Consider the following 144179-nt stretch of genomic DNA (forward strand, 5'->3'; position numbering starts at 1 on the left):
TGGCATAAGCATCTGCCCGGCAAGCGTGAGGTCGTGAGTTTGATCCCTGGTGCTGCAAAACAAAACAAAACAAAACAAAAAAAATGCTGAGTACATCTAAAGAAGACATAGATTTTTAAAAGGATCTTTGCAAAATGATGGAAACCTTGAATGAACAATAAAGAACTACAATGCATAAAAAAAACTGAAGGACTTAGTGGGATTCAAAATGTACAATAGATACTGTAAAGGTGAAAAGAGAAGTGTCTAAAAACGGAAGCTAGTAGCAATTGTTTATTTCCTATTATTACCCTGCCTTGAAGTCCTGTATTGTTTTCATTGGTTTGGTTTTATTCTATTTTGTTTTGTTTGATTCTATTATGTCTTACGGTATGGGCAGCTACTTTGAAGATAAGATATATTACGGTAGCCATTTTTTGATTTTTTATTATCTTGTTTTAAAGTCCTGTATCAGTTTCATTGTTTTGTTTTGATTGATTTTATTCTGTTCTGTTTTGTTTGATTTCATTCTGTCTTATGGTATGGGCAGCTATTTTGCAGATAACATAAGACATTATGGTAGCCATTGTTGATTTCCTATTATCTTGTTTTGAAGTCCTGTAATGATCTCATTGTTTTGTTTTGATTGTCTTTTTGCTGTTTGGGTTTTCAGTTTTATTCTCAATAAAATAAAATAAAATAAAATAAAATAAAATAAAATAAAATAAAATAAAAATGTGCCTGGATACAGGGTGACAAGGGTGTCAGTTGTAATGCTGAAAATAACAGCACCTGACTTCCTTTTTTCCCTGCCAGCCACATGGTTTCGACAGCAGCTGTTGCACCCTCCGCCCTCCCTTCTGTTTGCTCTCCTTAGCCACTCCAATGGCCTGGCACAACTTGCTCTGGTGCCCTTCCTGGTTATCTAGCAGCCATTCTCCTCCAGTCTACTTCAGCACGAATGCAGTTCAACTGTCAGCACAGTGCCCCTCCCCAGCTCCTACCACTTTAGATGCTGCTGCTGCGTCTTTTAAGAAGAGAGACGGAACACCCTACTGTGGCTAGGGTTAGAGGGTGAGGGATGTGGGCCCACTGTGAACATCCCCAGTGCCCCACAGCTAGGCTTCCAGAAGGTTCCGTTTCCAGCCCCACTCTCTCACTGAATTCCTGCTATTCTTGAGTCATGCGGCCCGTGGGATTGTGCTTACACCAATCACAGGCTTGCAGCTGCTATCTAAGCAGCCCTCCTCACCCACTTCTCCAATTAGTGTAAGTGGGCTCCCTCCAGTGTACTGACCCCTACCCACACCCCCACCCCCAGGGCTGCTGCGCACGCTCTGTTGAAATAAAAAACTCCCTTTGGTGATCCTGTAAACCTGCTCATGATTTATTTTCTGTTTTGTGTGTGCTCTGAAAGCTCTGTAAATCTACTCATGATTCCTGTCCTGAGGACTGTGTCTTTAAAAAAAGAGTGATAAACATTAGGGGCTCCAGAGACCAGCAGCCAATAAAGATCAGCAGCAGAGACCAGTGCCTGGCAGAATTGACCTGCAGTGCTTGGCAGTAACCAGCAGCTGCTAACTCTCAGCATCTGGCATTATGTAGTGTCATCTGGTGACATCAGAAAAGCCAGCAGAGCTGCACTTTGCCAGTTCATGATTTTCATCTGATTCAAGCAAAGAACTATTTATTGATTGGCAACAATATATTGATTTGTTTAGAACAAAATCCTTACCCAATATTCTCTTTCTGAGCTGTATTGGGTGTGCCACAGTTATTTGAAGGTTGTAGATGGTGATTGAAGGGAAGCAGCAGTAATTGATAACCCATATACAGTTACTGATCTGCTGATTTATCTTACTGGCATAAGCAGCAGCTGGCTGATCAATTTTCTTACCTTCTCCTGAGACTCCCATCAGCTTTCCATCTTTCAGGCCAGATGGGCATTTAACCACATGACAAAGGGCCCTCCTGACTTCTTCAGTATTTCCTTGTCACCAAAATCAGAGGAAACAAGAAAAAGCAGGTCTTCAATATGCGCTTACAGTGATCCAGATTATTCCGCCTACTTACTACCTGTCCTCCCCATCTTTAGTCAAGGTAACAGAAAGCAAATAGATACCACTTAACCCATCTCCCACAACTGTATAAAGCTAATTCTCTTTTTTAAGAGGTAGTTTGTTTGTTTGTTTGTTTGTTTATTCAAGACAGAATCTTACTGTGTTGTTGAGCCGAGCATTGAACTTACTAGATAGGGGGTGGTTGACCTTGAAGTGGTGGCAACTCTCCTGTCTCAGTTTCCCAAGTGCTGGGATTACAGGTCTTTGCCACTATATTTGGCTATAATAATTCTATTTAAAAGTTGCTGCTTAAAGCAATTTGTGGCATATTTAGAACACTAAATATGACTATATTTGAAAGTAAAATTATCAGATAATATGATTACACAAAGACTTGATGTGCTTTTAAAGGTGAAGTCTAAGGACTAATTCATTTTATCAAATCAATCAGCAAGTCTACGTTGCCCCTTGGATTAAGCTATGTGGCTTTCCTCTGTGCTGATAGCTTGTACACACAATCTTGAAATGCATCTTTTAACATTTCCTTGCTGTTAAAGTCAGTATTTCTGAACCATACATGAACAAATGCATAGTGGTTGATTTCAAAATCTAAATCTTTATGTTCTCATCTTAAAATTTTAAAAGAAAATGGTATCACTTATTTTTCTGTAAAGAAATACCATCATGAGAAATGCAATTAGAATTTTCCCCAGAACTAATGAACTTGTGAAAATCAATAAAATGGTTTATTTTATGTGAGCAAAGTCTTTGTCTATACAAAATACTTGCAAATTAAGAAAACAATACTGTTGAATAAAAACCTTTGTATAATCACCAAAGGAAAACTACACAGTGTTTTGTTTTTCTTTTAGTGTTTTTAAAGCATAGATTTAAAAAAGTTATACCTGGAGACAACAACCTTAAGGGAGTACTTCATAAGTTCCAAATAATTGTATCAGATCAGTTTTATATAATAACCACCTTTATTTTGTGAGTTCATGTACACACACACAAGTATACTTATGCACATTAAAATCCCCTATTAGCTCCACTTTTCTCTTTGAAGGCTGACTGCTACAGATTTTAGTATTGAGAGTAGTTCCAGAGAAACAGAATCTCATGATACCTTCCTTAAATTTATTCTGGGTTTTCTGGAATAGGTCTTTAATCTGACTAGGTTAATAGTCTTAATGACTTTGTTTCTAGTGTTAAACCATACACTACCAGTAGTCCAAAGCAGGAGTGGCAAAAAAGTGACTCAAATTTCTGCCTTTAGATAACAGTAATCTAGTTCCTATAAAAGTATCCAAGTATCCAAGTCTCAACCTTAGAGTAGTTTAGTTAAAATAAGGAGTATTATGAAATTGACTTAATCTTTTGAAATATTCTGGGGAATCTGAGGGAGGAAAACGATGGCCTCAGGACATTAAAGCCCTTTAAAAAAGGACCTGAAAATGTCTGTGATTGGCCTTGTAGAAACCTTTGGGAAAACAGTATGCACAATCTGACCCTGTGCGTGGCTGAATTATTACACGAGTGGAATTCACAATCTTACAGCATCTTGTCTGTAATGTGAGTACACTCATTTTGAAAAATAGAATACTAAAAGATGGAATGTTGCATGTCAGTGAATCTGGGCATATTGCACCCTGTTTTCATATCGGTTTTGGTAATACAATGTCATAGACTGGGTAGCTTAAAATAAAACAAATTTTATTTCTTACAGTGCTGGAGTTGGAAGCCTGAAATCTGGGTGCCAGCACAACTGAAATTTGGTGAGGCCTTTCCTCCAGAACGCAGACTGATGACTTCTCCTAGTTGCTCTCACAATGGTGCAAAGTGGGGTAGAGAACTAGCTGGAGTTCTTTCTAAAAGGGCTCTAGCATCATTCATGAGGTTCCACCCTCACGGTCTAATCACCTCCCAAGGGCTCCACTTCCTGATATCAATCATCACACTACAGGTTAGAATTTCATCACCAAATTGATTGGGGGAAGGCACACATTCAGTCCATTCTATATTCTTGAATTCAGTGAGATGTCTTTGTTAGTAAACATAGTCTTCTGTTTCTGCCTGAGGAGGTTATCCTTTTACCTAAAGAACGGGTAAGGGTCTCACCATAGATAGGAGTCTTTCCAGGCGCTGCTGACTCTGTGCTGGAGCTACAGCCACGATGTCTCATTGCTTGTTAATTTGTACCTAACTCAAGTTCCCACAGGCCGAAAAGATGAGTTACAAAATGAGACCCAGGAGGAGTTTACAGACACACACACACACACACACACACACACACACACACACACCCCACACCACACACAGTAAGAAAGTGACACAGTAGCCTGGGGTAAATGTTTGAAAACAGTTCTTAAAGCTAGGGTACAAAAGTGGAAACAGTAACATTTTGGATCTGGCTGCAAATGTTTGTGTGCAAATCATTGTGTGGACATATGCTGCTCTTTCTCCGTGGTATGTAACTAGAAGTGAAATTGCTGGGACATTTGGTTACTTTATGTTTAATGTTTTGGTGAAATGCCAGGCTATTTTCTAAAGATGCTTTCAGCAGTGTTTGAGGATTCCAATTTCTTCACGGCCTCCTAAACTCTTGTTAAACCTTTGTTACTCCCAGTGATATGAAGTGCGATCTCATTGTTTTGATTTCTGTTTCTATTTCCCAGTGGCTGGCGTTAAGGATCTATTCTATTGCTTAAACTATAGAAATGAAGTCACCACTGCCATGCTGGGTGTCAGCTAGGGGCTGCTCTCAATACCTAAAGTTTCTCACATTCTTTTTCCAAGTTAGAACTTCATATGCCCAGATTCTTCATTGCAGTAAATCTGAGCTAAATCCTTTGTGTCTTTTGACTATCTCTGACTTCCTCTTCCACTGTTGGGTACAGAAAACTGATTCTAAAAGACTCCCTTGAGTGTGCAGGGACATCTCAGGGATAACTAAAATACGGATTCTGTGCCATCTGCAAAAGCCCATCTCAGGTTGGAGCTGCTTGACTGTCACTGGGTCCAGGCTGTCATGGGCTGTGGGAGGGGGAAGAGACAGAAGACGTAAGGCCACCAAAGCACAAGTAACAAAGCCAAGAGGACTTTGGAAAGACTTCTTCTGAAGTCCTGTTTATGAATGGAGGGACAGAGGCTCATAGCCCAGGCTGCTGCCAGAGCCTCAGCAATCAGGCCAGGATGTGCTCCCAGAGCTGGTAATCTTTGGGCAAGCACCTGGCATGAGTTATCAAGAGCAGCCTGCAGGGCCAGCTCTCAGTCATTCAGATCTAGGTGACAGCTGTGTGGTTTTCTTCCCTTTCAGAATTCTGTTGTACCAGCAAGGAGTTCTGGGCATAGGAATTGTCCCCAGAGATCCACAGGAGAACACAGATTTGCTCATAGGCATCTCATTATATACTGAAAACCCATGTTCTTTTGGTCAATTGGGAGGCCAGTTGTCCCAGTCAAACAACATTAGTGTCATATCCTCTATTGGAAAGGGTTAAAACACTTTGGGAGTAAGCTGGACTCTAGGACCCATCGGACCTTGTTGCACTATCGAGGAGTTTATAATTATATCCCAGGAAAAAGTTATTGAAATTCTCGCAAGCAAATTCCAATCTACTACTTCCAGTGCAACCCCTGGCAAGAATAAAAAGATAATGACATATCTGCAGTTGTAGTTAAGGAGGTGCTAAGTCCAGTCAGAACAAAGGCTAGCTGAAACAAAGGCCACGATCCTGGGTGTTATGGATTAAGAACTGCTGGTCAACTTAACGCCAGCTAGATTACATCAGCATGGCATTGAGGCAAGATGCTCCACCTGAGGAAAATTGCCAGCATAAATAGGTGGAGAAGAAGGGAGGTGTGGAGGGTTGAGGCGTTAAGGAGGCATTGTGGGTTCTCCTATGAGTTGCTGTCTGAGCTTTTGGTTCTCCTGGAGAAGCTTGGGTCCTCACATCGAACATTGCTTCCTGGCTTCGGAGGGGAAGACATGTGCTGCTTGGTCTCCAGAATGAACTTGTCACGCTGCTTCCTGGCACATACCCGACTGTGCTTGTCGTTGGAGGAACTCGGGGCCTCTGTGTCGCTGAGGATGGCTGTGGTGCCTTTCAGGATAGCTCTGGTCTTTTGCTATAGCAAAAGATCGCTCTACAGCACTTTTGAGAAAAATCAGTATATGGAAAGTTGAAAAATCTTCAATCACCATCGTGGCATTCTGAACAGCATCACTTCTAAACAAGAAATTCATTTAATAGAAAATGAATGTGGAAACGGTACAACATTCATGGCATTCACTGGTCTTCTTATATTTATCTTCACCTTGAATTGAAATGATCTTTGGGAGACTCAGTCATATTTTTGGTTAGGTAGCAATGACTTGAAGGTCTGGGGTAATAGCCTCTAGGTGATGGCAATGCCCTAAGTATTTATTTACATAGAGTGCTGATTCTTCTTTAGTCTGGGTTCACCATGATTGTGATCAAGGTGTAGAAGTGGAAGCGCCTTCCTTCACTATTATCTCTAGTGACACAAGAGACAAAAATTACTCTGTTCCCACAATTTTACACATTTCTGGTTTAGATTGTATTTCCAGAGAGGGAGGGCGGGGGGGGGGGAGAGAGAGAGAGAGAGAGAGATGCTTCCACCAGGAAAAACAATAATGACCTTCTTGAATGGAAAATTGTGACTTCAGCTGACCACTTTGAACCCTCCATTCTTCTCAACCAACGGGCAAAGAAGGGCTTTGGTGTATTAGATGCAGTAACTGAACATGATTCTCAAACACTAATTGAGCTCCTATTACAAAACTATGGAGGACCATATCCAATATGCCCAGAGACATTGTCTCCTCATTGGCCATCGAACCCAGAACCTTTACACTGAGCTACATTCCTGCTCTTTTTTAAGAGGAGGAAAATTTATTGGAGAAAAGGAATGGGGAATAGGAATGGGGAGTAGAATAGCTCCTGAGAGACAGCAGGGGTCTTGAAAAGGTCGCCCTACATCCCTTTCTAATTTTTTTTTTAAATTTTGATACTGGGTCTCACTAAGTCACTAATTTGTGCAGGCTTATCTTGAACTTGCTCCTACCTCAGCTTCCCAGGATGCTGGGATCACAAGTATGTACTACCATTCCGACTAGAGTATTTCTTAGTATTTCCATATTTTGTGATTCAAGGCAATGGGTAATTATAATAACCCAGGTGAAACAAGTTGTCTGTTGGACAGATAATTCAACAAAAAGTTCTTTGAGTCACACTCTCAAAGAATTGAGGACAGCTGAGGTGCTGGCTGAGGACATGCAGAGTGAAAGAAACCAGTGGTAAAATATCAGCTATGACATTGTGACCTGCTGCAGAAATAAGGGATGGTAACAGTATTTAGCTTGAAGAGTTCATGACATACTCTTCCTCAAGAGGGAATACAAACAAGGAAAGAAAGCATACTTTTAAAGACAATTCTTAAAAAATGTTCAGCTTTTACTGACAGAATATTGTAACATTAAAAAGTTCTGCTTCGTCTTAGTCTCTAGAAGATAATTCCCTTAACTGCCACTTTCTAGGAAACCACCAACATTCAACTCCATTCTATAGAAAACCTGTTCTTTTTTCTCAAGGATAGTTGCGGTAACACAATTGAGTAGCTTTGCTGTAATTAACTTTGTTGTGAAGATTATGACAACTTTTTGTAATATTGTACCTTATCGAGATCTTAAATGAAGACTGTTGTTTTTAATTCCAAAGGAGAAATTTCATTAACCAAAAGACACCTAAAACACCTATATTATGTAAGTCGGGGTAAGGGATACAAAAGAAGGTTAGAATGTTTATGGGATTATAAAATGAATTCTCATAGAAAGTTGTGGTATATAAAATCGAGACACAAAAATCAGTTGACTTTCTACACACTAACAATGAGCAATCTGAAGAAAATAAATAAAACAATTGTATATAATAGTGTCAAAAAATAAATGTAACATAGGATGTGGTGGTGCGTGCTTGTAATCCCAACACTCAGGAGACTGAGGCAGGAGAATCACCATGAGCTCAAGCCCAGCCTGAACTATAGTGAGTTCAAGACAAGCCTACGCTATCAAGTGAGACCCTGTCTCAGAAAACAAACAAAAACCAAAACAGAACAAAAAACAATAAAACTAGCCAAGGAGGTAAAGACTTATGTCCCAAAAGCTACAAACTATTGTTGAAAAAATTTTAAAAAACACAAATAAGTAAAAAGACATCCAATGTTCATTCACTGGAAGATTTATTATTGTTACTATATCATACTCCACCCACAAACTCTATAGATTTATTGCAATTCCTGTCAAAATCTCAATGGATTTCTTTTGAAAAAATAAAAAATATCCTAAAATTCATAAAAAATCTCAATGCTCCAGTCTAAAGAACCAAGTTAGGGAATTCCAATTTCCTGATTTCAAAATATAGCACAAAGCAACAGTCATTAAAGCAGTGTCATGCTAGTGTAAAGACAGAAAAATGTCCCAAAGAGACAGAATAAAGATCCCAGAAATAATAAACCTCAGCATATGTGTTCATATTGTCTTTGACAAGAATGCTAGAATCTGTCAACAAAAGGACAATGACTTTAACTCATTAGGTTGGGAAAGCTGGATATCCACACACAAAAGAACGAAGTTGAACTCTTACATTACGTCATGTCCAAAAATTACCTCAAAATGAGCTAAAGACTTCAATGCAAGAAGTAAAATTATAGAACCTCTAAAGGAAAACTTCAAACATTGTAACTGGAAGTTGCTTCTTGGGTATAACACCACCAAAAGGACTGGCAACAAAGTAAATATATACAAACAAATCTACATCTGTCATAGTCAGGATTTATGAGGGAAATATTTAATATAAGACACATAATTTATAGGATTATTTTATTTTATTTTTTTAACTTGAGGTTTTTAATACTCATAAGGAATCCTTAAGATTTTCAGACTCAAAGTGATTCAAAACTTGATTAAAAATAACTAACAACTAAAAAAAACCAACAACTTTAATTATATAAGCTATTGTTATCATTTATGTCCAGACTTGCCCTAAAATCTTCTGTGCTAGCGCATAGGCAGGACTTTTGGGAGGTGTCCCACTGACTTGCTCTCAGGAAGTGAAGCCTGGTAGGAAAAGGTGGGTACTTGAGAGCAAGACTCAATAAAGTTTATCTCACTTCCTGTTCCTTCTTTGTCTCTTCGTTTCCTGGCTGTCACGAAGTGAACAGCTACTCCTCTGACAAGCCCTCTGCCATTCTGTTTCTTTGTTAGTCAGTTGATGATGGACTGACATATGAACTAAAATAAATACCCCCTTTAAGTTTTGGGTGTTATGCATTTTGAAAAAAATGACTAAAACAACTATATAGTTTAATACTGTGTCCCTTTTCAGTGTTTTACAGGAATTAGAAAACCAATCAAGTTTTATGTAGTAATTCAAGACATGCAATTGCAAACAAGTGAAATTTTCAATTTTATCCCATTTCTCATTTACAGTCTCAGATGTTTAAAGTCTCATAATCTTACCGATTATGTACAAACACAGGAATAAGTTATATGGCAGAGATGTGTTCAAAGTCTGCAGGATAAGAGTTACAAAGAAAATATTAGAAATTTAATCTTCTTTGTATTTAAGAATGAACCCTCAGTCAACTTTGTCATTTACATTTTCTTGAAAATATTAATTCTTAAAAAGACATACTGGTTTTATTCACTGTTTTTCTCAGGTAGGACATGTGTAATCCAGTAGTTAAAGAAGGCCGAGATTACTCTGGCGTAGTTGAGAGGCATTGTGCAGTGCTCCGGGATCAGCTCCAGGGCCCGGTGCATCTTGTCGTGTCACGCAGATGTAGCAGTGTTTTCATACGGTCCACAATGAGCACATCCGAGGGAGGCATGAATGGGACTCAGGACAGTGGAGCAGCTCTTCAGCAGTTTCCACTTGGACAGCTGAATCCGTGTCTTTGGAGACACCATCATAGAAATACATTTCTTGGTTTGACTTCAGAAAGTTCAGGATGCTATCAACTTCCTGTCAGTGATCTCCATGTCTTCCTGGGTGGGGGCTGTGTCATCCTTTGAGCTGGCATCCCCTGTGGCCTCCTCCATGGTCTTGGGGACTGTTTCTAGCAGCCCTGGGCATAGCTTCCTGGTCACTGCCACTCTCCTTAGGCTGGTATGTAAAGCTGGCACTGGAGGCCTTGGTCCCTAAGCCAGCGGCTCTTTTCTTTCTAATTTGCTGTTTCTTTTTCAGCTTCCTTTTCTTGTTTTTGCTTATTGTGAGGCCATCTGTATGCTGCGACTGTAATTTTGCTTCTAAAAGGCTCTGCTGTTGCTCTAATTCTGCTTGTTTTACATGAACATTATTGAAATTTTTAATTTTTTTTTTCAGTTTATGCTTTCTAATTTTTTTCTTTCGTTGATCATGAGGATCTTGATCTTCTGCATCATTGGTACAACAGGCCTTCTCAAAATCAGCACAGCTGTTAGGCTCTGGTAAACAGGGTACGTAGCCCTCAGGAGGCAAACTCACAGTATAGAGGTGGCGCTGTGGCTGCATCTTAATGTCACTGCCATCTGTCAAACAATGAAAATGCTTAGACTTCACTCTCTCCGAGGTTACTTTCTTGAGTGGTGTTTCTGAGGTCAGAATCCCAGGTGCCCCCTTTTCTTGGCCACTTGAAACATTAGGAAAAAGTTTCTTCAGCACTTTTTAACAAACACTTGTCTCCGGTGCTCAGACATGCCCTCGGCTCCTCCCGGACCTGCGCCACCGTTTCCAGATTCCGCGCTCTAGGATTATTTTAGAATGTCCACCCAAAGAATCAAATGCAAAAGAGTGTAGGAAATCTGTCCATGCACTAGAGTACCAAAGAATCTATTTATCTAAGGGTGTGGATCCCACAACAATGTCCTCCATGAATCCAGCTGAAGACCTAGAGCTCATGGCAATATCCTCCATGAGTCCAAATGGAGGCCTAGAGCCCACTACAATGTCTCATCCAAGTCTGTATCAAGGATCAGCACTGGGAAGGCCCAAAGCTCTGTGGTGGAAGCTAGAAAGTCTGCGCCAGTGGAATGAAGAATCTGCGTCAGTAGGCTGAGGGATCTGCACTGGAGCCAGGAAGCCACGTTCAAAGTAAGGACGAGAGCTCCCGGATAAGAACTGCAGCCATCCTCAGCAACAGCGAGAACCCAAGCTCCTCCAGGGATGCGAATAACTGAGTTCATTTCAGGAAGTCCAGCGCAATAAGCTGCTCCAGGAGCATCAGCAGCACTAGCATCTTCCTCTCCTGTTCCTTTATGTTACTGGCAACAATCCTGAGATGGACCTACCACCCCAGAATTACGCCGATTCAGTTCAGTTGAGTGTTTCGAGTTGATCGTTAGCTATCCCCCACAACATCAAACTAAAAACTTTTGTGCACCAAATGCAACCTATGTACGGGGAGAAGATACTTTCAAGTTGGAAATCAGATACGGGTTAACATCCAGAATATTTATAAAGAACCTACAATTCAACAACAAGAAAATTTAAATCCACAATTTAAAATGGGAAAATTACTTGAGAAAAAGTCTCTCCAAAGATGTTATATAAATCACCAATAAGCATATGAATAAATGTTCAATAGCACCAAAAATCAAGCAAATGTAAATCAAAGCAAATGTAAGCCAAAATGATATGTAACCTCACACTCTTTAGGATGGCTGCTATAAAACAAAGCAACAAACAACAAAGAAAATAAGGATGTGAAAAAATTGGAACTCTTGTGCACTGTGGGTAGAATTAAAAATGATGCAGCTACTGTAAACATTATGGAGTCTCCTTTTAAAATTAAATGAACTACCATACAGTCCAACAATTCACTTTTGGGATCTATCCAAAAGAGTTGAAATTGAATCTCAAAATGATATTTCCACATTCATTTCCTAGTAGTATTATTCACATATCCAGAAGCAGCAGATCTTAGACGTCCATCAACAGGTAAATGGGGCATGGGCCGCTGCCCGCTTGGGGAGAGCCAGACCCCAAGCCTCAATCGGTGAGTCAGCGCCATTGGCTGCCAACACCGACTGCAGAGGGAGAGAACCAGGCCCTACAGGGAGGAGAGCCCCGCCGAGAAGCATATGATTTTCATTGTTTTGTTGGGCTAGGTTTTTATTTTCTTCTGTTTTGTTTATGTTAACTCTGATGGCATGAGCAGCTATTTAAAATGTAGCAAGAAATGTTATGGAAGCCATTCTGTATTTACTACTGGCTTGTTTTGAGGTCCTTTATTGCATTCATAGTTTTCTTTTTATTGTTTCTATTCTATTGTGTTCTGTTGATTTTCAATGTATCTGAAGGCAGTATCTGCAGTTATTTTGTAAACAATAAAGGCATTGTGGTAACTGTTGTTGAGTTCATAAGATTTGGATGTCCTGTATCACTTATTCTGGTTTATTTTGATTGATTTTATTCTGATTTATTTTCCTTGGTTTTATCCTCTTTAAAATAAAAAAGGTAAATGGATAAACTAAATGTGGGGTATATGCCTGCATATATAGTACAGTATCATTCTGCCTCAAAAAGGAAAGAAATTACTATGACATGAGTGAACTTGAGGACATTATGCTAAATGAAATAAGTCAGTCACAGAAAGGGCAAACATATGATTCCATTTATATGAGAAATTAAAAGTAGCCAAATTCATAGAAAGAGAAAGTACCCTGGTAGTTGCCAAGGGCTGGGAGAGGGGGAGATGGGAGTTGTTTAATGAGTATAGAATTTGAAAATTGCAAGACGAAAACGTTCACAACACTGGGAATATACTTAACCCTACTAAACTACTGTACACTTAAAATGGTTAAGATGATAAATTTTATATTATGGTTTACCAAAAGACGGTATATATGGTATACTATAACAAAAATTTAAAAATTCATCCTTGAATAATTAATCCTCATGAAAATATATCCTAGAGCAAATACTAGCAGAGACTATTAGGTGTGCAAGCTCACATAAGATAATAATGAGCTTAAAATTTCCATGGCCTGGAGAGCTTGGGATTTAGCTCAGTGGCAGAATTGCCTACCTGGCAAGCACAAGGTTGTGAGTTCGATCCCTGGTACCAAACAAAAATTTCCATGTCCTTGAAAGAATGATTTAGACTCAGATGATAGCAGTCAGAATATCTGTGGAAATTGCTTTGAATATGAACAAGAGCCAGAGTTTGAGAAGCATCAGGCTGCCTGTAACCACTGACCTTCATCATGTAAGATGCAGCAATGCTTTAAAAAGTAGCTTGTTTTTACACCTATCCTACTGCTGATTTGATTGTGAATTCAACACATTATTTTAAACTTCTATGGGTCCTTGCACTTTTTCTAGAAAAATCAAGATTCTTTCATATTCTGAAGTGTTTACATTTCTTTTCTCATGTTGTTGAGACAAAATACCCAATACTCAAAGCTAAGGGAGAAAAGGTTTAGTTCACAGTTGGTTGAGGTTTTCAGTCCATAACTGGCTCCAAGGAAGGGTGGCACGGCAGAGGGGAACAGTTTGTGGCTGGCAGAAGGTAGCTAAGCAGTAAGGGAAGGGAAAAGACAAACCTCTTTCTGTTCTGTTCCTTATATCGTATCCAGGCTACCAGGATTAGGGTGGTGCCAAAGCAATCAGTGGGCTGATTCTGTAGTCACCCACCCTTAATCCTAGAATTGCATCATGAATCAATCACACACTTTAGATTCACCCACCTCTGAAAAAGTCCTACTTTTGAAGGGACAACTAGACACAATCTATGACATGAGGGTATTTCAGTGTTTCTAAAATATGAAGAGACCAAATTCAGTAAGTGCATCACTAACTCTGTAACCCCGTATTTATGGGCTAACATGTTAAGTGCAGTTTATATTTAAATGCTTAAATCAAGACATTTGCATAGAAGGAAACTATTGTGAAAAACCAATCAAGTAAGAAAAGGAAAAAGGTACATTGTGACATTTTACATTATTGAAAAAACGTTTTGTTTCTAAAGATGCACATCACAGATGCTTTAGACATATACACATTCAGGATAAATATATAATATGGATATGCTAATTTGCTTCGCTTTAGAAACTATTTTACTATTTGTTTCTCATAATATTGTGTTCTACATGTTAAAAATATACAAAATTCATTTTTAAAAAGATGCACTTTAAGAAGTAGCTCTTATATATTTTAAAACATAGAGATTCTTGCTACCTGTATTAATGGAAGCACTTTCAGTACTTCCCCCAAACTTTTTTTTTGGACAGAGTCTTAAGTAGTTCAAGCTGATGTTGAACTCACGGAGACCCTCCTGCTTCAGCCTTCTAGGTGCTGGGATTACAGGCGTGCACCACCACCTGTGACCCAAACTTTTGAATTTCCTTCTTTAATTTGTCTTTCATAGCCAAACTGATTTCCACTGGACTTGTTAGAATTTATTTGGCACAGTTCTCAAAGTAGACATCTCTGACTTTCGGGTCATCTGTACAGAGATCTTATAACAGATATACCTGAAAGTGCATTACTACCTGATTTCTGGTTAGTCTAACTTTGCAGGCACTAGCTATCTCATCAGAGAATCCAATAGGTCATTGCAGATATAATCAGTTAAAATGAGGTCATGGTGGAGTTGGGTGAGTCCCTAAACCAATGTGTTTGGTGTCCTTATAAAAAGAGAAAGCCAAGCGTGCTGGCACATACTTGTAATCCCAGCACTCAGGAAGCTAAAACAGGAGGAGATCTGTGAGTTTGAGGCCAGCCTAAGCTACATAGTGAGTTCAAGGCCAGCATGAACTACACAGTGAAACCCTGTGTCAAAAAATCTAAACAAGAAGAGGAAATAGATAGATCAGAGAGAGAGAGAGAGAGAGAGAGAGAGAGAGAGAGAGAAATTATCTGTGAAGATAAAGACAGAGACTGAGGTGACACATGTTCAAACAAGCCAGGGTCTGGCAATGATTTCTAGCAACCTCCAGAAGCCAGTAGAGCCTTGGGATAGGTTTTGCCCCCATAGTCTCAAATGGAACTAACCCCACCAGTAATTTGTCAGGCTTTTTGCCTCCAGAACGGCAAAACCATAAATTTCTGTCATCCTTCGCTATGGTAGCCCTAATGAATTAAGCCAAGTGTGTAGAATTTAAAACACCTTGATTTCACTCCAGACATAAAGGAAGGAATTTAGACTATCAAAATCAATGATCCATACATTTCTTTAACAATTGAGACTGTTCCTTCAACCACCCATTTATTAGCTTCAGTGAGTTAAGGTGCACAACCTTTGTTTGCTCCAGGACTCTGCAGCCCTGGAGCACCATATAACTTTCCAAAACCTCTAACACTGGGAAATATTTCCACACGGAAAGGGCTCCACAGCACTCACCTGCACAGCCCGTGATGACACTGACTCAGTATCTGTCTAAACATTTTGGCCCTGCTGTGCAAAACATCATCCATCTTCATGCAGGTGGGGTCCCAGTTATGTAGGAATCGAATGACCACAATTCGGTCTTCCTCCTGCCCACCCTCCCCGCCACAGAAGTGCCTCCCTTGGTATTATCTTAACTTCTGTTCTGGATTTTGACAGTGGGGTTTGATCACTACCCTTCAGCTCTTCAAGGATATCACAAATGACAGCATCATCTCGAAACTCGGTTAAATGGCTGACATACAAGACAGGTGGGTTTCATCACTTTCCCAGGGAGATCACTGTTTAGGAAAATGTTATGTTAAAAGCAAAAGAGATGAAGTGGACAGAAGGCTCAGACTTGAAAAAGGGAGCTCAGGAAAAGCAGCACAACAAAAATTCCTCTTTACTTTTTGGATTATCAACATTACAGAAAGAAGGTAAGATTGTACAAGAAATGAACATTCATAGAATCCCTGGGACTCTTTATTTGAATTTTTTCTCCTTTTGAAGTTAATGAGCTGAGGGCAGTGCAGGCCATCCCACTGAGGAGGGAGAGCTGGTGGCCCTGGCAGGAACAGGTGGCCCCTCTCCACTGACTGGTGGCCTGGGAGGCCTGGGTGGGTCGGGCTGCACTGTGGGGCAGGCAGCCTGGGGGAGGGGCTGGAAGTGCAGATACCTGTAAAGACTTTTTGTCAGTTCAGCGTGGAAACAATTGATCATCTTACTCTCATTTCTTCCTAATCTGTGTTGTCAAAGGAGACTGACCAAATGAGCAAGATAGCAGCACAGCAAAGCAGTACTCCAGGAGTGAAGGGCGTGTTCCTCAGCTGGTGTCTGCTGGTTCTAGGGGGAAGAAGAGGCAAAGCTCTGCCTCCAAGCAAAGTTTAAAAAGTGCACCCATGGATCTAAATATTGATGAGACCTGGGCACAGTGGCACAGGACTGTAATCCCAGCACCCCGGGACACGGAGGCAGGAGGATCGCTGTGAACTCCAGGCCAGCTTGGGCAACAAAGTTAGTTCAAATCCAGCATAAACTGTTTAGTAAAACTCTATCTCAAAACAGAAAAAAAGAAGCTGGGCGTGGTGGCTCACGCCTGTAATCCCAGCACTCGGGAGGCTGAGGCAGGCAGATCTTTACGAGTTTGTTTGAGACCAGCCCGGGCTACAAAGTGAGCTTAAGGCCTGACTGAACTGCATAGTGAGACCCTGTCTCAAAAAAAAAAAAAAATAGTGACGAGTATCATTGACACAGAGAAAAACAGAATAACTGAAAAAAAGCCAACTGAACAGCAAGCAGAAATCACAAGATAGCTGCGAAGAGTGAACTGGCTCAGAGAAGAACATGAATGGTTGAAAACAAAAATTAAACTACTGACAAACGAATTCAGTGTACTGAAAGATTTGTTTCTGGAGCACACACACAACCTTGCAGACAACACACCGCCCATTAACACTAAAAAATACAACAAATTTTGATACTTCAGGATAGGAGACCTCACCCTTTCTAGATTACACAACTGAGGCTTGAACATTAAAGGTGTGACCACCTACACCACTCAGATGTTTGTGCCTGAATGTCGTCTTTTTCCATTATTCAAAGATCCATTGAAGGTTATTTTCTAGGATCAACACTGAAGGGTCGATAAGCTCTGTAATTTAAATATCTGTTTTTGTGTGAAGTGGATTTTTGTGGGAATGGTAAAACAAAAATGTTTGAAATGTATGGTAAAATACAAAATATATCTTGGACCTTAATATTCTTAATAAATCCTGATTTCCCCAGAATATTTCTTTTTTTAGGTTGACAAAATAAATGGGAAATTGGCAGGTCATGTAAAAGGTTCTCATTTTTAATAGATATAATTAATTGGATTAGAAAAATTTGAATTTCATATATGTTGATCTCATTTGCAATTTTATTCTAAATTACTCTAGGGCTGTGGAAACTAATCGTTTTGTGATTTGGAGCAATTTTTGACATCAGATTAAGTCAAGAAATTCCATCACATTTCTAAGGCAATATGCAGTTAAGCGGCTTAAAAATAGAAATAGCAAAAAGTAAAAATTACGATTAAGCTTTAGGGATAACATTGGATTATTGGATTGGTAGTATTTTATGTCCTTAAAAAAGTTACTTTTGAAAAAAAGAAAGTTACTTTTGTACCAGAATTTTAGTTTCCACAGATTCTAGTAAACTAAGTTTTTTGGGAGGTGGGGGAGACGAAACAATTTTGACAGTCAAGTTAGTAACTAAAACGTCTTAGCAGTTTGATGACACATTTGCTGGTCAGAATGCAGAGCAACAGGAACTCTCATTCAATTGTGGATGGGAATGCAGAGCAGCACTACCACTTTGGAAGACAGTTCTGCAATTTCTTCTTTTTATTTTTTTTTATTTTCTAGAAAAAAGGTAAAACAAAATTTCATAACAAAATGATAGGACAATAGCAATAGTTAATACATTGCATACCATTAACTTTAAAGTAGTTAATCAGAGTATAAGACATGGGCATAATAAATGTTCCAATCAATAGTAGCACAAACCTTCTTTTTCTATAAACTAAGAGACCCTAATAATATAACTGACTCACATTTTTCCCATTTCTCTTCCTTCCTTTTCCCTTTCCCCATCCTAGTTTCCTCTTCTTTTTCAACAATTTCTTCCTATTTCACAATGTCTATTGTGTATTTTGGGCTTTATTTATTCTTTAAGTTTCTCACACAGGGAAACAAAACAGTGTGTACACATGTGAATCTGATTTATTTCACAAATGAGTATGGTCTCGAGTTGCATCTAGCTACATATAAAATTCTCAAGTTTATCCTTCTTTATGGCTGAGTAGTACTCCATCATATAAAAAGACCACCTCTATTTTATTCATTCTTCGGTTGATGGGCATTTGGGTTGTGGATTTAACAATTACACATTCTGCTGCTAGAAACATAGATGCACATCTATCACTGCGGTATGATGTTTTTAATTCTTCTGGGAAGATACCCAGAAGAGGAATAGCTATGTTGAATAGGACTACTACTCCTAGTTTTTTGAGGAATCTTCATACTGATTTCCACAGTGCTTGTAGCAGTCTGCACTTCTACTGATAGTGGACAAGAGTTCCTTTTTCCCCACATCCCCTCCAGCATCTGTTTTTGCTTGATTTCTTGATAGCCATTCTTTCTGAAGTGAGATGGAATTTCAGTATTGTTTTAACTTGCCTTTCTTGAATGACTAATGAAGTTGAACATTTTTTCATATATTTAATTTGCCATTTGTATTTTTTCATCTGCGAAGTGTATATTCATCTCAGATGCTCATTTTTGGATTGGGTCTTTCAATTTTGGGGGGGTCTACTTTTTAAAAAATTCTTTATATGTTCTAGATAGTTCTCAGTCTTAGTGAAAATTGACTACATTTTCTTCCAAGTCTGTGGGTTGTTCTTTACTCTGTGGGTGATTTCCTTTCATATACAAATGTTTTTTAATGAGATAAGGTCCCAGTTCTTGATTCTTTGAAGTGTTTCCTGTGCAGTGTGGGTTTTGCTCATGAACTCTTTGCCTACACCAATGTGTTCAAGATTTCTACCTACTTTCTCTTCCAGTAGATTGTTTCTGTTTTAATATTCAGATCTTTGATTAGTTTTGACTTTAGTTTAGTACATGGTGATAGATATGGGTCTATTTTTTTCTTTGGCATGCACACAGCCAGTTTTTGCAGCACCATTTTTAAAAGAGGCTATATTTCTTCCAGTGAACATGTTTGGTTGCTTTGTCAAAAATAAGATGGTTGAGTGTGTTTGGAGTTGTGTCTGCATCTTTTAATCTGTTCCACTGATCCTCGGATCTTGTATTTTTTTTTTAGCAATTTCTTATAAAGTTGAATATAATTTTACTTTATTATGCTCTCTTATGCTTTGTGTCTAGGTAGCCCCCCAACCTTCATGTAGTCGTGGAGGCAGCTGATTCTAGTGTTTGTGACTGGTTTGTTGTCTAGCGCTGGGATTGGTGGTGTGAGTGCTGCACCTGCCCAGGGGTGGAGCCAACATACCCCTGGGAAAAGGAGGGAAGAAGGGGTGTTTTTTTCCTATCATTTGCCGTTTTTGTTCTTGCTGTTTACGGTTGCCGTGAACGATTACCCTTCAGCCATGCCACCTTGTCTTGGAGTCAGCTGAATATGGACTAAAACTTACAAAAGATCCTGTAAGATAAATAGACCTTTCCTTCCCTAATTTGGGTGTCAGTTATTTTGTCTCAGCAATGAGAGAAACATAACCAAGACATGCTCCTTGGTATTTACCAATTAATTTGAAAAAGTATGTCCACACAGAAATCTACATGTGAATTTTTACAGCAAATTTATAATAACCAGAAAACACTGGAAGCAGCTAAAATGTATTTCAGTAGTTGAATGGAAAAACTGTGGAAACATGTAAACAATGGCCTATTACTCAGAAGTAAAAATTCATGAGCTATCGAGACACAGAGAGACATTGAGGAAATCTGAATACATATTTCTAAGTAAAAAAAGCAAATATGGGCCACAGAGTGTATGATTCCAACTCTGTAACATTCTGCAAAAGGCAACATTATAGAGACAGCAAAACTGTTACTGGTTAACAGTGGCTCCAGGAAAGAGAGGGAGGGGAAAATAAGTGAAACACAAGGCATTTTTAGGATTGTGCATATACTTTTATGATAATGTAATTGTGGGTGCATAACATCACATATTTGATAAAACCCACTGAACTTTAGAAGACAAAAAGTGAACTGTAACAGAAAACTTTTAATAAATCACTCACAAGATCAGGGGAATTTCAGAATTGAATACAGAATAGGACCACAGGCTAGGACAGGAGGATTGCAGTGACTTCAAAGCCAGCATGAAATGAAACAGTCTCTCAAAAAACTGAAAAAAAAAAAAAAGGATGCACAATGTGACCATATAGTCTATTACAAATTTAGGAAACAAACATACTGAAGAGGGAGGAAAAGAAACCTAAGTAACTTTGGAAAGGTATCAAGTCTAGAAAAGTAAGGACAAATAACCAACCTGTATCATCACTGTGTTCTGCTTGATAGCAATGATTCCCTTAAGTGTGTGGAGTTAACCAATCCTGAAACCACTTTACACACCTGTGGGAATCAAGACAATTTAAGTAAGTGAATAGCAGAATGTGGAAGTTGAAGTAGGAGTTTACAAAGCAAAAGAGGTTACAAAAATCTATGGGGTATTGGATTGAACATCAGTATGAAACCTTGTTTCACTAAGTAGATGTTATAGTTTATATCTGGTGTGCCCCGAAAACTGCATGCCATCATAGCCATGTGGGGCTTTTGGGAGGTGGCTCATAGGAGTGGATATTTAGCATTGGATTAGCCCACTGATGAGTTTATAGCTAAATGTGGCTTGGAAGGTGAAGCTTGGTTAGAGGAAATGGGTTACTGTGAATGTGGTCTGGAAGGGTCTGTCTCCTTCCCTCCACTCTCCTCCCCCTCATTTCCTGACTGTCAGGCCATGACAAAGCTTCTTTTGTCATGCCCCTCAGTCATGCCTGCCTTGGAATCAACAGACTTTGAACTAAAACCACTACAAAATGTGAGACATAATAGGCCTTTCCTCTTTAGAGTTTTGGTTGTCAGATGGTGTGTCATAGCAATGATTGTAATTTAGATAGTAATTTAGATAGTAGAAACAAAGACTACATATAGAAATATCTACATTTATGTGTAAATGTATACACACATGTGCATTAGTATGTATGCATGTTTTGTCACCTCATTTGTTGATAGGACCAAGAAGCAATGAAATGGCCATAGCAATGACTAAATTCAGTGGCCAGGGCTTGGTTTATAATACTATTCTTAGAGAAAAGGAACCAGGCTTCCTGGAGTAATGGTTGATTCTAGGACTGGAGAAGAAAATACATATAAGCCTGGAACTTCTTTCAGTGCTAGAAAGTAAGGAAGTGCTAAAATAAATCCACCACAGTAAGAGTATGTCAGGAGTCCACTGAAATAATTTCCAGTGTTTCAAACTGAACAATGTCAACAGCAGAATAAAGTAGTATTATACGATAACTCAAAGTATAAATATACATGAACCCAAATTCATATACATAAATGACTGAATTAATTAATAAGCAGGGGAAGAAAAACATATCTCAGAGGTGGAGTATAATTCCTTGCACCCTGTGACAATAAATGTATGGTGGCTTCCTTCCAAAAATTATAGTATGGGGGAAAATGTATTTTTATAGTGGAGAACCATAACAAACACTACCTCAGTCAGGTGATTATGGTTAATATCAGCAGTGCTATAAACACAGGATATGCTAGAAAAATATGGTGAATGTTTAAGTTTTAAAATTTTACAGTAAGACATTACCATTAATCCCCCTCAAAAAACTCCCTCTTATTTTGAACACACTTATCCCATCATTCTTGCCACTTTATGAAACAGTTCTGAAGTTCTCTGTCATAAATGTCTTTAGTTGTGCTGTCTTGACTGCCTTGATATCCTGAATCAATTCAAAATGTTTCGGTTTGGTGCTTATTTTGTGGAACAGCCAAAAGTCACGTGGTGCCAGACCTGGTAAATGAGAACATGCCCTAGCATTTTTAGGAGACTACTTTTCTTTTGGATGAGATCCAGTAGCAGCAATCACTACTTTTATTACACCTTGTTAAGACACACAAGAGGACTTCCAGAACTGTTTCAGAAAGGGCCAGGATGCGAGAAATGTGTTTGAAGTGATGGAGAGTATTTCAAGGGAGATGGGTGGCAATGTGTCTTTCACTAAAATAATTTATTTTTTTATTTAGATATACATTATATATTTCCACCTTATCTCGTATGTGCCCTTGATAGGTAATGAGAATGACAGTTTACCTTAGCATTTTCTCCCCAAAACACACAATTCTAGTTCAATAATGGGGAAAATATTAGAAAAATCCCAGGAGAAGTGCATTCAAAATACTTAAACAGTACTCCTTAATTCTGTTGAGATCAAGAACAAGAAAAATTAGCCAGAGCCAAACATGGTGGCACACGTCTGTAATCCCAGCACTCGGGAGGCTGAGGAAGGAAGTTGCAAGCTCAAGACCAGCCTGAGCTACAAAGTGAGCTCAAGACCAGCCTGAACTGTATAGCTAGACCGTATCTCAAATAAAAGAAGAAAAGAAAAGAAAAAAATCAGCCAGGTATCATGCTGCATGCCCGTAGTCCCCAGAAGCCTGATAGACTGAGACAGGAGGATCATGTATTCAAGCCTAGCTCAGAGAATTTAGGGAAACCCTGTCTCAAAATTAAAAAGAAAAACCTTTTAAGGGTTGGGAATGTAGCTCAATGTGAAGGCCGTGGGTTCACCCTCCAAAGCAAAAGTAAAATAAAATAATTTAAAATAAAAAGCAATCTAAGAAAATGTCACAGCCAAGAGAAGCCAAGACATGTGATCATGTGGCACTGCCCACGAGACCCTGGACTATGAACTTGACATTAGGTATAATCCAAGGAAATCCAAATAAAGTATGAATTTTAATTATTAATAAAGTATTAACACAGCTCATTGATTATATCAAATGTCTTATGCTAAGAAGCTAACAATATAGGAAACAGCCTGGGTCCTTGGGAATGCTCTGTATTGTCTTCCTAAGTCTACTGGTAAGTCTAAACAGTTCTAACAAAAACATTTATTTAGAAAAATGGCACTTAAAACAGAAGAGAGGGACTTTTCAATAGAGACACATTGATCAATGTGATTTATGAACCATAGGTAGGCAATTATAAAAGGTATCCTGGGGACACATGGAGAACTCTGAATACGAAGTAATATGCAATGGTGCATCGATTTTAATTGGAGAATACTGTATGGCCAAATGGGAGACTGTCTCCTTCACTCTTACAGAAGAGGCATGCTGACATGTCTAAGGATGCCATGAAGCATTTCGATACATTCTGTAATTTATCTCAAAGTCTAAAGAGAGGAAAAAGCATATTTGGAGAAAGAAAAGGCAACTAGAAAAATGTAAAGAATGGTGACTCTGAAAGATGAATCTAAATGAAACATTTATCCATACTATTCTTTTTTTTTTTTCTTTTTGGTACCAGGGATTGAACTCACAACCTCACGTTTGCCAGGCAGGGCTTACACCACTGAGCTAAAGCCCCAACATATCATGCTATTTGCTCACATTTCTGTAGGTTTGAAGATTTTCAAAATAAAATTTCAGGAAAAATATCAATCTGATTTTAGAGTCGAACAAAATGATCATGCAAACTGATCTGGAAATAATGGAGTAGCAATACCAAATAAGGAAGTATGTAACATCTAAAAATAATTCATAGCCAGGGGTTTATATCAGCGACACAAGCACCTGCCTGGCAAGTGTGAGGTCATGAGGTGGATTCCTGGTACCAAAAAAATTAAACATAATTAAGAGTAACATATTTGGCATCCGACTGCAAAGTCTGAAAACAGATATAAATATGTCTGGAAATTCAATATAGAAGTGGAAATGGCTTTTTCAATCAATGTGGAAAATCAACAAATGGGATTGCAATAACCAGAGACTTCCTTAGGGGAAAAAAACCACTGAATCCCATCCTTAATTCCCACCATATATATTTCAAATAAAGATTTAAAGGTTAAAAAATAACCGTGGAAATATTGGGAAAATATGCTTAATTTATTCTGAAATGTAATGGCCTATTCTCAGCAAGGTAAAAATCTTAGAAGCCCTCAAGACTAATAAATTTAACTACATAAATATAGGAAACTGAGGAAAATATTATAAAATGACAGTAGACTGATTTTCTTAGCTTTCAAAAAGGTCACATTAAAAATCATTTACTATAAAACAGAACATGATCATACAGTTCACAGAAAATATCAGTAAACAATTAACATAAAAAGTTCCATTTCCATTAAAAAGCATTAGACTTTCATTAAAATGAAAGAAACCATTTATTCATTTTCAAGTGATCAAACTTAAAAATTTAGCAACCAGCATTGGCAAGAGTCTGGTAAATAATCACATTAGATGTGGGAGTACACAGGGCAAAATTTTCTGGGGGGCAAATTCTGTGGCAGCTACACAACTGAAGGTGAAAAATAACTTTTGATCCAGCAATTCACTGTAGGAAATAATATTATAGAAATAATCTCATTAAATATACAAGTATGTTCATTGCAATATGACTTATAAGAATAAAATATTGGGAACAACCAAAAAAACTCATCAATATTTAAACATTTATAACAAACTGGAATACCATAGTCATTAAAAAGAATATTTCTTAGGAAGAAAATGGTCAGATGGGGAGGGGAACAAGGCAGAGGGGAGGGAGAAAGGAGTGAAGGGAATAGTAAAAACAATGAAAAAAGAAGGAAAACACAGGGAAACAAAGCTTTTTTGTAAGTGGGGAGGAGTTGGAGGGAGGGTAGGGGAATGGGGAAAAACAAGTTATGTACAGGTACAAATTCTCTCTGATGAATGTGATCATGTATATCTAAAATGTACCAATAAAATCTGATTTAAAAAATTTCTGAATATAATGATACAGAATGATCATATAAAACACAAGTAGCAAAAAAAAAGAGCAAGGTACACAAGAGTATATATGGTCTGTTTCCACTATTGTAAGAAATTTTTAAAGTGCATTATTTGCTGCCAGATTTAGTGGCACATGCCTGTACTACCAGCAATCTGGGAGGCTGAGACAGGAGAACACAAGTTTGAGTCTAGCCTAGACAACTTAGAGACCCTGTCTCAAAATTTTAAAATAAAGGGGGATGTAGCTCAGTGCCAAGGCCCTTGGTTCAATCCCTAGTAACAAAAAATGCATACATTATTTTCCGACAAACAAAAATACAAAACACTTGTAGGTGGTTACCTTTGGAAGTTAAGACTTTGGGTAGGAGGCATGGGGGCAAAAGTTTTAATTTTACATTTTTCTGTACAATATGATCCTTTTGTCACATGCATATATCTACTTTCCCCTTGTTTTTATAGAACACTTGATTAGGTTATTTTGAGATATTAGGTAAATTTGAATACTGACAGTGTTGTCAAAATACTGTAGGTAAGTGCCTAAGTGCCCGGCTTTACAAGCTAGAATTTCGCTTTGAATTTTCATTAAGCTTTAGATATGTCCTCAATGCCTTAACAGGCATTTTATTAACAGGCGCTTTGAGTCTAATAGGCGCTGCTGCTCCAGGACCCACACTTGGCTGGGTGTGATGGTACACTCCTAAAAATCCCAGCACTCTGGGTGGCCAAGGCAAGAAGGCTGAAAGTTCAAGATCTGTCCTCAAACTTTAAAAAAAAATTTAAAAGTGCTGGGGATGTAGCTCATTGCAAGAGACAAACACCAGGCATGCTGGCACACACACCTATAATCTCAACACTCGGGAAGCTGAGGCAGGAGGATTTTGGTGAGTTTGAGGCCATCCTGTGCTACACTGTGAGAGTCTGTCTCCAAAAAATCAAAAAGACCTAGGTTCAATTTCCAGTCCAGAAAAATAAAGACCAACTCTCATGCCTCGAAGGGCATTTGATGATTTATAAACATAAATATGAAATTAATATTCTATTTGGGCCACAAAAACATAAAATTACAACAAGACTTTACATGTACAGTTAAAGTATCCATTGAATTTAGGAAAACACCAACACACTGGAAAAAATACAGTCATAAAATTAGCTCTTTCATTTTTCTGGGGACAGAGATGCAGAAGAAATGAGATAAAAAGAAAAAAGAAACAAAGAAAACACTACCAAAAACAGGGTGAGACAATCATTTATTTATTAGACAGGGCAAGATCACTTAAAGAGAGGAAACATATCCAAAGAAATGCGTGTAGCTTGGTGTTACAGGCATCGATGTTCACAACAAACAACACTACTCAATACATCATGGAAACAGGCCACATACAACCAAGAAGATGCTGTCATGCCACTCAAAAATAAGTCGCAACGCTTAGGAAACAATTAACTAGTAGGGAGTTACAGAGCGTGTCTCCAATTCACTGGTCTGCATTTTCTGCTGCTGGGCCACTGGCCCATAGTATTTGGCTGGTTCCCTGATTTTTAAGGAGTCTTTCTACACTCTGGAGAATTTTTATTGGTGCACACTTTTCATACTTCTGAATTGTTACTGAAATCAGACTCAATGAGTTCATTATCCCTATATTTTTTAAATTACCCCAGACAGTAATGGACTGTTTCATAGTACTGTAAGTAAAACTTCATACTTAACACATTTAGCACTTCTATGACCCAGTCAAATCACCTTCAGTTATATGGTACATACTTAAAACACACAACGGTCACTGGTGTAAATTTAAGAAATCTGGGGCGTGCACCTGGCCTGAGGTATATAAGCTCCTAGCAAAGTTACACAAACCTGACAACTGCGTCAATGTTTTGCCAAATTATTTGGCATCATTGTTAGCAGTATTTTCCTGACTGGGCAGAAACAGAGAGATTTCAACACCTGTTCTAGAAATTATCCAAAATATTCTAAGCAGTAGTCTATCATGAGTGCTTGGCTATGAGGAAAAACTACTCAGCATAAGATTAACTGAGAAATCTATTAGGTATCTGGCCTTCCCCCCTTAAATCTGCTGATTTACCAACCACTTCCTTTCACTGTAATAAGTTCTCAAGATGAGAGCTTTTCACAGCACACAGAAAACTGTACTCGGGTAGTCAGTCACAAAAGACTAGATATGAATTCACTTACATTAAATGATCAGAATAGGCATAGCTACAGAGAGAGAAGTGCTCAGCCAGGGCTGGGGTGGGTAGTGGAAGAAAAGAAGCGGCGACTGCTACAGGATTCAGAGATCCTTTTGGGGTAATATAATACCCTAAATCTGACTGCAGTCATGGTTGCACAACTTTGTGGATATATTAAAAAATCACTTAACTGTACTCATTAAATAGGTGTATTATAAGCCATGTGAATTATATCTCAGTAACAGTGCTACAAAAACACATTAGGAAAGGAAGACAGCCCCAAAAGAGAAGAAAACAAGAGGCTCTTCCAAAGTCAAGTCGTACCTGAGGAAACAATAGATGAGCCTGATATGAGGCTGGTTTTCACACAGCATTTTGACTTCATTATTACCACTCTAATCCCTGATTTCACATTTTTAACAACTTTCTAAATTATTTTCAGTTACCAACAGCATCTAACTTTGTTCTCATTAGAGAGCAGAGTCAGTGTTCCACAGACTGGGCTGGTAAACGAAAACAATAAAAATCCATACAAAATAATCTTGTCTGTTGGGGCTGTGCATTATCAGGCAGGACAGAAGAGCTGAGACTCATTCCCAATGAAAACAATCCATCAAGTATAAGGGCAGCGTATGGCTCTTGCCCAAAGCATATTTCCTTTCAAATCTGCATACAGTTATTCCCTTTACACCTATACAGTTCAATAAAGGTCATGTTTTTATACCTGCACAATTCAACAAGAGCAATGTTTTCTTTTCTTTTTTTCTGATACCAGGAATTGAACTCAGGACCTTGTACTTGCCAGGCAGATGTGGTGCTACTGAGCTATATCCCTGGATCAACAGCAATGGTTTCTAAAAAAAAAAATAATGTTGCGCTCCCTGCAGGGTATTTTTTTCCTCAAAGAGTTAGCCAAACTTCTCTAAGAGTAAAATTACTGTTTCTGAATAAGTTCAACTTTGAATCTTCATCTTCACTTTCAGCACCGTACTGGGAAGATGGAAAATGGTGAGGCTGTTCAGTCAGGAGCTACACAAAAATTCTTTAAATGACCTTAATTCTCTAAACAAATTGAATATATTAGTTCCAAATATTTAGAACATATTTGGCCCCATTCTTTTACATCTGCCTTTACATTAATGAGAAGTTTCTTTTATTTTTCACTAAGTTACTAGCTTAGTATTTAAATAGACTAACATAGACTTTGAATAAGTTAAAACTGGCTTAATCGCTTTTTCTCACTGACTACTATTCTTCTAGATAGGCAGAATAATAAAATTGTAAATGACTTTTTAGTCATTTTCCAATATTCTTAACATTATGTAATCAGGGAAATTCTTTATCACTAACTGAAGAGAACACAAGGAGCTTTACAGCAAGCTAAGCTTGTTAAATATACTTGCTATGACAGAATTTCTGACACAAAAACTGCTCACTGCACATGACCTCAAAGAAGTGCTCAAACAAGACAGCTGATGTTAGAAAGTTGGGAGTGGGGGTGAGAAGTCATGGATAAATTAAAAACTGGCAAATACCTGTGAAAGCAGAACCACTTGTCAGGGAACAGAAGAAAAAGTGAGAAGTCACCATTTCAGAATTTGATAAGAACTGAAGACCACTTTACTGTCATCCAGGCTGCCAATGCAAGTCACATGGTATCTTCAAAAAAGAGTCCTAAAACCTGTAGTGCAAAAGAAATCTAAGAAAATAAATATTCGCAAAAACCATCACTTTTCATGTGTTCAAAACAGTGACTCTTATAAAAGACACAAATTTGTTTCGAATGAAAAAACTTTCCTTTATGAAAGATCAAAGACGTTTCACAGATAATGTATGCTCCATTAACAATTCTATTAACAGTATACAAACAGAGGCATAGATTTTTTAAATTAAGTTTGAAAGGTCAATATAAATACTGACTGGGGGGACTATTTAACACCCCAAACTCCAACATTCAGCTCTGTGTCCTGTCCTGCCCTGATACTACAATTTGTAAAAATCTTAACGGCGCAGTGAATCGAGCTTTCGTAACTTCAGTGATGTGTTAGAAGACAATGCATCTTGGTTTGAAGAATTTGTTGTATCTGAAGGCCGGAACAGTACACGACCACGATGATTAAATACATAAAAGGACGGATGATTCCTTAAGGTGTCAAATGTCCTTAAAAGGAAAAAAAAAGCATTGATTTTAGATAAATCTTAACAGAGCCTATGTGGAAATATGCAGGCTTCTAATGAATTATGAATTTGCTATATTATATTTTTAAATGAGTCGAAAGTTCATAAAATGAGACTATAAATGAGAATCATATTGTATCTCTTTTTTTACTATACAAGAAAAATTCTGAACCTGGAAAGCGAGTCTAAACTTCTCAAATGTTTGTTATGCAGCACAATGCTAACAAACAGTAAGCTAATGCCACAGTCTTTTAAAACCAGTACACAGACTGTACTTTGATGATTCCCATTAGAATCTCACTATTCAAGTCACATAACTACTTCACAGATCTGTTTTCTAAAAATCTTTCAAGTACAATAAAAAATTCCTTTTGGCTCTCTGTACATCCTGTTGGTCCAAATGTCACATTTTGCTACAGCCTACCTAATGCTGCTCTATTTTACTCCTTTCCTTCCTGGCACCTTGCCTGTGATTCCTGGTGGACTATTTGTAAGAACAATAGTGATAGCAGGCTAGCCTTTCTTCTTTCCCAGTGAGAGTGATACATTCTGAAATAAGTTAACAAATACTTGGTAGATGGCTTTAGTGTTCCACTTTTATATATTACTTTCCCAGATAGAATGGGAGAACTCCTTTTATAAAATTTCAAACCCCAAAATCAGCTCCCCTAAACATGCAAGCACACTGTCATACAAAGCAAAAGGTGCAATGGGTGATTAAAGTAAGTGAAGGTCGGGATGAGCTTTCTCTATCACACAAATGTTTACTGGTTCTGACCACGCCTAAGAAAATACACAGGACTTGACAAAATTTATACCAAAAATCAGTTTCACGTAAGAGAGAAAACAGAAACTGCCTTATTCTTCCATAGACGAAGTTGGTATGAAAGGATGAAAGAGAAAGGGAAGAAAAAGAGGGAGGATGGAGGGAAAGTGGAAGGAGGGAGCGAGCTTGGTCACAATTTCGGAGGAATTAGCCTCATCTATTTTCATCTATCCAACCAAACAATTATTTTAAGCAACTAGTAAATACCACAAACTACTACCTTATTCTATTATCAATAATCAGACATTCAATTTGTATTTTTCCTATCATATCAAACACTGCCTCAATATTTTACCTCATTACTCATATAAACTGAATGATCAAAATGTAAAAACAAACCAAATTTATGTACCAGAATATATATACTGTAGATTACAGAAATAAAACAAATCCCTATGAAATTAAATGCCTCTGAAAAAGGAAAGACTTACTTATTCTTCAGTTCTGAAGTGGCATCCATGTCTTTAAACTCCCCTGCAATATGGACTATACCATAACAGGTAACTGCAAAGGCCAGAAGTGTCTGAAGAACTATCTGTGAGGGTACACACTGAGATTACTAAATAGCACACAGATATCATATAAGACATTCACAATCGCACCCCTTCGATGTGGCTTCTAAGGGGCAGTCCGCTCAGTGCTGCTCTTCAATGGGTCAATTCTCACTTGAAATGATTTGTACTCAGACACAGTAATATCTTCTGTAAATTCTGTGACTTGGCTACAAAAATACTTCCACTGCTTCAAAAAATGAATATAACAACATATTCAAATAAATAGAATCACTGAATGGTACTGAACCACTTAATTATCAAATATTACTTGCTTCCAACAGCAACTAAGAAATTTTAAATTATTGTTCAATATCATGGAATACAAGATGCACAAAGGTATTATATAAAGAGAAGTAACAAAAAGATACCACCTATTTAGGAAATAGACTGTTCTCAGTACTTTTCAAGTCCCAATATGTCTCTCTCTGATTATTTGCTTTACTTTCCCTCTCAAAGTTAACTAATTTTCTTGATGGGCATGGTAACGCACACCTGTAATCTCAGCACTCTGGGAAGCTAAGGCAGGAACATTGCACATTTGAGCCCAATCTGGGCAACTTAGCAAGATCCTATCTCCAAATACAAACTGGGGAAGTAGTTCAGTGTGGGGTCCTGGGTTCAATCCCCAGTATTGGAAAAAAACATCAATTCTGATTGATATTAATCAGTTCCTTTCTTTCCTGATAATTTTTACAAGAAAGAATGTATCTCTGAAACAAACTTTATTTTTGCTTATTTTGAACTTCATCTAAATGGACTCGAGTATACTTTTAGTGTCTAGCTGTTCTCCTTCCACATTATATTTTTTTAAGATTAATGCCTGCGGTAGTATGCAGTTGGAGTCCATTCATTTTTGTAGCATTTCATACAGTTTATCAATTCCAGTGTTGTGACAGGCACTCAGATTATTTTCTATTATTTTTACAATGGCTACATGAACATTCTTGCAAGTCTCTTGATGCCCAGGCACAGAAACACAGGATTCAGTATGCATGTTCACTGGTTAATACTCAACTACTTTTCAAAGAGGTTGTACAAACAATGTCAAATGTTTGTAATTAACCAACAGAGAATTATAAACATATTTCCTTGATTGTGATTTTCTGAATTTTTAAAGTTTTCCAGTTTTAATCAGAAGAAAAGTATTTCACATAAACATAAACAAGGGTGTGTACCCACAATAAGGCAAAGGTGACAGACTGAGATTATATCTCATATCCTCAATGGTATAAAACTAAAGTAAAAATTAGCCACAAGCTATTATTCTAAATTAAAACCTAATATTAATGTTAAAACCTAATATTATAGTATCGGTTTGCACTCCAACCTTCTGTGTACCAAGGAGACTTTTTTCCACGTAAAGTAACGTTAACAAGAATGTGGTAAATCTATGAGTTGTTCAAGATAAATTATGTAATAAAAAACTATCTGTAGAACTATACATATATTCACATGCATATAACTTTTTAAAGAAAAATTAAATGTTTTGATTAGGTAAAGCTACATATACATAAAGGATAATGTTTATGAATTAGGGATATACTTTAAACTATTAGGATCAGAAATGAAATTACCAAGGAATGGGATCAGTTTTTTGTTGCTTTAATTTTGTGTGGTAAGTTTTAATTTTTACATTTATCGTTTGAATCTATTACAAAGAATTTTGTAGTCGGGTGTGGTGACACAAATCTATAATCCTAGTACCTGGGAGGCTGAGGCAGGATCATGGCAATTTTGAGACCAGCCTAGGCTACAAAGTGAGCTCAAGGCCAGCCTGAACTGCATAAGCAAGACTCTGTCTCAACAACAAAAAAACCAAACAAACAAAAAACCCCAAAGCTTCCTACTTTTGTAAATACCAATCCAATAAAGATAAAAATTGTAAGTGAAGTTGGAATATAATTTTACTTTAATAAAAATTTGTTTCTCTTTAGTTTTCTCACCTCTGTGTGTCCAAATTAATATATTAGCTTAGCTTCTTTTTAAATTTTAGGAACTCTTCTAAAAAAATAAAGCCAAATAATCAACTTTTTTTTTTAGCTCAGTGGTACAATGCCTGCTTGGCAAGTGCAAGGTTGTGAGTTCGATCCCTGGTACCAAAAAAAAGGGCCATTTCATATTGTGGACCAAGCAATTTCTAAAAAGACTATTTTAATTACCGTTCTAGAAACCAAACAGAGAAATCTTTTAAGGTTTCCAAATCTTTGGATTTTACAGAATGATGAAAAGTAGGGACAGGTATTATTCTATGTTTGCAAAATGTTAAGAGAATAAAAACCAATAAAAACTCATCAGAAGCAAAGTGGCTAATTTTAAAAATACATTTTAATGGAATATAAAAGATCAACTTACATCTATTGGCAGCGATTCATCTTCTTTTTCTGTTAATCGCATATAAGAACGATCTATAAACCAGAAGCATACCATTAAGGAAACTGCAGCCTATTTTTCTTTCTTAAAATGCAAGCAAATCAATATAGCAAAGTGGCTGAGTTAGATGCTACCCAAAGTACTGCTAATCCCAGATTCCTCAAAACCTCTATCTTCCACAGTGCTAGTCTTAACAAACTACAAGTATTTTATTCTCATCATGACCTGCTTTGCCACCTTATAAAGTGAGGGAAGAGTGATAAACTGGTAGTTACAAGGCAGCAATAACTAAGCAGTTTTTCTCTCATTACCTCAATAAAACTAGAAACTAAAACTTTTCCCAAGTGGTCAAAGAAATCAAAATTATTTAAAAATAAGTCCACAGTAACCCCTAATTCTGAACAGTGCAGCCGCCACAAAGTGAAATGAAGGCAGTACCACACAGAAATGCTTCTCTTGAAAACATACTGTGGTAAGAATAAGAATTCCAAGACATCAATTTCTTCTCTACTATTACTTAATTATAATTCTGTTGCAGCCTTACCCTGAGAAGGCATGAAGGGATAAAGGAAAAGATCAGGATTTAAAAGCTGGTAAAACCTGGACCATAGGATCAGCTCTTCAACTTATTGCAATTCATTATAACACACTCAAGATATCATCAGTAATTGTAATATATACTTCAATTTTGGTATTAAAATGCAGGAGATAGGAATGTGCCCTAGCACCCAACAAATGCAGTATTTGGGGTGGTGGCAATGGAAATCGAACTCAGGACCTTGTGTTTGCCAGGCAGGCACTGTGCCACTAAGCTATATCCCTGGTCTCAAATGCAGTACTTTTTCATTGCCTGAATTTTCCTAGCAGCAAAATGGAGATAATGTGAGGACTAAATGAGGTTCAGAGTTGGAGATGTATTTGCTTGGCATACACAAGGCCCTGGGGGTTTGATCCTCAGTGCAGAAAACCAACAAACTCACATGGTTCAGTGCAGGATTAGTGTACTGTCAAAAGAAAGGTCTTTATGGCAAAGATGATGCCAAAATGCCACAGTGAATCTGCTACCACAGTGGCATGACACAAGTCTCCAAGATAAGTGTTACTCCGTTGCCAATATGAGAATTACAAAGAGTCCTTGTAGTGAAAAATTCACAAGGCATGCTCATCACTTGGAACATAAAATTCTAAAATCTTAAGTATAGATAAACCTAGGAAATCATTTATATAATGTACTTTAGATGTAAAATAATAAATTCCTCTGAGTGCATGTATATTGACTCATAAGAGACTGCATTTAGAGACATATTCTTAAATTTTAATTTACAGAGATTATAAGGAAAGGTAGAAAATAAAAATCAAGCCAATACCAAAAATAAGATGTGGACTAACCTCCTACTGTCCATTCCATCTCCAGCCACCTTTCTTGTTTTCATGAAGCCTAACCTGACTAATGCTACCTTTAGGCAGGCATCTCTTCATCTGTAACATGAAGCGGTTGGAGTTTGGTGATCTCTAAGGGCCTGCTAGCTCTATAGTCATGTAATTTTATTACTGAAGCTTATTGCAGAAAATAACACAGTTCTCCAGTGTATCTTGTCTCTTCCAGGACGGGGTATCTCAAATTAATGTGTGTAAAATCACCTGGGGATCTTTTGAATCGCAAATACTGATTCAGTAGGTCAGAGGTGGGGCCTGAGTACCTACCTAACAAGCTCCCAAATTACATCCATGATGCTGAGCTGTGGACACACATTGAGCAGCAAGGCTCTAGGGTACTTTCCTAAACACTAACTTCCTTCCCCAAAAAATTACTACACATTTATATACCGAGTTTGTTTTTTTTTTTTTTTTTTTTTTTTTTTGCTCAGGCTGACCTTGGACTTGCAGAGATCCTCCAGCCTCAGCCTCCCAGGGCTCAGATGACAGGCGTGCACCACCACACCAGGCACTTACATACCTTTAATACGTGGCTATCACTTTACTGTGATTATTTCTAATCCATTTGTTTTCTTACTGGCCTATGAACTCCCTTAGTGAATCACTGTACTCGTAGCACCTACCCACAGTGCAACTTCAGTCAATTACAGGAGACTGGACTTTTATAATACAGTGTAGTACATATCTTTTGCCCAAGGTCACATGGATTCTACGCTTAAGTAAGTTCTTAAAAAGCACGCATTCAGATTCGCTGTCTAGTGCTCTTTTCTCATACACCATCACTGTGCCTCCTTGAGGCAATGGGTCCCTTGACACCTCAGTCACTGCCTGGATAGCCCAGGAGTACCCAAAATACTGTCCACCTAGTTGTCATGAGGCCGTGAGCGAAGTCCTCGATTTCACGCTTTGCCTGACCTGCTCTATGCTGGATTTAATATCCCTTATCCTGGATTCCTGGACAGACTGCGCTTTGAACACTTTCCCAGACACCCCTTCCTACCTTCTAGCAATCTCAAGTCCTCCACACCCCTCAAACTGCAAACCCTGAACCGCTATTCGGAGCCACTCGAAGCTGCGAGGTCTCAAGCGACCATTCCTCTAGACCCTCAGTCCGACAGTGCCTAGCGCTGTGCCCACACACAGCCCCAGGTCCCACAGAGAGGTCCCCGTCCCTCGGGCACTTACGCTGCGCAGCGGAAAAGGCGGCGTGTGCTAGGGCGAAGAGGCCGATGCCTACTAGCCCCTTCCATAGCGATGGCGCCATGATTCGGAAGGAGTAAAAGGCCAACAAAAGAGGCGAACAGTGGCGGAATCGTTCCTTCTTCCAACGGTTGGTGTCCGCGCGGCGCACAATGATGACGTCACTCGACCCCGGCGCAAAGCACCTTAGCGTTGCAAAACCCAGAGAGCACAGAGAAAGCGGAAACAGGAATGCCGGGAAGAAGGGGAAAGCTATACCGAGAAAGGTCCGCGAAGGCCTCTGAGGCTGCTCTGCACAACCTCTCTGTGAAAGGCGGAACTGTGCCTAGTGACTAAAAGGGAGCGGAAGCAGGACCAATGAGGAAATGAAGAAGGAGGGTGTCAGCCAATGAGCACAGGCCTCGGTGAAGGGGTGGAGCTTCGGAGTGGCCGGCCGAGTCTGGGTTGGGGGATAGCAGGAGGTGGTGGTAAAATGCGCTGGTTACTCGCTTTCCACCTCTGACGGTCTTTTTTTATTGGTTACTTGGTTGTGTTTCGTTTTCCTTCGTGTTCTGCCAGTTGTTTTCTTTAGGTCTTTCCTGTGCTTCTGCTCTCTGCGTTTCGGCACTGCGAAAGGAAGGCAAGGGTGTCAACCAGTAGAGGCTGGTGGAGTCTCTAGGACGACAGCCCGGGCTTTGACATTCTTTGGGCACATGGGGGCCAATCAGTAAATGTCAGTTCCTTTCCCCTTACCGTCGAAAAGCCTCGGAGCAAGATGGGCGCGAAAACGAAGTATACGCGGCAGGATAGTTTAATTTTGAAGATTATTCGGGGCAGTTTAATCTTGAAGAGAAGCAGTGAACATTAAGAGAAAAAAAAGAAACAAAACAAAACAAATGCTGACATCGTTGTCCCAGCGCGCTCCCTCCAGGATAGAAATGTACTTCTTGATCTTTATCGCCAAAAATGTAGACATTCAATAGTGGGATACTCCATTTGACCTCTTTCACTCTGCTCTCAAAGTCGGCGAGTTCACCTATTAACTTACGGATATTACATGATTCCAGATCCACACCTCATCTGTATCTGCATTATCTCTGCTCAGCTCCTGATCTGTATTTCTGATCAGTCCTCAGATGTATTCCCGTGTGTGTGTGTGTGTGTGTGTGTGTGTGTGTGTGTATGCGCGCGCGTGCGCGCGTGTATGTGGTCCTGTGGCACATATTTTCTTTTAAAGGGCAGAATATATTTATTGGGGAAAGAAAGCTTCTGTCTGAGAGAGAGACAGAAGGGCCTCCGAGCGCGTTGCCTAAGACCCTTGCTTTTTAAAGGGGTTTTTATAGAGCAAAACAAGGAGGAGAGGTGAGTCCAAGGTAGGGAAAAATGGGAAATCACAAAGTGGACATGAAGTGGGATAGCACAGAAATTTATATTTTTTTTTTTTTAAATTCTGGCAACAACTTTTCCAGTACACCCCTGGTTCAGTGGCTCAGCGCTGTAAACTGCACATCAAAAGGTAACTGTTGGGGCTGGGGATTTAGCTCAGCAGCATAAGCGCCTGTCTTGCAAGCAGGAAGTTTAGAGTTCCGATCCCTGGTACCGATTAAAAAAAAAAAAGTAACTGTAAAGTGTGATTACCATTCACCCTATGGGAATTATACGTTTTTAGTTGCATTAGTTTGCTCACCTTTTCTTGCACAAAAATGCCTATCTTTACTACTCCTTTGAAATTTGTAACATTTATGATCCCCTTAACTTGCTCTATTTTTGTATCACCTTCTAAATTGCTATATAATTTATTATGTTTATTGTGTTATTTTTTACTGTTTATCTTCTCCTGCTGAAATGTAAGTTTCAAGAGGACCAATTTCTCTGTCCCTAGAATGTTATCACTTTGCAGGCATTCAAAATGTTTGCTGAATGAAGAATGAACAAACTATGGAAAAGAAGTGGGAGGGATGTATCTGTGAGAGGATCTCTCCAGGGACTTCCTCTATTATTTTGAGTTGAGTTAAAAAAAAAAAGTCCCAGTAGACTTCTGATGTATTGTTCCCGAGTGTCTTTAGACTTGAAAAAAAATACTAGAAAAAAGGAAGACATCCAAGATTCAGCATACTGTATCCACTTTACCTAAATAATTTTTGCCCTGGATTCCAAACTTAAGATATGATCATTATTTTTTCTCTGATCCCTTTCCAATTTCTTCAGTCATAAACCAAATTTTTACATAATACTTAATTGATGCCATGTGCTATAATGTATTCCTTAGAAATGTGGTCTTATTTAAAAGCCTCATAATCAGGAATAACCAACATGTAGTCATTGTGTAGTTCACAGGAATGCTTCCTTCTGTACCCTTGTGTATGAATAGAAAATATATTTTTAACTACTTTGGATTGGATAATGTTCAATTGAAAGTAGACTTTCAGGTGCTCTGTTAAATTACCTGTTCTAATATCAATTGAGCTGAAGCAGAAAATGATTTAAGAGTTTTCTTAATGGATTGTGATCCAGTTCCTTTCTTTTAAAAATATGGAGTTACAGAAAAGTAGGCCAGTAAAGAATCTGGCATTTATTTGTATAAACCACCAATGCATTATCCTAGTCTTCAAGTAACTTATGTCTGGGCCTTGAGTTTTTTTTTTCTCTGTTGCCCTCTAAAAATGAATTCCCACTTTCATTTACCTCTTACTCAGTTATGTTTATGGAGCAGGATTTTAATTGTCTGATCTTTAGATTCTAACTTAAAGAGGAGCCAAGGATTTTATAATGAGAGTTATGAAAGACTGAATCACTCAGTTAAGTACCTTGAGTCCAGTCATGCATGGTTCTGAAATTTGGAATTAATCCCTGAGGTATAATGTACAGTTCATGGCAGCATTCTTTTTCATGATCTCTCAGCACAAAAGTGAAACCTTGTGAGAAAAAGTATTTAAGTGAGGCCACTCATGTTGGTGCATATCTGTAATCCTAGCATTCCAGAGACTGAGGCAGGAAGATTGAAGTGAGTTTGGGGCCAGCCTGGGCTATATAGTGAGTTCAAAGCCTATCTGAACAACATTGGGAGACTGTCCCACCTCCCAAATATATAAAGATATATATTCCTAAGTGATCCCAAAAATCCTTTAGTTTTCCAAAGAAGCTTCCATTCTTTATATTATTTGAGGGTAAAAAATATGGATATTATTGAGGGTGGGGATCATGATTTCTAAAGCATTTCCTACAGAGAGGTTATTTGTGAAGACATAATGGTTTTCCAGAAGAGCTGTTGAATAGAAAGCACAGCTGACCCAAAACTACTTTTGAGTTCATTTACTTTGTTCTATGCCACCCAATTAGATGAATATCTTCATGTACTACTCATTCATGTCTCTGTTTCTCTTGCAGTTTCTACATCTGCCACACTCTGTCATTTACTACCTAGTTCAGAAATTCACTTTCCCTAGGGATATGATCCTATTATAGGTGTTTATAGGAGGTATAAATTATTGTAGGTATTAAAAATTTCTTCAAGCTATTTATATTTAGTCCATCCTTTCTGGGTTACAAATTCTGGAAGTCAACCACGTCCTGGGAAAACTAGTATTTTCAATGTTGAAATCTCATCCTCTTTATTTATTTTTTCTTTGTGAAAGTGATATTGTGCACATAAAAAATTCAGTCATAAAAAATGTATTCCTCTTAAACTTTTAAAGTGATGTCATGAGTTTTGAATCTTAGTAAGTCTATGGTTACATGATTCATATTGTTTAAATTTTGTTTGTTTGCTGGATGGTTTATGTCACAGTGGTTAAAATCATTTGCTCTGGAGTCAAATAGGGTTTGAAGGTTGGTATTTCTTTTTCTACCTCTGAGGATCTAGAGAAGTTATTTAACTTCACAGTGCCTCAGTTTCCCCATCTGTAAATTGAGGATATTAATACCACTTGTTTCAGAAGGTTGTTGTAAGAATTGAGAGAGACAAATATAAAATGTTTAGAATAGTGTGATACATAGTTAGTACTCAGTGAAGACTCAATAAATGGTTGTTATTGAATTTTTTTCTTTTTGCAAACTGAAGAGATTCCTTATACCTTTACTCTTTCCTAAAACATCAGTTGCTTGTTACTTTGATTCATTTCTCTTCTCTGGACTGGTTCAGATCTAATATCTCTTAGGTTGCATTATCACATCTACATAAAATATCCTATTGCTTGAAGTTATCATGATCATTCATTTTAAAGAGCATTTCTAATGACACTGAATATTTTATCTGCTTTTTTAGCCTATTGGATCAGTCTATTGAGGAAATAAACTCTTGAAAATTTCAACATTCTTACTGGCTTCTAACTTGTACCTGTGACCTAATCTTGGTCCTCTTTGAATATAGACATTCCCTTTACTCTTACCTGAATACTGATTCTCTTTCAGTTTATACTTGAATTGAATGTATGTACTCCAGGGGAATTTAATACCATCTGCAAACATGATATGTTCCTTGGCGCACTGTGAAAATTATTAAGGCTAAGATATGTTTCATTGGCCAATCATTTCTGCTCAAATGTGCCAGTAAAGAACTAAATGATAAGTATTGTGCCCTCAAAGTCCTTGTGAGATGTTTGGAATAACAACCTCCTGAGTCCAACACAATAATATATCAGAAGGTCTAGAAGAGAGACATTTACAGAGGACTCTAGAAGCCCTTAGGAAGAGGAGTCCCTAATTCAGCTTGAGGGCATTCTTGAAAGTCTGTTCACCTTTGATCTGAGTTTTGTCAGACAAATAGAAGTTAGTATGGCAAGAAAGGAGCTGAAGGCCTATTCAAACAGAAGGAACATGTGGGAATCCATATGGGTGGTCTAAAACCATGTGAAGCATTCAGGGAGCTACAATGAATTTAGAATGGCTGAAGTAAAATATGTTGGGGATAGAAAGAGATCAAGAGGCAGTCTGGAGCCAGGGATGGGGAACATTTGTGCCCCGCTAAGGCGGTAACACTGAAGGTAGTCAGAGCTCCCCCAGGATGTGGAGCAGTGATGTGACAGATTTGTGTTGCAGAAAGCACGTCCTCGTCAAAGGGCAGAGGAATGGCTGACATAAAGTAATGCAGAGGTCTGCACACTTTTCCAGAAAGGTCATATAGTAAATATTTCAGGCTTTGCCAGAAACCACTCCATTCTACTCTTATAGGAGAAAAACAGCCCAAATTAATAAATAAACAAATGAACAAGACTGTGTCCAATAAACCATTGCTGATGGACACTGAAATTTCAGTTTCACATGATTTTTTTTGTGCCACAAAATATTTTTTGTCAGCCCTCAATGGTGTAAAAACTGTTCCTCGCTTTAGACCATACAAAAGCAGGTGGCGGGCTGCACTTGCTTCTTGGGCTGTGATCTGATCTTTGAGTGCAGAGAAGGTAGACAACTTTTTAAAGAAGCTTACTTCTCAAGGAGAGGGTAAATAATTGCAGTAATAACAGGGAAGGGCTGTTAACAGCACTATTCTGACACTAGGGAGAGCAGAAACAGGGGAAGAAGCTGGTAGAGGGATGATAGTTGAAGTAAATCCTGGCAGAGGGAGAAAAGAAGTGATTGGATGCAGAGCACAAGGTGAAGAACATGCTTTTGAATGGAGGAGAAATACATCTTCCACTGAAGCTGGTGGTAAGTTGGGACAGATGGGCACTGATGGGATATTTAAGTAGATGGAAGAGTATGATTTTCCCAGAATGCTTTACGATTTCCACTGAAAAAGAAGCAAAGCTAGAATTCCAGGTAAATTTTCTGTCAGAGCTCGGAAGTCACTCAAGATGATGACATAGCTGTGAGGGGGCCAGAGAGAAGGAGGAAGACTGAACCAGATGTCCAACTATTTCGTGAATGTGTGGGAGTGACCAGGAAGTCATGAGAAGTTGAAAAACAAGAAGATGACAGCGTTTCCACAAAGATGGAGGGGTAATGAGTTCGGGAAAACCATGGGGAGGAAGCAAAGTGTCAGGTCCTCCTTCAGACCACACAATACAAGGGGTGTTTTGAGCCTGTATGCTGGAGGGTGGGTTTGTGACAAAATGAATGAACTGCTTTCGCTTGAAACAGCCTCAGAGCATGTGATGTCCTGGCAGAAGTGTGGGTATTTTAAAGGGAGGGTTTGGGGGGACCACTGAGGCAGCAGCTGAGAAGCAGTTTGTTCACAAGAGGATATTCCAGAGAGTTCAGTGACCAGACTGGCCATGGGGCAGGCAGTGAGAGAAGAAAATGGGGGTGAGAGCAAGACTTATCTCAAGAAGTGTTGGGCTGAGAAAGAAGATATAAAAGAGGAGGAGTCTAAGATTGGAAGACATTGCTAACTGTAGTCAGAGAAGTGAATCTCTGAGTTTGTTTCCTCCAAGTTCCAAACACTTAAAGAAAGTAGCTTTGGGTTGAGTTCTTAGACCTGAGAAGCATGTTAGGCTCTTTCACTATATCTTCCAAGGCACCAAAATATGTCTGTGGAGAGGGTAATGAGAAGCCTAGGAAGGCATCTCACCTGAGTTTCTTTTCTTTTCTAAGCCCATCCCTATGTGAACAGGACAGCGTGGTTAAACTGGAATCAGGATACAAGGACAGGCAGCTGTGAGGTTTCCTAGGAGGACACACAGTCTCAAGTACTAACAGGGGAGAATGGGCACACAGTCTCTGTCTCTGGTCTGGAACAGTTCCTGACCTGACAGGGACAGAATTTGCAACAGGACACTATTCAGAGTCTTTTTCTGTTTTGTCTTGTTTTAAAAAACATCTTTGGCTTAAAGAGCTGATTAGCAGGAGTCAGCTCACCACACTACCTGAGTGTTGTTTTGACAAGGAAGGTTATATGGTCCCCTTTGAGAACCATGAGTTCTAGACAGAATGATAGGAATTTGATTAGTAATGTCCGTGGATGGGGTCTGAGGAGGTCCTCCTAAAGAGGAAATACAGAACTCAGCTCAGCCTGCCAAGTAGCTTCTTGACTCTTTTCACAGAAAAAGAACTTCAGGACATGTCAGTGAGAGGCTTAGAAAGGTTTTATTAGGCAGAATTAAAGAAGTACACACTCAGAAGAGTGTGGGCCCTTCAAAGAAAGCTGTACTGTAGTCTAGGATTGGGAATCTCTGTGTGTGTATGTGTGCTCCTCAAGGTATCCTTAAAAAAGGGTGACTAAGATGTTTTGTCTAAAAAACACTCTTTGAATCAGTTTCATCTTAAGGTCAGATTCTTACCTTTTACCTTATCAACTAAGCTTATACTATCTTTCAGGAATTTGGGTGTGATGGCCCTAGAAAAAAAAGCAAGCTTGTGGAATACAGATATGAATAACCTTGGATAATTTTGCAGACAGAAGTTGCAGTTTTCTTAGATGTACAATTTTAAAATTATGATTTTTGTCTCCTTTCCTCATTAGTAGTAACAAAGGTGCTATGAAGAATTTGAGAAAGGATGCCATACACATTGTTAGAAAGAAAAGAATGCGCTTATTTCCATGAATTTGTAGTTGCTCAATCCCCAACAGATTGAGGCTTGAAGGGAGGATGGCAAGCCCGGGCTTGAGATTTGTAGTTCATTCATTTTGAAATGAAAGTTTAGAGAAAACAAAAAGGCCACACAAATGAAGGCGTGATCTGAGAAGTATGGGGAAAAATAGGAATTTATTGTTCTCTAACACAAAGTTCAAGTATGGAGGGTAGAGTTATGAAAATTTTGATGTATAAATTGACTGAGAGGCCGAGAACAGAGAAAATATTCTTGGAAAAAGAAAGATGAGAGATAGGGGTCAAAAGTCACTCCAGAGTTGGGGACATTTGCTTTAACATAGCAGTAAAAAGTAAGGACGAGAGAGAAAGTCTTCGCATCGCATCGTCAAAGATTTCTTCTTTGGGAAAGAGGAGGACTGAACTTTCTTTGAGAGATTAATGAGTTTCTCTGCACAGGGTCCTGATGTGACAGATGACACATGTCGAGTGTGCACATGAAAAGAAAACCGAATATACAGACACATGCACGATCCGGGACTTTTGAGTCGTTTCTTTTATGAACCACTAAAGTGTGTGTGTGTGTGTGTGTGTGTGTGTGTGTGTGTGTGTCTGTGTTTTCCAATGAGGATAGAACAAGGGGAATCCGGTTTAAATTAGAGATGGAAATTGAGGCCACTCCCAAGGGGACAACTTCTTAGCCTGTTAGGAGACACTGGGGGACGATATTGAGAAGGGGTTATGAAAGAATCCATTCCACCTGAGAGCTCTAAAAATAGGATCAAGTAGACAGTGTAACATGCCTCTGCTTCGTTACACCGAACCAATGTTTCCTTCGCAGGGGGCAGTGGGCTGGATTCGAAGGCTTTTTCCTCACTGGCCGCGCCCCAGGGTGCCTGTGCGCTGACAGAAGAGCACAGTCCCCGCCAGCAAGCCGAGGAGGCTACGGCCCCTTTAAGAGGGGTGGCGGCGGCGGCGGGGCGCGCTCCGACGGCTCCCCTGTAGCCCCGCCTCTTCCCGTGAGCCCTCGGGGAGTGGTCCGACCGCGGGCGGCTGCCGGTGAGCTGAGGGGCAGGGGGCGGGGGAAGCCATGCCTCGGCGCTGCTCGCGACAGGAGCCCTTTCGACGCGGTGTCGGCGTCGGCCTCGGCGTCGGGCCCCGAGCCCGGCCGCTCATGCGGCCCCTCTGGTTGCTTCTCGCAGTGGGCGTCTTTGGCTGGGCCGGGGCTTTGGACGGCGCTGAGGGAGAGACGAGAGCCATGGACGAGGAGATCGTGTCTGAGAAGCAAGCGGAGGCGAGCCACCGGCAGGACAGCGCCAATCTGCTCATCTTCATCCTGCTGCTCACCCTCACCATCCTCACAATCTGGCTCTTCAAGCACCGGCGGGCCCGCTTCCTGCACGAAACCGGCCTGGCTATGATTTATGGCAAGTGCCTCACCCCCTGGCCGCCCCTTGGCGCTGTCCCTTTCTCTGCCCGCCGGCTACCTCGCCTCCTCTCCCAGCTGTTTGGCCCACATTCAGCTGTCCTAATTTGCCTCGCCTTACCACCTTCACCCCCGCGCAGTCTCTGCCTCATCTCCCCTTTATTTCTGCTACGCCCCCTTTTCTTTACCTCATCTCCTTTAGTCCTCGTCGCCCCCTCTCCCCCCGTTTTCTCGGCCTCTCCACACACCTTTTTTTTGGACTCCGACCCCACCCCCTTTCTCTCTCCACCCGGCTCCCCCTCCTCTGCCTATGTAGTCGGAGACCTGGACCCGGTAGAAGATGGGAAGGGAGTGGGTGCGGTGTCTCGAACTACGCTGGGGGAGGGGACGACACCATTGCCAGCTATTTCTCTGGGGTGTCAGTTTGTTTGAGGTTCACTGAAGCTGCAGTAGCAGCTCTGCTGCCCAGCTTTTGGCATTCTTTAGGAACCAAAGTTGACCTTTACTCATTACCCAGCTCTTACTATGCCCGGTCCTGTGGAGGTTGAAAATGAAAACCTTACCCCCGTGGATTCCAAGCAGAATCAAAACCTGAACGTGACATAGGTTTGGAGCATTTTCAATGACGCCCTGATTTTCTGTACTGTGCTTGGAATGTCCGATGTGGATACTTACGGGTGACCCTTGCCCATTCAGGATTAAAGAAGTGAGGAAGTTATGATTCTTTATCGATGTGTTGTACTATATCTACGATGATCAGGACAGGTTAACCCAGCAGTAATTATCAAGCATCATGCATATGCAGTATGGGTGTATTGCTGTTGGCATGAGGTTATTGACCAATTGAGTAAGTAGTTTCAGTTCTTGAGTCTCAGTAGGCTTTTTTGAAGTTATTTATTTGAATTTTTGGTGAAGAGGCACAAGAGGTAGATCATACCACAGGCTCAGAAGCATTTTAAGCCACGATTGTTTGGGCCTGGGGGGGATACATATACGTATTACTGACTATCTTAAACTATGAGTGTGCCTGAAGAGATGAGGGCAGGGCGGAAAAAACAATCCTGTCGGTGCAGTACATGTGTGAAGATAATCTTCATTTACAACAGTCTTAAACAGTAGAGCTTGTTGAGGTTTGATTCTGAGACTTGCAGATAGGTAGATGAATCTTTGGCAGGTAAAGACTTTTCTTCACGCAACTCCCCATCCCACCCCCTTTCCAGTAAATCCAGACTTCTAGAATATGCATGAATCTCAAGGGTACTGAGGAAAGGTACAGCGGTCATGTGCCTCAGGGAAAGGGTGCGCACAGGCTGATTTCTCATTTTTAAGGTAATAAAATTCTAAGCTCGTCTGTAAAATCTCCCTGCTCACTAGGATTCCTAGTTTTTACACATACTTGTGGTTCTTTTATGGCATAATTTTTGTATTTCGTTTGGAGGCCTTTTAGGGTAGATTGGCCAATTAATCAAACAGTTTTGTATCTTTTCTCTGTGTGACAGAGTGATTCATTCACTTCCTCGACAAACATTTACTGATCAGTGTAGTAAGCATTAATATAAGACCTTTTCCTGCAAGGAACTTATATAGGGAAGTAGTAAAGGGGAAAATGACATTTTAGCTTTGGTTAAATGCTGAAATAAGGAAGGGATCACAGATATTAGTGCTACAGAGAGAGACAGAGACAGAGAAGAGAGAGTATGCTGTGATACTTAAAGGTGCAAGGCTTTGACTAGAGGTCAGAAAATTTTTCAAGAAAGGGCCTGTAGTAAAGATTATTGACTTTACAGGTCACATAGTTCTCCATATTTGCACTGTATTTTATTCTTTGTTGTTATTTTCTTTCAACAAACCTTTACATCAAAGTCATTACTCTAGAGTCGTACAAAAACAGAGGACTACAGTTGCAAACTCCTGCCTTTGGAGTTGGACCGTGTCCCACTGTGCTGGTATCAATCTATGATTTTAGGCAAGATCCTCCCCTCCTCATCTTACCTTCATCTATATATTTGGGGTAATGGTGGAAGGATCACTGTGTGGAAGAAATGTTTTAGCTTGGCACTTGCCCCTGAAATAAATGCTCAATAAATGGTAACTATGTTATTATTATTATTATTATTATTATTATTATTATTTCAGCTAAAACTGCATTTTCTCAGGTTGGTCTAAGTTTTTTTAATAATATTATAAATAAATTGAGAGACTAAGGTAATATTTCTTTTATTTTTTTTATGTTTTTTCTTTTTTGAGATGGGATCTCGCTATGAGTTCAGGCTGGCCTTGAGCGCACTTTGTAGCCCAGGCTGGTCTTGAACTTGCAAAGATCCTCCCACCTCAGCCTCCTGAGTGCTGGGATTACAGGCATGAGCCACCACGCCCGGCTAAGGTAGTATTTTTAAAAAATCAAATAGGGACTTTGAGTTAGCCTGAAATTATTTGCTGTTCAGTGGCCAATATCATTAACTTTATCTAACTGGAGATCTAAAGTAGAAAAATAAGATTTCTTATTTTTTTTCCTTGAGACAGTCTTGCTTTGCAGGTCAGGATAGCCTTGAACTCACTGTGTAACTCAGTCTAGCCCAGAATGCTCAGTGATCCTCCCTCCTCAGCTACCCCAGTTCTGGGATTACAGGTGTGTGCCACCACACCCGACAAAAATAGAATTTCTAATTGCATTTCCTTAAGTGGTGGAAGATCTTAGTGTTAGCGTTCTGTAAAGGAAAAGCAAGAGTGCCTTGAGTAGAAAAAATAAGAGCTATGCTGGCAGTCAATCCAATATTGAGCTGGCATTGCCTTATCGGTGCATATTCTCAGCATGCACAGTGGGGACTGTGGACTGAACAGTCTCTCAGTTAACTCCCAAGCCCAGTTTGCAACTATGAAGGCCAAAGTATTTTCAGTACCACGGACATTGAAGTTTTCTCCTCCTAGTTGCTGTCTTTTACCTTTCCTTAATGAATCTTCTACTGTCATAGGTAATATGCTACTATATTAAGACCTTTGTTTTTCATTGTGACTTCTCAGTGAAAAGAGAATGCCTACACCTCGATGATTCAGCCTACTGGTGATCTGATTCCTGTGGTGTTGGGTTAGCTACTTAACTCTTAGAAAAATGGTATTGAAAATAAATGTCTCTTTATCTTTTTGGGAAGCCAGGGTAAACTTTTTAAATCACTAATGTGGTCAGTTTCTAGATTGTAATATAGACTAATTGTTCCAATTACTAAACATAATCTCAAACCACCCACATGGTTCATTCAGTGGGCTAGCTTTCTTAAGAAGCTTAAAAATGAGTCACTGTTAGTAAAAATTGTTGAGTTAGTTAAGTAAATCTGAAAAGTGATCACTCACTTACTTGTGGTGTTTACAGATAGTATAAAAAGCAATCGGTAGAAAAATATTTGCTTTGCCTTAAGCTTAGGGAATCCAGGGCCCCTAGGCTTAACCAATGTGATTCAGCAATAAGCATTTCTTAAAGGTCTATGATGTTTGGGACATGAAGGGAAATACAGGTATGAGCTGTAGTCCCTGCCCCACAGAGCGCTTGCAGTCCTGTGACTTAATAGATAGCTTAGTGAGCTTTATGATGTGTTAGACATTGTGCTAGGTACTTTATAAGTATTTTATTTAAAGTTCAGAATAACTGTGAAATGCACACTATTTCCTTTCACATTTTTTGGATGAGGAAATTGGAGCTCACAGGAGTTAAATGACCTGGCTAAACTCACATAACTTGTGCATAGCCAAGTAAGTATGGTTCAGAAGCTCCATTCTCTAAGCCCCTAACCCACATTGCTTCTCGTTGACAAGATAAAACTTAACTGTAAAGACTATGTGGAGTAGCATACTACGTACTAGGAGACTGAGGTTCCATTAGGGGGTTATCTAGACTAGAACTTGATGGAGCCAGGATTTATTTATCTATCTGACTTTTTGTTTGTCTTTTTCATTTTTATTGGTACCAGGGATCGAACTCACGACTGCCTGCTTGCAAGGCAGGCACTTATGCCGCTGAGCTAAATCTCCAGCCCCTATCTATCTGACTTTTAAACCTATGCTTTTTTTCTGCATTATACTATACTCTATTTTATGATATCAAATATAGAAGATAATACTTAAAGCTGTGAGGCTTTTGAAGGGTGATTGTAAAGGAAGGCTGTGAGGAAATGGAGATCGCCACCATTCTGGTTTTCCTGGGAATCACCAGAGTGATAGTTCCTATTGATCTGAGGGTGAGGAGATGATTAGCATTAGGAAATCTAGATTTCAGTTGTGGCTTTGTCACTTGATGACAAATAATTTTGGGTAAGTCATTTATCCCCATTCTAAAGAAGGGGAAACAATGCTGGAGGAATTTATATATCTTTGGAGATTACAGCCAAGTAAGTGTGTTTCTTTTTTCTTTTCAGAAACAGAATGAGAAATGGTTTGAAATCCTAGGTATGAAGGGTCCAATTGGAAATTAGGTTTATCTTTTCTGAGGGAGTTAAAGAGAAATGAAATTTTATAGTGAGACAGGAAGCCTTGGAAGAGAGGCAGCCTGTGTGGGATGGCCCTCAGCTTAGAAAAGTAGGCAGTGGGGCTGAAGACTTGACAAGGAGGTTAAAGTTTGGAGGAGTCGCTGTTGGCAGTGTGCTCAGAGACAGTGAAATAAATAAATGTATCAAACTAACAGGGATCTTCGAAAGCCTTGGGTTTCTTGGCTATCTTGAAATTGAATTAGTTGGGCTGGGGATTTAGCTCAGCGGCATAAGCACCTGCCTTGCAAGCGCATGGTCATGAGTTCAATCCCCAGTACCGATTAAAAAAAAAGAAATTGAATTAGTTTTTAGTGGAGAATCTTAACAGTTCAAGCAAGTAATGACTGTTTTATTTATACACATGCACCAAAGCTTCTTAACCTCTGGATGTTTTCTTGGTGATGTTCCTTCCACATTTTTGGGTGTCAGAGGCTTCAGGTGTGATAGGAAAGAAGAATGGGATGAAATTCATGGGGGAAACCAGTTTCTGCTAACTGGGAGAACTGTACAAAGGTGGGGCTTTGGGTAATACTGTGTTCCTTATCACTCACTGGGAGAATTTTCAGCACAAGTGGGTCATGAGTGTGTAGGCAAGGTAGACTTCTCTGTTTTGTGAAATATACCTCTTTGTGGTTGTCTTCTTTGTTGTCTGGTAGTGGTAATTTTAAAATTCATAGTGTCAGTATTTTCTGTGTCTGTGTATGTAGGCGGCTAGAAGTTTCTGCTTTCTTCTTTTTTTTTTTTTTTTTTTGAGACAGGGTCTCCCTATGCAGTTCAGGCTGGCCTTGAGCTCACTTTGTAGCCCAGGCTGGTCTTGAACTTGCAAAGATCCTCCCACCTCAGCCTCCTGAATGCTGGCATTACAGGCATGAGCCACCACGCCTGGCAGCTTTATTTTTCTAACAAAGCACTCTCTTTGTGTCCTTTTTCTTTACTGAAAATTGCTTTATCTTCATGGTTGGGATTTGACCTTTTAAAGAATCCATAGTAACTTGATCTGGTAACTTTTTTTCATAGAAATTCTGATTTTTCAGATGCTGATACCATAATAAAAGGATCTTGATTTTTTCACCCTAAGTAATTGTTCTCCATACTATTGCTTTATCTGCCAAAATGTGTGCTTGCAATCTGCTGAGCCCTTCTGGGGCTTCCAGTGAGGTTTCAGCATAGGTTTCTGCATAACCCATGCAGAAGCCTAGTGGATGCTGTTCCTTGTATAGTTGGATTTCAGGCTGTGGGAAGAATTCATGATGCTGTTATTAGTATTTGGAGCAGCTAATCTGTGAGTTTTACATTTGAATATAAGGGAATAACTTCTACTGAGTCTTTTAATTAGGAATATTTGTGGGGTGATAGAGAAAAGAACTGTTTCTATGTCATGTCTGTAGAATGACTACATGGATCCTTAGCCTTTTTTTCCTCCTAAGTTTATGTCTGTCAAGCACAGTTGATACCCAGCAATAACATTTTAAATTTTGAGGGTGAAGCTATAGTGTTTTGAAAAATGACTCCTGTATTTTATATGTGAACTTTGACTAAACTGTTTTTAAAATTGACATCATTGTACTGTTCAGCAATTCATGGCTGCTACTTACTTTGAAAAATGTGTGGGTCTTATGTGGACCAGAAGGATCCTTCATCCCCACTACCCTCTTTCCTAGCCAGCTATTGCTTTTTTTGTCCACTTGTTTCTGCTTCATTTCTTTCCACTCTGGTCTGGCTTCTAACCTGCCCCCACTCCACTGAAGCTGCCTTTAAGTAAGGTCACTCTTGCCCTCCTTGTTCCTAGATCCGATGCATACATCTCATGCCTGCCTTACTTAGGCTTTGTTGCAACATTCTTCTAGTTTATATCACTTTCTCAACAGTGAATTTTCCTTTCTTCCTGAATTCGTAGCCACCCCCTATTGCTCGCTCTTGTTCTTGTGGCTTCTCCTTAGATTCATTCATCAGTTCCTCTACCAGCTCCTCAGTGTTGACTATTAATGGCTGAAACCCAGTGCCTATCTGTAGTCTTCTTCCTGTTTGATTCGCTCCCAGTGATCTCATCTACACTTGAATACCATTAATTTACGATTGGCAAGTGTATATCTGCATCTGAGACACTCCCACCTCTAGATTCCACATACTCAAGTGTGCATTTGTCACAGACACGTCAAACTCAGTCCATCCAAGACTGAACTTAGCCTTTCTCCCTGTAATTCTCTTCCGCCTGCTCCTCCTCCGTTGAATGGCTCTTCTCTCCCACCTACCTGCTTAGGCCAACTTATCTACCTGGTTACCAGGCCGTAAAGGCTACTCTTAGCTTTAGTGTTTTATCTTCCTTTCCCTCAGTCTGTCCTCAGTCACCAGGCTTTCTAAAGTGTAGTACCTTCTAAAACTCCTCTCTTCCAATTAGTACTCTTGTAGATTAGGACTGAAGCACTTATTGCCTGAGTGACTGCAGTGACCATCTAGTTGGCCTTTTGGACCTGTGTTTCTAAAATAGACATCTGATGTCGAGCCTCTTCTTAGAACCCTATATGACTTTGTTTTGCTTTGAGAATGAACTGCAAAGTCCCATTCCCAACATTCACAATAGTCTTATTTTACATTTAGCTCCTACAGATCTTTCAAGCCTTCCCTCTTGTTACCTCATAAATCAGCCCTAATGAAGTATCTCTGATTCCCTAAATGGGCAGTGTTTGTTCCTTCTTTCTTAACTGCGTGTATACTACCATTTACCTATTTGGAGTATACTTTTTCTTCTATTTTGTTACCTATTCAGATGCTACCTCTGAAAAGACTTCCCAAATGCCCCCCTCCCTCAACCTGTTTAGGTGTCTCCTGGTTTTTATAACACCTTGTATTACTTTTATTAAGAATGTTCAGTTGGCTTTTGCTAACTGGACTGACCTCAAAGGGGAGGGTCTTTGTTTTCATCTCTAAACCCAGTGCTCCTGCGTAGCACATTCACATCTTTTTTTTTTTTTTTTTTTCATTAATACTAGGGATTGAACCCAGGGCCTTTATAGTGAACTGCATTCCTCACCTTCTTAAAAACAGGGTCTTACTAAGTTGCCTAGTCTGTACTTAAGATTGCAATCCTCCTGCCTTAGCCTCCCAGTGTGTTGGGATTATAGGAATGTGCTATCATTGCCTGGCTTCCATTCACATTTTATGAGGAATGGCTGATGAGTCAGATTGAGAAATCACGTGAAGTTAAAAATGTAGCCAGTAGTGAGTGCATCGTGTTAATAAACTTCTGGAGAGTTGGGTTCATTTTGCAGTTCAGTTTGCATCCATACAAAGGTATATTATTTGGTCATAAAAATGAATGAAGTTCAGATGAATAGCACAACATAGATAGATTTTAAAAACATTGCATTAAGTGAAAGAAGCCAGACACAAAAGACCATTTACATGCAATATCCAGAATAGGCAAAGCCATAAGAAAGAAAGTAGGTTAACTTTTGCCAGGAGCTGGGAACTTGGGAATGAGGAAGTGTTCTAATTCATTTTTGGAGTCATAGAAGTGTTCTAGAAGTCATGATGATTGATACACAACTTGGTGAGTATATTAAAGACCACTGAATTGTATAACATAATAGGATAAACTTTTATACAGTGATAACTTAGTTCACAAGCTTAATTTGTTCTACAATTTTGGAAAAGATGGCCACGTTTGTGTTTCTGTAGGAAAGATGGCCATGTCATGTTTGTCATCCTATGCCGAGTTTGCAAACGAAGACAAACTTTTGCCAGCCTCTCCTGTTTGCAAAACAAATTGTTTGCAGACAAAAGCGTTCATGAGCCAACGAACTACTGTAGTATGTGAGTTATATTTTAATAAAGCTGTTATTAAACAGCTGATCAATATAGTTTTATAGAAGCTAGAAATAAGTTGATTTCATACCATCATATTCAGGACTTCTATTCCATGCTTTAATTTTGAAGTAGATATTTTAAAATTTAAATCTGACCTTTTAGAGGTAGAAAAATTCAGTCAATCTACAAATAATATATCAACTTTCCAATTTGTTAAATGTATATTCTTTGGTCAGACATGTGCTTTGGGAATAAACCTGGAACGAATATGCACTTAAGTCTCATACATTGATGGCTAGTACTTTTTAAAATGGTAACTGTATTTGGTCTAAAAATTTATTTTGAACCTATTCATTTGAGTACCACTGGAGCATTTCTGATGACATTCCAGAGGTATTTGTGGAGTATAAATATGGGATCTCTGTCTGTCAGAAATGCTTACATTGTTGTTTTATTTCCAGGTCTTTTGGTGGGCCTTGTGCTTCGGTATGGCATTCATGTTCCAAGTGATGTAAATAATGTGACCCTGAGCTGCGAAGTGCAGTCAAGTCCAACTACTCTGTTGGTAAACGTTAGTGGAAAATTTTATGAGTATACGCTGAAAGGAGAGATTAGCTCACATGAACTCAATAATGTCCAAGATAATGAAATGCTTAGAAAGGTAAGTTTTTAGTTAAAGGAGATCTTTGTTTTCTTAACTGTGTAACTGGCAGCAAAGTGATTTTGAAGAAAAATAGTGAGTTTTTAATATTTAAAATGGTTTATATTTTATGGAAAAAATAAAATAATATTTTATAACAAAATAATAGAATAATAATAGTTAATACATTACATGCTGTCATTTTCAAAGTAGTTGCTCAGGGTACAAGATATGGACATAAAAATTTGTCCAATTGATATTAGCACAAACCCTCCTTTTTAATAAACTAATAGACACTAATAGTATGACTGACTTGCATTTTTTTCCTTTTGCCTTACTGTCCTTTCCCCTTTGGCCTATCTTAGTTCCTTTTTCCTTTTGAACAATTTCTTTCCATTTCACAAGGTTTGTCTTTTAAAATGGAGTTAAACCTCACTTAATAACTGTGATAATGTAAGGAAATAGGTATTTCTAGGAATTGTATTTTCCAGTTGAGGCAGTGTTATAACCCTTTTTTGTTTCTATTTTGTTGTCTGTAATTATAATAATGACCAAGATTGAGTAAAACAGAAATTATAAGCATTTTTTTTCAATACTCATAGTCCTTACAGTTTTAGAACTTTTCAATCCATTGGGTTTATTTGACATTATCTAAAATAAAATAGTCCATTAATATTTCTTTGAGTACTTTCTTGCCTTGATTGTGTTTTATGCAGAGCACAATTTAACTTTTCTTTGATTCATAATCTAGCACAGCTTCAGGGGTCTTTGTCTGAACCTCAGTTGTTGTACCATGCTGTACGCAAGGCTTTATGTAGGAGGGTGGCTTGCAGACATGCTGGCTCCCAGACATTCCTGTCTTGCTCAGTGTTTCTCTCATGAAGCTTCTGAGTGCCACTGTGCATGTCACTTAGTATTTACCCACCCTTGGCCTTTGCATCTGCAGTACTTCTCCTGTTTTCTACATTGGGAAGACTCGACTTTATAGCTATTTGATTATATTCCTGATCACCTTTTATGTTTTCAAAATTTCCTATGAACTTAATTTACTTTTTAGTGAGTTCTCATCACCCATGGAAAATTCCAGTTACTTAAAAGTTGTAGCCAAACCAAGTTTCAGCCTGTGTGCATCTCACTGGCTGCTTTGGGTGCATATCAAATTCTACTGTAGCCTTGTGAACAGAAGGGGGCGTCTGTGTAGTTAAAGCCAATAGGTTTTAAAGTGAGGGAGCTGCAGAAGTCAGAGTTGTACTGATTGTTTTTATGTAATAGGATAGCTTTAGAGATTTCATCTGTGTAACAGGTCATCCATGATTGTTGCCAAATTTCCTCTTGGCAACAATCGTAGCACACCCCTAAGGTCCGTGCTACCAGTTTTGGATCTCTTCCCTTTTGTCTTTCCTGTCTGGTCCTGTCCTGACCAGCCTGTCCTTTTCCCCTCCTCTCCCTCCCCCGCCCCCGTCTGGTGATTGAACTCAAGGTCTTTGTGCTGTGCTACTTACCCAGCCCTTTTTTAAAATTTATTTTTTATTTTGAGTTAGGATCTTGCTGAGTCACTAGCTGGGCTTGCACTTGGAATCTTCCTGCCTCGGCCTGCAGGAGTGCTGGGATGACAGGTGGGGATTACCCTGCCCAGCTTGGGTCTCTTTTGCTTAAATCCAAAACATGTTCATATTTTCTCCTGTTTTAAAGATTTTTAATGTAATTTTTATTTTAATACACATTTCACGGAAATGAATCTAATTAACCAATTAACCAACTCTTTGGCACATGATTGAGCAGAGCAAAATCTATCCTTTAGGAAATCTTTTCCAGGAAGAAACACAAAATTTATTATATGCCTAAGGTGGAGAAGTATTAGATCCCTTTATATGAAAGATTTTTTAAGTTGCCATAGTAAAGTTCTTGCTATCAGCTACCTCAACATATAATCTTTTTTTGTTTTTGTTAATTTGATAATGTAGCATAAGTTCTTCTAAGGGAATTAATCTAAAGAACTCTTTATTTTAACAGGTTACTTTTGATCCAGAAGTATTTTTCAACATACTACTTCCTCCTATCATATTTTATGCAGGGTATAGTCTGAAAAGGGTAAGGTTTTTTTTGCATTTTACATATTTTAAATAGCCTTAAATTTCACATGGATTTTTATATATTTAATACTAAAAAGAAAATCATTTCTTTCCAGTGTCTCATTTCTTCTCTCCTAATTTTTTTGGATGCTGAAATTTTGATGTGTATAAGAATACTTTCTCTTACGGATTTCTTTTAGTAGTAAATAATATGTTAAGTACATTGGCATAGTACACTAGAATAGAAAGCTTTTTCTTGGTCAAATATTTGGTAAGTATTCTGTAACAGTGTAACTTTTCTTTTGTCTTGTCAGAGACATTTCTTCCGGAACCTTGGGTCTATCCTAGCATATGCTTTTCTTGGAACAGCAATTTCTTGTTTTGTTATTGGGTAAGCATTTGAAGTAGCCTTCAAATTATAATTCTAAGGTGATAGATTTTTACTTTCATAAAATATTATTATATTCCTGAATGTGTCTATAGACTTTTGCAGTATAAATGCATTTACATAGGTAATATGTTGTTTGAATTGTCCTTAAGGCTAAGATACTAACCGTATTTAAATGCTATGAGTTAAATTTGGAATTAACCACAGAGTACGATAGTAGATCCATCTTTTGGAGGGTATGGGGAAGTGCTGAGGATGGAACCCAGGCCTAGTTATATGCTGACCTACACCCACAACCCTAGATCCATCTTCTTATTCTTACCTTATTTTAACTCCTTTACCAGTTGATATTTTTCTAAAGTAATAATATGTCTATTGAACAGGTCAATCATGTATGGCTGTGTAACGCTGATGAAAGTAACTGGGCAGCTCGCAGGAGATTTTTACTTTACAGATTGCCTGCTATTTGGTGCCATTGTATCAGCGACGGACCCAGGTATGTTTTACAAAAGTGGAGCTGGAATACTTTTCCAGTAAAAGCATATGTACATGTTTCTCTGAGGTATAGAATTCATAAATAGGTATTTTCTTAGCACTATACTTTCTAATTATGGAGGAAAAACTGTTCATTATTCCTTTTGGCTTAAAATGTTCCTGTTGGCTTGAATTACTCTTGGTACAGGTGGTACAGTCATGCATGTACGGCTGGTGGTTTAAGCCTCCTGGCAGTGAGACATATGAATTACAGCCCTATTGTGAAGGTGTTAAGCATACATTTATGTTTTTCTTTTACTTTTTATTACAGTTGGCTCTTACTGGTCCATAAATTCATGCTGTCTGTATGAGATCTACAAAACATTTTATTCAGAAATTTAGACATAGGAGAAGATAAGGCAGGTTGCAGATTTGTTTAAAAAGGTCTTAATTATACACTTTTAAACTTGTAGAAAACCAGTTCTCTAAAAATCTTTTGTTTATATTCAGCTATTTGCATTTAACAGTACAAAAAAAGCTTTTAAATGACTTAAAGGCAACTATATCAAGACAGGCATGATTTTGGGTCATAAATAGTCTTTAGTACACATTGAGTAATTATTTTTGATAAATTGGCCTTGTGATAATGAAATTGGTTTGATATTAGCACAGTTTGCTTCCCTGAAATTTTAGTGTCATGTCTCCATAAGTTGTGTTACAGAATAAATTTAGTTGTACTGAGTAAGTTTTTAGTTTTTCTAATATAATATTGGTAAACTTAATAGCTACATTTAAATTAGGCATTTGGGTAAAATGTAGGATGAAGAGTTCAGGGTAGGGACAGAGATTGAAGGGCATTTTTTGTTTGTTTGTTTCTTTGTTTTATATTCACTTGTTTGTTGCCTAGGGTCAGATCCAGGGCCTTGCTTATTCTAGGCAAGCTCGCACCCACTGATCTACACCCCCAAAACCCCAGATCTAAGTTTGAACTAAAGATACAAGTTTTTTTTTTTTTTTTTTTTTTTTTACTGTGAATTAGGACTTTGGTGGAAGTTTGTACTGTTTTACCTTTTGACCTTGTAAGTTAATCATCTTCTTTAATTGTCATCCAGCAGAGTTAAAGATAGGATCTTAAGATTATCTCTGAATTCTGCAGTGTTAACTCTGATAACATGTGGTATTATGGGAAGGGGAGAATAAATTCTGGACTGTATCAGAGATGATTTGCAAAGATTACTTAGCCATTTGTATAGTTTAACATTTTTAGAACTCAAAAGCAAATTGCTTTCTTAAAGACCATAAAAGCTTTCCCCTTAGTGCTGCTCCTATTATCAGTATAAAGGTAGGAGAGTGGTTTGTGTAAACAGCCAGTGATCTCTGGTTTTTGCGTCCTCTCACAAGAAACTAGCTCAATTTCTCAGTGTGAGTAATCTGGTTTTGTCTTAGGAGTATTATCTGAACAGCTCAAGCAAAAATCTTTTGCTTCTATCAACTTGAACAATACAGTTTTTCTAAATTACGTAGGTACTTGCTCTAATTCCGTTATTTTGGAGTTAACTTTCTAGGAGTGTGAGCTATAGGTTTTCTTTTCAGAATTCTGCAGCATTGCTTCACTGTTCACTTTTTCTAGGTAAGCTTTGATATCAGTGTATTCCAGCTGCAATGTTTTGCAGCAGAAATTATATCTTAAAATTCAAGTTTCCTGTTTTCATGGTTGGCATTTGAAAGGCTCTCCCATCTCTGCTTATATTAGTCTTTTATGTTTGCTTGATTTTATTTAATGGATGAGCTGTATGTGACCTAGCAATTAAAGTTATAATGTAGTTTCTCAATTTTATCTGATTTTTTAAGAATTCCAATATAACTGCTTCTTTAGAAGAAGCATTTATTTTTTTCCTTCTCAAGCTATAATATCCTAGTAGTTAGATTTTTCAGTTAAATATGGCAGCTGTAATTCTGGTCATAATTTTGAATCTAACTCCAAAACAAAACCTGTATTTTGATTTTCCTACTGTGTTTGCTAAACTGGTGTGTTTGCAAGTCAAATATAAATGAATTGTAAGGCTCTAAGGAGGAAGTTTGAAGTAGAAGATGCTTTTATTTTGAGACAGGGTCTTTTTTAATAGTCCAGACTGGCCTTGAACTCACTATGTAGCCCAGCCTGGTCTTGAATTCCAGGTGGTCCTCTTACCTCAACCTCTTGAGTGCTGGGATTACAGGTGTGAGCCACCACAACTGGCTGAAGTAGAGGATGCTTTTCATATTATTCTTCATTAATGACTAAGGATTAGCTGATCTGTAAGAATTCTGAATGTATTCTTTGTGGAACAGAAATGCAGAAAATGAGGTTATTTTCAACTGTTTTTAAGAGAGAGAAAGGATATATTGTATTATATAATTAGGGGAAAATATTGACATAAAATCACTGAACCTTTAATATGGTGAAAGAATATTAAAGCTGTAGGAATAAATTTCTAAGTAAGAATCAATTTTTGAAGGAAATACGTTATATTTGTAATGTCTAATCATTCTCTGACTCTTTGTACTTGCTAGTGACTGTTCTTGCCATATTCCATGAGCTTCAAGTCGATGTTGAACTCTACGCACTTCTTTTTGGTGAAAGTGTCCTCAATGATGCTGTTGCCATAGTGCTGTCCTCGTAAGTGGTTTTTTTTAAAAAAAATATTATGAATGGTACAAGCAAGGGTACTAGGAACTGAAAGTTACTGGTTGAATAAAATGCATTATGCAGAGAAACATTTTGGAAGACTTAAACATTTTTTTGCAGAAATATGTATTTTATGAATAACTTGGAAAATTCAGAGGAGGGGAAAATAATCTGAATCTAATCACCCAAAAATAACTACTGTAAAACATTCTAGAGCATTTCCTTTTACTCTTTTTTTGTGTGATGTCTTTACATAATGGTGATTGTACTGATTATACAATTGCATAATCTCTTAACATAACATGACCACTTTAATAGATTAATTTTTGAGCAGGTAATATTTTCACATGGTTCCAAAATTAAAACTATATAAAAACATTTATGCATAAAAATTACTTTTTTACCAGGTGTGGTGGTACATGTCTATAATCTTAACACTTAAGAGACTGAGGCAGGAGGATCACTATAAATGAAAGGCCAACCTGAATTACATAGTGGGAGGCTGTCTCAAAAACCTAAAATATTAAAAAATTAAAATTCTTTCTTAATCTCATCCTCATCTATATCTCCAGCTCAGTAGAACAAACCATTTTATTAGTTTCTTATGTATCTTAGTGTTTATTAAGCTGAAAGTACAAATATGAATAAATACTCTTAATTGCCTCTTTTTTTATTTTGTTTTGTGGTGCTGAGGATTAAACTCAGAGCGTTACACACATGCTAGGCAAGTGTTGTACCACTAAGCTACATCTGTAGCCCTTCATTTCTTATTTTGAAAATAACTTAAAATATATATGTATGACAGTATAAATATATTCTGGTAATATTTCACATCAAAAGTGTATAGTATTCTGTACTACCTAATATGTAATATTCTATGTATAAACTGTTCTAGAGATTTGCTTTGTCTCTTATACTAGACTCTTAAAGGAGTTTCAATCCTTTGTTATCTCAAATGAAGCTATGCTGATTAACCTTAAACTTTCTTAATTTTGTAATGCATAGGTATATGGTAGACTAAATTCTCAGATGTTCTGGGTGGTTTAATGTAAACACATTTGTAATTGTGTCAAATGCTGCTAAATTGCCCGGGATTGTACCACTTTACACTTTAACCACTGAATTATGGGAAGATCTATTTCTTCATAGCTTCACCAACAGAATATTTATTAAATTTTTATATTTTTGCCACTTTGATAATTGAGAAGTATCTCACTATAGTTTTCATTTGTGTTTTTCCTTTTTAACGTAATCATTTCAGAAATTTTGTTTAGCAGTGTCTTTATTGAAGACAGTTACTGAGTAAGTAATCTTTTATCTAAATACAGAAATTATATATTTCTACAAGATGTTTACAGGTAGAAGAATGGATTTGAACTACTGAGGATCTCGATTTTACCTACTTACTCTTACTAAGCAAATATCTAGCCCTACTGACAGTTGACTTTTACTTCACACCAGAACTTTCTGTGAAAGAGAAGTGCTCTTTCCATTTTCTCTTTATTTTATTGTTTATTACATTTTGTTACCTAAAAAACAATAGTAAAGCACTGACTGGTTTACATAGCCTGATTGTCCTTGTGGCCTTATTGCAAAGTGGTAAGTTATCCTTTCTGAGCTATAATATAAATCCCTTAGATGTTATGTATCATATTATAAAAAGGTCAAATTCATTTTTGTGAATGCAATTTACATTAATATTACTCTTTTTCTCTATTTATCACTAGAACTTTTTTGCAGCTATCTATAAACTAAATTTAAGAAATGAAATGCAATAAACATTGTGTATCAAAGAAGAAATAAAGAAATGAATATTGTAGTTTTAATTTATGTGTGAGAAAAAAATGAAGTTACAACGATTATTGAAGTTTACAATCCATAGGTACATGTGAGATCATCAGCACTACTAAGTAAAACAAAAGAGTATGATACAAGCAATTAATTTTAGAATCATTTCTCTGTGGTAGGCAGTTTACGATTTAATCATCTTACAATGAAGTGATTTTTATCATTGACTTACTAGATTAAGAATTAATCAGAAAAATCTTTTTCTTTTGGTCCTGTTGTAAACTGGTATACAACTATGCCTTAGTTAGCTTTTCCATGGATAAAAGTAATCTACAGTGGACCCTGAAGGATAACTAGCTTCACAGACAAACAACTTGGCTTATGACCAGAATTTTAGGTTTAACTTACAGACAAAGTTTTGAGCTACTGTCTGAATACCAGCCACATGTTTGGTTTTAAACAAAACTCACAATGCCAGAAAAGCATATATAACCATACATAAGTGTCAGGCTGAGCTCAGATGTGCATATTTGTGGATGTAATTTTGGTCAGTGCTTTATATAATTGCCATGGTTACTGCAATCAAAATGATCCCCCAAAAAGCTAGAAAAGAAGCTAAAGAAGGAAAGAAAGGTAAAGAAAACAATCACAATTGAAAAGGAGAAGCAATTGTGGAGAAATATGAGAGTGGCATTCATGTGACTGATCTTGCTAATATGTACACCATGTCAAAATCTACCATCCTAACAGTCTTACAGAGAAAAGATTTGTACTATAAGGCAGCTAGTGTTGAGAAGCTAGAGTTGCTAAACGTGTTACTCAGATTAGTAAGTCACCATCAAAAGTGTTTCACTAGGTAGAAAGGCTATTATTACTGTAGATAAATGAAATGCAGATGGCAGATTATTGCCTGAGTCTGTAATTTATGAAAAAACTAGTACTATAAACTCAGATCTTGAGAAGGATACCCCATCAACGAGTGATAACGGTGAAACATTTTGTACCAGTAAGGGGTGGTTTCACAATTTTAAAGCAAGAACTGGGGTTTGTAGTATAATAGGCATGAGGAAGCCACCAATGCTGATAAAAAGGACTGCTGAAAATTACATATACAACGCTGAAACAGTAACACAGAAATGACTTTTGACTTCATCAAGTTTCCAACTGTGATGCAACTGATCTTTTAGGGGAAAAATGCCCAGGAGAATATAGATTACCCAGGAAGAGAAGAAAATGCCAGGCCACAAGCCTATGAATGACAGGCTAACTTTATTGCTATGTGCCAATGTGAGTGGTGACCTCAAGATAAAGCCTCTCTTGGTTTATCACTCCAAGACCCCTAGACTGTTCAGAAAACATAAATTATGGAGAAGAGACTAGGGGTCATGTGGAGATCTAACATAAAAGACTAGGTAAGAAGAGTAGTTTTTCTTGAGTGTATCAGGGAGGCTTTCTGTCTATAAAGAACTATCTAAAGCACAAAGTTTAGCATTCAAGGCTTTCCTCATCATGGAAAATGCTCCTATTCACCAACCAGATCTGGAAGAATAACTGGCTGAAGAATTCCCATGGCTCTTACTCAAGTTCCTCCCACCTAATGCAACTCTTCTATTGCAGCCTGTCGCCCAACAGGTTATAGCTAACTTTAAGAAGCTATACACCAAAGAACTGTTCCTGAAGTGCTTCCATATTGTCTCAGATACAAATTTAATCTTTAAAGAGTTTTGGAAAGCACATTACAACATCCTTTCCTGTGTGGGGTTAATCCTGGGCCATTGTCTGTCTAAGGACACCAAGATCTGCCTAGAAGAAAGTATGACCTAAAATTATGCAGGAGAGAGATTTTGAAGGTTGTATAGAGGAGCCTGAACCTTCAGTTGTCTCTGTGGTTGATGACACTATCACTATAGCAGACAGTGGTGAGGAACTGGTTCAGGAACTGTTGGAGGAACACTCAGAGGAATTGTCTACAGAGGAACTTTAGCAACTCCTGACTGATCCAGGTACATATCAATATTGAAGAATAAATGTGTTGAGAGAAAGTCTTTCTTATATTACTTCTCTCAAAGGGCCAGCTTCATCATATTACTGTAGCCTTTATGAAACAGGGTTCTGTGAGAGAATGAAGGCTTACAGAAAACAACTTGAGTAATTTCTTCCTTAATTTTCCTAGGGATGGTATATAGCTAGTACCATTTTGGCTTGATAGGAGATAAATTAACTTGTTGCATCCTATAGTGGAACTCTTGTGGAGGACCATATCTAAAGAGTATCGTTAATAGGGCAATTATTAGATATGTAAGTGTCTTAGTGGAGTTGACCAAATGAGTTCCTGTCCACAAGAAGAAAGGAACCCAGTTGTGTTGTTGGCTGTGGGAGGTTACTAACAGTAGTGCTGAGAGGTGTGTAGATCATCATTTTTCGTTTGCTTTTGATGTATTTTCAAGTATGTTAGATATAAACTGCCTTGTGTTGCATTCTCTTAGTTTGAAGATTTCTACTGTTATGTGTTGTATTTAGATGTTCCACCAAAGCCTCATGAAGTCCTTAGGTAGGGCTTTTTCAGAGGTGACTGAATCTAGAGTGTGTGGCTGGTTCATGGTACAGTGCTAGAATTAAGAGTGCTAGGATTAAGGGTGGGTGATTACTAAATCAGCCCACTGACTGGCTTGGAACCACCTAATTGGTTTGGTAGTCTGAATAAGATACAAGGGTTAGAAAGAGCTGTGTTCATCTCTTGTTGTTTTGGTACCTTCTGCCCACCATGAACAGTTTCTCCTGTATGATGTCATCTGCCATGCCTATCTGCCATGCCTGCCTTTGAGCCAATTATGGACTGAAACCTCAAAATTGTGAGCTAAATAAACCTTTCTTCCTATAACTTTGGGTATTGGGGCATTTTGTCTCAATGAGACAAAGATAGCTAAGACATAATCTGGTACCAGACAAGTGAGGGCATTGCTGTGACTGTGCCTAACTATGTGGTTTAGGAGCCTTTGGAACTGACTTGTAAGAGGCGGAAGAATTAGGGAAGATTTTTTAAATGCTAGTTGAAAAAGTAAAGGTGGAATTCTTGAGGCTGTATTTGACGGGAGATTCTGGTTAGAGCTCAGACAACCCAGATGCTGATACAAATTCTACTGATGAAGACTAGGCTCAGAAGATTTCTGCTGGATAGGACTGCATTGGTTGGTAGAGTTGAGACAGTGTGCATTGTGCCTTGGTAGAAAGTTTGTCTGCATTTTTCTTATGCCCAGAGATTTTGTATGAGACTAAGATTAAGGCCAGTGGAATAATTAATCTTGCAGAAGAAATTTGAAGACAGTCTAATGTTGAGGTGGTGGCATGGCAACTGTTGGCGACTTTTAGTTAGATTTATGTTTAGAGTCAAGAGCAAAGGAGAATGATTTAAAATGTTGTGAGTTTGGCAAGAAAGGAAGTTTCCTGTAAAGTTGTGAACTACAGAGATAGAGCAGAGGAGATCTTGATTGTTGCGAAGGAATAGAAAAGATGGCCTGAGGACATCACATGAAACAGCAGGATTCCAGCTTTTACAGCCTCAAAGTTGCAAAAATGAAAGACAATTCTGAGCAGGGTGCTCCTGAACACCATGTTTCAGAATGGTGGTGGCCTAGGAAAGTTGTTCCTTAAGACTGGGTTCATAAGCACTCATCCTCTACAGCTAAGAGTGAAGGAACTCTGGGTACTGCTCCAGCTGGCAGCAGACTTTGACATTATCTATGTGGCACTGTTTTTAGGTGCATGCATAATCCAAGAGTTGTGGAGTCAAGAAGGTTTCCACCCAGTTTTCAGAAGAAGGCCTTGGAGGCCAGGCAGTGTGCCCCTGAGAGCATGTTGTGTGAGGCTGTGAGTGCAAAGTCAAAAGTGCAGTGAAGACCCCAAAGATTTAGAGAAGCTAGGAATATGGCACATCTGGGGAAAACTGCAAGGAGAGAGCAGAGTAGGCCCAAGAGAGAAGCCATGGGACTTATGACTATCAACAGTGGTGTAGTGGTAGAGTCACCTAAGCCCATTAGAGTTCACAACTTGCCACAGATTGCTTTGGATACTAGACATGGAAATACAGCACTTAATGTTTGTCCTGCTGGATTTTGATCTTTGTGCCCATTCCTTTGTATTTCCCCACTTTGTACCTTTTGGAATGGTAATGTTTATCTTGCCTCGTTGCATGTTGGAAGTGTGTGTGTGTGTGTATGTGTGTGTGTGTGTGTGTGTGTGTACGCACGTGTTTTCATTTGTATAGGGTCTCAAAGCTAAGAGTTTGCCTTAAATCTCAGAGGAAACCTTGGACTTGGACTTTTAAGCAATGATAGAACTATTAGGACTTTGGCAACTCTTGGGCTAAATACTTTTTGCGTAAAGGGATATGCATGAGCCTTGAGGGGATGGGGTGGAATGTCATGACTTGTGTCTAGATGTTCCCCCGAAGCCTCATGCAGTCATTAGGTGGGATTTTTTCAGAGGCTGCTGGACCTACAGTGTGTGATTGATTCATGGTGCAGTGCTAAAATTGAGAGTTCTAGGATTAAGGGTGTAGGATTACCAGATCAATCACTGATTGTTTTGGCACCACTTTAATTCTGGTAGCCTGAATAAGATACAAGGGATAGAAAGAGCTGTGTTCATTCCTTGTTGCTTTGCTACCTTCTGCCTTACTACAAACCGTTTTCCTGTGTGATGCCTATGTGTCATGCCACCCTGCCTTGGAGCCAGCCAATTATGGATTGAAACCTCTACAAACTGTTTTCCTCTTTTAACTTTGGGTGTCCGGTATTTTGTCTCAGCAACAAGAAAGGTAACTAACACACCAACTTTGTATACTATGCATAAGCAGTCCTGAATCAAAGATGAGGTCACCCCTTTCTAAGGAATTCTGTTTTGCAATCAACAGGTTAAAGAAGCTCATGTTATAATTTATGCTGAACATAAGTTTTGGTATTTTGTTCTTTTTTTAAAATTAAAGTTATTTGTGATACATAATAAATACATTTATTGTGGAGAATATATGTATATCATATTTATCCTCTGTTTCACTTAACATTATGGTCTCATGGTACATTCATTTTCCCTCAAATGACTCAAATTTATCCTTGATGGCTAATTAGTACTTCATTGTGTATATGTGCCACATTTTCTTTATCCATTCATCTGTTTATGGCCATATAGGCAGCTTCCAAGATTTAGCTGTTATGAATTGTTCTCTATAAACATGCAGATGGTTTTTGTTTCTCTGTTTCTGTTGTTTGAATGTATTAGATGAGCAGCCATTTAAAAAATGTTACTGCTTTGAATCTGATCACTTCATATATTGTGTGAGGTAAATTTTTATATATTGATGCAGTATGATACATCTCACTAGTTAAAGATCCATAATATTCCCCTGAATGATACACCTTAATTAGCCTAGAAATTAAATTCATACTATTTTAAAATATGTTTTGGGTAGTCAATAACATTTTATAAAAGCAGAAGTAAGTAAACAAGGATGAATATTAGTTATCAGAAGTATATACTTAAAAATAAATGTGTTCACTTAATAAAACAAAATTGTTAATGATAATAGTTACTACTGGTAGTGGCATAGTTCAGTCATTCTTAATGGGGACAGTTTCACCATTCTTACCCTTTCCTTTGGGGATATTTGACATTTCTACTGATATTTTGGTTGTTATGAGTGAGAGTGGTTTGCTAGTGACATCTAGCATGTAAAGCTTTTAATGCATAGGACAACACCCTCTGTACCCTATTATTAATGCCTCTACTGTCCTGCTGTATGAATGTACTACAAATTTACCTCACCAGTCTCCTGTGACTAACATTTTGTGTTCTTCCCTTTTGTGTGTATTATGGTGCTTGTGATGGAACCCAAGACCTCACACATGTTAGAGAATACAATATATAGTTTAGAGAAAAAAATCACCCTATTATTCTACCACTCTGTCTCATTTTCTTTCCATATTGCTTTCTCCATTTTTTGTTACAGGAATATATATTTCATATGTAGTTATAATCATAGTGAATGCACAGTTATGACTTCTGCTTCTTCAATCAACCATAACCAAAGTTTTGAGGATTTCAAAAGGGTCCAAATAGTTACAGCGTGATTTATTTGACTCTACCCATTGTTAGCCATTTAAATTGCTAAAAATATTTAAGAATGAATTTTTGGTTTTTATATATTTTTAACTATTTCCTTTGCACTACAGTCCTAGACATATGGAGTACTATATAATAACTACAGCTCTTTTTATATGTTACTAAACTACTTCCAAAAAGTCTTTTTTACATTTTTGGAGGAAAATACAATAGTTCTCAATTTTTAAAATGTTTCAGGCAAATGCTAACTCCTAGACTGAAATCTGAGCTCATCTTTTCCACATCATAAAAATGATTTCTCAAGATCAGAACAAAACAAACTTCTTATCAGTTTTCAACTCATAATGTTTTCCATCTACCCTTAAACATTTTATTGAATAAAGAGTAAAATAATGATTATTGTGAATCTAGAATTTGCTTAAACTAATCCAGGGAAAGCAACCTTGAGAAGAATAGCATAGATATTTTATTCCAGCCAGCATTTTGGAAAATGCTGCCAGGGAGAAAAGAAGATTGTTGTGATAGTATCCTTTCTTTTTCTCTAGGCAACTGGTGTATTTAAATGTTATAAAATGTTCAAATCTCTTTTATAATGAGTTGGCCTTTTATGTGGGTAAGGCAATATGTTATTAAAGGCCATTTCATATTTATCAAAATAACATCAAATCTGTGGCCAAAATAATTTGGTTACTTTAAACATTTAAAGATAAATGTTTAATGTTTAAAAGTTTCATTTCAGATTGATTTTTTTTTAATCAGTACCAGGAATCAAACTCATGACCACGTGCTTGCAAGGCAGGCGCTTATGCTGCTGAGCTAAATCCCCAGCCCCTCATTTCAGATTGATTTTTAGAAATTTCAAATATGGCATTGCCTGAAATTAATGTTAGTGTTGCACTATACTTGAATAAAATAGGCACAAATTAAGAAATTTTAGTTTGATCTTAGCTTTTTAAAAAAATTGCCTGGGAAGTTTTAAAAAGCACTTACATATGATATGACAAGCATATTTAAAGCCTTGAACCAGGAAGACATAACAAAATAAAACTATTTCTTAGGAATGTGTTTTTCCTTCTCTTCTTTGACATGACTTGTTTGATATTTTTGAGACTGGGATTTTTATAATACTGGTACCTCAGTTAACTGAGATGAGAATTACTTAGTAACAGTAAGCACTGTTGACAGAGACTGTGTCAAGAGCAATTTTTGCAGCCATTTCTGTTTCCTGGGCTGGTGATTGTAAAAGAAGCTTTTCCAGACCAGGTTTAGCCTGGGGGAGTTCCAAGATAGAGCATGTCCCCTGTAATTGGCCTGGTACAGAGTGACTGACTTTTTTTTTTTTTTGTCTTTTGACTTTCTTTGAGAAATTTGGGGTGATTTTGTTTTCAGAAATATGTAGCATCCAGCCTACATATGCTCAGAATACTGTTGAATGGATTAAAATCCCTCAAAGGGCCTTTCTAACACTTTTCCCCCCTAAAGTTCACTTTAGTGAGTGAATAGATAGATATTAGGCATTTGGCCCATTCTAGTATTCTAAAAGTTGGGAAGGTCCTTCAGTCAGCTTTTTTTCCCCCATACTAAATCCAAAATGTGACCCGGCAAAGTACTGAGCAGTGTTCTTATGCTTTTTCTGGAATTTGCATTACTTGCTTTCTATTAGTATGTTTGAGCTTTTGGACGCTCAGTACCTCTTCAGCAGTCACAATAGAGTAATGCTGCACAGTATTGAGAATGTCTCAGTACAATTTTTATAAAGAGGCCTTTCCATGTTTTCCCTCCCAAAATTATCAAGGAAAGACTGAGTCTTCTTGCTAGCTAGATAACACTGCATGATTTTTTTTATAACTTTTTGTTTTTATTTTGGAAAGTTCAAATCATGAGGTTCAGGTTTTGTTTTTCTCCCTCTGATTTCATCTATCAAATTCTGTGCTAAGTAATGTTTTTAAAGTAAAAGCACTTCTAGAAATAAGAACATCTCTCTCTCTTTTGTAGCTCAATAGTCGCGTATCAGCCTGCTGGAGACAACAGTCACACCTTTGATGTCACAGCCATGTTCAAGTCTATTGGGATCTTCCTTGGGATCTTCAGTGGATCTTTTGCAATGGGTGCTGCTACTGGAGTGGTGACAGCTTTGATATCCTTTTTGTAAATTTAACCAAATGAAGTGGTTAAGTGTTGTAATTTGTGGTCTCTCATATTGGTCTGATAAATGACTAACTTTATAACCAAGTACTTGGTCTGAAAACATGAAACAATACATTTTGTCCTAAAACTTTCACTTGTAAGAATCTAATTAGACACAGGCACCCCTTGAGTATGAATTGTAGGGTTGTAGATTAAGTTGATGTGAATTGAGATGTATTCCGAAGAGCCTCTTGAATGTTCTGTGTTGCTGGTCAGCCTGGTAGTCTTCCTCTCAAACAAACAGGAAATTTATGACCATGATGCCACATGGACTGAATATAATTCTCAGAGAATATATACGAATTCATCCTAGCTCTCCTAAGTTTAGCTTTTGTGCTATAGAACCGTGGGCTGGGAGCCCAGAGCACCTGGTTTGTAATCCTGATACTGCCACCAGTTAGCTGTGAGAAATACTGGGCAAACCATTTTTATACTCCATTCAAAAGACATTTCCTAATTGTCTGTATGTACCAGATGCTATGCTCTTGGGTCCTTGCCTCTCCACAGTTTGCCGTGTTGTGGTAGGGCTCAAACAAGGTAAACACTTGGGAGTCTTCTTTGCATCTCGGTGTAGGAGAGTGGGGCAGGGAGTAGTAGGAAAGTTGAGTGGAATACCACGAGATGATGGGTAAAGCATCTCTAGCTATAAATCTTCTAAACAAATGCATGATTCGATTTTACTTTGTGCTGGAAAAGACTTCTGTTATGGCTTTTTGAGGCAAACCAAGACACACATATGTGCAGTAAAATTCTAAAGAAGGAACCATGCAAATTTCCCTTTTTCACTACAGGTTCCTTTTTCACTATAGGCTCCTTTAAGTCTTGAATGTCATTTTATTGTAGTAGGTAGTTACTGGAGTGGCTCTAGATTCTAGCCTGAGATTTGTCACAGCTTACCTTGTGCCCTTTTGTTGCCAATGAGCAAATACTTTTTGTACTAAAATAAGTGAGTGAAGTGCATCTGTTTTTTCATCGTGGAATGAATGCTCTACATCACAGAGGTGTTGGCAGAATTAAATAAATGTTTAGGTGTTTTTATAAGTACGAATTGCTATAATTATGGAACATGTCTTGCTTTGGGCTACAAAGTTAGAGTGGCATGTTGTGTATCTAGTCGGTTGATCTTGTCTTTACCTGCTCTTTTTGTGGGGAGCAGCATTAAAGATTGAACCCAGGGCCTTTGCACTGAGCTGCATCTCTAACCTTTTTACTTTCTAGTTTGAGAGAGTTCAGCTAAGTTGCCCAGGCTGGACTTGAACTTGTGGGTATTTATTTGTATATTTTTTGGTTTGGGTTTTCTGAGACAGGGTCTCACTATACATTCTAGGTTGATTTTAAATTCACTGTATAGCCCAGGCTGGCTTCAGACTTATGGCAATCTTCCTGCTTCAGCTTCCCGAGTGCTGGGCTTACTGACGTGTGCTACCATGCATGGGTTTGAACTTGTGATCCTCCTGCCTCAGTGTCCTGTAGTTCTGGGAGTACAGGGTTATATGGCAGTGCCTGGCTGTGTCCTGTGTGGTTTCTGGCAAGGTATGTGATACCCATATAGTAGGAGGAACAGCTAAACTGCGAGGCTTCCTTATTGACAGGAAGACAGCTTACTGCTCAGTAAGATGCTTACTCTGAGGGTTTCTTGACATTGGTGTTTCCTTATTTTGTAGCTTTGGTGCTAGGAGAGGCTTGAGAGCCCTTCTCTTGCTTTCTTTGTTGCCTTGCTTTAATTATTATTTTTCTAGTTATACTTCAGGATCCCAAGATCTTGTTACCAAGCTTAACAGTCTCACGTGACAAAGTTCACCAAATTGCGGGAGTTCCAGTTGCTGGAGACCGGCTTGTTTTTCCTGATGTCCTGGAGCACCTTCCTTTTGGCTGAAGCATGGGGCTTCACAGGTAGGTTCCTTTCTCCTTTGGATTATAAACCCTCACAGGAGATCAGTAGTGAGTCACTTCTTCTACAAGTGGATTAGCTGCTTTAGTATTTGAACGAACATGTTATTCATATTGGGATTCAGGCTGTCATTTTAGAATATAAGAAAAGAGATTTTCAGTGGAAAATCCAACAAAGTAAAAGTAAATGAAAATGTCAATACTGTGCATGTAATCTACTTCTGTAAAATAAGAATCAGTATGAAAGGTGGGAACCACTCTGACATGAGTTTGGAATTCATTGTCTTTGTAGGTGTGGTTGCAGTATTGTTTTGCGGCATCACACAAGCACATTATACATACAATAATTTATCCACAGAGTCTCAGCATAGAACCAAACAGGTAAGACAAACTGTATAGTTTGTAAATAAAGTTTTCCTTCTCAGTAAAACAGAAGCTTTACTTAAAAAGAATTAAAGAATAATCTTTGGTCTGGTCCAGGTTCAGTCTAGTCTTCCTTCAGCTGTAGAAATGGGTAAGACTGGCAAGGTAGTGGGTGATGGCTTGTGGACAGAGATGGTTTAGCAGCACAGCTAGGGATTATTTCTCTTGTGCTTCCATTAATCACTTAGCTTCTTCATCTCTTGTTTACTAATCTAGTGATGTTTTTTGTCCTTCTGAAACAGGGTCTCGCTATGCAGTACAAGCTAGCTTTTAGCTCATTCTGTAACCCAGGATGGTCTAGAATTTGCAGCGATCCTCTGCCTTGGCCTCCTGAGTGCTGGGATTACAGTTGTGTGCCACCACACCTGGCTAATCTCGTGATTTTTAAGAGGAGTGTTAGGCAGCTCACTTTAGTTTAATCAGAGCTGCTGTGGTGTGAAGCAGGGAAGATTACCTCCTAAATGGGCTAGATTTGCTAGGCTAGCCAGGGAACACTGACTTTCTTCAGTCTTCACTCAGGCCCTGCAAAGTTGCTCTTTCCAGGAGACTGCTAGTGATCGGGCACTGAGTGATGCTTGTGTAGGGTACTTGAAAAGAACTATGAGGAAAATAGGCATCGACTTTTCCATTCTTAAGAATTACATAGGATGGGGGCTGGGGTTTTAGCTCAGCAGCGTAAGCGCCTGCCTGGCAAGTGTGAGGTCATGAGTTCCATCCCCAGTACCAAAAACAAAAAAGAAAGAAAGAAAAAAGAATTACATAGGACATATACACAAACAAATGTACTATCTGGGATAGAAATAAGTGCATGCTTAATGATGATTATGGTGAGAACTAGGGATGTTCAGTTTTGCCAGATGGTCTGAAATGGTGAAATGAGTGTGGAAAGACCAAATTGTAAAGCAGGCTCAGTGGTTCCTTTTCTCTTTGTCCTGGAGCTGCAGATTTAGTTTATAATCTGTGCTTTCCTCAGCCCATCAGAAGGAAATTAGACTCCCCTTCTAAACATATATATCAGGGTTGCAAACCCTTTTTACAAATTAATTCAGTGCGCTAAGTATAAAGAGGAAAACCAGAGGGGTTCAGCTTTTTCTAGGTAGCAAAGTGGGACATACACACCACGGGGTAAGAGCTTCCATTCCTGGCACTGATACAAAGCTTGTGTACATAAAACAAATACTGTGACTAGTAGGAATCCTAGCTTGTGTGCTTTGGATTCCATATCATATAAGACATCAGGCATCGTGCTGTGGAATGGCTTAAGTCTCAAGAACCCAGACTGCTGTTATAGAGGAAGTATTGTGAATAGAGATGGGAAGGATTTGGAAAGGCCTAGGGGAAACAGGATAAAGGCAGGAATAAAAAGACAGTAAAGTATATATCAGAGGTTAACAAACTATCACTCTTAGGCCATGTCTGGCCCCTTGTTGGCTTGTGAGCTCAGAGTGGTTCTTTACATTTTCAAATTATTGGGAAAAATTAGAAGTATATTTTGGTGACCTATCAAAGTTAAATGGAACTGAGACTTCAGTGTCCATTAATAAGGTTTGGCACATAGCCACACTCATTTTTAGATATATGACCCATAGCTCCTTTTATACTACACTGGCAGAGTTGAGCAGTGTGTCAGAGACCCTACAACCTGTAAGGCCTCAAATATTTGTTCTATGGCCCTTTATGGGAAAAATTTGCCAATCCCTGTGTTCCAGATTAAAACCACTGGGAAGTCACGGTGTTGTCTCAAATCCTGGTTCCACTACTTGCCAGATGGGTGACCATCAGTTTTGCTATCTGAAAATAGAGATAAGGCTAGGCACAGTGGCACACACCTATAGTCCCATCTGCTGTGATGCTGAGGTGGGAGGATTGCTTGAGCCCAGGATTTCAGCACAGCCTGGGAAACAGTAAGATTCTGTCTCAAGATGGGTAGGGGAAGAACTAGGAGTGTAGCTCAGCAGCAACTCTTGCCTAAAGTGTGAGGCCTTAAATTCAATCTCAAGCACCTTAAACAAACAAAAATAAATACGATAGAGATGATAATAGTACCTAACTCATGGTGATGTCATAAGATTAAAATAAGAGAATACACGTAAATCCTTAGTATAGTATTAGGCACATAGTACAAACTAGACATACTGTAGTTATTATTAAGTAGGAGCAATAGTATATTAAGTCAATTAAAATCAAATATACTTATTTTAATGTTTATTCTTTTTAATAATAACTCTGCTCTGCTTTAAGAAGATTAATGTGCCCAAAGCCACACAGCTAACAAGTAGAAAAGGCAGGGTTCAAGTCTAGGCATTTTGACTCTGGAGCCTATGTAATCAACCCCCTTCTGGGGAGCTGTGATGGCCAGAGGGTTACCAGCTGACAGAGGGCCTTCCCTACGTTAATTCACCAAGTCTTATGCACCTGCTGTTGGTGACACTTGGGGAGGTAATGATGTGAACAGGGTGGGGCCGGATAGGCAGCAGTGGGGAGGGCACTGGGTGCATGTGCCCTGTTTTTAGGAGGTTTAGTCACTAATTAAGGGCTAAGACTCATGGCAAAAGTGAAGTCTGTGGCAAGCCAGTGACATGTGAGTAGTCATGAAACACTCTGCCAGGCGGAAGAAGTTGAGCTGGATCTTAGAGCTCGTAGACAGTGATGTATCTCAGAACTGCCACTTTTAGAGTGACTCATCAGGTGGGGAGTGGGAGATGAGGTGTCTCCTAGATGCCAGTGAGGGTCATCTTGTAGTATTCTGAGTGAAAAGTGATGAAAGCTAGACCTGGGCAGTGACAGGGCCACAAAAAGGTTCCAAAAAAAAATTGACAGGGTTTGGAAGAGGAGGAAGAGGAGAGAAATGACTGAAAGTGGGGATTTGGAGAAAGGAGGCTGATTGGCGGAAGTGAGGGGGCACTGTTTTTGGCTCTTTCTGTGGGACTGGAAATGTCATCTCTCTGCATTTGCTTCCTGTGAGTCACGTATTTTGGGGTGTATTCATGAACTTTACGAATTTGAAGTGTCTGTTTTATTATCTTAGTAATACATTTTCAAATTGTGTAACAATTTATTTACTGGACTAACCTTTTAAAATTTTGTTTCAGTTGTTTGAGCTTCTCAATTTCTTGGCAGAGAATTTCATCTTCTCCTACATGGGGCTCACACTCTTCACCTTCCAGAACCATGTCTTTAACCCAACGTTTGTATTAGGAGCATTTGTATCCTTTACTGTACGGTCTGTAAAAGCTGATTCAACTGAGATTTTCACATGGTTTTGAGGATGGGATAATAAAAATACATTTAAATATGTTCAAGGCTGGGGATTTAGCTCAGTGGCATAAGTGCCTGCTTGGCAAGTGTGACGTTGTTAGTTCAATCCCTGGTACCCCCCCCAAAAAAAAAACACAATTATTTAAAAATGTTCAGTTTGCCTCAGAGTAAAACAAATAGAGTTCTCAAATCTTTTCGTATTCTGTTCAGTTGATTTTATTCTACCCTATTTTTATTTGTTTATTGCACAAATAGGTTGACAGATTGAAATGACAGAAAAGTCTCCTATCATTCTGTTCACTCCCAAAGATAAAACTGTTTGTCCTCTGTTACTAAAGAGAGGAAGAACATAAATACGTGAGAACAGTTAACAGTCTATGCCATAGGGCAGGAGGTAAAAGGTGAGGAAGGGTTGCATAAGGCCACTTTCACTTTTCCCTGTTTCATGTGAGCAAATTAAGTCTTTACAGAGTTCAAAAGAAACTGAATATATAAGAGTAGTCCATAGTGTATGACTCATGAGAAGACCAGGAGAGACAGAATCTAAAGCATGTGGAGAGCCACTGACCTTCATTGTTACAAAGGAGGGCGAGATGTATGGAGAGGAAGGGACCCATCCAGTAGAGCTCTTAGCTGATCTCTTCTGTTTTTAATCTATAAAGTAGAAGGTGGAATCAGCTGCCAGACTGAAGTAGGTCTAGAAGTTGTCTATTCTGTTACAAATTGCTCTAAACCTGAGCAATTTAACACAGCAAGTATACTTTTCCTCATGTGGATTCTGAGGATCAGGAATCCTAGAAAGCCTACCTTGGTGGTTCTGGCTGCAGAACCTTTCAGGAGGTGGCTGGGAGAATGCATAAGAATTGACTAGTGCTAGAGGGTCCACTTCAAGCTCACTCACCTGGCTGTTGGCAGGAGGCTCCTGACTTTCACAGGGTCCCTTACATAGGCAGCCCACTACATGGCTGCCACCAGAGTGAGGTAACTTGAGAGAGTACCAGGGTAGAAGCCAAAGTGACTTTCATAATCTAACCTTCCAAGTGGCAGACTTTTGTTGGTCACACAGACCAACCCAAGTTGATGTGAGTGGGCCTACAAGGATATGAGTACTTGATGTCTTACTTATTTTTCTTATTGCTGAGACAAAATACCTGACACCCAGAGTTAAAGGAGGAGAGGTTTATTTAGCTCATAGTTGTAGAGATTTCAGTCCATAATTGGCTAGCTCCAAGGCAGGGTAGCTTGGCAGAGGGATTTCCCAGAGGTGAAACAGTTCATGACAGCAGAAGACAACAAAATCAGGGAAGGGAAGGAAGGACCAAGCCTCTTTGTGTCCCTTATGTTGCATGCAGGCTACCTGCCCTAAGACAGGCATCACATTTACGCCTGTAATCCCATCATTGGACCATGAATCAATCTCAAACTAGATTCAGCCACCTCTGAAAAGCCTTCTATGACTACATGAGGCTTTGAGGGAATATGTAGCACAAATTGTAACATTAGGAGTCCAGGATCATGAGGAACCATCTTACAGGCTAGCTTCCATGGGTTTTGAGGAAGGTGGAGAAGTTTATGAAATAGTTGCAGAGGGTAGGAAAGTGTGAGTTGACCAAGTGGGCCATTTAAATTTGAGAACTAGATATTAATGGTAGAACTGTCTGCCCTATTGTGTAACTTTTTCAAGGTGAAGGTAGCTGTGAGTATGCGGAAATGGGCTAGTTGGGTCCATTCAGTTTTGGGGTTTTGTCAAATGGATGCAATAAAGACTGGGGGCAAAGCAAATGTAGGGTACTGGAAAGGGTATTACAAACATGCAGATTAGCAGGCAAATGAAGAAAGGAGAGGACTCCCTAGCAGAGGAACATGCAGAACCATCTTTGGAGTGAAAGTCCTGGTGAGGGAGAAGGATGGCTGCAGTGGGGTTGTTGAGTGTGAAATATGGAAGGCACGATGGAAGATGAATGTTTGAATAAGTAAATTTCAAAAGACGTATTTGTCTTAAAAACAAAGAAATAAGCAAAAAACTCTCAGGAGATTCTGCCCATGAAGTCAGTAGAAATTTTTAAAATTAAAACTAAAACTATAGTTTCTTTGAGAGAAACGTAAGATCTGTGTCTTTGGGAAGAGCATAAAATCTCTATTAGTAAGAGATGTTACAGAAATACTATTCTGCAGTCTTCAGGCAAAAAAGAGAAGAAAGTCCACCTGTGAGATCAGTAACTTCATATTCTATAAATATTCGAGAAATTTTTGGGGCAGAGTGTATTTAATCTGAGAACAAAGTTAAATGTTTTTCAATAGGTTTCCAAATTTGTCTGGGATTGAAATTCCTCATTTAAAAATAATCTCTGAAAATTACCTCTTAACAGGAGAGAGTTCTTCTCTCTGGATTCATTAGGGTTTCCTATGACTCAAATTAACGCAGGTTTACACAAGACAGAAATTTGGCGTGTAAGAGCCCAAGTTGGTGTGGCAGCTGTGTTCCACAGTCTCAGGGACCCAGGTGACCCTAGTGCTGCTCTAGTTAAGAAGTTGCCCTTTTTGTTGTGTCGTAGGCAGGTAGGTCAGCCCTGTAGCTGTGATTCACCTTTAAAGGCACCACGTAGAATATATGCACCTTACTTTCATGTAAAGTCACAGCTTATACTTACCTGCAAGAGAGGCTGGGAAACATACACTTCATCTTGGCAAACTGAGGTCCAGAGGGAGGAGCACCTACTACTAGAGAAGAAAGGAAGAATAGATACTGGGGCCAACCAAAAGTTGTTGCCACCCTGACCCATAAGCTTTTTTTTTTTATTGTTGTTTGCTTTTGTTTCTTTAGGGAATCATTATTTGAAATAAAATTTTAAAGACTGGAATGCATTTTGATTTACAAAACCTCATGCCCAGTTTGCCCTATGACTAGTATCACAGATCTGCATGGTACATCTGTCAAGGCAAATGAGTCGATACTATTATATTATTATTTATTAAAGTTTGTGTTTTCTTTAGGTACCCATGGTTTTTCCCTACTACCCCTTTTCTCTTCCAGAGTCTCATCTAGGATACTATATACATTCGGTTGTCATGTAGCTTTAGGTGCTATTTGACTGTGTCAGTTTCTCCTCCATTCCTTATTTTTGATGACCCTTGAGAGTTTTGAGAGATACTGATGAGGTGTATTATATAATGCTTTCAGGTTGGAATTTGTCCAATATTTTTCTCATGACTAGACTGGTGTTATGTATTCTTTGGGAGAAATACTACACAAGTTAAAGTGCCATTCCTAGCACATCATAGCCAGGGTATACGTTTGTTTTTTTGTTTTGTTTTGTTTTTTTAAATTTTATTTAAGGAGAAAAAAAAGCAGAGAAAGGGTACAAGTTATACAGATTTACAGAAAAAAATAAACAGTAGGAAATCACTAGTTAATGGATTACATACTGTCATCTTAGAAATAATTGTTCAAGTCACAAAATTAAAGCTTGTAAAGTGGACATTCCAACAGTGAGACTGCAAACAGTTCTGTTCAATGATCACACAAAACTCAGTGATATCATTATCTATCTTATACTTAAATATACATGCAGTTATATAGTTTAGAGCACTTTCTTTTCCTCTCTTTTGTGCAATGACAATTACACATTTTGGGTTTTGTTGCTCCAACAGTTCTTATTACTTTTTTGGAAGGGAGTAGAACCAAATGTGACATAACAGAACAGAGTCAATCAAATCAAAAGGGTGGACATAATAGATAATGTAAAAGCATAATACAAGGTGATCAACAATGGTTACCATAATGCCTCCCGCTATCTCTAACAGGATTGCCTATATCATCAGTTATAATAAAATTGAACAAAACAGTAAAGAACAAAACCGACAAAACCAAAACATTGAAGACATTATAGGTCTTCAAAAGTAGATAATAGTCAACGAGAATGGGCGTCATAATGAATCTCACTATCTTCACAGCTGTTGCTTAAACTTTTGAACCTGGTACTATTCAGAAAAACAGAATAGGGGGACATCAGTCAAAAACAAGATGGTGAGAGTAATACAGGGCTTTAAATCAAGATAATGGAAAGTCAAAGTGGGTTACTATAATATATCCTGCTATTTTTTATTTATTTTTCCCTTAATTAAAAGAATATAAATAAAAAAGTAAATAATGAAGTGGAGATTGAGATAAAAGAGGGCATAACAGCAAAACAGCGCAGATCAAAACATAACCATTGAAGCAGAATAGTACACATTTGTTAATACATTAATGTTGGTGGGAGTCTTACTCAGTTGGCTGAGTTAGTGTTTGTCAGGTTCTTCATTGTAAAATTACTCTTTTATACTTTCTGTAGTGTGCCAGTTGGAAAGAAATCACCTCATGCAGCCCACTTTTAGGGAGTGGTAAGTTAGGCTTCACCTCTTCCAGAACAGAGTATCTATACAATTACTCTAAATCCTTTACACAGGAGATTTATCTAGTTTCTTCATTTATTGTTTTGCTCATTTATTTATTTTTATCAATGTGGATTCATTGATACTAATTTATTCTATACTTTACATTATAATGAATACAACTTTTTAACATTTGTTGCTCAGACTATTCCAACTTTGGCCACTGGGAGATCTTTCAGTGGATGTCTGTGTCCTCTTGACATATCCATATCCTATCATTGTGGGTTTTGCTTTGGGTTTCATTTATTTATAATTTTTTTGGAGTACCTCTCACTTTATTGAACTACAAGATGTTTCAGGCTCATTTTGAATGTTTTCTACCTCAATTTGAGACTTGGTCATTTCTTAAGGAGCCCTAGTTCCTTTTATTGGAGAGTGTTAGAAACCAAAATCTGGCTTTAGGTGTGCTCAAAGCTATCAAGTGTCCTTCTAGGCCCTCTCAGCTGACAGCAAGGAAATACGCATGTGTACACCAGATCACATATATATATACATCCTTATAAATACTTGTATGTGTAACCATCCATGTCACCATCAGGCTAAACATAGACTCATACTGATGTCTCTGACTGTTATCCATTACCACACAGATCATTCTGACCTCCTGCCCTTGTTGATCTGTTAACACGCACCTCAGTGGTGAGAAACCTGGCTCCTGCCACGTGACATCCATTTATTTAATTATTCAGTCTAGTGTACACATACAGTCATGCACTACCTAAGGGTGGGATATGTTATGAGAAATGCATCATGAGGAAATTTTATCATTGTTGGAACATCATAGATTTTGTTTAAACAAACCTATATGGTAAAAGTCAGTTGCTTGATGTGGCCTTTTGATATAGTTAAAAGAGGGGAAACGTGACATGTATAAGACACAGCACACTGTTTTATGGTAAAACTTTTGTTTATAAGTAGAAGTACATTCTAATGTTTAAAAAGTATAGTATATACATAAACCCATAATGTTATCATTTATTGTCATTATCGAGTATTATATATATAATTATATGGGTCATACTAAGCAACACAGGGTTTTTTTTGGATACCGGTACTACCACAAACACATGAGTATGCAGTGTGCTTTGCCATTATGACTAGAGTTTCACTAGACAGTAGGAGTTTTCCAGTGCCATTAAAGTCTTTTGGGACCACTGTGATATATGCTGTCTGTCACTGATCAAAATCTTACATGGCACATGAATGTTATGACAATATCAGCTGTTAACTGGTAGTCCCGTGGGCAACAACTTTATCAACAAGCATCTAATCCTTAGAGGCTGTTCCTTCTGGCTTTAGATTTATGAACTGGTAGACTGTGCTCTCTCCCAAGGTCACTTAGGTTAGCACTTTTTCTACCACATTGTCTTGTTTGTAATATTAGATTTCCCTTTGTATTCCTTTCAGGAAATGGGGTGGGTCTGTGTTATGACTCCTGAAATTTAAAAAAAAAATGATTATAAATCAGGAGTTTCTACAGATAACAAGTGAAGAAAAAGATACTAAGATTGCTTTCCAGTTAAATCCATCTGAATTCCCCTTAAGCCTGCCCTGTATAGCAGGCCCAAGGCATAGACTCTAGGGGTTCATCTGGGCTTGCAAGGATTTCTGTGGCGTGAGGTGCTGAGCTGCCCTCTTTGCTCTGAGGATGGAAGGGGAAGTTTAGCCAGCGTTACTGTCTTCTTATCCACATAGACAAGTAAAATCAGTCAGACCTCAGTCCTCATTGCCTCAGAACTCATCAGATCCAGGCCTAGCCTTGATGCATATTGCGCTTAGCACTTGCCTCAGCCTCATGCTAGCGCGAACATTGCGGAAACTCCACCTATTCTTCCTTAATGTCTTGTACTTTTGTGCATTTAAGTCACACAATGGTTAAGAGTGATACCACTAAGCTCAAAGGGCTTAAATTAGTCCAATAAAAGGTTAATATTAGCCCAGTAAAATGTAAAAGTTCTGGGGAACATTCATCACAGATTATTTCTAATTACATTACTTCTTATGGGGAGAATTTTGTGTTGTATTCATCGGTTTCAGCACACGTTAGAACCAGTTATTGACGTGTATTGAGGTATAACTGTAATCTTAAAAATATGGTAAAGAAATTCTGCTTTTAAACCTCTTTCTTGATCTAATGAATTTCCTATATGTTAGACCTTCACCATCTAATTGGGTGGCAACCTGCCACGTGTGATTATTTAAATTAAGCTAAAATGATACAAAATGAAAATTTTAATTCCTCAGTCACACTAGCCACATTTCAGGTGCCCACTATACAGTATTGGATAATGCAGATATAGAAAACTTCCATCATTGCAGAAGTTTTATTAGATAGTACTGTTAGACATTGGAGTCAGGAGACTGTTAAAAAACAGCTCCCTGAAATAGTCTTGTTTCTTTTTTGGATGTCTAATAGTGCAAAACAGAACAAAACAAAACAAAAATACAGTTCCTTAACCTATTAATAATTTTAGATTGCTATTTTCTTGGGAAGAGCTGCCAATATTTACCCCTTGTCTCTCTTGCTTAATTTGGGTAGAAGGAGTAAGATTGGATCAAATTTTCAACATATGATGATGTTTGCTGGTAAGTTATAACTTCCAAGAAATCACTCACAACACATATGCTGTTTATAGGATTTGAAACCAAAATGTTGTGCTGCTAATATAGGAGTCCTTGAAACACTGACATTGCATCCTCAAGTAGAAAATTCCTCTTAAAGTGTCTCATTCCCAGCTGGGTATAGTGGCTCTTGCCTGAAATTCTAGCACTAGATGGCTGATGCAGAAGGAGTACAAGTTTGAGCCCAACCTGAGAAATTCAGTGTGAGAACTTTTCTCAAAATATAGAAAGGGCTGGGGCCAGAGGCCCTGAGTTCAATCACCAGTGCTGCCAAAATAAAAAGTCACATTCACTTTTTGGGAATTTTTCATGTTCTGGTTCCAAATCCTTGGCTCAGAAATATATCACATGTAATCCCAGCCCCCAGTAGACTGAAGCAGAAAGATTGCCATGAGTTTGAGGCCAGTCTGGGCTACGTAGTGAGTTCAAGACCAACCTGAACTGTATGGTGAGACCCTCTCTGAAAAAGAAAAAAATATGTTATATAAAGGAAGATAAAAATGCGTGTAATTTTATACAAATGTCTGTTAAGTGAATATCTTCCACTTATCATGTCGTAAAACAGAAACAACCCACTCACCTGTCTTTCAGTCAGTGGAGAAACAAGCTTGTACATCCATACCATGTAGTAGTACTCAGTACTAAAAACTCAGTGCTCAATACTATTTATTCACAGTTACATGAATGAATCTCATGTATTAACGCTGAGTGAAAGAAGCCAGTTTCAAGTATTACATACTTGATTCCATTTATGTGACATTCTAAAGGAGACTTTATAACAGTGATGGAGAATGAATCAAGGGTTTGACAGGGTGAGGGAGAGTTGGATTTAAAGGAGGTACCACAAAGGATTCCAGGAGGAGAATGAAACTGTTCTGTGTTTGGCTGTGGCAGTGGACACACCCTCCAGGGTGTGTCTATGCATTGTAATAACTCATGAAACTGTCCATCAATAAGCAAATTCTTCATAAGTTAACGAATATATATTTAAAGAATTTTTAATGATCAATGCATGTCTGCATCATATATAGAATTCTGTCATTATTCATATATATTTAGGTATCTTAATATCCAGCTCATATTTGTTCAGCTGCTCCTGAGTTTGTGGGATGTGCTTTTTCTCTCTGAGTTGATGAAGCATACATCATTGATGAGTTATTGAAGAAATTCCTGCTCAATTCCCTCGTAGGTCTTCGTGGTGCAATGGCATTTGCCTTGGCCATTCGAGATACAGCCACTTACGCACGACAAATGATGTTCAGCACCACACTTTTGATTGTGTTTTTTACCGTATGGGTATTTGGTGGGGGCACCACTGCCATGTTGTCATGCTTGCATATAAGGTAAGTAGGAACTGGGAACCTTGTTTTAATGTTAAATGTTGATTATGGTTGTTTTTCCTGCAGTCATGAAGAGATTTTAAGCTTTTGAAAATCTGTAGTATTTCATTTTTTTCCTTTTAAAAATTATACAATATAGTGTAGAAAATGATTAAACTATGCAAAGTATGCCTGCAATCCAAGCTAATCAGAAATTTGAACAGGAGGATCCCAAGTTTGCATCCAGCCTTGGCAGCTAAGCAAGACTTTAATCTTAAAAAGTAAGAAGGCTTGGGGATTTACTCCAGTGGCAAAACATTTGTTTAGCATGTGTGAGACCAAGCATTCAATCCCCAGTATCATAAGAAAATCATCAACTGTTTGAAGAATATCTTTCCAGATAGCTTGCTATGCTTTATATGTATTTTTAACAAAACAGGATAACACAAAAAGTACTCTTATGGGTTGTTTTTAAAAGTAATGCAGCATGGGCACTATATATTTACATTATTATTTGTGTGGCTGCGTATATCCTGAGTTACTTAAGCAAATTTCTATTGTTAGACTTTTATTTGCGGTGATATAATAATGAAATATTTATGGTAATATTTTGCTATTACAGTTGAAGTTTTGTTGTTAGCATTACTTTTAACAATCTGGACATTCTTAGATGTATATACCACCATGCACTTGTTTAGTTCCTCAGGGTGCATTTCTAGAAGTGAAATAACTTAGTCAAGAGCATATGCATGTATTTAAGTCTCTTGCTCATGTCACCAGGTTGGATCCATCTGTAGTGTGTGAAACAGTCCAGTTTTCCTCTACTCTCAACAATACCAGATATTATCATTCTTTCTCATCTTTGTAATCAGCACTGTTTCTAACGCGAAAACCCGAGGCCAAGATCATGAGATCTTAGTCTTCAGTTTGAACTGGTTTGTACATTTAATTTGAAAACTCCCTTGTATCTCAAGAATTGTGGCTTTGTTTCCATGGATACAGCAGCCTATGTTGCTGAAGGCTTTGTGGATTTTAGTTTTGTGTTTCGCTGAACCTTCACAGATGTTAAAAGCTACCAAGCTTCCAGGATACAAGCCATTCATTAGGAAAAACTGTTTTTTACATTTTAAAGAAGCAGTCCTCCATCTTTTTTATTCTATTATGTGTTTCTTTTAACATCGTAAAGACTAGCCAGCTCCAAATAACACATTGGATGTTTTGGTTACCATCTTAATCTCTTTACTATTAAAAGCCTTTTTCTTATTATTTCTGTACTGTTAGTGCATATAATAGACAATAAACTATGGTATGTTCTTATACTCCTAATCATTACTTGAAGATCTGGCATTATTGAGTACTTACTATGTGCCAAACATTGTGCCAGTGCCCTTCCCCTGTTTATGTAATGATAAAAACTGCATTATAAATGAAGAAACTGAGGCTTAGAAAGGTTCATAGTTGTTTAACATTGTACAGATGATTAAATGGTAGACAGAAAAACCTCTAATTTTTCATCCACAATGTGAGAAATGATGGTGGTAAATTTGAGAGGACTAAACTCTTTTGTTTTTTCAGCTTATAAATGAAAATGCTCCTAGGGAGAACAACATTAAATGGAACATAATTTAGGAAATGTAGTACTCTTCCATGGAGTCTGTACATTTATGGATAATCAGTTCTCTTCCTTCATTGCCCCCCACAGAAACTGAGCAAAGTACCTGTGTTTACAGCAAAAGAAATAAAAATCACCACCCACCCACCTTGACCTATAGAGTTTAAACTATGCCACTAGCTTTGGAAGCTCTTTGGTTGGCCACACCTGTTCACAGCCTGTTCTGTAGCATAGTTTGGCACTTAATTGTAGGAACACTTTGGTTACTTCTTGTTTTCTTGGACTTCTCAGCCTGGCTATATTTTAAGCTTCCCTTCCCCTAAATTTGTCTCATACAAGTTTTTGTATGATGATCCCTAAACAAGTTTTTGTATGATGATCCCTAAACATTGAAGAGTCATGTACACCTACACTTAGGTTTGAATTCTTGCTCCTCCCTTTTTACTAATTCTGTGATCTTGGGCAAGCTCTTTAATCTTTCACAACCTCAATTTTCAAGCCTGCAGCTCATGTCATAAGTACTTATGTGCTAGGGTTGTGGTGAAGATTCTGTGAGCAGATTTCTTTGCACAGCCTGAGCACTTCATGCCTTCACTCAGCAAGCACTGACCCTCAGCATGCACTTACCTTCAGTGAGCATCTACCCTCAGCAATCACATACCTCAGCAAGTACTGAGCTTCAGCGAGCACCTACACTCAGCGAGCATTTACCCTCAGCGAGCACTTACCCTTGGAGAGCACCTACCCTCAGCGAGCACTTACCCTCAGAGAGCACCTCTCCTCAGCGAGCACTTACCCTCAGAGAGCACCTACCCTCAGCAAGCACTAACCTCATCATGCACTTACCCTCAGTAACTACCCTAGGCAAGCACTTACCCTCAGTGAGCACCTTTCCTTAGCTAACACCTAAGTCAGCGAGCACTTGCCCTCAGTGAGCACATATACTCATCGAGCACCTACCATTAGCGAGCACTTATCCTCAATGAGTACTTACTGTGCACTGGCCATGTGCCAGGGACTATCATAGGCTACAACTCAGCGGTTCTCCCTGATCATTTTTCTTCTGAGGGGCCATTTCACAATGTTTGGAGCCAGTTTTGACTATCCCAAATGGGAGACGGCTGCTCGTGGTGTCCAGTAGATAGAGATCAGGGATGATGTTAAACACACGACAGTGTACAGGACAGGTTCCTCCTACCAGCAAACGGTTATCTGGGCCTCAATTACAGTCATGCTAAAATTAAGAAACCCTGCTCCTTAGAAAGAAATGGTCGCGTAAGAAGATGGAAAAGGTCCCTAGTCACATAAAGTCTGTACTTCAGTGTGAAAGGACAGCCAGTGAACTAGTAAACAAATAAATGAATATGACAACTATAGGTGATAATCAAATGTGATGGCATTCAGTAATGTCCTATATGGTGACGACGGGATGGCTGTGTAGTTAGAAGAAGAACCCGGGAAAGGTCTCCAAGAGATCAGACTGTCTGAATGACGAGATAATGCCAGTTAAACAGTGATATAGAAGAATAGTCCAGGCAGAGGGGAAAGCAAGTACAAAGGCCCTGAGGGAGGAACAACCTGCCCTGTCTGGTAAACAAGCACGAAAGCTCACACATTGAATCACATGGTGCAGCATTCTGCAAAGTTTTCCTATTAAGGGCAAGAGAATAAAGATTTTAGGCTGTATAAGTCATGTGGTTTTTGTCTCAGCTATGCACTTGGACAATACGCAAATCAACTTGTGTGGTCATGTTCCAAGAAAACCTTATTTACCAAAACAGCAGGTTTTGGTAGATAAATAAATATGTGCCTGGGCAGCATGATGCACAAGCTGCAGTTGATGGACTCCTGCTCTAAGGTGTATATGGGGTAAAGGATATGGGGAGGAATTTGTATTTTAAAATGCTATTGGAAATCTGAGAGGCGATTTAAGCAAAGGAGTGCCATGATCTCATTTACAGTGAGAAATGATCATGTTAGCTGTCATATGAATGATGGCTTCTCAGTGAATTAAGAGTCAGCCAGCCATTCCTGTGTCCTTGCACATAATTTGTGGCAGTCACATGTGGCTCCCTTTGATTTACCACACATGCTTTGCATGCCTGTTCCTCTGAGCCATTAAAGTTCACGTTGTCCCCTGTGCCTGGAATACACATTGGCTCCTAGCAAGTGACACAGACGCATACCTCCTTTTCTCCCAACTTCTTTGCCTTGGAACCATTCCGCTTACATAACATTGAGTCTGTCATGGCCCTTCTTTCAGCCTTGTGGTGATACAGAATTGGTTAAGAGCTACCACTGAGTGTCGATGATCCACCTGGCACTCTAAACAGCTTTCAGGACCTTTTAATCCTTGCACTGACTGCGTAGTTCACACTGGCCCCTTTTCCAGGTGATACATAGCGTCATGGTCCCTAGGACTACTTAACAACTAAGTTCCCACAGATGTAACCCACTGTTCCCTAGCAGCAAACCGTTAGGGATTCTGCTGCAGTCGGGTCTGTTTCCCCAGGTCTATGAGGTCCTTGAAGGTAAGGGTTTAATTCCTGTCTTTGTGGTGTTTAATTCCTGTCTGTGCCCTGTGCCTAGTATAGTGCCTGACAAATAATACGTATTCTATAAACGCATATTACATTGGCTTCTGGCATTTTACTATTTGAGTGTTACAAATGCACTGTCTAGAAGACCACTAGATGTCACTTGAGATGCACAAATATGGTTAGCATGTAATGTAACTGAGAAGACATTAAACAGCATCTGGCCATCTTTAACAAAATAAAAATATGCTTTTCTTTGAATTATGAATCTGCTCTTAGACATCTGCTTTCAAGCACTTGACCATGACTCCCTTGCCTTCCAGATGTGGTCTTGCATTGTTTTCCTCCCTTGAGTGTCATATGACTTTGCTGCAGATTCTCATCCTGCTATTTGTCTGTGTTGTCTGTAGTGGTTAAGTCAGGTGATAGACATTTGAGCACCTGTAGTGTGTTATGTACTGTGCTAGACTCGAAATACAGAGATGAATTGAGACAAGGCCTTTACCTCAAGGAGCTCAGTCTTTTTGGGTAGACTGACAGGTAAATGACTAGACTCTACTGTGCTAAGTATTATAATAAAGGGCTCGAAAGTGCTGCAAAGCACAGAGGAAAAAATAAGCTTGCTAAGGGGTCATGAACAGTTATTGTGACACTTAGGGAATAAATAGGGAATAAAACCGATGAGGGAACAGCATGAGCAAAGGCATGGAGGCTCCAAGAGGACCAGGATTTGGGAGAGTCATAGATGAGCATGTAGAAGAAGATGATGGGGAATGAGGGTGGAGAAGCAGGTTGGCCTAAGGGGTGGCCACTAGTTTTCAGTCTTGAACACTACACAAAGGGCTTTACACTTGACCCTTTGCGTTGCAAGCTGCTGTCAGAGTCCTTTGTGAAGGGTGTAACCTGGTGAGCTCTCTGCTTTAGCCAGCTAACTGGGGAGTAGCTGGCAGCTGGGAAACCTTATACAATAGAACCCGTGGGTCAAAAGGATGAGGACCCTCACCAGAGCTGCTGGGAGGACAGGGAGAGGGACTCTGAAGAGACCACAGTTTGTGTGGCTCATGTTAGGGACTGTAAAAGAGTCACAGAACTTTTTTAAAAAATTTTTTTGTCTTTTTCATTTTTATCGGTACTGGGGACTCACGACCGCCTGCTTGCAAGGCAGGTGCTTATGCCGCAGAGCTAAATCCCCAGCCCAGAGTCATAGAACTTAATGAATCCAAAGCAGGAATTTAATGCATGTAAAAAGAATTACAAAGACTCAATGCTCCCCTTTAGCTTATGAAGAAACTGTAACTGGACCATTTCGTCCGTCATCATAATACAGTGTTGCCGTGAGAGATGCAAGGTCCAAAAACATGCAACTTCTTCCTGAAATTGTATTGTGTGTCAGCTTGGGTTTTGGAACTTTCCAGTAACTCTTACTCAGCAACTGGGGTATTTATTGTTGCTCCTCCTGACTCTGTTTAAGAGTGGACTTCTGTTCAGAGAAGAAATGTTCTTTACTGAAACTGGTAAGTGGGATTGCAGGAAAAGACTCATTTGCCCTGTTTGTAAGCTGTTGCTAAGGAAAGTAATAGGAGCCAAAAACTTTATATCAGCAACAGTAGAGAGGCAAGAAGACATTAACCATTCTGTGGCCTTCTGTGTTGAGGAAAATTGCTGCCTGACAATGTACATATGCAACTAGACTTTCAATAGCTTTGGAATCTCATTTGCTCTTTGTGTTTTCTTTGTAGGGTTGGTGTTGATTCAGACCAAGAACATTTGGTAAATATGCATGTGTGTTGTCCCTGGGGTATCTGTCGAATGTGCAATTGTTTAGAAAGAAAACAGCCTCCCATAGACTTCACACTGCTGTTTAGATCTGCTCTGCCTCTGCTTTTAACTGACTTCACTCCTGGCTTTCCTCTCCACTTTGTAAAGACAGAACCACATTCTAGGCAATGTGGTTATCGAGGATGACAGTTTTTCTATCTGTGGGCCATCCTGGGCTTTTGCCACAGAGGAGAGAAGTCTCTTTAGCATGCTTGGGTTTTCAAGTGACTGCTCTGGCACAGGGAGCCTTTTTCCACTCTGGTTTGCGCATGAAGGCCTGTCTCTGATGTCAGCCCCACTCCAGCTGCTCTTCCTGTGTAACTTTCAAATTGGATGGCCAGCAGCTGCCCTTGAGAGCTGCCGAGATGCTTTTGAATCTTGAAGCAGTCCTCCCTGCCTGTTCAGGGGAGTGCACTTTCTTACCCTGTGCCTCAGCCTTGGCCACATTTCCTTGCTTCCTTCCTTCCGTGTGTCAGTTTCTCGTTGTTCCTATGAATGCCAGCCTGTTGGACTGCACACAGTGTAACTGGATGCCCTCTCTAGACTGACTATCCTTTTCTGGTATTTTCCATCCACTTTTTAATGGTTTCTGAGCACCGCTGAATATGTGAGATTGTGCTACATGTTAGAAATCACAAAAAATTAGGTTTTTGAAGGTGGAAAGCATCTCTTCAAAACAGTTCTTTTTCTTGTTTAAAACAAACCCTGGTATGTTTTTCTACAGGGTGTGGTTATCACATTCATTTCCTAAATGCTAATTTTGTTAGCTGTTGAGTAATGAGTGTATGTGTGCATATGCGATATCAAGTATTTGCCTCTTTTGTGGTCATAACCTTAAAGTAGAATTTCTTGGCCTTGAAATGCTTGGATAAACCAGGCAAGATAGGTTCCCATCATGCCAAGCTGGTAGGGTGGTATCCACAGGACAGTAATTCCTCAGTGCCTCCACCTTGTATCAAAACGAGAATAAAGTTATCATACAGCTCCTGTGACAAATACCTAATCACTCTTTGCTTAAGTCTCTACCAGCTGTGTCACCTCTGTTACCACAGAGGAGAAACAGAGTTGGAGTGACAGGGAGAAAGCCAAGTAGATGACTGCCAGTTGTGATACATTTAAAAAAAATTCTGCTTGCCTTTAGAAGTCTGTAGTCATCTTGGATGTATTGCTTACTCAATAATTTTGAATGCACAGAGGAATATTATAGTAATTATGGAGTGCGTAAAGGTGGGGTCTGTAGGCAGTAATGAGAAGAGATGGTGAGATGGATAGATAAATTGCTCTTCAAGAAGTGAAGGCAAAACTAAATAAATTTATATATTAAAAATACGTCTCACATTTTAAAAGGTCTGGGGATATAAATGCTCAGTGTGAAGGCCCTGTATTCAGTACCACAAAAACAAAAGAAGACAGCAGACTGGAGTTGTGACTCAGTGGTAGAAAATGCTTAGCACACACATGGCCCTGGCTTCTATCCCCAGCACCACAAAATAGAATAAGTGGAGGCGTGCAAACCTAATGATGTGAAAAAAAAATGTAAAAGGTGTCCTCTGGCTCTTGTAAGTCCCTATAATGCCCTCAAATATTTTTATATATTTGTATATTTTGTGGATGTTTTGAAACATATTGAGGATTATGGAGGCTAGGAAGGATCTAAAACCCAGAATCTAAACTCTGTTCCAATGATACATTCTGCTCCTAGAATAAACTCTCCTAAACTCTACTCAAGACTATTACCACTGAAAAGGGTGTTGGAGAGTCTCGGCTGCTCACATTTTATACAAAGAGAAATTCAGACCCAGAAAGGAAAGAGGATTTACCCTAACTGGTTAATGTCAGCATACCAGGACTGGAACCAGATAGCCTAACTGCCCTACTCTTGGCCCTACCATATTGCAAATAAGGGCCCAGTTTATACTTTTGGAAACTATTTTAGAAGATGCCTGCTTGCTCTGTTAATTTCCTCTCCTAACCAGTCAGGCTTACCATGGAATTTTCCTACTTGTTTTGAATTTGCAGGAGTGTTAATAACATAGTAGCAACTTTGGAAATGCCTTGAGACCAGTAACTCACAAACAAAGATGTTGATCTGATGTTTTCTTTTTAAGGTGCTCTTGTGTTGAAGGTATAAATCTTTGGGATTTGGGGGCTGAATTATCCCACATTGACTTTTTGAATGACAATAACAAATTACTAAACCTTCTGAGTAATAAAGATGTTTAGAAAGACACTTAATTTCTTACTTCTGAGCTGCAACATACAAGTTATTAAATTTCTAATGAGAGCATCTTTATATAGGCTCTGTTTCTGATTCTACAAAGGAATGACTACAAGAAACATATTCGTATCTTTGTATGTATATTAATTTGTGTATTCTATGCCTGCAGGGAGTTCCTGAAAATGAAAGGAGAACTACTAAAGCAGAGAGTGCTTGGCTCTTCCGAATATGGTACAACTTTGATCATAAGTATCCTTAATTAAGAAAAAAAATGATAACATGGACATGGATAGTTACAGTTTAATGTGTACCAACTGTTTGTTCATTTGGTTTTGTTTTTTGTTTCGGTGCTCCAGGTGTAGGCCTGGTGGTGTGCCTGGAAGAAAAATATAAAATGTAATTTTAGTATTATTTTGTTTGTCAGTGTAGTGGAGGAGGAAATTCACATAAATGAAATGAAACACATAAGTGAAACAGGAAAATAGTAGGGACTGATTATTTTAGAGGCTGGCTTTGTGGAGGGAATCAGGATCTCAAATGACACACTTTCTTTGATATATGTTTAGTTGTTAAGAAACTTATGTATTGGTTGTCATTTGGATAATTTAGTGGATCCTACAAAAAGCATTTAATTCTTGCTGTTCCACAGGGGTGGAAAAGGAAAGGCTGCCTTAGGGAAAACCGTTGTAACACTGCAATACTGTTAGATGTCACAAGAGCCAGGGACATGCATCTTCCCTGGCCTTTCCTAAGAGCAGGAGACTTTCCTTTCCTCTCCATTTAGAATGCCACAAATAGCTAATGTTTTCATTGATGACCTAATTTCCTTCTTGTCCTGTTCTATGTCATCTTCATAGCTATACTTTGAGTAGTAGTGATTTTTCAAAAAATGAATCAAAGTGTGGTTTAGGTTCCATTTAAGAAAATCTGGGGTAACTATGTAAACACATTTTTTTTTACCTCCAACTTTGTGATCAAAGCCTTGTATGTTTGAGAAAAATGCATTGAACACTTAAGATTAGAAGTAATTGCTGGGTGTGGTGGCGCACACCTGTAATCCCAGCACTCGGGAGGCTGAGGCAGGAAAAGCATTGCGAGTTCGAGACCAGCCTGGGGTACAAAGTGAGCTCAAGGCAAGCATGAAGTGCGCAATGAGATCCTATCTCAAAAAGACAAAAAAAATTAACTACTTGTAATAGTCTATTTACTAGATTTTTGCATTTACTTTTTGCAAGTACTTCAAAATCAAATTACTATATGGAAACAAGAATGCAAGTATATCTAGTATTGAGACTCCCATTAGGGAAAGAGATCCTAGCTCTTTAAAATTGTTTAAAGATTATATCATTGCTTTTGGCTTCATTTTCAGCATTTTGGACATAGGCCATTCCCATATCTCTTAAGGCTTTTTTGTCTCTCTGATTTAAACAAAATTTCTTAGTATTTTCTGTCTAAAGTGTTTTGTACATTTTCTGTATAATATTAAAAAACAGTTAAATGATCCTAATGTAGAGAAATAATAGAGAAATAGCTTATTTTCTGTATATTCTTATACAAATAAATATCAAGACTTACTTGACTCAATCCTGCCGTATAAAGTACTGCGTGACTAAGACCTGGTCATTATAATAACAAATGTGCTGGTAGAATGAGTTGATCCAGTAGTATACAGTGGACTATTTTAATTCTTACATATTTAGATAAGCATGTTTTATGGCCTAAGATAAGGTCTGTTTTGGAAAAAGTTCCTAGATCTTGTGCCCAGCAATCTTACTAAGTTCACTTAGGATTTCTAATAGTTTGCAGATTCTTTTTTACTTTCTGTATATATAATCAAATGATCTATGAGGAATGTTTTTCCCCTTTTCCAGTATCTTGTAAAACTCCCCGTCTTTGTGTCTTCTTTCACTTACTGAACCTCTCTGGTGCAATGCTGAACGTAATTGAAAATAGTGACATCCTTGTTTTATTCCTGACCCCAGAGAAATGTTTTTCAGCATGACACCAATACATGTTATGCTAATTATGGGGTTTTGGGGATGTCTTTTAATAAGTTAAGGATATTCCCCTTTATTTTTAGTTTTCTGAGAGACTATCATGAACAGGTACTTAGAATTACCAGAAATTTTCTGCTTCAACTGAGATGATTACTTTTTTCTCCTTCAACCTGGTACTGTGCTGATTTATATTGATGACTGTATATTGCTTTGCTTAGTCATGATGTTACCTTTGGTAAATATTATTTGGTTTGATTTGGTAATATTTTGTGCCTTATTTTTTGTGTTGTAGTGTGAACTTTTATCTTAACATTCTTGTTACATTTTTATAACAAGATTATTCTGACCTTTGTCAAACGAATTGGGAAGTACTCCCTCTTTTTCTGTTTTTTGAAGGAGTTATTACGAGATTGTGTTCTTTCTTCCTTAAGAGCTGGGAAGATTTTACGAGTGAAGCCATCTGGTCTTGTACTTTTTGTACAGGAAAGTCTTTAATTTCTTTAATAGATACAGGGCTATTTGGATTTTCTTTTCTATACTTTTGTCAAATAATTTGATAAGCTTTTTAAGGAATTTGTTTTTATGGTGTTAAATACTAAGATGTACTAGCCTCAGTACTACCCTATTCTATAGTTGAGAGAAACATAGTCATTTCTAAACTCAGTCATATCTAAACTCAGGATTCATTCTGATTTTGTAGTGACTTTGTTTGGCTAGATAATATATAAAGTTTGTTTATGTAGACTGCTCTAAATATGATTTAGAATTTAGTAATGTAAGACTACAGTAATTAAATGTTGTCTTTCTTATTTTTGATTGAGGATAACCTTAGGTTCTGTTCCTTTCTCCCTCAGCCTCTCCTTCTCCCCTTCCCTTTCCCCCTGTTCCCCTCTCCCGCTCTTTCTTGGTGGTTTTGGGGATGAACTCAGGGCATGGTGCATGCTAAGCAAGCCCTCTACCACTGACCCACAGCCCAGGTTCTCAGGTCAGAACGTGGGGAATATAGTATGTGTGGCTCTGTCCTTATTGCTCTCCTTTCTCGTGATTCTCTCTTTTTTCTTCCAAATACTATGCGTTGTCACATCTGTTTTTATCTATTGAAAAATAGGCAAATACTAAAATGAGTGTATACAGAAGAGGAACTCATGATACATAGTTTATTTAAATGTCTTGGGAATTGGCTTTCTTTTGCTCCATAGTATGACTTTATAGAGAAGAATCAACGTGATAGTGAAGTTTCAGGAAGCCTGCTGAACCCTTAAGAAGTGATCAAAAGTTTTTATTACTAGATTTTACTACTGGAGTATTTAGTCTCCTCTCTGACCACTGACATCATTATCCTTTACTTCCTCCCTTATTTCCTCAGTGCCAACTTGAAAGTGACCTTGTATTTTTTGGCTTTTAGTAAAGTCGGAAAAGCCAAATATACAGTGGAAGGGGCACATGATTTGAGAGCAAACCACTGTGGATTAGTGGATCAGTCCCCATTTCCATGTGTCACTGAGGCAGGTCTGTGACCTCTCTGAGCCTCATTGTCCCTAACTGTGAAATGGAAATGATAATAAGGCCTCCCTTTGCTGTCTCACTGCCATCACATGGTAATGAGATGAACACACATGTGTGAAAGCTCTTTGCCACCAAGACGGTCAGTCCACTGTGAGGGTAACTGTCGTCAGTTGAGTCGTTTGTTCAGATGCATGAAGAAAGGAGCAGTGATGAGTGCAGCTCTTCCTTAACCTGGGCACAGCTACCTGAAGCCTCTGCTGACGCACAGCGGTCCTCCCCTCACGACCACGCTCCCAGCCTGCTGCGGGCCCATTGCCAGGTGCCTGACCAGCCCCCAGGCCTACGAAGTAAGTGGTATTTACTCACCACCCTGCTTCTTCCACAGGTTAAGAGGGGCTTTCTGGTTTGGTTTTACATTGGTTTGGGTTTGGACCTTTGACGGAGAATTTAAATATGTTTTGTTCAACCACCAGAAACTACACTGAAATCAATAAATACATTTCACTGCCTTTGAGACATCTGTTGAGAACAGATGTAGAGTAGACCTAGTGCCTCATCTTACTGTAGGTAATTTGAGTAAGTCTATTTCCATGCTGGTTTTCAACTATTTGTAATTTGTGGCCTGAGCTCAGCACTAAATGTACGTGTTTTCATCTGTAGATGAAGGTGATTGGTGTTTTATTTGTTTCGTTTCATTTTGTTTTTGTGCAGTGTTGGGAATGCTACGTAGGGCCTCACACATGCTAGGCAAGTGCTTTACCACTGTGCTAACCTCCAGCCCCCTGAAAAAATTCTGATGATCTCCTTGCAATAGGGATTTTATTCATGCCTTCTACCTGGAAGATGTTAGGGAGAGTTTATCTGCCTTTCCTGTATTGCTAGGAGGCGTGGATCTATCTAGATACTCTTATCTAAAGTCTGTATTTTTTTCCGTAGCTACCAACCTATGATTGGTTATTAGGTAAATATTTTAACTTGGAAAAAAGTGAAAGATACGCTAACTAGCCACTATTCTAAATTGTAAATATTTTCATTTTTTAAACCTTTGACTCTAAACCAGCTCATGGGGGATAATCAGGGGCATCAAGAGGCCTAATGGTCTTGACCGCTAAGGTGCAACACTCAGAACCGTGAAGAAGGCCCACACTCTCCGGTTACCTGTCATCCCTTTGTTGCATGTGAAAGCAGGTCCGATAGAATGGGTAGAGCAGGGTGGACAGTGTTGGAGTGGTACCTGGACAGGGGTGGGAACACACCTTGAGTCAGTGCACAGTTCTGAATGACCAGACTGGGGCAGTGGGAGAAACACACCCCCCTCTTGGTGCCCAGGCTGCCCTCTCCAGCAGTCCCTGGGCCCTGGCAGTTCGTTTGGCCATGCAGAGGGTTCAGCCAGCTCTCCTCCTTCAGGCAGTAAGACTTGACTCTTTGACTCCAGAGTGCCACTTGCTATTACCCAAGTTAAAACGTGACACAGCACTGTCTGAGTATCCTGGGATGGTTGTGACAGTGTCTCTGGAACTGAAGGGCTTAAATGCCAGCAATCTAGTGTCTGGTTACAGTTCTCATTGTAGAGGGCTAAGGCGAAGGCACACACAGTATTGGTTCCCTCCAGGCCTCTCTTAGCTTCAGGGGCCTTGCAGGCAGCCTGTGGCATTCTGTGACGTACAGACACATCATCCCAGTCTCCCCACCCTCGTTTCTATGTGCTGTCCTCTCTGCGCACACACCAGATTTCCTCGTCATGAGGACATTAGTCACACTGGATCAGGGACCACCTTACTTCCAGGTGCGATCCCATTTCCACACAAGGTCGCATTTACAGGTGCTGAGCTTAAGGCCTTCTGCATCTTTGGGGGAGAATAAAAGTTTACCCCATAATGGCCATCAGACTTCATTTTTATATCATTTTTGTTATTAACTACTTTTTTAAGTTACAAAACTAATGTGCTCATAGCTAAATCCTTAAAAAATATGGAATATACCAAGTGAAAAATAAAATTTCCTTTTCTCTTGCATTCCCCAGAGGCAGTCTTTATTAAAGTTTTACAGTGGCTACGTCCTGTTATATTTTATCCATATAAACTCATGTGTATAGATGGCTTGTTTCATACACTATAGAGTTGTAGTGTGTGTACTGTCCCACTCCTCATTTTTTGCAATTACTGATACATCATAGCAGTACATTGAATCTGTTACCTTCTTTTTCATGCTGATATACCATTCCATCTGTAGCTATGTAGAAATTTATGTATTTGGTTTCCCATGGACAGACATTTAAATTGTTGCTTTTTTTTGCTATTACAAATAATACTGACAGTGATTGTATTTTTTGAATATCCTTTTCCATATAAATTTACTCAGGGATAAAAGTACTATATGTGGAATGGCTTCTTAAGGTAAAATTGTTGGATCAATTGTTGGAGCACTTTAAAATTTGATTAACACTGCCCCAAACTTCAACCATAATGAAGAGGTTAGAAGTTGATCAAGGGCCTTGCTGAGCTACGAAGGAACCACAGAGCTTTGTTATATTACTGCATTGTGACAGTGGTTAGACTTACTATTGTAACTAAATTAGGAGAGGATTCTATCTGGTTGGTGGCATGGCTTTATTTTCCAATTTACATTTGTCTTTGAGCATCTAGGGAAATTTCTAGCATCAGCAAATTTCTGATAGTAAAGAAACATAAAGAAAATAAAGCTTATCAGCAATGCCATCGTGCAAAGCTAATGTTGAATTTATTTCCATACTTTTCTGCGCACATATATATCTTTTTACCAAAATGACTCTATATTTTTTACTTTTTGCTCTTCTGTAGAACTTATTAAAGTTTACTGGTTCGACTTCAAAGTTTCCAGTCAAACCAGAACTTAGGAGCTGGGAGACAAGTATACAGTAAGGATTTGATATATAGTTCCCTGTGTGCCAAAACAGGGTAGGTGATTGGATGAGTTCACCTTCAGTCATCTACTGTAACCATGCACATACTGGTCTGTCCCTCCTCCTGCCCTGCACACTGGAACCCCCTTGGGGACAGACTGCTGAGTACAAGAGCAAGTGCTGCTGTAGGGAGAGGGCCAAGGGCACCAGCGCGCAGTAGGAGGGCTGCCTAACCCAGACCTGGAAGGTCAAGAAAGACTTGAGGAAGAGAGGCATAGGTGCTGGTCATGTGATGGAGGTGAGGAGGACAGTGTGTCAAATTGTCCAGTGGTAAAAAAAAAAAAAAAAGCCCCAGAGATCAAGGCCGCTGGCTGGCAAACAGTGTGGCCATTGGGGTGAGAGAGGTGGGTTGCGGTGGAAGATGAGGCTGAAGGGGCCAAGTCACACCTTGTCTGTTAAACCAAGGTGTGAGGGCTTTCGACTCCATCCTGAGGGCTAAGGACTTCACTGAAGAGCTCAAAATAGCAAATCTGCAACAGTTCCCCTATTGGAAATAGTTCTGGAATTTCCAAACAATTCTTAACCTTATTTTATTTTATTTGTGTTTAGAACCAGGAGCAATTGAAAGATGATGACTCTGATCTCATTCTGAACGATGGAGATATCAGTTTGACATACGGGGATTCTACTGTGAACACCGAGTCAGCACCGTCCAGCGCCCCAAGAAGGTTTATGGGGAACAGCTCTGAAGATGCCTTGGATCGAGAGCTTGCGTTTGGAGACCATGAACTGGTCATTCGAGGGACGCGCCTGGTTCTTCCTATGGATGATTCTGAACCCGCATTAAATTCGCTAGATGATACGAGACACAGCCCAGCCTAAGCTTACTAATACGTAGTTATTTGTATAATTTGCACATGTGATCGTGAAGAAATTTGTACTACCTAAAAAGTCCTAGTGCATGTCTCTGAATGTGTAAGCTATATAAATACTATTTATATGGCATAGAAAGAATATAAATATCCTGTACAAGGCAGACTGTGAGCAAATGATTCTTTTAAGTTTTGATGGCTGCACTATGTAGGCTGGATCTGTTAAGTTACTTTCACAGTGATGTTGTGTGTTCTGTTAGCTTTATGTCTCAGTTAAAGTATAAAAAGTGACAGATTTACTCTTTCTTATATTTACCTGACACTTATCCAGAGTACTGAGTTCTTGTGTTGTGAATTAAATTTGTGTGTGTGCGCGCGCGTGCGTATGTGTGTGCATGTGTGTGCGCGTGGTGAGGGAGGGAGAGGGACAAGGGGGTGTTACTTCCTAGGGAACCCAAGGAGGAGAGCTTCCTTTGTCGGGAAACTTCTGTTGATTGCTGCTGCTTTGGTTGTGACCTTTTTCTTTCCCTTTTCTCTGGTGGCCCACTGTGGTGCAAGGAACTGACAGCATTTTGATCTTCCCCATTCAGGTTGGGGAGTGAAGTGTAGGGGCCTTTCCCCCCTTGCTATGAAAGAACAGATTCATTGACCACCATACATTACTGTTCTGCAAGCAGGCTGCAAATGACCTCCAAGACCTTACTGCTTTGCTTCCAGGCCAAGACTGTAGGAGTTGGATCCAGCCGGCTTTGCCAAAGTACAGGTGTATATAGTTCAGGGCACTCGATTTACTTTTGCAGGGACTTGAGCAGGTGGAGAGGGAGCAGAGGGCAAGAAAGGAGTGAAGAGGATGTCAGAGGTCTCTCTTCCCAAATGTGTAAATATACCAGATAAGTTTAAATAAGAAATCTAATTGCTGCTTAATTTTTGATCATGTACGTTATCTGTATAGCAAGCCTTGTTGTCAGAAGTTTTTTATAACGTTTAAATTGCTGCTCTTTAGCAGTCAAACAGGAGCAAAATGTAAAATTTTTAAACTTACTGTGTCATATTATCATTTGTTAGTCTGTAGTCGATGTGAAAAGTTAATTTATGAGTCTGTGATCATCCCATACTACACCGAAGGCAGCCATAAGAGTAATATGCTCTGGAGCATTTATGGTAAGGTGGCTCCTTTGTGTGCACTGGGTATTGTTGTCTTCATTGTCATGTTATTTTTAGCATTAAATACCTAAGCTGCCATATGAGTTTTTATTTTTACAGTCTTCAAGGAAGAGCACAGAAAAATTTTGTGTTTCATATTCATAGTATGCAAGTGGATTCTATTTTGTAATGCTGAAAATACCTTTGTAATGCTGAAAAGTACATTGAACACTTGGAAGAGAAATACTTTTTGATGTTGATTCTGTTCATGACTCAGAAGAATAGTGTACACCCTGTGAATTTTTTTCCTCAGGTCTGTGTAGCATTGCCTTAAATCTTACCCAATTAGAAAATCATTTTATTTAATGTGATATTAAAATTATTCACCAAAAGATCCTTCCAAACAAAACACATACTTGTTCTCCAAAAGAGTTCTGTGCTATCAAAAACACTCCTTGAGATTTTAAGGGAATTTTCATGTTGTACCCTTTAGTGGCAGCCTTGACTGTTGGCATAGCCATTTGTTATGTAGTGGTAGCGACTTTCCTGCTATGCAGGACTCCCTCCTGTGAAGTGTACGTTTTATATGATGTGTGCCTCTTCATGCGGTAAATAATTTCTTGTTAATGTATGTTTGAGGGGCTTTGAATGTCAGCGTTATTTACCTACAGAGGTATTCAAGTCGTAAAAGGTTACACAATAATTTAACAACTACCTTTTTTTATTCTGTCAGGTTACTGAGCTCACTTTATGAAAATGGCTGTAAATACTTCGCATGACAAATTCTGTAACTTGTCTGTTTCAGCATGCATTAGGAAAATGATAACGCTTGAGTCCACTAAATCTGCCTTCAGTACTTTATCAAAGGGGAACCAAGCCTGCTGTGCGTATATCAGCATCTAGAAGATTCTCTTTGCCTCAAATCAATGTATACATCTCCATGCAAAGAAGAGAAAACCATCTCTGCTCAGACACCTATCGGCTCAAGACACCTGAATGAACTTTGATGAAGTACAGCCTGAGTTACCATCATGCACAAGTAGAACTGCTCTTGGACCTGTTTTCTGTTGTTTGCAGAACCTCCATGTTTGATTGACTTGAATGTTGCATCTTTTCAGGTTATTTTTAAGGTCTCATGGCATTTATCCTAGTTGTCTGTGTTTGGCAATGTGCTGTTGAAGTAATAGACTTTTAATCTTTATGTATTTTTTGTTTTCCCTTGGAGTACTTGGACAGATGTTATAGTGGTTTCTTTTAGGAAAAGCTGTCATTAAAATTACAGCCTTGCAAATAACCACTCACTGTATTGAGTCACTGCTTATTCTAGACAGACATAAAAAACGCTGACTTCATTTATTTTTTTACCTGTACACCTACTGGAAAAGGGGGCAGGCTGATGTTTTAAAAAGAAACAAAATCTCACAGAAATAGCCTTATGAGGTGGCAAAGTTTTGCTGCTTATAGGCAAGGTTGGATATATTTGCTTATGGTCACATTTGGACCATTTAAGAAATACAGGTGAAAGCAGTCGAATTCCGTTAGGAATTTGTAGCCTGTTAGCTCAGAAGCAGAGAATGTCATGAACATATTAATTCCATTATATGCTTCTGTATCCAGTTTGGGCAACTATTCCATGTGTGCTTGAAAGCAAGCATGATGACACAATCCTTCCTCTGAGTTAAAGATACGTCTCCCTTTTTGTACGTGTGATGCTTTGTAGGTTAATTTGGTGACAAGAGCTTTGTCTGGTTCATGGCACCAGCCATTCTCTGTTCAGTTTTGTCACCATCTACTCCAGCATCTTTGCTCACAGCCCAGTGAGATCCACAGGTAGGAGCTTGTATGCAGTAGGCTCTTTGCTTGAACTGACTCAGATTTTCTCATACAACACAGAAAGCCCTGCCTTGGATTTGAGCAGATGTGTTAGGTAACCCAGCACTGGAGTGGAAGCAAGTGAAAGTATAGTTATTTTGACTTTTATCAGAAGGCTCTTGATAAGAAGTACACCATCAAGATGATGCAAGATGAGTCTTGAAAATGAATTGGAAATGATAACAATGGTTCCCCTTCCTTTGTTTTTTTCAGTGGGGATTGAACCCAATTCTTGCCACTGAACTACATCCCTGCGCCCCTTTTTTATTTTGGGACAGGGTCATGCTGAATTGCCCAGGCTGGGCACAAATTTGTGATTCTCTTTACCTCAGCCTCTCAAAGTGCTGCAATTACAGGTGTGTACCACTACACCAAGCTTTGCTTCCCATTTTTGAGCCTCTCAGGTACAGGCTATGTGTATATAAGGTATTTTTAATCTATATTTTAATTCAGCCTTAACCATCCATGAGAGTACATTCCTTTCTGCCTTCACGGAAGAAATTGAGGTCCAGAGATACTGTCATATGTCTAGTTAGTCACAGAGGTAAGACTCAAATCCAGTCTGAATTTGAACCCAGGGCCTTTGCACCAAGCTACATCTCAGCCTTTTATTTTATATCCTGAGATAGGATCTTACTAAGTCACTACGTTGCCAAGACTGGACTCAAACTTGGAGTCCGGCTGTCTTAGCCTCCCAGGGTGTGGGATTACCAGTGGGAGCCACTATGCCCAGCCAAAGCCCAAATTCTCATTATTCTGTTAGCTCCATAGGCAGGTTCCACATTCAGTAATCAATCTTGAGAATAAGCAGGGACAGTGAAGGGAATTTCAGACTTCAGGCCTGCGACCTACCACCTGCTTATCAGGACAGGGTGGGGCACGGAGTTGCAGCTCTCTCCCTCCATTTGGTACCCTGTTGGTTGCAGGGCATGAGTTCCCCTGGTTAGGAGGGTTCTCCTGTTTCTAGCCAAGTACCTGCCTGTGTCTGATCTGGTCCATGGGTAAGGAAACGTGGCTAACAGCATTCCTTCACGCTCTACCCCCCAACCTTTCCAACCACAGGGCCATCTGCTATGGCAGAGCTTACAGTCATGAACAGTGGATTTACATCACATCATTTAGTGAAAACCCTGGAGTTTGGAGTTCTCCAGGCTCTGCTACTTGCTTATTGTGTAATACTGACCAGTGACTTGACATTAGCCTCTTGGCTTAAGCCCATCAAAGAGATACCTGAGAATTTACTTTGTGTTAACACACAGTGCAGATAGCAGCAAACAGCTGAACAACAGTCCAGGCTATCTGGAAGGGTGTTCTTCAGGAGTATGGAGTTCTTGGGGATCATTTAGGCAAGAAGGACCAATTGTCTTCTAGTAGGGAAATACTGGTCTTAAGTAATCAAATAACCTCCAATACAATAATCATAAGTCCTTTGATGGAAAAGTATAGGGCACTATATGAGGATACTATAATCTGGTGGTGCAGGAACCGGAGGTGATTTTCCTGATCGAGTGATATTTAAGCTTAGATCTCACAATGAAGGGAAGAGAAGTGAGGATGAGGGGCACTGGGAGCAATGTGGACAGTGACCTATAGTTAAATGTCCCACAAAGTAGTCCTTCAGTCAAGTTCTCTATTTAGTGACAGAAACACATGTCCTGTGCTACATACATACATGAATAAAACAGATGAGTGCCTACACTCATAGCATCTAAATACTAGTATGGAAGACAGTAATTAGGAAGCAATGCGCACAATGAGGAGTACCCTGAACAAAATCCGCGCCCTGTAGTTCCCTCCCCATCCTCCAGTTGTGCTGGGTCACCAAGAGGGCAAGTCCACCTCTTCATGTTGCTGCCTTCTGGCATTTGAGAAGAGAAGCAGGTGTGTCTGTCCTCAGTTTTTCTGTCCCCAGGATAAACAACCCCATTCCCTTTCTATCTTCCAAACATCCTTACCAGAACTCCAGTCTTCTCCATATGTCTTTTAATATGCCAAGACCAGTCTGGCTCGGTTTCCTAGCTGCACCACATCCTCATCTTGTAGTCAGCACAGAAGTCTGGGCCAGCACCCTGCCCTTGAGGAGTTCACATTGCAGACTGATTGAGCCAACTATAACACACCAAAACACCATATTGAGGAGAGAGAGAGAGAGAGAGAGAGAGAGAGAGAGAGAGAGAGAGAGAGAGAGCGCCATACCAATTAGTGAAAATGAGGATACATTCCAAATGGGAGTTGTGACAGTGAGTAACAGGCATGAGGTGGGGCAGCTTTAGAGGTGGCAGTCAAGAGTCCTTGCCTAAGGGGGCCCATTGAAACCAAGACTTGAAAGAGCCAGCCGCTGGGCAGAAAACAAAATAAGTGTGAAAAGTTCTGGTTCAGGGTATGTGCTCAATGAATGCTTGTTGACAGGGACAGAAATGTCCTCCTGACCCTGAATCATCCAGAGTTTGAAGTCCAGCATATCTGAATGGCAGAATCAAGAGACACCCTAGCCCTGCTTGCCACTGGGTATTTTTAGGAGGCCAGCTAAATTTTTCTGTGCCTGATTCTTTCTTTATAAAAATGATGACTGTTCACAGATTTGGTAAATATTTATTGAGCTACTATCATGTGCCAGGCACTGTGGTAGGTACTGGGTTGTGATTCCAGCCCCAAGTAGCTGCCAAGCCTGTTAAGGGATCAGATGATGTGATGTACATTGAAATATTCTGCCTGGGATTCAGAAGACTTTTGAAACCAAGGTTGAGTGTTCTGTATGGTTTTGCTGATGAGGTGCTATTTGAGTAAAATGTGGAAAACTCTGCAGACTGTGCAGCTCCCCTGGGCTGCTTTCCTTCAGAATCTTCAGTTCGGCAAGCTGGAGGCATCCCAAGTGGTTGTCACAGTGAAGATGGAGCTCAGAACTGAAGCTGTCATGGTGGAGTCTGAACTCCATGAGACCTGAAAATTTCTGGCCAATTCTGCCAACAGAAAGAACTGTCCTTTAATGTGAACCCCTATTGCACTCGCAGCTTGGGGATGTCCTGTTTTCTGTGTCCTGAATCTGCTTCTTTTCTACTTGGTGCCGCACAGTACCCACTAGGTCCTACCACAGAAACATGGTTATTTTGTTGTGCAAGTTATTTCTTTTGCAGTGATGGGAAAATGTATCAAAAGCTTTGTGAGCATTTCTTGGAAACAAGGTTTAATTTCTCCAGATTTGTTGGAACTGAAATGGGTTCACTGTGTGTTTCAAATACTAATCCTAGACAAATTGCTTGAGAAAGGTTCAATTCTTGGTTGCTTTGGGAGTCACGAGGCTTTATTGCATGATTTTGTTTTATTGTTCATTTGAATTTCCTATACAGCTGTGTTCCCATGTGGACTAAGCAGAAAGCAATATGAGGTGTTTTGTTCGTCTGAAAAATCTGGAAGACTTCTGTCTCAGATAATGGAAGCTGCCTGTTTTTTTCCATCTCAGATCTGGTTTGTTGTGAGAAAGGAAGGTGATAGCAATTAGACCCCCCAATTGTGCTACAAAATTGGTTTTTTAACACTTTCTCAAAACTGAACAAAGTCTCGTTTTCTAAGATGAACCAGGAGATTGATACTTAAAATATTTCTGTCAACTATTATTTTATTTACTGACTTCCAGTCAATAGGCACTGAGCCCCTCACCTGGACTAACCCCTGGGCCAGCCACTGGGGACAGGGAGGTGACTGAATCATGATTTCAATTTAAGGAGAATGCAGCTGGCTACCACGTTTCCTTGAAAATAATACCAAGTCAGAAAATAAGTTCCAGCATGATTTTAGAAAAGATATCCCCTGAAAATGAGACTTTAGATCTTTTGGAGCAGAACTTACTAAGTTTTAGAAATTTAATAAGTCGCAGGGCTCATTTTTCAGGGGATTTCTGAATTGCAAGAAGTTGTAAAACATTACAATTGTGTGAGCAGCATTAGAATGGTGCTGTCTTATGGAATTCCATTCCCTCATGTTGCTGCACGTGGTAGGCAGAACATGATCCTCTAATAGTGTCCACAGCTTAGTCCCTGGAATTTAGGAATATGTTAGGTTACATGGCAAAGAGAATTCAGGAATTAAGACTGCTAATTAGGTGATCTTAAGATGGAAAGTGTGTCCTAATCATCCAGATGGGCCCAATCTAATCGCGCAGGCCTTTAAAACTGGGGATCTTTTCTTAGAAGAGAGGTGACAGCAGAAGCAAAATGAGAGAGATGCAACAGTGCTGGGTTTTAAGCCCGCTAGAAGCTGGAAGAGACAATGAATAGATTCAGCCCTAGATTCTCCGAAAGGAATGCGGCCTTGACGATCCATATCTTTACCCCTTGGAGATCCTTGTCAGACTTTTGTTCTACAGAAGCTGTCTTGTTTCATGTCACTAAGTTTGTGGTGATTTGTTATGGCAGCAATAGAAAATGAACACACTGCCTTTGAGGGAAAGCGTCCTGGCTCAGTTACTATGGAGTGTGCCAAAAAAAGAGTGGACATCAAGAAAAGAAAAACTTGCATAAGTACTTCTATACTAAATTTATTGAGACGCCATGAGATTAATACAAGTTACTTTTGGCCTCTATAATTACAAGGGGTGCTCAAAGCTGTGGCCATTAGTTTCCAGACATTTAGTAGTATGGCAAACTACTGAAGTGTGTATACATTTTTGGCAGATTTTATTTTATTCTGAATGTCTGTTTTGCACCAGGCACTGTGTATGGCGCCTTGCAAACAGAACTGAGACAGTCCCACAGTTCCCAGCCTGGTCGGGGAGACCTAGTTAGTCAGGGTGTATGATCTTTTTGATGATTTGTCACATTGTTTGCCAGTATCTTGTTGAATATTTTTGTATCTATATTCATTAGAGAACCTAGCCTATAGTTGCAATTTTTGATTGGACTCTTGTCTGGTTTGGAGATCATGATAATGTTAGCTTCTGAGAATCATTTTGAAAGTGCCCCTTCCAGGGCTGGGGATTTAGCTCAGTGGCATAAGTGCCTGCCTTGCAAGCACATGGTTGTGAGTTCAATCCCTAGTACCGATAAAAAAAAAAAAAAGTAAGTGCTTCTTCCTTGTTAGTTTCTTTAAAAAATTTGAGGAGTATTAGCTTAGAGCTTCCCTGAAGCTATTGTAGAATTGGCTGAGAATGCAGTAGTTTCTGGGTTTTTCTTATTTGGTAGTTTTTTAAAATTAATTTTTCTTTTTTTAAATTTCTGCTTCAATTTCATTGCCTATTCTTGGATTGCTCAAGATTTTCAACTTTTTTTGGTTCAATTTAGGCAATTCATATATATCTAGTAGTCTTTCTGTTTCTTCTGAGCTCTCTAGTTGTTTGGCATATATATTTGTGGAGTAGCTGCTAATAATTTTCTGGATTTCAGCAGTGTCCACTGTGATTTCACGTTTTTCATTTCTAAATACATTAATTTGTGTCTGTTCTTTCTTTTTTTGTTAAGATTGGCTAAGGATTTTTCTATTTTATTTATTCTTTCAAAAAACCAGCTCCTTGACTCATTGATTCTTTGTTTTGTTTTGTTTTGTTTTTTGGTACTGGGGATCGAACTCACAACCTCATGCTTGCCAGGCAAGCACTTGTGCTGCTGAGCTAAATCTCCGGCCCTGATCATTGATTCTTTGTATTTATTTTTTTTAGTCTCCACTTCACTAATTTCTGTTCTGATCTTTATCACTTTCTTCTTTATACAAGTTCTGGGTTTGGATTTTTCTTGTTTTTGTAAGATATTAAGATGCATCATTAGGTTTTTGTGGTTTTTTTGGTACTGAGGATGGAACTCATGACCTCACACCTGTCAGACAGGTGTTTGTGCTGCTGAATTAAATCACTAACCCACATCATTAGGTTAGTTCCTTCGCCTTGTTCTATCTTTTCACCACTATCAACTTCCCTAATAGAACTTTTTCATTGTGTCCCATAAATTCTGGTATATTGTACTGGCATTATAATTTAATTCTCAAAACTGTCTTATTTCTTCCTTAATTTCCACTGTGACTTATTGATTATTCAAGAGTGTGTTATTTAATTTCCATATGTTTGCATAGGCTCTGACTGGGGATTTAACTCAGTGGCACAAGTGCCTGCCCAGCAAGTGCAAAGTCGTGAGTTCGATCCTCAGTACCAAAAAAAAAAAAAAAAAAAAAAAGGTAACATGTTTGCATAGGCTCTGTGCTTTCTTTTGCTATTAGTTTCTAGTTTTATTGCACCATTTTGATAATATGTAGGGTGAAATTTCAATTCTTTTACATTTACTTCAGGACAGTTTATTAGCTAGTATGTGGTCTATTTGGAGAAAGGACCAAATGTGGCTGAAAATAATGTGTATTCTGTCGTTATTGGGTGGAACACTCTGTATATATCTTTTCTTTTCTTTGTCTTTTTGAGACAAGGTCTCACTATGCAGTTCAGGTTGGCCTTAAACTCACTTTGTAGCCCAGGCTAGTCTCGAACTCGCAGCAATCCTCCTGCCTCAGCCTCTCAAGTGCTGGGATTACAAGCGTGAGCCACCATGCCTGGCTTATGTCTTTTCTTTGAAGGTTTGGTTTAACTCTGATATTTCTTTGTTTGGCTTTTTAAAAATTTAACCTGTTTATTTGTGATACTGCGGTATTGAGATCCCCTACTACAAATGTATTGAGGCTTATCTGATCTTTTATGTTCTTCAGAGTTTGTATTTTGAAATTGGATGCACCATGGTTTGGTGCATATGTGTTTGTAATCATTGTCTCTTCCTGTCGAATACTTCTATTAATATGTAATGTCTTTTGCCTCTTTCAATTAGCTTTGGCTTGAAATCTACTTTGCTTGAAAATAGGATGACTAGTTTTGCTTGTTTTCTGGTTCCTGTTGTGTGGATTATTGTTGTAGATTTTTTTCTTTTCTAGTCTATGGATTTCTTTTGGCATTAAATTAGTTTCATATATATAGCATACCATTGGATTTTGTTTCTTGATTCATTCTGCTAATTTTTGTCTTTTGGTTGGTTAGTTAAGACTATTGACATTGATATTTATAAGTGATAGATATTATTTGATATCTATCCTTGTATTTTCTGTTGCTATTTTAATTTTTTTTGCCTTCTACTTAATTACTACCCCTGCCTGATATATTCTTTTTATTGGACCTTTTGGCATTGTTAGATTCATTGTTTCCTTCTAGGATATCCTTAAGAATTTTTTGGAGTTTTAGTTTGGTGGTCATGAGTTTCTTTAGGTTTTCTTTATCATGGAAGTATCTTATTTCTCCATAAATTTTGAAAGAGAATTTTGTAGGATAAAGCAGTCTGGGTTAGAACTTGTTTTCTTTAAGAGTTTAAAACATTCATTTCATGCTTTCCTTTCCTTTAATGTTGTATTGAGAAATGTTTCTGTTGTTATTCTGATAGGTGTTCCTTTATAGATGATTCATTGCTTTCCATTAGTAGCCTTTAATATTCTGTTCTCATATTTCTAGTATTGTAATTATTATGTGATGTGGAGCATTTTTTTTTCTGATCATGGCTATTTGGGATTCTGCCATACTTGACTTAACTGTAGTTTTTTTTTTACACTTTTTTTTCTTTTTCCTTTTTACCGGTACCGGGGATCGAACTCATGACCGCCTGCTTGCAAGGCAGATGCTTATGCCGCTGAGCTAAATCCCCAGCCCCAACTTAAGTGTATGTTAAATTCTTTTTCCATGTCTGAAAAGTTTTCTGCTATTACTTGTGCAAATGGATTTTTAAACCCCTTTTGTGCTGTTATCTGTTTTTTCATTAATTCCAATTACAGTGGTACCTCAGTTCATGAACACTTTTGTTTGTGAACAATTTGGTTTGCAAACAAAAGTGTTAGGTAAAATTTTCTTTGTGAACTCTGCATTAGGTGACAGACATAGTCACGGCTATCTTTCCTTCATGAACACAAACGCAGCCATCTTTTCCAGAATCATGGAACAATTTAAGTTCATGAACTGAGGTATCATTGTACTCTTATATTAGACCTATTTGAGTCATTTGGAATCTATTGGATCCATTTTTCATGTTTACTTGCTGTTTTTAAGGTATCTGTCATACACTGATCTTTGATCACAGCCCTGTCTTCTAGATCTGACACTCTGTCTTCACATTGGTCACTTCTGCTACCTATATTTTTAATCATGATTTTAATCTCCTGGATTTGTTTGGAATTACTTATAAACTCCCATTCTCTTTTATGCTAGGAGTTGATGTTTTGTGTCTCTTTCTTTAGCCCCATTAACTGTTTGTTAGTGTCTTTGTTAGACTCACTGACAGCTTATTTCTTTACAGTCATTATGTGATTATAGTTCCTTTAAATTGACCAAGCACCTTATGAAACTCTTCTGCCTCCATTGATTCCCTTTCAGACCTATTTATTGTGTAACTTATGATTTCCTCCCCTGTTACAATTTTGAGGGGATTGGAGAGTTGTTGGTGGCATTTTTATTGCCTTGTCTTTTCATGATTCTGTTTTTGTTTGTCCGTTTTTGCTGAAGTTTGCAAATTCTTTGACCCAGTGCCCTGTTCTTTGGGAGTGAGCCACAGTATTGTTTATGAGCCTTCAGGCAATCCGGGCATTGCCATGGAGAGAAAACCATTGGAAACTTGTCTGTGGTAGTGAATTCAGTCACAGAAATAGTATCAAATGTCAATTGGATATTGACAAACGATAGGAACCACTCATGAACAGCCCTTTGTCCAAAAAGGACTCTAATTTTAGTGAAGATAGTTAATCCTCCCTTATATTGACCTTCCAAGTTCACTGATTAGAGCACTGATTTTAGAATGAGAGTACTGATTTCTGCTGGATGTTGGAAGTATGCCAGAGCTCAAATATACCACTAGGTTAAATACCCCACTAGGTCCTTCTGCAGTACTGCACCCTCTGATGATTACTGTGATCAGTCCTAGCCTCCCACTACATAATATAGGCCCTGTGATTTTCCTGTTTTGAGGCCAGTCCTCCTAGGAGATCCCAGGCTTTCTCTGTTTAGCTGTTACCTTCTCCAAGCCTATCTCCCAAGGATGTCTCTCACCCATTCTCTTTGAAAGTGCAACATTTCAGTCTTACGGTGAGACTCTTCTTCTGGATGTTGGTCTCCTCTTCAGTTAAATTGGTCTATTGGAGAACTCAAGTTGGAGAACCCAGGGACTGGGGGCAGGATGCTTGGTTCCAGAGTTCTATGGGCTTCAGAGCAGGTCCCTGGTGGGTCATGGCATTGGCTGGGGTCACAGAGATGCTTCCAAAGTCTTCTGGGCTTTGATACAGGTCCCCAGTGGGCCATAGCACCAGTTGGGAGTGGGGCAGGTGCTTCCCTTTAAAAACGTATATTCCTAAAAATAAATGTGCCTTACTTAGGTAAGAGAAGATGGAGCTGAAATGGCAGAAGAGCAGAGGGAGAACAGAACAAAGGGTCCCAAACAAAAACATCGGAAAGAGCACAAGTTTGACAAACACCCGGGTTTGTAAGCCAATCTTCCCTTATAACCTAACAACATCTGGAAGTTTTTGCTGTGGGTGGTGTCTGGGGAAAAATAATTGCTTTAACCAAAGTACAATAGATGAAGGAAAAATAGTCTCCTTACAAAAAAATCTGACAGCTTCAGTAGTATTCAGGGAATGATGGGTGGTGTTATCAGAAAACTGGAAAGCGCATCACGCTGCTTTTCAGCATTTCCACCACTGGTCTGGCCAGAAGGATAAAGATATATGTTTTGGGCTCTCTAAAATGCAGTCCTTAGCATTTTCCAGGAGGGCCAAGGGCCAAGGAATAAATACTGGATGTGGAAAGGAAGCCATGTCTGGTTGGCCAGACCCTTTCTGATTCTGGAGAGGTTTTAGTGCAAGCACAGACAGCTTCACATTTTCCCTTTTCCTGAAGGCTGTTGCGAGAGTTCCCAGCACGCCCGGCTGAGTGGCCAAACCCATCTGGTGTGCCCTGCTCTGACAATGTGCCATTTGCAGGCTACAATCACTGGTGCCTGAGGAGCTAGCTTGGAGAAAATCTGTGCCAAACAGCAAGGAGTAGCACAAACTTCTTCAAATATGCCCGAATACCAACATTTTAAAATTGATTTTTGCCTCAATAGAAGGAAATCAGCAAGTGACAGTGTAACTTATAAAAGAAAGAATACAGGCCTATATTAAGATGAAGGAAACATCTGGTTTTTGTTTTCTCAACTTTTATTAATTCATCTGAGGTGTGAGTCACCAACTCACCCAGCCAATATTTCCAAAATGCAGTCTTCCTTGCCTCCAGAGTAGTTGGGAAAAGCTACTTCAGAAGTACCCTAAAGGAAAGCTGATCCTCAGAGTGGTGCCATTTTTAAAACATTCAATGTGGGCCTGATCGGTATTTCCTTAGATTCCTTCCCCAGCAGGATTTCATTCCTCCACCCAGACACTGGAGGACTGACATGCTGATCCCAAATACATGTACTAACCCATAAGCTCCCAAAATGTACCCTTCACCTATAAAGACATTTTCATCAGGTCCCTTCAGTCTTTCCCAGGACAGGGTGGGGCTGAATGGAGTCCCTCCTCCTTCTAGGGTCAATAAGGAAGTAAAAGTTTCTTCTCTCTCTCTCCTCAATGTTTTCTTAAACCAATACCAGTCTTAACCTAGAAAGTGAGCTCGGGAGTAGACACCAAGGAGAGGAGGGAGAGTTTTGCTTGACACTGTCTAGGTCAGCTATTCTGCATCCTCACCTACTTCTCTGGATGCCCAATGCTGCATTTCCAAGATGGTTGTCCAGAGTTCGAAGTTGGGTGCAGTCCAGGACAAAGCTGGCTGGCTGGTCGATGTAATCATGGAGCCAGCCACTTTCTCTCATTACACTGTGCTCAGTACAGCTGAGCTGTACCCTTTCTGACTCATGGGGAAGGATGTCAATGGTAGCATTCAAGTGTCTACCTCTTATGGGAGACTAATGATTTGATTACTATTCCTCCCTCCCTCTTTCCTTCCTTTAACAGACTTTGAATGTCTCTCCCCTTAGGTACTGAAAATCAAAGACAAGTAAGACTGGCTCCTGCCCTCGAGGAATTCACTGGAGTGGAAGAGACAGACCTGTAATTAGATGTAATTGGATATAGAGTTTAAAGCTTTAAATTCTTAGTTTATAAATATATAAGACTGGGATGGTTAGTTTTTTTTTTTCTGTAGAGAACTCGATGCTATCTTTTCCTTATGCCCTTGATCATGATCAATAGCTTAGAAGTTAGACAATTTCTGTCTGTGAACCTGCTGCGCACTTTCTTTCCACAACCCTGATATATTAGAGAACTTTCTCTTGTTGTTAATTTAAGGGTTAAACAAAAGGGTAGCCTCAGAATCCAGGCCAACTATAAAATATCTTAGGGACAGTGATCCAATCCAATTGTCTATTAAATAAAGCACAAAACAGATCTCAAATATTTAAATGATATGACTGAACTTGGAAAATCGTGTCCACCCTGGTAATTCAGGACAGACACTGCCAGCTTCAGGCTCATTACTCTTAGTCTTTGGGTAATGTCCCTGGTAGTAAATGAAAACTCCAATTTTCATAAAAACATGATGTCATTGGTGTACCCTTTCCTCTATTCCCTATCAGATTGGATTTAGATATAACACAGGCAAGAGAAACAGGGTAAATAATCAATTAGTGATGTGTTTGAGCCAAAGGGAATTATTTTGACAGTCTGTTCTAACCAGGCAAGCTGTGTTTCCAATAAAAATTTTATTAGGTGTTATCACAGATGTAAATGTTTCATAAAGATATCACTTGAGTTGTAAATCATATACTTGAATTCATTCTAAAGTCACCTCATTAAGTACTAAGGAAAACTATGTCTTTCACATAAATCTCAGTCTCAAGTGACTATAAAAATGGAACAAATAATAAAATACTGAGATCAAGCCTCAGCCTCCTATGGCTGAACTTTAAGAGACTGATAAAAACATTAAATTTTCCCTTATGTCTTTCTGTAATGTTCCTTTCCAGATCGTCCTTTTCAAGAGTTTCATTATCTTCTTAGGTCCATCAGATTCTTCAGAGATATTAGAACAGGTAACTTAAAACAAATGAATGAATGAAAAAAAAAAAGACACCTTTGATTTATTGAAGTATGATTGGAAAACTATAAATTTTATCTCTTCTTGTATACCAGTTTGTGAATTTAAAAAAATGCATACAAAACAGGGTGTGGTGGCACTCCTGTAATCCCAGCACTCGGGAGGCTGAGGCAGGTGGACTGCTACAAGTTTGAGACCAGCCGGGCTACACAGTGAGACCAAGGCCAGCCTGAACTGCATAGCGAGATCCTGTCTCAAAAAGACAAAAACAATATGCCTAGAGACATGTAACCATCACCACAATGAAGACAGGGAACATTTCCGTCTTCCCAGCGCATTCCCCACATGAGTTTGTGAGTTAACCCTTTCATTGGCCCCAGGCTTCTGCCAAACATTGACCTGTTGGTTTTCTGTTTCCATAGTTTCGCTTTTTCCAGAATGCCATGGAAGTAGAATCATAAAATATAGCTCTTTCGCTTCTGAAATAACATTCTTTTTCAGGTAGTAAGATAATATATAAGCCTTGTGGGATATTTAACATATTTAAGAAACGAGGATACACAAAAACATTTCCCTGCAATGAACATGGGGGAGCAGGTGTCTCTTTGACATCCAATTTTGCTTCCTTTGGGTATATACTCAGACATGGGATAGCTGGATTATATGGAAGTTTCCTCTTCAAGTTTCTGAGGGACCACCATCCTGTTCTCCACCATGGCTGGACTAATTTACTTTCCCACCAACAGTGTGAAATGGTTCTCTTTTCTCAGCAGCAGTAAGCAGAACAGAGGATTTTAAATGTTTTACCCCAAAGAAATGATAAATGCTTGAGGTGACCGACATGCCAGTCATTCTGATTTGATCATTAAACAAGATAGCCATGTATCCTAACTTCACACCGGATTTATACCATTCTCACGTATCAATTAAAATAATTAAAAATAAAAAAATCCTTCCCACTGGTAATCACTGTTAATGTCTTGATGTGTTTCAAAGCTTGTGTGAGCAGCACATAAACTAAAGTCAATGTGTTTCACTCTTATTTTACTCTATATGCGCCTGAACTCATCTACATAGAAACCAAATACAGAAAAGTTTTTTCTCTGTATAGGGTGAATGTGTGAAAAAATGTTGGAAAAATGTTGGAAAAAATAGATATAAATGGTGAATTGCTAAGAATGGAATGAATGAATGAACCATCCAACAAACAAACCAAGATCAATCATTTCCTTTACCGGCCTGGCAAGTGCCATTCATTCTTTCTTCTTTGCTCTACCATTCGAAAAAGAGGAAAATGTGTTTGGGAACATCACTGCAGGGCCAAACACACAGGGGGCAAAGCTTGCTTTCAAATGCCTTGGCGTTTCTGACTCATGCCTGTACTGACCGGCAGGATCGCCTAAACTGCTTTTCCCGTGGCTGTGGCAGGCCTCACTCATCGCCCAGGGGAGCCGGGCCCATGTGATCTCAGGGAGCCTGTGAGGTGCAGAGAAGGGAGCTGGCAGAGAGGGGAGGGAGCAGCCTGCTCAGAGCTGCTGATGGGCTCGCAGGCTCCTCATTAGTGTGTGCTTCTCAACGGCAGACCGGAGCGCCAGCCCTGCCTGCCCTGCTGCGAGGTTGGCGGAGTCTGAGTTTAAGAACCAAGGTGAGGGTGAGGAAGGGGAGAAGTGAACCGAGCAGCAACCACTCTTGTTTTCCTCTTTGCTCTGAATCTTTGGCTATTTGGCACAGATATTTATAACAACAGGAGTGATCCCTTGTGGAAGCTTCTAACCTGGGCCAAGCACAAGGTTAAGCCCTTCACATGAGCTGTCTCACTGCACCGTCATGATCCATCTGAGCTAAACATCATTAGAGTCATCTCTCTTACAAGCAAGGAAGAAGCCAAGGACCAGAGAGGTTCAGTGAATGCACAAAGCCACACAGCAACTTGCACAGTGCCAGGGCTACAGCAAACATCTTATCAACAGTAGCTGTTATGGTTAGCATGAGTGTTATTCATTATAAGACATGACTGATGACAGTTGGCTCAAAGCAGACCCTGGGCTCCAACACTTGAAGCAGCCTGGGAGATGCAGATTCCCAGAGGTATCCTGGATCTCATGGGCATCTGCTCTATGGGGTATGAGGAGCCTGATTTCTTTTTCTGCTTCTTCAAGAGAGTTGTGAACGTAGCTCCTTGGGTGGTGAAGAAAATGATGCCATGCTTGGGTTTGGCTCCTTCTTGGTTCCCACAAATGTCCTTAACATTTTCCATTTTCTGAGCGCTTTTGTGAAACAGCTCTGATGTGGTTGACAGGATTTGCAGTGAGAGCCAAGTCAAGCCTTCCTCTGGAGGAAAGCTGGAAGCCTTTAAGGATCTTGTCAGTGCTCACACAGCCCACAGCCTCTTGATCCGTGTGGCCCAAGGCCGAGGCTTCCGGGGGTCAGCAGCTGAGCACAGTGCACTCATTGATTCCCAGGCCATTTCTTAGGGTGAGAAACCAGCACCCTGTAGCCTGCCTCGGACTCGCAGGAACCTTTCTCTGAGGAGAACTTGGTTGGAGACTCAGACCCACCCTTGAGGCTCTTTGTTTCCAGGATTGTGGAGAAACTTAGAAACTAAAAATCACCTGCATGCCAGGAATCCCTACAGCTTCCTTGTGAGGAGTAGATGACCACCACATTCTGTTGATATGAAAACGAATGTCTTCCCCACAGTGCAGTATGTGGGTCTGATTTACTGGCTAACCCCTCTTTTACCTTAGCAGCCAGAGCAATGGCCCTCTGGGGGGGAGGGTGTGTGTACACCTAGAAATTTGGCTCTCAAAAGCCCCAAACTTTTGTTTGTGCCAAAGCTTCATCATCCAGAGGGGCAGGTGGTGGGCAAGCCTACATGCCCCTGTGGGACTGGTTGAAGAAGTCAAGAGAAGAAGACAAGCAGACAGTGCTGGAGGATTGCCTTCAGCTTCCTTAAGCAGACTTTCAGAGAGGTCCCCTCATCCTGATGACCATCCCCAACACCGTGAGCCCTAGAGACGGTGACAGGGGAGGCTCTGTTTTCTTAAACTTAAAATACGTGTGCTCCTCAACTTATGACGGGTTTCCTCCCAGTAAACCCATGGTAAGTTGAAAAAGTAGTGAATCAAAAATCCATTAATACACCTAACGTACTGAACATGATTGCTCCACCTAGCCCGCCTTGATTGTGCTCAGAACACTTACGTTAGCCTATGGTTTGCTAAAATTGTCTAACATAAAGCTTATCTATAGTAATGTGTTGAAATAGGTCATGTAATTTATTGACTATGGCAAGGAAAGTGAAAAACACAGACTTGCCATAAGGGTGTGCTTTGCCTGTAAAGTAGAACAATCATTAAGTCAAACCAGAATAAGTCAGAGACTTACTGGAGCTATTACTTGGCATGAAAATAACTATTATTCATTTATTCATTCATCACCAAATTAGTGAGCTCCTACTACATGTCTGAAATTACCATGAAAGTCAGCCCTAATCACTTGCGCCCACTGATGTCCCAACCAGGACACTGGACCATCACTTAAAGGTTTGTAAGTGAGGAAAGCTGAAACTCTGAAGGCTAGGGCCCCTGCTAAGCCTGTTATTTACTGTAATTCAATGAAATTTTTAATTAATTTCTTCATTCAGCCAACAATTCATGACTGTCTACTGTATGCCAGACAGTGTGCTAAGCAATAGGGCTTCGAAGAGGGGGAAGTCCAGCTGTAACGACAGAGAATCTCAGATAACAGTAGCAAACATTTATCAGGTGCTTACACTGTGTGATAAGCACCATGCTGAATGCTTCCCATGCCCTTTCTCTTTGAATTCCCATTTAATTGCTGTCAGGGAGGGTCACACAGATGGAGAAACTAAGATGCAGAGGATTTACTGACCTGCTCAAGGCCACTGCTATGATCTGGATATGGGTTGAGTGTGTTTTCCAATGATACACGGATTGGATGCTGGATCCTCAGAGTGGTGATATCAGGATGTGGGGAATTTAAAAGCCTTCTGTATTTTTGAGCCCGAAGTATGAGACAGAGAGAATGGTGGGTCCTGAGCAGAGGGGCGGGTTAGGGGAGAGCTTTGGGAGTAAGTGTCCCGGATTTGAGCTACACTAAAGGTACATAAACATAAGAAAGGTGATCTTTCTGTTAACTTGCCTTGATAAAGCCCCTCTTGTTACTTAATCCAACTGATCTTGACTCAATTTCCTAGGAAGATATAGTATTTCAAAGAAACTGCCGGATCCTTTTCTAGACAAATTTCATGCTCTTGGAAGTGGTTTTTTTCCCCTAAGTACTTTATACTTTTCTTACAACTTTTCAAAGCACCTACCATATGGTATTGCTCCCCCATGAGAGATTATAGCCCCTTTACTTGGGGGAGGGGGGAGTTAAAATGAAGTCATCTGTCCACCACTGTGACAGCTGCAGAGAGAGACATTCTCTGCGGGCAGCAGGCCCACGGTCTGAGCCTGGCCCAGCCAGGCTGCTCATGCATGCCTGTCTCCTCTCAGCTCCCTATCTCTGCCTTCCCTGTACCACTGCTTCCCATTATGTAAGCGCATTTTTGCAGAGACAAGATCTGAGCTCGTGCTGAATAGTTTAGGTGTCAAACATCCTGTTTTCCTGTGAGTAATGTGACCCCACCAGTGACCCAGTGCATTTCTGAATGACATCATGGGATTAAACTGAGAATGGTTGAAGAGAAGTGATTATGGGAGCCCAGGGACCTCTGCTTGCCCTTTTATCTTCCAGGCAAGTTCTTTGGAGTTGTTAAGAAGTCTGCAAACAAGGGTCTACTTTACCCAAAAGCAAGTGTCAGCACTAAGGGCCTGAGGACCAAATCTGGCCCATGGAGGAAATCCAGTCCTGGCTGATTTTACAAATAAAGTTTTATTGGCACACAGCCATGCTCACTTGTTTCCAAATTGTCTCCAGCCACTTTTGCACCATCTGTACAACCGGGTGGAGTTCACACGACAGGAGCCCATGTAGGCCATACATGGCCCTTACACAAAACGTTGGCTGAGCCCTGCACTGAAGCCTGCTCCTACCACCTAGCAAGAGGCATCTGAATGCAGTGGCAGCCCATGACTGAGTTCTGCAGCCCGTTCACATCCTTTGCTCCTCGAACACATGGTACGACAGGAAAGCAGAGTCTGAATTCTAACAAGCGTATCAGAGCTTTCATATTTATTAAATGACATCAGAACTTGAACATTTATTAAAAGACTGTTGCCCTTGGGAGATTGCACACTTATTCTGTGTGCCTATCTCCTCTCAGCTCCCTATCTCTGCCTTCCCTGTACCACTGCTTCCCATTATGTAACCGCATAGGAAGGTCCCTTGGGAGATTGCACACTTTTTCTGATATGGCAGCCAGAACACTGGACATCAGCGAAACTGCTCTTAAGGGTCAAGCTGAGAAAACCCACCTCACTTTCTCCCTAGACTCACGTCTGCCTAGTTGGTGCGGGTCAGTGCTGGTCTACTAATAAATTCAAATCAAGCACCAAAGCGATCCCAAGGAATTGAGTGCATGTTCTGACAGTAATACCTTCAGGGGCGAGGTAGCCTCACGCAGTGAACTGAGAGTCAAAGTTACCTTTGGAAATATCTTTTGGGATTTTGGTGCATGTTTAAAGCATGTGTGCCGTTGTTTTCCTCACGAAATGAACTATTTGGCAGGTGATGCTCTCCTCTGTATTTAGAGACTGCTTCCATAATTTAAATGTCTTTATCATCTGCGCTGTAATTATCCATCTCTTTCCAACTGCTGTCGGATTTTGCTGAAGCTCGGTCTGGCCTATTGTACCCATTTGGCTAAAAATGGCATGGGCTAAGGACAAGGAAATCCTCTGCTCACTCCTGTTTCTCACAGTCAAGTTCCGATAGCAGAGTCCCCTGGGGCCTGAAATGTGGCGAGCCGTTGGGCTGGTGGGCCCGGGACTGCAGATAGGGCGGAGGCAGCGGGCTGGGAGCTGCGGTGGCCCTCCTGCGTGCTCAGGACTGCTGTGGTGGAGGAGTGCGGAATTTGGTGGTTTCAGAAACCCATGGGATGCCTACTTACTGCTCCACATTTTTGCTTTCTCATTTTCCTTCATCTCGTTGTGCAAAGGGAGCACTGTGTGGCCAGTCCTGAAGCAAAAAGATAACTAGCTAAGAAGCAGCTTTTTTGGTCCTCTCTTTTTTCCTTTCCTTTTGCTTTTCTCTCCTGTTTCTCCTCTTCTTTCGTTCCCCTAACTTTCTCCCCCTCTTCTCTTGTCTCTCCTCCTCTCCCTCCTGCACCTCGACTCCTGGCTGCCTCCTCTTCCCTTCCTTCTCCTCTTTCCTCTTCTCTTGCTCTTCCCATGATCCTCTCCTTCTGCACCTCCCTCCTTCCCTCCTTCTCCCTCCTCTTTCTTCCTCTCTCTCGCTCCCCCCCTCCCCTTTCTCTCTCCGGTTCTATTCACCAGAAGGCATTGCCACTCACACAAAATGTCTGTTGATGAGCTCTCATTGCTTCGCTGAGTTCTGCTCTGCCAGTGCCAGACACAGGACTCTGGGAAAGAGCTGCTCTAAGCCGTGTTTGTATACACATATTTCCCATTAAACTAAATGTGCTTGTGACTTTGGGAATGATTAGATGGATTGCTAGGATACAAGGATTAGGCTGGAATCACAAGTGTAAATTCCTCCTCAGTACGCCTTGATTTGCACCCACGCCACTCCCGGCTCTGACTGATTAGGGCATGGACTGGGTCTGGAGGCTCCTTTTTTTCCATACTGGTGATGGAGCCCAGAGTCTCACACTGAGTCTCCCAGCCCTTTTAAAGTTTTATTTTGGCACAGATTTTCAGTGAGTTGTCCAGATTGAAGTGGCAATCATCCTGTCTCAGTCTCCAACTGCACCCAGCTTGTTCTGAAGTTTTCTTGTTTCAGAGACCAGAAATTACAAGTTGAGTTTCGATCTCAGGTCCCAGGTGTGGAGCAGAGTCTGGTCTTGATGTTATATAGCCAAGTCACTGTGTCTTGTGCCCAAAAGTATTGCAGAGAGAAGTTTCTGGTCATGTTGTATGTGTCCATACTATATGTTTGGTTCAGCAACATATGTTCCTTGCACATAAGTTGGCCCAGAGTCCCTGGACCCTTTCATGAGTTAGAATTAACTGTTCTATTGTTTACGTACCATACCACACCAATATGTCAAAGAGCAAGCAAGTGGGACTCTGGGGTCTTTGCTTTTAGCTTTTGAGCTTAGTGTCTATTTTGGTAATACTTAATACTTGACCAAGTAGCTTAAGGTGTGACTCCTCCAAAGGTTGAATCTCAAGAATTTCATCACTCTGTCAGCATGTGAAGGAACTTGAGCTTTGTTTATAAGAAGTCTGGCATTACTGTTCCTTGGGTGATTTCCAAGCTGGCATGGCTTGCCACCAAAGGAAGTGGTAAAGCGGGGGGGGGGGGCTTTTTGCTAGAAAGCTCTTTAGTTTGCAAGGGCTTTTTTTTTTTTTTTTGGTAAAGAAAGGAGATGGTTCAGAAATGTTTGCTGGAAAGCTTAGTACCTCAATTTTGATGTTGAGAGAGGGAGGAGTTGACTTAGCAAGGGCTCCGCTTAGGTTCACCTCTTAGTATTCATAGGCATGAAAATCTCTGTTGTATAAGTACCGTGTGTTAACCAATTGCACCACTGGAACTCCAAGAGCTTAATAGGTTGGACTCGTTCTCTGGGCAGAGCTACCAGAGTGGAATGACGATTCTGTTCTTGCCATTGGTACTGTGGGAGGGGGGACATCAGGACATAAGGTAGCAGGGCCAAAGACAGAGAGCAGAGCAAAGATGGAATATAGGGGATGTTAGTCAACACCCTCTTCGCTGCCCTCCAGAAAAGCTGAAGCTGTTCAGAAGGACTGTAGACATCTGGACAGTCCTTCCTGCCCTGGGCCTCATCATTAATCAAAGGTATGCTGGTTGTGTCAGCGTGCGTGTGACATCTGTGCCTCATGCCTTACCTGTCACTGATTAACCAGTCTCCAGCACACAACAAAAGTTCTTTTTTCTTTTTTTTTATTTAAGGAGAAAAAGAAAAAAAAAAAAACAGAAAAATGGTACAAGTTATACAGAATTTCAGAAAAAATAAACAGTAAGAAATCACTAGTTAATAGATTACATGTTGTCATCTTAGAAATAGTTGTTCAAGTTACAAAATTAAAGCATATAAAGTGGACTTTCAAACAGTGAGACTGCAAACAGTTTTGTTCAATGATCCAACAAAACTCAGTAATATGGTTATCTATCTTATACACTTAAATATATATGCAGTTATATTCTCTTTTTCATTTTTTATCAGTACAGGGGATCGAACTCATGACTGCCTGCTTGCAAGGCAGGCGCTTATGCCACTGAGCTAAATCCCCAGCCCCTGCAGTTATATTCTTTAGAGCACTTTCTTTTCCTTTCTTTTGTACAATGACAATTACACATTTTGGGTTTTATTACTCCCACAGTTCTTAATACTTTTTTTTGAAGAGAGTAAAACCAAATGCAACATAACAGAACAGAGTCAGTCAAATCAAAAGGATGGACATAATAGATAATGTAAAAACAAAATATTAGGTGATCAACAAACACAACAAAAGTTCTGAGAAGCTACCCTCTGCTAGCCTGTCCCTTCAGCCCACCATGGAGAGGGACTATTTGTTCTCATTTCAAGAGTCTGTACCATTTGACAATATTTTAAAAATAACCTTTCCCAGCATCCTCCTTTAATGAGTGCCAGAGATGACTCAGGCCAGAAGAATGCAGGAAATAGTCCTTTGAGACTTAATGATGACCCATCCTAAGCCCCGGCTGAACTTCTCAGCCTCCTCAGTTGGTTTACCACTTCCCTCGTAAGGACCATTGCTCTCCTTGGACAGCAACTTTTGCCTGACTGATTGCTCGGTGATTCATGGGTTCATTCCGTAATCCTACCCAATATGCATTTGTTCAACATTAATGTGTCATACTCTAACCTAGAAGCTGTGTGACAACGTGGGACAAAATCATGCATTCCTGCCAAGAAGAGAGGTAATATACAAATAGCAAAGAAATACACAGACAAGGAAAACAACCAAGAATGGCCAGTGTGATTCAGAGAATGAAAGTAAAGTGATGTGACAGAGTGACTGGCAGCTACCAGACAACATGGACAAGGACAGTTATCCCCATGAGGGGATAACTTTTAATCTAGGATGTGAAGGATCAGTAGCCAGACTCTTCAAGAGGAGGAAGGGGAGAGTATGCTGGACATGAGGAGGAATTGATGCAGAGAGCCTACTATGAGCTCAACACTTGACATGCAGACAAGGGAAAAAGAGACCAAGTCCTTGCCCCCTGAAGTCAAGCATCTAGATGGGAAGACAGTCACAGTGCACTTAGATCGATCCTGTGACAGGAAGGGAGTTCTGGAACATGGAGTAAAGACCCTTAAGATCTGAGCTCAAGAGTCAAAGAAGTCCTTCCTGCCACTCTGAGCTGAGAGGAAAACAAATGTGAGCAAATGTGCAAATGTGAGCACAGCACATAAGCACATCTGAGGGCCTGAGAGATTTCTGTGGAGTTTTAAGGAAAAGGGAGGGCCTCAGGGAGATGAGACTCAAGAGGCAGACACAGACATGCTATGTGTTTCGGATTTAAATTCTGACACCAATGGAAGAAGCACTAGATACTGGTAAGTGGGACAGAGACAAAGTCCAACGTATTTTCGCAAAGAGCGTATGAGAGCTGGCCATAGTGGTGTGTGTCTGCAGTCCCAGCTACTTAGGAGTCAGAAGCAGTAGGATCACTTGAACCCGCAAATTTGAGACCAGCCCAAACAACATAGTGAGTCTTAGTTACTTTTCTTGTTGCCAAGGCAAAATACCCAACACCTAAAGTTAAAGAAGAAAAGGCTCATTTCAGCTCACAGTTTATAGAGGAGCCATTATCAACTGGCTCCATGGCAGGTGGCATGTCCTGATCACAAGCAGCTTTTCTACCAAAACATTCACTATCTCCTTGGAAGGCCAGGTGGGAGACTTGTGTATATCTCCTACTATCCACCCAGGTCCTCTACTGACTCCACTGTCCTGTGATTGCATGGGAGTTCCAATCCATTGAGCCAAACACTTTTTCACTATCTCTCACTTCCATGACATCCACTTTCCCCATCATAGTGAGCTTGCCTTCCCCCTCCATCACTGTGAACACTCCCTTGCCTACACTCCAACTCCTTGTCCTTCTTGAATCTGCACATTTGGCAAAACTTTCAAACCCGGTTAAAAGCAACTCTTGCTGCTAAGCACCTACATCTGCAATGTGACTAAGGAGAAATACCATGACTGATGTTGGCCTCACTTTAAATTTGTGGCCACCAACCACAAGTGGGTCCTTAGAAACATCTGGCAACCTATTGCCCTACCTAGATACTTGCTTTCCAATTCTCCTTGAAGATTGTCACATGGCTCCTCTCTCCTCAAAGCTCCCACATCTCCTCCTGCATCTTCACTTTTGGCAGGTAATTTTGCTTCCCGTTTTATTGAAAAGACAGGTGTGATCAGATGATAAAAGAACTTGCCAAAGCTCCCACCACCATCAGCAAGCTTACAGTGGAAGTTTCCGATTTCTGTCTATGGGTAACCCTTCCACTTTTTCACTAGATTCCTATTTCCTGTCACTCACTTAGTGAGGCTATAAAACCTTTTGCCCTTTCCTGTAAATCATTATTTTTTCCTGGGTTATTAGAGAACTTTCATCAATGAAAAAAACCCAACTCAACCCATCTTCTTTTCGTGCAGTTGTTCCATTTTCTCTTTCCTTTTTACACTAAAGTCCCTTGAAAAAGCCCGTAATCTGTCTTCCAACATTTCTCCTCTTATGCATCAAAGATGCAGGAAGGTGGTTAGCAAGAAGTAGAGTTCAAGAGGTCAGTGGAAATGGAAACTTTATAATGTTAAGACCAAAAAATCTCCCTTGAGCAGTGAATCAGCTTGTGTGTCCAAGAGGAACAAAAAACTATGAAAAAAATCATTCAGTGTCAATAATTCTTCAGAAACACAATTCTATGAAAACTGCAAGACCTATCAAGGTCTACAATAAAACTGCTAGTTGGGCCAACAAAAATTCGAGACATCTGAGATACAGAAATGGTATATTTGCACCACATATTTTAGTGTTTTTGAACTTAGGAGGATTATGAAGAATTTCAGACATATATAAAAGTAAAATGTTTAATAATATAGAAAGCAAAAAGAATATTTAACCCCCATGTATCTAGAGTCTAGCTTCAAAAATTATTTACTCCTGGCTAACATTTATTTCATTTGCCATCTCACCCATTTCTCTGCTAAATTAATTTGGAGAAAATTCTATACATTGTGTAAGTTAACTATAACACAAGTCCATATATGTGTGTGTGTGTGTATATATATATATATATATATATATATATATATAGAGAGAGAGAGAGAGAGAGAGAGAATATCTTTAATATTTAGTCAATATTCAAATTTACAACAGTCTCAGAAAAATTTGTTTAAATTAGGATCGAAATAAGAGCCATCTACTGTAATTAACAATAGATCACTCAAATAAGTTTTCACTCCAACCAGTTATTTACTCTATAGAATTTCCCACAGTCTGGAGTTTACTGTATGCCTGTGGTGTCACTTAATGTGCTCTTGTGTTTCCTGTTTTTACTATAAATTGTTAGCTGGATCTAGAACTCCAATATAATTTAGTTTTTTTTTCTTGGAAGACCACTTAGTTGATAGTGTTGTGTACAGACATTGCTTGGTTAATGACAGACTTACAGTCCTGAGATGAGGGTGCTGAATGAATTCATTGCTACATGAGAAATTGTATACAGGATATACATTAAAATATATATTCAGAACAAACAAGTGGTCAAAAAAAAAGGCCAGCTTGATGACTTTGCTTTTATTTGCATAACTGTTACAAGCAGTACTGTAATGTACTGTACACTACAGTGCTGTACTGTTTAGTACAAACAGCAAAAAAGAGACAGTACTATATAAACAAGGTGTACTGTACAGAAAAGACACAGGAGCTCTATAAACAGAACTGTACCAAGAAAAAAAATGGTCGTAAGTCGAAGCACAGGTCATAAGTCTGAATAGCATGCTTCAGTCGTAAGTCCAGACAGTCATTGACCAGGCAGGTCATTAAACGAGGAATATCTATACTTCCACTATGAGGCCTGAAATTGTGTGAAAGTCTCTTTGTGTGATGTTAGCAGCTGTTGGTGCTCCACTGTGGATTGCGAAGTGGTGACATTAGAATCCTGTCACCCCACCCTCATTTATTAGCTGGAATACTTCTATAAGGAGAAATATCCTCTTGTTTATTCATTTAGAGTCACACCATTTTATAATAGTGCCAGTTACATAGATGAGAGAGACACCTGATTCTTTACCAGTTTTCAAAATAAAGAATTGGTTCTCTAACATTCTTTATTCTTCTTTCTTCATTCTAACATTCTTCAACAGTAACTAGTAAGTATTTTCCCCATGTCACTTCAGTGAGGTTGGCACCCCCACCACTGCATCTAAATGACTCTTTTCAAGGTCATCAGTGATCTTCATGATTCTAAATCCAATGATGCAGCCTTCGTCCTCCATCGGGGTGAACTTCCACAGCACTGATAATACACTCCTCTTGAAAACTTTCTTTCCCTTGCCTTTCAGTACAATCCACTCCTGATTGTCTTCCCCTCTCCCTGGTAAGTCCTTTTCAATTTTCTTTAATTCTTCCTCTTCTCCCTGACTTCTTTTTTTAAATTGAGGTATAATTTACATACCGTACAACCTACCCTCTTTGCAATATTTAATTAAGTAGTTCTTTTGTGTGTACCCACAGAGTTGTGCAATCATCACCACTAATTCCAGAACACTGCCAACATCCTCCAAAAGTAGTGCTAACCCTGTCTCCACTCTTAGCTCCCAACAAGCATAAATCTACTTTCCATCCCAATGTATTTGTTTATCTTCTTGGGAGCACACTAGGACTCCATTCCTTATTCTCTTTATCTCCTTTCTCTTTCGTGATCTCGTCAAGTTCTTGGCTTTATATACAATTCATATAGCAATAACCCCAGCATGGTCCTTGCCACAGCACTCTAGACTTACATATCCAACTGCCTACTTCGCCTGTTCACATGGACCTGTGATAGATATGTCAAATGCCACATGTTTCAAAGCTAGCTGCTGATCTCTAGAATCTGCCCCACCTGTGTGGTCTTCATCTCAGATTACGACTATCTACTCCTTCCCATTGCTCAGGAATCAAACCTTTAGTGGCATCATTGATTCCTCTTTGCAACTGACACCTAAATAAATACTTTCAGTTGTAACTTCAAATATACCATGATGTTACTCTTCTCCATGTCATCACCATCTCTCATCTGGTTGCTTCAATGATTCCCCTGCTACACCACTTGTTTCCTCTATGGTTTATTTTCAACCTGGCAATGGGGGAGCCTTTAAATAGCTAAGTTGGGGTGGTGGTGGTGTCTTAGTTACTTTTTACTCATTGCTGAGACAAAATACCTGAAGCCCAAGTTGAGAAAGGAAAGGTTTATTTCTTACAGTTTTTGGAGGTTTCAGTCCACACTCAGTTGGCTCCAAGGCAGGCGGGCATGGCTGGGCCGCAGTTCATGGTGGCAGCAAAGAACAAGCAGGAACCAGCAAAGAGCGAGACACACTTCTTCCTGCCATTACATCACATCCTGGCTCCACCCCTATGTGGGTGGAGCACTGACACTATCAATCCAAGCACTAGACAATGAACCAATCACAAATGAACAATGCAAACTCATGAGGCCTGGGGGACACAGACATAAACCATGATAGGTGGTGATGGTATTAGATATTCAGCGGTTGCGACATAGCAATCACTACTATAGAATCTGGCTTTCCATGGTCTGGAGCAGTACTGTTCTGGCCTCATTTTCTAGGACTCTCCCTTCACTCATCATTTTGTGTCTGCCACCCTACTTTTCTTGACAGCCCTGCTCCAGCATGCATAGACATCAAAATTCCTGAACTGGTACTCTGTCTGCCTAAGACACTTCCCCCAGATATCCTCAGGACTCCTGGCTCATCCTCATCTGGTTGCTTCATCTCAAAGACTACCTGTTTGAGTTATTTTTGTTTCCTCACAGATTTAAGATCTATAAGTAAAAGGATCCCATTTGTTTTATTCATTTCCCTACTCTCAGCACCTAGAACAGTGTTTGGTGAATAAATTCAGTTAAGTGATTGAATATTAATACTAAATTCCGATTAACAGACACAAACTCTGCAATTAGACATGTAACATTCATGATATTACTTAGTTCATAGCAACCTTAGGACGGCATATTATTATCTATATTTTACATATGAGAAAACTGAAGAATTAAGTGAATTTCCCAAACTCACACATATATCACCTCGTAGAACTTCAAATAACACTTCCACGGAATCAAAGTACAGCTGCTCTTGTCTCCACGCAAGATACCTTGCTTCAAAAGATTATTCTTCTGTGGATATCTCTGAACTCTCAAAGCAAGTACAAACATGGGACCAAAAGAATAACATTTACATTTTGAAAGATATCCCCAAAAAGGCAATGTTCTGTGGGTTTCTTTTTTTCTAGTGGTTTTGCATCCTTGGAGCAACAGTCACAAAGGAAAACTTGGTCCTGCTCAGACTCCAGAGATAACAGGAGGGATACACACATCAGTAGGGAAGAACAGTGTGATGGGAATAGGAGATGAATCATTTTCCACAGTGAAAATTGTGTACAGAAGCAATTTGTCATGTCATTATCACCCCTAAAATTATCTTCCAATTGCCTGCCGGCCATCAGAAGCTTTGCCTCAGTGACCTCCTCAGTGTTCTTTAAGCAAATGAAATATGCTTGCTTCAAGTTTTATTTGTTTATGCAATATTTTTGTGCTTCTTTAGAAAGAGAACGCACTTTAATAACCTTATGTACTTAATTGTCATAGATATTTATGATAGTATTTTTGCAACCAGAGAATAAAATAAGCATTGCATTCTAGACAGGGTCAGATTGACCAACATTTACTTTATACTTTTTTATACTTGATGTCAACTCTACTAAACTAGTCACAGTTAAACGGAAAGATTTACTGTACGCATAAAAATTTGGTGAGTTCTGCATAGCTAGACTTCAGTGTTGGCGGGGCACAGAAAGTGTAGCTGGAGCCAGCAGATCCGCCTCCGCCTGCTGGCCACGCTCACCAGAAGGTTCCTTCCTGCAGGCAGCCTGGGCAGGGATGGATTTTTTAATTTCTTTTTTAGCAGTGTTGGGGGTTAAATCCAAGGCCTCATGCATGCTAAGCAAGTGGTCTATCACTGAACTGTATCCCCTAGGCTGAAAAAAGATATTTAAAGGAGGTGCAATAAGGTCTTTTCTATTCTCCTTAACAGAGGCAAGATTTGCGAATGGATAGCTCTATAAAAGGACTCAAGAACCTACCCAGAACTTGGAGCTGATCTCTTTCTTCTGAAAACAACCTTTGAGAGTTAGCCTCACTTCCATTTTACAGAGGCACATACTCCCCAGCCCACTGCTAGTTAAAAATGATCTTAAGGATCCCCACTGGCCACTTTTAAGAGACTGTGAGTGAGTAGTCATCATCAAACATCAGGCATGTTTCCTGCCTTGTTATTTCTAAGATTCCAACTGTTTTCCCCTTGGCACCATTCTTTACATCTTAAACTCCTCCCAAGAGGAGTCAGCTCTCTTTCTTCTGCAGGACTCTGGACATTAGAAGTTTTCTTTTTTAATACAGAGCTAGAGTTGGTTCGGCTCTGTTTTCATGAGTGTGTGAGTATGCCCTCTTCCAGTATTCACAGTCGACATCCTTCTATGTCCTTCCTTTGGTTTTCATCTCCAGCTCCTCCATATATGGCAGGGTTACTTTTCTTATTACATCTTAGCTCTTGACCTAAGGACACTCTTAAATTTCACAACAATTTTTGGAGAATGTTACAGCTTGTCTCGCAATCTAAGCCCAGTTATAAAGAAAACAACTTATCGGACTTTTGTTCAGTGTTTAAAAATTCTGTCTTCATTTAAAGATAGTTCTAAAGCTTTATTTTCCTAGCGAAGAGTTCTTTGTACAAGCCCATTTTGTTCCACATGATGGAATTAAGAGTCAAACGGCTTTGAAAATGAGGGGCTGGAGCCAACAAAATGAAACATAACAGAGACTTTGCTAAAACAGCTTAAATTACATGAATTTCTACAATTGCCCTGGCACATGGCTGACTCATATGGAACTTGTGGTCAGCAAAAGCCCTGAAGTCTTTCTCCATACTGTCAAATCAGGTGTTTCTTGTGGTCCACTTGAAAATTATTAGACATTAAAAATCCTTTTGCTGGTTTTAACTCATTCTTCTTGCTTTTTTGAGTCTTTATAAAAAATTTTAAGTTATAATTTATTGTACAGTGCATAGATCTGCCCTTCCCATCAGCCAACCCCCTGGAGAGGGCGTTCTGCCTTATTCAGGCTTCTGATTCAAGTGCTAATTTTATCCAGAAAATACTCTCATGGACACATCCAGAAATAATGTTTAATCTGGACACCCTGTGTGCCAGTCAAGTTGACTCACAAAATTAGCCAACATAAATAATATGAAAATACCCTGAAAACCCAGATTCTCCTGAAACATGAAAGAGTAAGCAGTAAGTTATCACTGATAGGCTGCCAGTAGGCACCAGTGTGGAAGCGCCTGTTGGTTATGGTGGGTGGCATTCTGATGGGCTGCAGCGTCCAGTCTGATGGATTGGTGCCTGCACTAGGTCAGTTGTTAAATATTTTGAGTGTCATGCCTGTGGCTATCTGGAGTGAGAGATAAGTGCACACTTGTCTAAATATAAATGTGTTGGATATGCTTTATAATAGTCTGGTGCAAGGGTTTATAAATACGAATTTGACTTTCTGTTTCTTCTATGTAGGGACTGAGGCATTTGAGAAAGACCAGGAGTCACGAGAGGATTTGGGACCCAAATGTGGTTGACATGGTGGTCATGAGAGGAGTATGAGTCCCTCAGTTTCATGCCACCAGTTGTAGTGGCTGAATGGTGCCTACTCTCAGAAGATAGGTCAACTTCCTAACCTCCAGAACCCATGTGATCTTATTTGGAAAAAGAAAATTAGTCAGTTTATAAGGAAATATCTGAAACTCAGAGCTTCATAAAGAAAAGAAGTTGATTTAGCTTACAATTTTGAGAATCAATATCAATATTGTGCGGCCTCATTATTTCTGGTTTTGGTTATAGTATCTTTGCCTGGTTACATCAAGGAAGATGGCATCCTGGTGAGGGTTTGTGCCGGACAGAGATTACACTGCAAGAAGGGAAGCCAGATTGGGTAGAGGCCAGAGTGAACCTGCCACTAGGCCCCACCTCTCAACACTGCAACACTGAGAACCAAGCTCCCAACACGTGAACCCTAGCAGGGGTGATATACTCAATCCATAGTCAGAGCATAACAGGGATTTTGCAGATTTAATTAAGGTAAGGGCCTCAAGATGAAACTATTCTTGGTTAATTGGATGGACTCTAGATCTAATGACATCCTTATAGGAAACAGATAAGAAGACAACCATATAGGGAAAAAAGGAAGAGCCCATTTGATGATGAAGGCAGAGACTAGAATTATGATAAGCAAAATTTGGCACAGTCATACCTGTAGGAGGCAAGGAAGGGTTCTCCCCTGGAACTTTTGGCTCTGCCTGACACCTTGATTCTGAACAATCCAATTCCCCAAAATGGTAGAGAATGGATTCCTGTTGTGTTAAATCACCCAGTTTGTGGTCATTTATTACAGCAGACACTGGAAATGATTACAACCAGCACTTCTCATCTAGAATGTGTGTTTATGGGAGTCCGTCCCCTACTTAAAACACCATGGCATTAGCCTCTTTGCATTTCTAATTTTTAAGCTGCTTTTTAAAAATTAAACCATGAGAATGCCTTTTTTCATCCTTCCCAAAGACTGGCATTTCTCAAGACTGCTTTGCAATTCTGGGGACCCTGATGAAATGTAGCAGAATTGGTGCTGGCTTTGCAACCAGACAGGCCCAGGGCCCAGGTTCTCCTCCGCCCCTACTACTGGAGTGGCCTTTAGGAAATCATTTAGCCCTGGTTGCTTTAGGAGAGTGTGATAGAGCCAACCTTAGCTTTTACACGAACATTTTCTGCCTTCTCTCTGAAGAGTCAATTGAAAATAATACCAAGCCCGGATTGAGGGAGACCAGTTAGAAAGATCTTGTGAATTCTAAGTAAGAGATGTTATGGTGACCCAGGTCTGAACTATTCACCTGCTTAATCCAAATATGCATCAAAACAAAATTCTCAGGTAACTGATTTCATATTAAGGAGAGTATAGATATAGAGGGTCATTAAAAGAAACTGACAGGATTAACTCCAGATACACTGACCTTTTCAAATTACCTTATTTCTCATCTGGTGACATCTCTATATTTTTGTTGTTGTTGTTAACTGATCTCATACTCTCCTGGGCTGAGTTCACACTGGCCTTCTCTATAGGTCTGGAGCTGTCTGTAGACAGAAAATTGATTTCTTTTCAGGAGCCCCAGCAGATGGCCCCTTAAGCAGTTTAAAATCAATAAAATGTAAAATAAAACAATGTAGGATAATTCCACATTTTTTTGCCAAAGCAGATTGAGACTCCAGCTGTTCCAATAATTTCTTTAAGTCTCTTCAAAGAAAACAGTTGACTTTCATTTAAAAGCACTAGAAAAGAGGGAGGAATTGAATTACCTTGAGGAGTTTTGAAAAGTGAAATATGAGTTCTTTATTCTAGTTGCAAAGGACAAAGGGTGCCTCTGTTCTGTTGGGAAAACATATCTTAAAACCAGGAGTTTATGGGCTTCTGTATCAGCTTTTTAAAATAAGGAAAATGGTAGGTGGATTGATGTGGAGCTTCATTAAATATAAGAGAATCTAAAGAAGAATCTTTGCTCATGATTAGTAATTCCCATATGCCATTTTTAGAAGGAAACTGACTTCATATTTGAGTCAACATATTCATTTCAGTTATATTAGACCGACAGTTAGCTGTTGACCTCTTGTTTCTTTCCCTTTCCAAAGCTCTAAGGAAAACTGTCAATTAGCAACAACAAAAAATACTTTCCATTAGACCTTAGCATCCATGGTGGAAATGCATGAGACTTCTTATTGAGTAATTTTAAGTTAGGTGTAAAAGTATCAAATACTTATTCAGCAGATACTTGTTGCATGCTTCCAAGTTCGAAGCAATGTATTAACAGGGCTCTTGATTTTTGAGTATTGATTTTGTATCCAGCTACATTGCTGAATTAGAAAATCACTGAAAGAGAAATAAGAGAAGCCACACCCTTCACACTAAGCATCCAAAAAATGAAATATTTTGGAATTATTCTCATAAAGAAGTGAAAGATCTATATAGCTAAAATTATAATACACTTCAAAAAGAAACTGAAGAGGATCTCAGAAAATGGAAAGACATCCCTTGTTCATGGATAGGAAGAATAAATATTGTGAAAATTGCCATTCTCCCAAAACTGTTATACAGATTCAATGCAATCCCAATAAAATACCATCAATATACCGCATAGATCTAGAGAAATCACTCCTAAAATTCATCTGGGACCAGAAGAGACCTAGAATAGAAAAGACAGTTCTAAGCAGCAAAGGCAAGGCAGGAGCCATCACAATCCCTGACTTGAGGTCATACTACAAAGCTACTGTAATAAAATCAACATGGTACTGGAATAAAAACAGATCTGAAGATCAATGGAATAGATTAGAAGATACAATCACAACTACCAACACACTCAACCACCTTATCTTTGATAAAGGGGCCAAACATGTTCACTGGAAGAACGACAGTCTCTTTAATAAATGGTGTTGGAAAAACTGGCTCTCTCTACGCCAAAAACTAAAACTAGACCCATGTCTATCACCATGTACTAAACTAAAATCTAAATGGATCAAAGATCTGAATATTAAAACAGAAACACTAAATCTGTTGGAAGACAAATTAGGTAAAAATCATGAAGACACAGAGGTAGGTAGATAATTCATGAACAGGACTCAAACCGCACGGGAAATACTTCCCAGAGTCAATAACTGGGATCATGTCGTATTAAAGAGTTTCTGCATATCAAAAGAAATCTCCAGCCTAGTGAAAAGAAAACCCACAAACTGGGAAAAAATCTTAGTGAACTGTCCCTCAGACAAAGGACTTCTGTCTAAAACATATAACGAATTTTAAAAAATCAGATCCCCGAAATTCAAAGACTTAATCCAAAAATGGGTATCTGTGATGAATACATAGTTTTCAAAAGAAGAAATGCAAATGGAAAATAAATACATGAAAAAAATGTTCATCATCATTAGTCATTAGAGAAATGCAAATTAAAACTACACTGAGATTCCATCTCACTCCAGAAAGAATGGCCAGGATCAAGAAAATTACCAACAACAAATGCTGGAGAGGCTGTGGGGAAAATGAACTCTTCTGCACTGCTGGTGGGAGTGTAGACTGGTGCAACCACTGTGGAGGTCAGTCTGGAGATTTCTCAAAAACCTGGGATTGGAAGTCCCATTTGATCCAGCTATTCCGCTTCTAGGCATATTCCCAGAAAAACTGAAAACATACCACAGTGATACATGTGCACCCCTGTTTAGCAGCACAATTTATAATATCCACAGCTTGGAAACAACCTAAATGTCCATCAACTGAGGAATGGATAAAAAAGTTGTAGTATTTTTATACTATGGAGTACTACTCACCTATAAAGAATGATCACATTGAGATATTTATAAATAAATGGATGCAAGTTGAGAGCATACTCATAAGCGAAATAAATCAAACTCACATATATAAATACTGTATAGTCTCCCTAGTATAAGAAATGTTAAGAGTATATAAGAGTTTATGGTAATTATGATTCCCCATTACATTGCTTTGAAGCCTTATAATGTTTTCATTCATTGGTTGGAATGGTTTTATCCTGGTTTTTTGATTTTACTATCTGTGATGGTATGAACAGCTATTTTGAAGAAAACAAGACATTATAATAGCTAGTGCTGATTTAATATTATCTTGTTTTGAGGTTCTACCATTCTTTTGTTCTTCTGTTTCCATTGGTTCTATTATGTTGTATCTTACTGGATTTTATTATGTGTGATAGTATAAACAAATTGTTTATGGACAATGAGAATATGGCAGCCATTGTTCATTTCCTGTTATTTGGTTCTGAATGCCCTGTAATATTTTCATTCTCTTGAATGGTTTTATACTATTTTGTTATGTTTGATATTATTGTGTGTGAAGTTATGCTCAACTATTTAAAGGAAAGAGACATTATGGTAGCTACTGTCAATTACAGGTTGTCTTGAGGTGAGATACTGTGCTGCTCAAATTGTTCTGTTCTGATCTGTTTTGTTATGTCCTCTTTTGTCTTAATCTCTTTAAAATAAAAATTAAAAACAAAAACAAAAAAACAGAGCTCTTATTTGCAATCAACAGAAACCAATTCTCTTTAATCTAAGGAGAAAAGAAATTTACTGATGGGAACTGACGGGTAGCTGTTGAATCAGGTTTTGAAAACAGACTTGAAACAAGGTTATCCAAGGGTCGGAGTCCCAGGGAAGCTCAAACCACGAAACGATGGTCAGGTGTCTGTATCATCCCTACAGGATACCACGTGTCCCCCAGGTCTGGTTACAGACACTGTGCCCACAGTCACTGCCAGTGACCACTAGATGCTACAATAGCATTTACAATTGCATTATAATAGCCAGTGCTGATTTAATATCATTTTGCTTTGAAGTTCTACCAAGCTTCTGTTCTGTTCTGCAATAACATTTTGATGCACCATCAAAATGAATTGCGAACTGTCCCTTGCTTCTTGGCAACACTGGCTCCAAATCCAAAGTGCTGGACAGGAGTCTTAGGTTGGGTGAGGCTAGGTCACTCACCCTTGCCTGGATTGCCAGATATCAGAGACAGTGAACATTTGACCTGTTCACTTTCCTCAGAGGAAGGTGGTCCTGCTTCTTATCTGTGCTCACGTAATGGAGAATCTCCAACACACTCTAATTAATTGGTCTCATCCTGCTCCATGGCTTTAAATGGTAGGATATACTGATCCTTCCAAGTTTCTATTTAGTCAGACTTCTCTACTGAGCTCCAGACTGCTACGTCACATGCCTGCACGACATCCCCATTTAGATGTCTCACGTTCTCATGGCTGAGAATAAAGTCTTGATTTCTTCTCTCTGCACCTCTACGAACCACTATCTTCCTCGGAACTCTGGCCCCAGAGAACAGCAGTACTGATCACTTGAATCCAAATATAAGGATTGGTCTCCATTTCTCTTTTTGACCCTCCTCTTCATCCAATCCTTAAGGCTGTCCTATGGCTTCCATCTCCAAAATCTATTTTCAAAATTACACTCTTTGAACTAAGTCTAGCATTGCCACTGTATTCCAAGCTATTGTCATCCTTGGGCCTGTAGCCACCACCTATGCCATTCGGGGTACTAGTAGGAGACAGAAAGCACATTCCAAAGAGATTGACTAAGGAGACATTAATGATACAGTTATTAACCAAAGTGTGGGCAGGGCTAGCAAACCAACCAAAAGATCCCCAGGAACAAGTGACAGGAGCTGTAGACTCAGCAACACAGCCACAGCCAGGACCTGGTCAAGGAAAGATGGAAACAGCTTAGCGGAGAGTGGTAATGAGTACCCTGGTCATTCTTCTCTCACTGTTTGATCCCTTGCTGGTGCCACCACTGACTACATTCAATCAGAAACTGGCCAGCAGAAGAGCATTAGAGATACTGTCTGGAGCAGCCAGCCTTCAGGGTCAGAGAAGGGCAGACGATGTAACAGAAGAAGAGGCAAAAAAAAAAGGGTAAGGGGAATAAGCAACACTTCCTGACTGGCCACTGTGCTAGTCCTCCTATGCTCTAAATCCCCAGTTTATTCGTTTCACGGTCAGAGTGATGCTTTACAGCGGAAAGCACGTCATCATGCTCCACACCTGGAAGGCTTTCCCTTCAGCAGCTTCTCATCACAAAATCAAAGCTTCTTATCAGGGCCCGTATAACCCTCATGATCTGCCCTACCCCTTTGAAACCATCTCCCGCCGCTTCTCCCTAGCTCACTGAGTCCCGTCACAGGCCACATTCATCCCTGTCTTAGTCTTTGTCTTTGCTGTCCCTGTTGGAATATTCTTCACACACTCTATGGCTCGCTGCATGGCTTGCTACTTACCCTGCCTAAATCAATCTGGCGCTCTGATTCTATCACATGACCTTACTTTCTTTTCTTCATTATGTCAAAGGATCTTGACACAGCCACTCAACAAGTTGCATTTGAGACATCTATTTAATCATCCTGGACAACAATTTAATCACATGAACTCAACAGTTGGAAGTCTTTATGTTATTGTTTTAGGTTTGAGAGCCTTATTTTATGAAATAATTCATTGAATTTTAGTTTATATACAACAAAAATTACTAAATATAAGTGTTTAACTCAGTAAGTTTAGACAATTACATATTCCTCTGTAAACACCTTAGTGAAGCCATAAAGCAGTTCCATCACCCCAGGACATTCTTTCATGCCTTTTTGCAAGTGATGACCCAGTGATATGATTTCTAGCCTAGATTAGTTGTATTTGATTTCTCTCTCTTTCTCTCCTCTTCCTCTTTCCTTTCCTTTTTTTCCTTTCTTCTTTTTTTTGTGTATGGTATTGAGTATTCAACCTGGAAACTTCAGATTGAGCTACATTCCCAGCCCTTCTGAAATGTTAAGACAGTTTTTCACAGTCATTAAGTTGTCTAAGTGGGCTTGGACTTGCAATCCTCCTGCCTCAGTATCCTAGACTGCTAGGATTACAGGCATGCACCACCAGGCCTGGCTTAGTTTTCTCTGTCCTTGAACTTTACATATATGGTATCATACAAAGGGAGATCAAAATATACAGTGAATGTTCAAATGTTCTGAAGATATATGACAGCCACAGTGTATGGTGTGTGACACAGCATACTGTTTCTTGAGCCCGCCTTTCCATTGGATGACACTCAGTAGCAGCATTCAAGATGTTCACAGAAGAGGACTTCCAGGAGTGCTTCAGAAAGCATCAAGAATGGTGAGATAAGTATGTTTAAAGTGAGGATGAGTACATAGAGGGGGATTGGCAATGTGTCTTTCACTGTAATAAAAATTTTCAAAACATTCTCCGTATTTTTATCACATTGAATAAATTATAACCTCTTATGCCTGCCTGTTTTAGTTCAGCATCATGCTTTTGAGATTCATCCATGTTATTCCATGCAGTAGTACTCAGTTCCTTTTACTGATGAATAATATTCCATTGGATCGATTTACTATAATTTGCCCTTTTTCCTGCAATCTTTTTGTCCTCCACTTCTCTTTTTCACTATATGAATAAGACTGTAATTGATGTTATGTGTTTGTGTGTGTTTTAGTATTGTGGATTGAAGCCAGAGCCTTCAAACTGAGCTATATCGAAGGCTTTTTAAAAATATGTATTTTGAGACAAGGTCTGAGTGAACTTGTAATTCTCTTGCTTCAGCCTTCCAGAGTGCTGGAAATATAGGCATGTGCCACCACATCTACCTTGCAATGACTATTGTAATATGAGTCCCTTTCCTGCAAAGGTGCTTGCATAAATACCTAGGAATGGAATTGTTAGATCACAGGTGGATAAAGGTTTAACTTTATGAAGATCTACTAAAGAATTTCCCAAAGTGGTTTACCACCTTGTATTCCTACCAGCGTTGTGTGAGATTTTCCATTACTCCACACCCATGCTATAATTCTTATGCTGTCAGTCTTTTGAATTTCAGCTATTCTAACGACTGTGAGTTGGTATTGCATTTCAGTTACACTTTGTATTTCCCTGATGATTAATAATGTTGAGAATCTTTTTACATGCTGATTGGTCCTTCACGTCTCTTCTTCTATGAAGCACCTATTAAACTCTTTTGTCAATTTTTTCCTCTAGATTTTGTCCTTTGTCTTTGGCAGTTTTATATATTATAAATTATTTTTTCTTTAAAATGTCTCTGCCTTTACTTTTCATTTTTGTCATGGTATCATTTAGTGAAGAGTAGTTTTTAATTTTGCTTTAAGTGTCATTCAACAATTTTTTCTGTTATGGTCAGTGCTTTCGGGATCTTGTCAAGGAGACCATTTCCTATCCTGGGTTCGTGAGAATATTTGCTTACATACTCTTTTAGAAGATTTACAGTTTTAGCTTTTGTATCTTTACATGTGATCCAACTCAAGCTAGTTTTTCAGTAAGCAGTGAGGTAAGGATTGAGGTAATTTTTTTCCAGAATATTGAACTGTTCCTAGCTCCGGGTTTTGAAGTGACTATTCTATCCCCGCTGAAGTTCTTTATACCTCCTGTTGCAAATTAATTGCCATCCCATGTATGTGCTTATCCCTGCACTCTGTTCTGCTCAGCTAAGCTACTTGTCTCTGCGGGTACGAGTTTTTACAAATGACTTAAATTTGTCATGGCAGAGTAGTGTTCCATTGTGTATAAATACTACATTTTCCTAATCCATTCATCTATTAATAGACATATAGGCAAATTCCAAGATTTAGCTGTTGTGAATTGTTTTGCTATAAGCATGAACAATCAAGTTTCACTGCAACATATTGTCTTTAGCATTTTTAGGAAATAGTGAGAAGAAAAGCAGCTGGGTTAGGGCCGGGGATTTAGCTCAGCGGCATAAGCGCCGGCCTTGCAAGTGTGCGATTGTGAGTTCAATCCCTGGTAACAAAAAAGACCAAAAAAAAAAGAGTAGCTGGGTTTAATGGAATTTCTACTTTTCATTTGTTTTTTATTTAAGAGGAAAAAGAGAAAAACACAAAACAAAACAAAGCAGTGTAAGGTTACACATAATACAGAACTACAAAAAAAAAAACGTAACAGTAAGAAATCACCTGTTAATAGATTACATATTATCATCTTGGAAATAGTTGCTCAAATGACAGTATCAAAGAATACAAAGTAGACATTCATTTAGATTTTAATTTAGTACATGGTGATAGACATGGGTCTAGCTTTAGTTTTCGGCAAATGGAGAGCCAGTTTTTCCAGCACCATTTATTAAAGAGACTGTCGTTCTTCCAGTGAACCTGCTTGGCTCCTTTATCAAAAATAAGGTGGTTGAGTGTGTTCGTAGTTGTGGTTGTATCTTCTAATCTATTCCACTGATCTTCAGCTCTGTTTTGATTCCAATACCATGTTGATTTTACTACTGTTGCTTTGTAGTATAACTTCAAGTCAGGGATTGTGATGCCTCCTGCTTTGTCTTTGCTGCTTAGAATTGCCTTTGCGATTCTAGGTCTCTTCTGGTTCCAGATGAAATTTAGGAGTGATTTCTCTAGATCTATAAGGTATGTTGATGGTATTTCTATTGGGATTGCATTGAATCTGTATAACAGTTTTGGGAGAATGGCCATTTTCACAATGTTTGTTCTTCCTATCCATGAGCAAGGGATGTCTTTCCATTTTCTGAGATCATCTTCAATTTCCTTTTTCAGTGTATTATAATTTTCACTGTATAAGTCTTTCACTTCTTTCGTAAGAGTAATTCCTAGATATTTCATTTTTTTGCTTGCTAATGTGAATAGTCCAGTTTCTCTTATTTCCCTCTCTGTAATTTTGTTGTTCGTGTATAGGAATGCTATTGATTTCTGAGTATTGATTTTGTATCCAGCCACATTACTGAATTTATTTATTGTATCTAAGAGTCTTTCAATGGAGCTTAGGGGGTCTTCTATGTAGAGTATCATGTCGTCTGCAAACAATGACATCTTAACTTCTTCTTTTCCTATCTTTACCCCTTTTATTTCTCTTTCTTGCCTAATTGCTCTGGCTAGTACTTCCAGTACTATATTAAATAGGAGTGGTGATAAAGGACATCCTTGTCTTGTGCCTGATTTTAAAGTAAAGGCTTTCAATTTTTGGCCATTTAGAATGATGCTGGCTGTTGGTTTGTCATAAATGGCCTTTATTATATTGAGGTAAAGACCATCTACTCCAATTTTCTGTAGAGTTTTTATCATGAATAAATGTTGGACCTTATTGAAGGCTTTTTCTGCATCTATAGAAATGATCATGTGATTCTTATTTTTGGCTTTATTGATATGATGGATTACATTTATTGATTTGCGTATGTTGAACCATCCTTGCATTCCTGGGATGAATCCCACTTGGTCATGGTGTATAATTTTTTTGATGATTTGCTGGATCCTATTTGCCAATATTTTATTGAGGATTTTTGCATCTGTGTTCATTAGGGAGATCGGTCTATAGTTCTCTTTTTTAGTTGGGTCTTTCTCAGGTTTTGGTACTAGAGTGATATTTGCTTCCAGGAATGACTTAGGAAGGATTGCTTCCCTTTCAATTTCATTGAATAGTTTGAGGAGTGTCGGCATTAGGTCTTCTTTGTATTTCTTGTAGAATTCTGCAGTGAATCCATCTGGGCCTAGGCTCTTCTTGGTGGGTAAGGACTTAATTACATTTTCAATTTCAGTAACCGAGATTGGGTTATTCCACAATTTTACATCCTCTTGATCTAGCTTTGGCACTTCATATGCTTCTAAGAATCTGTCTATTTCTTCTGTGTTATCAAACTTTTGAGAGTAGAGGTTTTCGAAATAGGTGTTGATGATCCTCTGTATTTCTATTGGGTCTGTAGTGACTTCTCCTTTTTCATTTCTTATTGCATGAATTTGAGCTTTTTCTTCCCTTTTTTAAATAAGGTTGGCTAGGGGCTTATCGATTTTATTTATTCTTTCAAAGAACCAACTCTTTGATTTGTTGATCCTTTGGATTGTTTTCTTAGTCTCTATTGCATTGATTTCTGCTCTGATTTTTATAATTTCCTCTCTTCTTTTGGCTTTGGGCTTGACTTGCTCTTCTTTTTCTAGCTGTTTGAGGTGTAGCATCAAGTTATTTATTTGTATTCGTTCTGTTTTCCTGATGTGGGAACTCAGTGCAATAAATTTTCCTCTCAGGACGGCTTTCATTGCATCCCACAGATTCCGGTAAGTTGTATCTGCATTTTCATTTTCTTTTAGGTATTGTTTGATTTCTTCTTTAATTTCTTCTGTGACCCATTGATTATTCAAGAGTGTGTTATTCAGTTTCCATGTGTTTGTGGGATTTTTGCAGTATCTTTTATCGTTAATTTCTAATTTCAGAGCGCTGTGATCCGATAACATGCAAGGGATGATTTCAGCTCTTTTGCACTTGTTTAAATATGTTCTATGAGCTAATATATGGTCTATTTTCGAAAATGATCCATGTACTGCTGAGAAGAATGTGTATTCTGATGTTGTTGGGTGGAACATTCTGTATATGTCTATCAAACCCATTTGTTCACAGGTATGAATCAGTTCTGTTATTTCTTTACTCATTTTCTGTCTGGTCGATCTGTCCCTTGGTGTCAATGGCGTATTAAGGTCTCCTGTTACAATTGTGTTACTGATAATTTGAGTTTTCATTTCTGTTAATAATTGTTTTATATAACTGGGCGCTCTGGAGTTTGGTGCGTATATATTTAAGATAGTTATCTCTTCCTCTTGGAGTTTTCCCCTTACAAGTATGTAGTGTCCTTCTTTATCCTTTATGGTCATTGTTGGTTTAAAGTTCACGTTGTCTGCAAACAGAATGGCTACTCCTGCCTTTTTTTGGATTCCTGACCGGAGCCGCGGGAGACAGGAGACCAAACTCGAGCAGGATCAGCTCTCAAAGTTTATTACGTACAGCGAACCGGACCTGACAAGGTCCGCCACCCTCAACGTTGGTTCCTCTTCCGCCGTTGGGGGCAGGAACAACCTCTTATAAGGGGAAGCAGTATCCAATCACAGAGAAGCGCGCCTAACAAGCTGATAGGCTAGCGTCACGGGTAACTGGGCAGATATGACAATTTGGCGGGCTTGTTCAGGCCGGGAAGAACCCGGAAGCAGGAAATGGGCGCCATCATAGGCGGCTTCCCACATCTCCCCCTTTTTTATTTATTAAAATAGGATGGTCTGTGGGTCCCTCCAAGGTGTCTATGACCTTGTTGCTGTTAGACACCTAGGAGTGGGCCTACCTTGTAGGCCGAGGCATGAGAGAATGTAGAGGTCTATACCCTGCTGTGCATCACCCTGTTTTGTGCATATCCTTGCGCCAGGACCATGCTCAAGGTGAGTGGTTCATTTTTTCGCAGGGCCAGGCTTTTGTGAACCGAACCTGGATGCATATAGACATTCATTCCTGCCTTCCCCCCAACCTTTGAGGCGGATGGCACTGCAGTACCCTTGGTCTCGCATCTCAATGCCAATAATTTGACTCCAGGAGGGACCCCTGGCCTTATAGGCCATGTATATCTGAGTGGAGCCTGTCTTAGGTTGACCGGGAGGGCTTTTCCCGTCTTACCCGTCTTTGGCTTGCCCACTCAGCTCTTATAGCTGATGTTCTGCAATGTGAAGGAGATATGCGGCGGCCTGCTGGCCTGATGGACCACCTGCTGCCATTTGCATGGCTGCCATAGCTGTGATCTTAACTGTGGGTTTGCATAAGGCGGTCTAACAAGCATTTAATAACCACAAGCCCCACTAGGAAGGCCACCGCAATCAGGATCCAAGTAGTCAGGTTGGGCCAGGAGAACCAGGAGGTGACGTGTTCCCACAAACTGGCTATCGAACCTGACTGGACCTAGTTGGATACCGTCCATCCTGACCGACTATGAGGGACAAATTGTGAAACTTAGGTAGGTAGGTGTAGGAACCCACAGAATAGAAAAAGCTCCAAACCAGACATTTTAGTTTGTAGATGGTCTCGGGCGCTGAGCGTCAGTCCCAGAAGGGTCGAGTTGACTTGTGTCCGCGGGCTTATCCTCCTGTGCTGTATCAGGAACTGGTGGGGAGTTTACTGCTCGCGTCAATCTTTCCGGGACCCACAGCGGCTCGCAACCTGGTTCCTGTGGGAAGACACAAACCGCACCTCGGGTCCAGCTAATCACTGGATCCGGGCCCATCCATAAGGACATCTTTCCATCTAACCAGCCCTTTATCGGTTGGGGACGGATTGCTATGTTCCATGGCAGGGGAATGATTATTGTGGTTTAAATTGAGAAAATTTATGGTAAAGAGTGCCAATGATATTCTTCCTTTGGGCGTTAGGCCGTGGCCTATCCCCTCTTTTTGCTTTTGTAAGACACCCTTGAGTGTCCGATATGCCCGTTCAATGATGCCTTGTCCTTGAGGGTTATGTTGGGGTGAAGAGATCACACAAGCTGGGCAATACCGTA

The 144179-nt window shown here is 39.3% G+C and overlaps 2 protein-coding genes and 1 pseudogene across 2 annotated transcripts; 1 reads left to right on the plus strand and 2 right to left on the minus strand.

The window, feature by feature from the left end:
- Positions 1 to 9133: 9133 nt before the first annotated feature.
- On the minus strand, positions 9134 to 11517 carry LOC100720404 (glutamate-rich protein 1-like; annotated as a pseudogene).
- A 14734-nt stretch (positions 11518 to 26251) lies between these two features.
- Mmgt1 (membrane magnesium transporter 1) lies at positions 26252 to 36097 on the minus strand. The gene is made up of 4 exons (XM_003464716.5): positions 35759 to 36097; positions 33119 to 33171; positions 30644 to 30747; positions 26252 to 29369 (listed from the first exon to the last, which is right to left on the minus strand). Exons 1-4 carry the CDS (start codon positions 35835 to 35837, stop codon positions 29210 to 29212), a joined length of 396 nt encoding a protein of 131 aa, XP_003464764.1. The 5' UTR covers positions 35838 to 36097; the 3' UTR covers positions 26252 to 29209.
- An 8188-nt stretch (positions 36098 to 44285) lies between these two features.
- On the plus strand, positions 44286 to 101126 carry Slc9a6 (solute carrier family 9 member A6). Its single transcript, XM_063246448.1, has 16 exons — positions 44286 to 44645; positions 53430 to 53629; positions 55622 to 55699; positions 55995 to 56071; positions 56452 to 56564; positions 59096 to 59201; positions 69111 to 69252; positions 71090 to 71195; positions 71485 to 71573; positions 74708 to 74821; positions 81782 to 81893; positions 83119 to 83272; positions 89137 to 89167; positions 91603 to 91682; positions 95178 to 95283; positions 98427 to 101126. Exons 1-16 carry the CDS (start codon positions 44309 to 44311, stop codon positions 98697 to 98699), a joined length of 2118 nt encoding a protein of 705 aa, XP_063102518.1. The 5' UTR covers positions 44286 to 44308; the 3' UTR covers positions 98700 to 101126.
- The last annotated feature ends 43053 nt before the right edge of the window (positions 101127 to 144179 follow it).

The sequence above is a fragment of the Cavia porcellus genome, unplaced genomic scaffold (genome assembly GCF_034190915.1).
Source record: "Cavia porcellus strain 051 isolate PalLab524CR breed Dunkin Hartley unplaced genomic scaffold, mCavPor4.1 scaffold_3, whole genome shotgun sequence".
Lineage (NCBI taxonomy): Eukaryota > Metazoa > Chordata > Mammalia > Rodentia > Caviidae > Cavia > Cavia porcellus.

What these genes read in the sequence shown, in the direction of transcription:
- Mmgt1 (XM_003464716.5), bottom strand. Translation starts at nt 35,837, where the DNA reads ATGGCGCCATCGCTATGGAAGGGGCTAGTAGGCATCGGCCTCTTCGCC. An exon ending in CGCCTTTTCCGCTGCGCAGC is followed by an intron (nt 33,172 to 35,758) that starts GTAAGTGCCCGA and finishes TCTGGTTTATAG; the next exon opens with ATCGTTCTTATATGCGATTA. An exon ending in ACTTCAGAACTGAAGAATAA is followed by an intron (nt 29,370 to 30,643) that starts GTAAGTCTTTCC and finishes TTTCCTTTTAAG; the next exon opens with GACATTTGACACCTTAAGGA.
- Slc9a6 (XM_063246448.1), top strand. Translation starts at nt 44,309, where the DNA reads ATGCCTCGGCGCTGCTCGCGACAGGAGCCCTTTCGACGCGGTGTCGGC. An exon ending in CTGGAGTGGTGACAGCTTTG is followed by an intron (nt 69,253 to 71,089) that starts ATATCCTTTTTG and finishes TAACAGTCTCAC; the next exon opens with GTGACAAAGTTCACCAAATT. An exon ending in ACATATGATGATGTTTGCTG is followed by an intron (nt 81,894 to 83,118) that starts GTAAGTTATAAC and finishes ATTCCCTCGTAG; the next exon opens with GTCTTCGTGGTGCAATGGCA.